This window comes from Phoca vitulina, unplaced genomic scaffold, assembly GCF_004348235.1.
Source record: "Phoca vitulina isolate PV1807 unplaced genomic scaffold, GSC_HSeal_1.0 scaffold32, whole genome shotgun sequence".
Classification (NCBI taxonomy): domain Eukaryota; kingdom Metazoa; phylum Chordata; class Mammalia; order Carnivora; family Phocidae; genus Phoca; species Phoca vitulina.
In genome coordinates, this window is record NW_022589735.1 from 4,844,906 (window position 1) to 4,974,873 (window position 129,968).

The following is a 129,968-nucleotide window of genomic DNA, read 5'->3' on the forward strand; positions in this document are numbered from 1 at the left end:
ATTGTTACTGGTGCTCTAAATGTGTTTTCTGTCTTCCAGCTGGGGTTAGCATTCGCTGTACCATTAAGTGGCCATGTCTGCTGAGTGCTTACTGTGTGCTCAGTGCTTTGCCAGGTGCCGTGTGCCTTGCTCAGCTGAATCCTCAAAACACCCGGACAGATCATGGTATTAACACATTGTATCGATGAGGAAATCAAGACTTAGAAAGGGTATCTTGCCCAACATCATGTCACTCACTAGCTGTGTGATCTTGGGCAAGTGACTTAGCCTTCTCTTGTCTCCATTTGTCCCGCTGGAAAGTGGGTAAGATAATAGTACCCATCCACCGGGGATGTTATGACAGTCTTAGGAGGGGGCACGTGTAAATCTCGTAGGGAAACATCTGTCACACGGTAGGCACTCAGTACGGGTTAGATACCTACCATGCTGAGACCTAAGAGAGGCAACATAATAGGTCCATAGGCAAGGGTTCACCTGGGCTGCATATATGGAGCTAGAGGCGGTTGGAAGCCTGGCAGACCAGCTGCAGAGCCCAAGAGCACACCTGCATTCTGTGATCACCTGATAAAGGGTTTTGTCTTTGCCAGAGACCCGGGGGGCAGTCAGGAGGGGGCTTTCACCTGTTGCTTACACCAGAAGGCCCAGTATTCAGAGTTTGTAGGATGGGAGACACCCTGTGAGGTCTGGCAAGCAGAAGCAGCCCACTGTTTTGGAACCGCCTTTATATGTCACACACAGATCCTCAGTGTAGCGATGATCCCTCCAGAGACCAAGATGTTCCCCAACTCGGCTAGGGAGCAGCAGTGCACCTACAGAACTGGGAACCCCCAGCCTGGACACTACACCTGATCTTCGAAGGCAGAAGAGAGGAAGCTGGCTGGGGCCATGCACCCCGGAGTCCCAGGGGGCAACTCCCCCACTGCCATTGAGAGGGTCCTCTCCCCTCCAGGAAGCAGCAGCAATCCCTCCCAGCTGGGGTTCTCTGAGAGGAGACAAGCTGCCTCCAGATGAGGAGTCTGAGGTTCAGAGTCAGGCGTCCCGGCGTCCCTCCGAGGGCACAGGGTGAAGCGCAGGGCAGGCTGAAGGACGTGAGCCAGAGACAGGGCGGGAGGGAGCCAAGACACATCCCGCTTGTTTCAGACTCTGTTGATTCACAAACTCTCCTTGCAAAACTCCCTGCTTGCCTCGCACCAGCAGCAAAGCTCTGACCCAGGCTAGATTCCATTTTTCTTGAGTAGAGAACCGCTCAGATCACCAGGTCCCTGCACCCACTCCCATTTTCATACCTGATACCCCTTTCCTTGGCCTGCAGAGACAGCTTGAGCAGGTCGCAGAGACCCTTCCAGCAGTGAAAGCTTTCTCTCGCTCCCACGTGTGCAGGGCAGTGCACGCAGGTGAGGGGTGCGTGTGCATGCCTGCACCGACACAAGCCATCCGCGCCTGCTGGGGTGTCTCCCGGCCGGGGCCTCGGTTGGAATTCCTGCTCTACTGCGCACTAGTTCTGTGACCTTGAACGAGGGACTGAATTTCCCTGCTCCTCAGTTTCTTCTGGAAACCGGGAAAGGTAACGGCTGGCCGTGGTGGTAAAATGAAGACTGCATATAAAGCACCTAGGGCAGCGCCCGGCATATAGGAAGTGCTCGATCGCTGAGTTAGCTTTCATTGTCCAGTCCAAGGGACCGAACTGAATGCAGGCAGACCCAGAGTCTCAGTTCACACACACACACACATCTGCTACAAAGAGCTACATCAGCTACACTCAGGCAGCCTCCAGAGCACTACAATTCTGAGACCACATCTGGAAATCTAGGAAATCATCCCCTGTGCCCTTTCAGGCATTTTAACCCTCCCAGTCCTCTGCTTTTCCAAAATGGGAGTCTTCCCAACCTGTCTGTAAGTGAGACACTGCAGCCCCCTGAGCCCCGTTTTGAGGGAGACCCGAGAACCCTCCATAAATATGCAGGGCTCTGAGGCACGAGCAAGCACCATGAGGCTGTGATGGCAGACGCATCAGACAGCGCAGTCCTGGCTGTGGCCTAGAGCAAGGGAGGCCACAGCTGGGCACCCGCAGTCCCACGCAGGACATCAGAATGCTGTAGCCATCGTTTTTGTCGCCCTGTGAGACTCCGGGCTCCACAGAGATGAGGACCACAGGTTGTCTGCTGTTGTGTTCCTGGTGGCCATCAGGGAGCTGGCCAGAGAACGGCTGGCCAGACAGATGGGCAAGGAAGCGGTCATGAGCCAGGCAGGCGAGGGCATGGCCGAGGCTTATAGTGATGGGACAAGAGACGGGCCGGCCGGCTGAGGCAGCAAGGCTCTGAAGCCGTGGGCAGAGAGTAAGTCTCTGCCTGCTCTAGGCCCCGGTGGGGAGAGCCCAGATCCTCTAGCTGGGGCAGAACGCGGCTGGTGCTTCTCCCCGGTGCTTGAGCCTCTGCAGCCCAAATCAACCCAGAAATCTGGGTTTTGGGAATTCTGTGCGACATCTGCGGGAGGTTGACAGATCTGACAGTCCCCAAGTCACTGAGGATAGCTCTCAGGCAGCACTTCCTGCCCTAAGCAGAAGCACAGAGACGCCCCCCAGGAGACCCTAGGAGGGGCTCCAAGCTCGAGCAGTCACAAGTTGGGCTGGCAGGAGTGAGTCGGGGCCCCCGAGGCTCACCACCTCTCCATGGGATGTGGTTTGACCCCTCTGCTCCACCCCCGTACAGTGGAGGCCACCTCCACAGAGCCCCCCCACACACTCTAGGAACACACCGCCTCCCTAAGCCAACACCCCGCCTGCACAGACCAGAGCTGTCCCATCAAGAGATTCCCTGTGGTACAGAAAGCTAAGAGGTCACACTGCGGGAGGCATCTGCATTTTCAAAGAAAGGACTGGAGAGGGTGATGTCTACTCTGAAGGAGTGGGTCTCGCTGTAGAGAGAGTGGCATTAAAGATTTCACAGGAGGCCAATAAAGGAAACATTTCCCTTTCCCCTCAAATGGTCACTTCATCAATGTATAAAGCAAGACACAGCCAGGGCCTGGCTCAAGGTCTGCCTGGGACTAAGTGGAGCTGAGACGGGGTTCTAACAGAGCGGAGAACGGACTCTGCCTAACAGCCCACCGAGCGGCCAGGCTGCTGTCAGCAAAGACATGGGCAGAAGCAAGTAAGCCCCATGCGGTGTGGATGGTTCCTCGCCACCCCCACCCTAGGCTGTGCGGGGGAGACCTGCCTCCCCCTGTGCCTACTGTGGGAGCTCCGTTCTCCCCCTCAGCTTCCAGCCCCTCACAGCTGCAGTGCTGATGTTGCCGTCAGGTCAGCTGGTCCCCATACGGGACCCTCCAGCTCTCTGTCGCTGCGGCAGCCCTGCCCACATCCTGGTGCTCAGGTCGGTGGCCAGCATGCAAGGCCCCGGGCCCCGGGCAAGGCTTCGGGAGAGCAGCAAACAGACCCAGCTGCTCTGTCTCCAAGAGGAGATGCCAAGTTAATGAACTCTATTCACATTGCAGGGCTGTGATACCTTTTACCTTGAACGTGAACTCACAGGCGGATTAAAGTGAACTAAAACCTACCATTTGAGTTACATTCTCAGCTGATTGGAAACATGCATTACCTCCCCATGACCGGGCCGCGAGAAGGGAAGTTATTATTTTTCTTTTAGAGTTTGTAAACTCTTTATGGCTGAGGCAGCTTTAATCCTGCTGGGGGAAAAAATGATCCGGGAATAAATTGCTCTCATTTACCTTTGTTTTCCAATCACACGCTCCAGTGGGAACAAAACATCCTAAGTGAAGGGATGTGGGAAGCCAGGTGATCCCCGACAGAAGAGTTTAATTATTTTCTTCTTTAAGCATGTGAGCTGAAAAGGCTTCTAAGTGCCGTTTGGCATGGGGTTTGCTCCACAAAAATGTGCACTCCTCCGATGATGCCTGCTCTCCCCGAGCTCCTACTATTTTCTGCCTCTTCTTTCCAGGGGCAGGTAGCCTCCATCTCGCCACCGTGCCCGGCTCCAGATCTTTGGGAACCAGGAAGGAGCCCGAGAAAGGGCAGATTTGAATAAAGATCAAATCACAGTCCTGGAAGGAGGGAAAGACCCGTGGGGCCTGGAGTTCTGAAGGGGGCTTTCTGTCCTCCTCTGTTATTTCTCTGATCCTCTGTGTCACCTAACACAGAAATTACACAGAGCAGGTACCAAGCAAAACCGTTATGACGCCCAGGCTCTGAGCCAAGCATTCTAACTGCTGGAAGGAGCCCCAGCTGAGACATCTGCCTCTCTTGCCTTTAAAGATGCAGAGGCAGGGGGTAGGGGGGTGGGGAATCTTCACAATAAAGCAGAGACAGGGGCCTTCCAAGGGAGAGCTTGGTCAGGCAGCCAGCCATGGGGTTTCCATAATTGCTTCTCTGAGGGATCAGGATGCCATGATATCATTCTTCCATTCATCCGCAGCTTGCTGCACATGGGTTGAGAAGATGGATCCTATTAGGTCACCTTGCTTGGGGGAAGGAGGGTGGGGGTAGAAGAGGATGCGTTTCAGGATCCAGTCAAGAAAACAAAAACCACTCTAAGTATTTTAAAAATGTAACTCAGGGAATGAAGTACACAGGTGATGTATCTCACAAATCAGCCAAAGCAGGAGTTGCTACCACGGCTCACTCCCACTCCTGGGGCTCCAGAGGCAACCGAGAGCAATCCAGAGCAGACACTGCCCGGCGCAGAGCTAGAACGACTGTGAATTTTCTCTGCAGAAGCTGGGACCTCAGCGGCAGAGGCCATCCGGAGGGGACTGGAGCCGAAGAGGAGATGCACCTGCTGCTAGAGACTGCCCCCCTCCTCCCGAGGCGAGATGCTGAGAGAGAGGGTGAAATATCCTGGCTTCTCCCCTTGCCCACCCCTCGTGGGCTGAAGGCAGCAGAAGGAAGCTGACAAGCAAGCCTGGGGAATGCACCCTGCGGGGTGGACCCCCCCGCAGTACAAAGCAGAGAAGAGAAGGGAGAGAGATGGGTCTGAGGGCCAACAGTCAAGGCTAGCTCCGGGACTATGCCCACCGCAGTGTGCCTCAGCCCCCGCCTAGGCCCTGGGCCACCAGAAAGGGAGATGAATGGGGGCCCAGCCTGGAAGGCTCCACTGCCTGGGGGCCTCCTGGAGGCAAAAGGCAAACACAGGTCACCCTCCCATAGGTCACCCCAACCACATAACCTTTGGCATCAGTAAGAAAGGAAAGAGGAAGGCACAAGAGGACAGGAACGGTACAATGAGGTCCAGAGAAGAGCTAGGTGCGGCCATCCTGGCCTAGCCCATACGATCCTCCAGGGGTGCCTGCTTTGAAACCCCCTCTCTTCCTATCTCAGAGGCAGGGCAGCAGAGCAGGGTCCAAATCCCCACAGCCCTCCAGGTACTGACTCTAAAACTTGCATCATCCCCCAAGCCACTGATCCTCATGTACAAAATGGGAATGCTATCCGCACCTCCCTCCCCTCCATGGAGGCTGGAACACACATATGTGGATAATGGAGCTTAGCATGCACAGCTTGGAAATGCTCAATGAATGCCAGCCATTAATGTTGACTGCCACCTCTCCCCAAATGTTTCTTCCTCCGGAAAGCTCTCCAGCCTCTTCTTCTTTTTTTAAATTTTTTAAATTTATTTTTGTGAAAGAGAGAGAGAGAGAGCAAGCACAAGTTGGGGGCTAGGGGCCGAGGGAGAAGCAGACTCCCTGCTGAGCAGGGAGCCCGTGCGGGACTTGATCCCAGGACCCTGGGATCATGACCTGAGCCGAAGGCAGACTCTTAACCGACTGAGCCACCCAGGCGCCCTCTCCTGCCTCTTTCCACAAAGGAATCACCTCCCTCCTAGCTCCAAGCCTGTTTGGGGACACTCAGAGGGGATTTCGGGCAGTGATCCATGGTATCAACCACGAGAGGTATTTCCTCAGCTGGGAACACGCGTTCTTGCTGTGCGCTCTGCACCACGCCAGGGCCTCCCCGCCAACAGAGCCCCGAGCGGGGCACAAGCGTGCAGACCCGTCTGTGGATGGAACAGCCCCCCGGCGCACAGGATGTCCTCAGTGAGAGTCTGTTGCCTGAACGGCAAGAAAATGAGCTGGGAGAAGGAATTCGGGTGGGGTGAAAGCAGACCTTTAAGGAATGAGGCTTTGAGAAGAACCTCAAATCACAACAAACCGGCTGGTTGAACAGGGTAAAATGCACTTTAAACAACTAATTACTCAGGAGGGAAAGAGGCCAGAGTGAGTGGTTTGCTCAGTGAATGGAGTCACTGTATCTATTGGACCCTGAGCCCGGGAAGCAAGGACAAATCCCCGCAAGGCCATGCAGGGCCCACACTCCCGATTCTTCTGCTCTCTGCCAATAGGTTTTCCTGTTTCCAGGTGAGTCCGATCTCCCTGGCTCACCACAGGTGCCCAGCCCACCACCATCCAGAAACACACGCGTGAGGTGCGGCGCTCCCAGACTTGGACCTCTGCCCCGGGGAGCACTGGGAACAAGCAGGCTGGATGCTTGATGTCAGAGGTTTCCAGAATCAGCCCTGGGCCTCATTACTGAGAAACACATGGTCCCCTGTGGACACTTGTTGGAGGCCAATGAAGGAAGCGAATAATCAGGGGGCTCCATCTTTCACTTTTACGTTCCTCTTCCCCTGGGCCTGCGGTTGCTGTGCAGATTTCAAGTTGAAACGTCAGGAAAGCCTCCTGTGGTCTGACTTCTCCTTCGCCGTTCCACCCCACCCCCACCACACACACAGACTCACACACACGCCTGCCTCTGGTCTCTGTCAAGCACCCTGGGGAAAGCGTTGGTTAGAAACCCACAGAACAATTAGGAGCTGTGAGTTTGACTCCTCAGTTAAAGAAAGAGAAAATACCTCCACTGGAGATTCTCAGCAGGCTTTACAAAACCAGGGTGAATGTTCTGGCTCAGCTCAGGGGAAACACAGGAGCTGAGGAGAGATCTCATTATAAGAATGGTAAGGGGTATTTGGAGGAGGCCAGAATGTTCTGAATGAAGAAATGCCATATACCCTGGACACAGGGTCCTGGGGATGCTGGAAGAGCTAAGTCTGATGGAGAATGCAGGGGGTTGAGAGCTTCCACTGGGCATGGCCGAAAGACTCGGAGAAAGGCACCAAAGGCCCTCACTGCACCAATCTCTAATGTCAGGCGTGTGCTGGGAAATGGTTAACCCCCGGCTCTCTGGGGGGTGGGGGAGCTCTGATTGTAAAGCTTGACAATTTCTGGTTTCTATGATGGAAATTCTGGCACCAGGGTCAGTTTCAAGGTATCAGGATGACATCACTGAGCCTGGAGGTGGAAAGAGCTGCACGGTGAGCACACTGTCTTGCAGCATTTCCGCGCTCAGACACAGTGTCTGTCAATACTCCGGAGCACAGAAACAGCAAGATCCAGTAAAATGTTTAGGAAACAGTGACTTTTTTATTATTTATTAACTATGTTTTTAATATAATTTATTTGGCTGTAAGTTCATGCAGTTTAATTTTTAATAATGACTTGTTTTTTTTTAATTTAAATTCAATGAATTAACACATAGTGTATTATTAGCTTCAGAGGTAGAGTTCAGTGATTCATCAGTTGCATGTAACACCCAGTGCTCATTTCATCACGTGCCCTCCTTAATGCCCGTCACCCGGTTACCCCATCCCCCCACCCTCCTCCCCTCCAGCAACCCTCAGTTTGTTTCCTAGAGTGAGGAGTCTCTTATGGTTTGTCTCCCTCTCTGATTTTGTCTTGTTTTATTTTTCCTTCCCTTCTCCTATGTTCCTCTGTTTTGTTTCTTTTTTCTTTTTTAAAGATTTTATTTATTTATTTATGTATTTATTTGAGAGAGAAAGAGAGAAACAGCATGAGAGGGGAGAGGGTCAGAGGGAGAAGCAGGCTCCCCGCTGAGCCGGGAGCCCGATGTGGGGCTCGATCCCAGGACTCCGGGATCATGACCTGAGCCGAAGGCAGACGCTTAACCGACTGAGCCACCCAGGCACCCCCTCTGTTTTGTTTCTTAAATTATATGTATGAGTGAAATCATGTGGTATCTGTCTTTCTCTGGCTTATTTTGCTTAGCATAATACCCTCTAGTTCCATCCACGTCACTGCAAATGTTAAGATTTCATTCTTTTTGATGGCTGAGTAGGATTCCGTTGTATATATATACCACGTCTTCTTTATCCATTCATCTGTCGATGGACATCTGGGCTCTTTCCATAGTTTGGCTATTGTGGACATTGCTACTATGAACATTGGGGTGCAGGTGCCCCTTCAGATCACTGTGTTTGTATCCTTTGGATAAATACCTAGTAGTGCAATTGCTGGATCATAGGGTAGCTCTATTTTTAACTTTTTGAGGAACCTCCATACTGTTGTCCAGAGGGGCTGTTTAATAATCAGCTCTTATAAGACAGAGGCAGCTCCAGGACAGCCAAATGGAGAAAGTTGCAGCCCCTGAGAACAGTGGGCCCGAGGAACAAAAAACCAACGTGAAAACGCCTTGAGATGATTATGGTGCCTACGGAGAAGGGCTGGAGAGGTCAGGGTGAGCCTTCTAAGAAAACCGTGCAATGTTTTGCCATTTAAAAGTGAATGCGTTTATATTTATAACATTAAACATTTAAAATAATCTTGAGAGGATCTTAAAGATCCCTTGCTACAGATGAGGAAACTAAGATGCACAGAGGGGAAGAGTGCCCAAATCCACTGAGCTGGTAAGTGTGGGATTCTTGCTCTTGTCCTCACCCCCTCCATCGGTGCACGCCTGGTGAGGGGTAGCCCACGAGCTCTGGCCGAGCCCCACTGTCAATGCCCACGGAGCAGATGTGACCAGACACGGTTCACGATGGCAGTGCTGTGCCGGGACCCTGGAATTAGTCCCCTGGCTTCAAAAGGGGCCAGAGGGTATTATCCAAGAGGTCATGCTCACTTCTTTCCTGGGATCTCTCTCTCAGAGCTCACGGCATTACAGGTCGCCTGGCATTTTGAGGTCACCTTCTTTCTCAGAAGGAAGGAAAAACATCTCTCTGGGCCCCACCTCATCTCTCTGCCCTCTTAGACACCAGATGTTGGAGTCTCTGGTAAACTGATCAGCTGGGAGCTGGAGACTTCCAGCTCAATCTCTGGGCTGTAGCCAAATCCCGGGGCCTCCAGGACCCCGAGAGCAGGGCAGTATCTGGTCAGCCACCCAGGCTGCGTTTGAGCATTACCCAGCATCCCTTTGGGGGGCCCAGACAGGCCACCACCCCCACCCCCTGACAACCCAGAGCAGCTGGCATTGGATTCCTGATGAGATCAGGACCCTTGATGGAGGCTTGGATCCCAGAGCCAAACTCACATGTGGCTGGAAACCAGTCCCTACAAAATCCTCCAGTGTGAAGTGAGCCCCTCTCCCACCTGCCACCTTCTCCCGGCTTGACTTCTACAGCTCTGGCTTCTGGGTAGGAAATGTCCCGTTGTCCAGGCCACATCCCTTCAATCCTCTGTCATTTCAAATTTTCTGGCATGTAGGTTTGGTATGCTTGGCGCTTTATGGCCGTTTGCAGCGTAATTCTGTTCCTGTCCTGCCATTCAATTTGAATTAAATATCAAACAGATGTGAGTCATTTTTTGCTCTTTTTAAAGAAAAAGTTTAATATGAGGGAGCATGCCCTCCTATATGATCAGGAAAGCTGTTCAGAGAAATAAGCCCTTTCAAATTAAAAAAGAATCACTTTGGTTAACGTTAAGATGCTTTCAAGTGATGCATTTCGAAGTGCTAAGGGAAGGTGTTTCCAGCAAGCTATAAAGCAGCCAGGAGAAAAGAGGAGAAGATATACGGCCAGAGGCCGATGGGGAAATTGGAGCTCAGAGAGGGGGCAACCCCACCTGGGGAGGAAGCTCTAAACTTGGGAGATGAGGTTCACAGATGATGGTGGGGGAGGCCATCTTCCCCAAAGGCCCGAGGGGTGGGGGGCTCTGCTCTCCGCAGTCTGTGTGGTCAGAGTGGGAAGGGAGTCAGAAGGAGAGTCAGCCTGACCTGGGTACCCATTCCCCATCCTCACATACTTGAGCCCGTCTGGCACATCTCCCCCTAGCAGTAGTCCCAGGGGTGATGGTGTAGTTGAACATGCTGAATGGCTTAATCCCTCGGCCCCCACTGCAGTATTGTGGATTAGTAGGGTCTTTGGCCTTTTGTGGGTCTTGGACACCTCCGAAAATGTAGAGAAAGCTATGGCTACTTGTTGGACACAGGAACATGCATGAACTTGCATACAACCTCAGATGCCCATGGTCCCCTGATTTAGACCGCCCCCTAGCCCCAAGATAGCCATGGCAAGGAACATTTTATCACCAAGACACTCAGCCCATAGGACCATGGCCCCTCTGTCACAGAACACGGACCTACATTCTCAAGCACCCATATGCCCGGCACCATGCTCAGTCTTTTTGCGAGCCGGAGAAACTGGTCAGTCTCCAAAACCCCTCTGGCTTCTTGGCAACGTGCGTGCCTGGAGCTCAACATTATTGGACCTGCCGCCATCCATGGCCATGAGCCAGGGCTTCTCCGGTGCTGGCTCAGGCACTGAGTGTTTCCATGTGGTCCTTTTACTTACTGTACGTAAAAGGCAGCTCTCCAACTACAGCCGGCTGATTGCAAATGACATTTCCATGTGGCGGGGAAAAGGGCCAGAATGCCTCTGATTCCAGCTGGTTCTGGACATCCTGGACCTGGAGATGAGGCTCTGCACACCCAACATTTGCCTGTAGGGATGATGTGCAAATGCCCAGAGACCCTGCTCCCTGGGGAGTACGAGGCCCTGCTGATGAGAAACAGAACCAACACTTCCTAGAATTCTGCAGACAAAAGAGAAGGTTGAGTGGAGGGATTTAAGGCAAAGAAAAGCCTAGACTTTGGAATCAGACAGCCAAAGTCTGGATCCTGGCTGTACTCCTTCCTAGCTCCATGACCTTGGGCAAGAGACTAATCTCTCCCAGCCTCAGTATCTCCCATCAGTAAGCAGGAATACTGCCCGTCTCGTGGGGTGTTTGGGAGAATGAAAGCTGATGATGCATGCGGGGCGCTGAGCGCAGCGCTTGACGTACAGTGAGTGCTCAGGGTTTGGAACTCCAAGCTGTGATGGTTCTTGCGGGGACCTAGGGTGCCGGGAGGTGGGTCAGAATCAGGCTTACTCCAGAAGAAGCCGTAGTGATAACCACAGGAGGAGCAGCAGGTGCAAAGGACGGGGGTGTGAGTTACTATTTCTTAAGTCCTGTCTGGGGAGGTTGGGGAAGGAAGAAGTAGGATGGGGGAGTGGAGGAAAGCGGCAGAAATATCTGCAAGTGGTTTTAGAAGAGGAATTGAAATTCACAGGTCATTGCTGCCATTCCAACTGTTATTTTGCATCTGGGGCAGCCCAGTAAGAAGGAACGGAGAGCCATTCTGAAAGCCCTGGGGGGAGAGGGAGGTGCCGCTGGGAAAGGGTGAGGTCGGGCCCCTGCCCTCCAGGGACTCAGAGCCACATCCAGATTCTAGAAGTGCTCTGAGCGCAGACTGGCAAGGGCTGAGCTGGTCAGAAGAGGTTCCTGGGGTGAGGAGAATGGAGCTGCGCCTTGAATGATGGGAAGTATGTTGAACAAGAGAGATGGCCACCCTCGGTGCCTTCAGCGTACCAGGCAGGGGTCCCAGGACAAGGCGGCTGGCTCTCAGGGGTCTCAGTTTAGGCCCCCCTCTAGCCCTCAACCTACACAGCCACTTGGGGCAGCCATTCATTTGTGCTTCACGAAGAACAAGAGGTCCCGTCCGTAGTGCTGCTCAGGTGCCCAGCCTTAGAGCTCCTCACTGCCGGGAAAACACGTTTCTCTCACCCTCCAGCTAGGGGCAGCCATGTGCCAGTCAGAGCCCTGAGGACAGCCCTGAGGACCCTCCCCTCCCTCCTCAGGGGGCCCAGGGCAGTACATGGTGTCCTGACGGAGACTTAGCCCCATTTCCCCCAGGTTGCCCAGGACACCCTACCCAATGCCAGAACCTCATGAGGGTGGCTGAACTCACCCTGATGACCCCGTGTCTGTGTCCCCCACAGGGGCTGAGCCCCAGCTACAGGCTTTTCTCCAGCCTTTGAGATCACATATATCTTGTCCTGCACAGATGACACGAAGTCTCATCCTAGTAGGAACTTGATAATTGACACACATTCATAGCTCTCCCTGTTCTGATTTCATTTTCATTTTAAATTATGCATTTAAATATCAAATTACTTAAATATATTTACATAAACAATTACTTGCATCTCCCTCCGATCTTCCTCAAGGTACACATCTTCTGACCATTGTAATTAGGGTGCAAGACTTGTTTTCTTCCTGGGCCTTTTACATGGCTTCACGCTCGTCATCGTGATCTTATTGACTATTCCTTATTACATCAATGACACAGCTCAGTCTACAACCAACTGATGGGCATTTTCATTGGTTACGATTTTTTTTTTGTTATGTCTAAATTACTCTACACTGTCCAAAATATAATTTTCCTCTTGAGTGACTCTCTTGGGATTGTTCCCAGGAGCTGGATACTCAGTTGAGAGCCGCGTGAAGATTCTCTGTGCGCTCATCACAGACCGTGGGTATCTCATTTATCTGCATGCCAACACAGCAGAGTTCAGTCCTGTGATGCCCATTAGAAAACTGAGGTGGGTGGGGTGGGGGTGAGCATTTGCCTAGAGCCACCCCGTGTATCTTCCTGTGCCATTGCTCAGAATGCCCCTCCCTCCAGGCACACTCTTGAGTGGGACAGGACCCCCAAGTGCCTTTCCCAGCACAGTGAGTGACCGATGCTGGAAATGCCCTGATGGCGGCATGAAGATATTATGGAAGGAGGAAAGCTGCTTCTTTAGCCTCTGGAACAAGCCCCACAGATGGCTGCCTCAGACCAAGCCCAAGGCTGCCTCCCCAGCCCCTCCAGAGACCCTTTAAACAAGGGAGGGCGTGCTTTGTGGATCCTTAAGCCCTTCGGAAGATGTGCAAATGGGGGCAGGTCAGCCACATGAAGTGTTGGCTACAATGTGTAAACCCCACCTTGGGGTGCTGCTAATCTTTCGGGTCAGCTACAGGGGCTGGGGCGCCTCCCGCCAAGTCGCCCGTGTGATCCTGTGGCAGAGCTGGGCAGTCATGGGGCTCCCGGGGCCAGGCGCAGGACCGTTCGCTGGTACCCCTGTCTGTCCTGCCGTGGCCCGAGTGCCCTGGCCAGCCTTCCCTGCAGGCAAAGCCAGCTGCCGGGCCACAGAAGCCCCGGGCTCACAGGCATCCCTGGCCCCCAGTTGTGCCCCTGGGTGAGGTGCACGGGGCTAACCAGAAACACCTGTGTACATGGAATTTCCTGCCCCAGTTCAGCCTTCATTTCCTCCGCCAGTAAAAACCCAAGGCGTGCAAAGGTGAAAGAAACCAGCCAGTCAATCACCCAGACGACGGCCACCAGGGCCGCAGAGACAGGACTTTCTAAATTAAAATTTAATTCCCACCCGATGGCCTGGCCAGGACAGCCATGATTCAAACCGTGCAACCGGCCGCCTCAGCCAGGCAGATGCCGCTCGGGTCCTCGCAGGAATTCACCTCCCCCCGGGGCCAAGGGATGGTGGCGTCTGCCTTGGCCCTCAGGTTGTGGAATGAGACCCTAAGAATGAAAGGGACCCCCTTTTCCCTCAACCTCATTGTGCAGCTGCAAAGGCTGCCCAGCTGATTAGCGGCTCACTGCCCCAGGCTGTTTGAATTATTAGGTGCTGGGGAGATCAGAGCCCACCGGTGACTCGGGGGCATTTACCAAGACAACATCAAAGCGCAAGGCGCCCGGGGCCAGAGTGTAGGATAACGGTCAGAGCCCGAGGGTCTGCGCTCTGTCCTGGCCCAGCAGGTTTAGGTGAGGAGAGAGTCGTAAAAATGCCTCCGTTTTTCCAGAACATTTTTCCAGCGATTCCTGCCGGGGAGAGGAGGAGGGCCTGGGGCAAGAAGAAGGGCAGTATTGAGCTGCCCATTTTATGGTCATACCAACTGAAGTGGTGTCTGCGATCATGATTTGCCCGACCGCACGGCCAGCCTGCGAACAGGTCAGCAGACTGAGGATGCCGCTCGGATGGAGTCCTAACTCTCTTCCCCCCATCTCAGCCAGCAATGGGAGGGGCAGGAGAGTGGCCTTCAGAGGCAGCACTGAGGTCGCACAGACCCGGTCTCATAGCCCAGCGTGTGCCCTTAACAAGTTACTTCTCCCAGCATCAGGACTTTGGTGCCTCAACTGGGAAAGCATGACAGCCCCCCCCCCCCCCCCCCCGCCCCGTAAGATTGGAAGCACTAAAGGAGTATCCGGAGGCGCTTTACGCTGAGGAATGTGACAAGCCAGGGGGCCAGATGAGGCAACCTTTGTCGGATTCTCTGCCAGTGGCAGGTCAGCGACAGTCACCAGGGGAACAGAGGTGAAGACCCTCTCTTCAGGAGCATCTGGCCCCTTTCTGGACATCCCAGGCCCCACTTCCTGTTCAGCCCTGTGTGCAAGATGCACAGGCCCCCCTCCCTATCTTGTCTGATTGGTCTCCTCATCGAGGGGGTCAAACACGAAGATGCATCACTGATGAGGGCCGGTGAGCCAGGGGATGGTGAGATCAGCACAAATCCTTCCTAGACCTGGAGAAACAACCTGGAGAAACAACCTCTAGGGCAAGCAGCCAGGGGCTGGAGGCCATGACTGGCTCCCTGGCAGAGAACTGCAGAACATTCATTGGGAAATGGAAAGCATCCCAGCTTTTTAATAGCTGCCATCTGCCATCTTTTTAGAATAGCTTTATGATTTTAAAAATAATATAGGCTCATTATAATATACTACAACTACACACCATAACATAAATGAATCTCACCAACAACGTTGAGCCAAAGAAGCCAGATACAAAAGAGTTCACACTGCATGCATGATTCCATCTCTATAAAGCTTTAAAACAGGCAAAAGGAATCTGTGGGGTTTAAATCAGGAAATGGGTCATCCTGGGGCTGGGAGCGACTGGAAGGGGACACAGGGGGACTACTAAGAGGTCTGCTGATGTTCTGGTTCTTGATCGGAGTGCTGGTTTACACAAGTATATTCACTTAGTGAAATTCCACTGAGCTATATATGCTTATAAACTTTACTGCATGTATGTTATATCAATAATAAATTTCCTGAAAATAAATTAGTGGTTCTGTGGCAATGCTCTGTGTACAAATAGATACAAAACACTAATGATCAGGTAGAAAATGTGGTGGGTTTCTTTCCCTAAAAAGGGAAAACTTGGAAACAGGTCGCCTCTCTTACCATCCAGAGTTCGTTCCTTTAATATTTTAGTATTTTTTCCTTCACCTCTTCCCAGGTATAATGCGTGCTTATTTATACATTTAGTATTATTCTTATATAGAAAATTATTTGTACAACTTTTTTTCTTAATATTATATTGTAAGGATTCTTGCATGCATTCTTAATCACTCCTGAAAGCGATCTTCAAGACCCTGTAATACATCCCTGGATGGGCACATCATGCGTTAACCCAGTGGTTCCAAACGCAATGGAAATTGCCACTTCCCCGGGGGCATTTTGCAAAATCTGGAGACATTTTTGGTTGTCACAACTTGGCGGTGGGGTGGTGACTACTAGCACCTAGTAATCTAGATGCGGCTCATCACGCTGCTAAACATCCTACAAGGCCCAGGATAGCTCCCACTACAAAGAATTATCTGACCTCAAATGTCAATAGGGGAGAGGCTGAGAATCCCTTATATAATCCTATCCTTATTGTTATACCTACAGGCTACTTTCAGCCTTTCCTGTCAGGAATAAAGCAACAACCCACCTCCTAGATAAATCATTCTGTGCATCTCTTCCTCCTTAGCTTCAGTTTCTGGGGGCAAGCTCAATGCTATGGCCACTTGAAAGAGCTTGATATGTGCTTCTGGGCTATCTTCCTGAAAGTGGCCTCAGTTTACACTGACCACCTGACCCTTCCTCCATGTCTCTAGTGATAAACTAGAGACTTTTAGCCTTTTAGAAGCTCACAGACATCCCGTACCTAAAGCTGACCCTCTTTGCCTGGCTGCCCTTTCTCACTATGGCCCATCTGCTTTCTCTTAAAGCTTCCTGAAAAAGTGGTCCACATCCCTCTCCCCTGACCCGTGTCTCTGTCCACCCCTCAGGGCATCGCAGAAGCCTCCGATCCTCACCACTCCCCCGAGACTGTCGGAATACTACAGAATACTACAGCCCCCCGCCCCCCATGAACCAAACATCAAGATGGATTTTCAACGCTCAGTGCAGCCAACCCTCGGCCACATCTGCCATCAGCAAGCTTCCCACCCTCCATCTCTCTGAGAGGATTGCCAGAGATTCCCAAGCCCACCACCCCTCGGGGCCCATCCTCCCGGGGCTCAGACGCCACCCCTTCTCACCCAGGGGCAGGGGTAACTCCGGCCCAGCCTGCTCTCCCCAACTCGAGACCCATGTTTTCAATGGAAAAGATGTAACTTGGCCTCTTTCTGGAGCTAGAAGACTTGAAACTTCCATATTTCACCTTCCCTGGGTGAGCTTTCTAAAACAAAAGTCATAACTGCAATGTGTAGACTGGCTTTGAATCCTGATTCATAAAAATCAACCTTGAAACAAACACATTTTGGGGACAATGTGGGAAATTTGGTTATGAACCTGGTATTAGATGTTAAGAAATTCCTGTTAATTATGTGAGGGGTGATAACAATGGTAGTGTAGTTGTGTAAAAAAAAAATCTTAGTTCATAAAGGATGTACCCTGAAGTTTCTAAAGAGGGTGACTTGATTTGCCTTAAAATATTTTAGAAAAGAAGAAATACATTAAGAAAATTTGGAAAAACATTAATAATTGTTCAGTTTAAGTACAGGCTTGTGGAGGTTCACTGTTCTCTTCTCTCCACTTTTTATGGAATTTGTCATACATTCAAAAAACCCTACAAATCTGACCACAGCGCTCTCCTGCTCAGAATATTCCGGTATTCTCTGCTGCCTAGAGGATCCAGTCCGACCTTGTAAATGTATCATACCAGCCCGAGGGGTCAGGCCACTTTCCATTCTCCAGCCTCCTTTGCCCTCATCTGTCCCCACATTGACAGATGATCCTCTTCATTGCGTGGGAGCATGGGGACTAACCCCGTCCTCTCTGCCTACAAAACTGTACTCATTTTCCAAGAGTCTCTTCAAAGTGTCCCCTCATTTCTGATCTTCCCTGAGTCCTCCAGTCTCTGACCCTTCAGGCCAAGCCTCTGGCCCTCCCTCTACACCCCTGCCCTGTCTACCGATCAACTATTTTACAGTGGCCGGTTGTCCTATGTCCCCCATCCTACCCTCACCCCGCTGGGGACCAAGCTCCCTGTGGGGGAGAGCTATGTCTTGCTCACTCCCACTTCCCAAGACTGGTGCATTCCCAGAACTTGGTCGGGATTCAATAGAAGTCAGGGGAGTAAATGAGTGAGCCTCTTTCCTTCTTCCTCTTTCCCTCCTGGAGATGAACAATAATTACATTTGAGTTCTCCAGGCTGGGTTTTTTCTGTGCTTTTCTCTGGATGGGACATGACTAGAACCGTTTCTGAAAATGAGTTTCAGGAACTCAGAGTAGAAGTATAAACCAATCTCAAGAAATACTTGAGTGGCCAGGCAATGTAAGGACACAAGCGCCAACTCTCAAATATCCGCCCAGAGATGTTTCGTAATTGCTCAGGGTCGTTCTCTTTACTAGTAATCTGATTGCTTACATGCAAGGAAAGGCAGAGTCAATAAATACAGTAAATCGCATTGGTCACTGGGAGGAGAATGCCAGTACTGAGATCATGTCCCACTGATGAGAAAAGAGCAATCCTGACCCTGGTCCTGGGAGAAGTAGGGAGAAAGAAGACAGCATGACCAACTCCAGAAGGGGGCGGAACCCCAAGCCACCTCCTGCCTCTGGCCTTTGCTGGAGCCCGCAGACAAGCTTGGCTGGGAAGGGGCAGGCTGGAGAAGGATGCGGAACAGGGCTCCGAGGGCTGGCGTAGAGGTGGGCAGATCCCACCGCAAGGCCCTGCATCTCAGAGCCACAGGCTTGGTTGCAGGGTCCCTGTCAGTCCTCTGCTCCCAAGACTGCCACCTTCAGGTACAGCCTGGGGGGGACCTGTGTGCCCATCCTCGCTCAGCTGGTGCATGGAGTGGCCTACCTTCCTTCGTCCCAATGTGTAAAATGGGAGTGTCCTGCCTCAGGAAAGTGCAGCAGGCCCTTCTCTTTTGTTTCCTTGTGTTTCCCCAGAAAGGCAGGAGGCATGACTGACCGCATATCTGCATGCTAAAGGAGGCCCCTGGATTACCCACACTGGAGACCCTGGGCAAGCTGCTAGAAAGGCGCACTGAGGAGCCCGAACCTGGTCTTACTGATTCAACACGTTGAGGAGCGGGTCCTTGGAGCCCACATTGCAGCAACCTCTTCCGGTAATTTTATTTAATTGTGGTAAAATACATACAACATAAGATATGCCACTTTAATCATTTTTCAATGTTCAACTCAGTGGCAGGCATTAATCACCTTGACACTGTTGTATAATCCTCTCCACCGTTTCCCAGACTTTTCCATCACCCCAAACAGAAGCTCTATCCCCACTAACCAGTAACTCCCCCAAGCCTCTGGTAACCCTTAATCCACTTTCTGACTCTATGAATTTGCCTATTCTAGATAGTATGTGTAAGTGGAATTGTACCTTTGTGTCTGACCTATTTCACTTGGCATAAATATTTTCAAGGTTCATCCATGTTGTAATGTGTATCAGAATTCCATTCCTTCTTATGGCTGAAAACCATTCCACTGTATGGATGTACCACATTTTGTGTACTCATTATTGCGTTGATATACACTTGAGATTCTTCCACCTTTTGGTTTTTGTGAATAATGCTGCCATGAACATTGGTGCACTGGTCTCAGCTCAAGCCCCTGGTTTCCATTTTTTTTTTTTTTTTTTTTTGGTGAATGTACCTAGGAATGGAAATGCTGGGTCACATAATTCTATGTTTAACTTTTCAAAGGACACCAAACTATTTTCCCCAGAAGCTGCACCATTTTATATCCCACCAACAAAGCATGCACGAGGATTCCATGCCCGTCCTCACTGATGCTTGTTATTTTCTTTACTTTTTTGGAGATTTATTTATTTATTTTAGTGAAAGAGAGAGCATGCATGAGCAGGGGGAGGCACAGATGAAGAGGGAGAGAAATCTGCAAAAAGATTCCCTGTTAAGTGCAGAGCTTGATGCAGGGCTCCATCCCAGGACCCTGAGACCATGACCTGAGCTGAAATCAAGAGTCGGACACTTAACCAGATGAGCCACCCAGGCGTCCCACTAATGCTCGTTATTTTCTGCATTTTTGATTATAACCATCCTCGTAGGTGTGACATGGTATCTGACTGTGGTTTCCCTTCAGGTAATTCTGCTGAACATTCAGTAGAGAGAGACAGGGACTCACAATAAAGGGAAGGGGATCTGGGTCACTTTTCAAAGAGTGAGTCCTCCTCCTCCTCCTCCTCCTCCTCCTCCTTCTTCTTCTTCTTTTGCAAACGAACACTGTTTCCTAGGGCTCAGTTCAGTTCAGTGGCCACATGAGTCAGGGGTGGGGACCAAACTTCTCCATCCTTCTCCCCGACAGGGTCTGTGGAATAACACTTGGTGGGCAAGATATCAGGCTTTGGGTCAAACAATCAGAGGGGTTTTCTTGCATTCCAGGATTTAAGTCCAGGCTGAGTGAAAATCTCTCTGGAGGCCGGGGATGCCCCTTATGACCCTCCATCACCCTGATCAAGAAACGACTGCCCATTAGCCGAGTGTCTGGGAAGGGTGGGGTGGGACCCAGGGTTGACCCCTGAGCCCCTGCAGAGGCTGCCTTCTCCCAAATGTCAAATCCTGCCAGAAGAAACACTCACTGCTTTAGGTAGAATTTTGCTGCTTCGGCAACCCCGGGCCAATTAGCATAGCAGAGCTCTGTCGGTAAGCACACTCTCAATGGGACTTGTAAGAGCCACAGTCAAGAGATCAAATAACCCCCTTGCTCCCTATGCAACAGGCCTGGACTCCATCAGAAGGACACGCCCAGCCAGCCAAGACATAACTTCGGTGCAGACAGCAGGGCAATGAGGCAAGCAATAAAAAAGCCTAATCTCTTAAGGCAACATGAATTGTTGGCGAGAACATAAGGGGAAAGCAACATTAGCCAAGGATCATTTTCCTCTTGTTATAGATGCCTGCTGACTGCTTGGAAAAACCAAAGTGGGAAAAAAAAAAAAATCCTGCTAGTGCTGGTGGGCGGCGAGATGCAATTTACAGAACTGGTTTTCCTGAGTTTCCAACAGCTCAACAGTTAGTCTTCTTGCAATCATTAGTGACTACCATGGGCCGAGGGCTTCTTCCGTGACAGGCATTTTCTGTTTAATAGCTTTGCCTAATCCCGCGATTCTAAACAATTAGCAGTACCCATCATCCTCTGTCAGTTTGGTTCAGTGTAAGGAACAGAAGTTCTGGATGTTTCCAGCAAAAGGGGGTTTTTGTACAGGAAATCAAATGCTTCCAAGACTCTGGTAAGGGCTGGAGGAGCATATGCAAAGGGGTGACAACCAGCTGTCCGCTAGAAGGACCCATCACCTAGCTGAGACTTCAGGAAGCTCTTACACCTACCACCATAGCTACGGTCACAACTGCCTCTCCCAGCCTGAGGCTGGTGACCATCATCCTTGTCCGCCCCTCAACTCACCACCACTAAGGTTGCCAGCAACCTCAGCAGGAGGGGGAAGGCCTTCCTCAGCTCCACCTTCCAGACCTTGCATGAGCACCATCAACTAGTAGAACTTCGGTGCCATCCAGAACTCCAGCTGCAAGTGAGTCTGGGGAGCTTTCCAGGCTTCCCGAAGGAGGAGGGTGGGGTGGAGAATGAAAGCACCTCCCATCCCCATCGTTCAGTTGCATCCCGACAGGTTAAATCACTTGTGCAGGGTCACACAGCTAGTGGGTAGGGAAGCCAGAACTGGAGCTCAAGTTTGCGGGATGGTGAAGTCCGTTCTTACCCAGGGATTTCTGAGCAATGAGGAGAAAAAGCATTCCACACATTCTAAGCATTTCTATTAATTATAACTACACTGGGGGCTAATATCAGATCTCAGATTAAATTGCCAGGAGATTACTCTGAATTGTACAAAGATAATGACACTGGCAATTGTGAGAAATGAGTCGTTTCAGTTTCAGGGGTGAGAGGATAAAGAAGGCATGTGTGGAAGAAAAAGAAATGGGACTAGTCTGGACTCAGCTGCAGGGCAAACCTGTTTCCCCCTGGATCCCCGTTCCAGGCTACGGGATCCCCTGCCACAGGCAGCCTGGAAGAGCTTTGGTACATTGTTGGTGAAGGGTTATCACGGAAGGGCGATACTCACGACCGCTTACTGACACTTAGACGCCAAGCATCAAGGATTAGCTCATTGTGTCTGCACGACAACTTAGAAGGTAGGTGACTGTCTCCTTTGAATTTCATAGATATGGAGGCTGAGCTCAAAGAGGTTAAATGACTCACCCAAGGTCACACAGCCAGCCTGTGACAAAGTCAGAATTGGCACTCAAGTCTGTCCAAGTCCATATGCTCCATCCTTAGCCCCTGGCTGTGCATATCCCCCATTGACTCCACAAGCTCTCGCAGCCCCTCACAGCACACACAGAGCTGGATTAAGCCAAAACAACTGAACACCAGTTAGGTGAACACTACCTGTGGCACAGTACTGGTGAACCATGCCCAGTCCCCCAATCTGGAGAATTCAGTGAAGACAGACCTAGGCCTGGGCACAAGCTGGGGCTAGGGCATCTCTCTACACAAGGGATTCTTTCCAGTCCTATTATGTATTCTCCCCACCACACCCCATCCCGGAGGATTTGGAGCAAGTCCTAAAACCAAGTTGTTCCCAGGTGAGAAACTTTGGTGGCTTGCTGATCCAAACCACCCATTGTACACACGGAGAAACAGAGATTCTAAAAGAGGTGGTAATCTGCCAAAGGTAATACAGATGGCTGGAATCAAGGGGAGGGCAAATCCCAGGCTGCTTTGGCATCTCCTCACTTTGGAGCTAACATTTAAAGGAGAACCCAAATGACATACTAGCAACGCAGTACCCTTAGAATATCCTCTCTTATCACCAAGAACTCCCCCACCCACCCTTACGTGTTGGATTCTAAGACAGTGGTAATGTTTTATTTCTTGAAGTGGGTGATAGTCACATGACTATACTGACCTTGTGAAAATTCATTGGGTGTTTTACTTATGGGTTTTTTTTTTCACTTTTCTATATTATGTAAAACTTCAATGAAAAGCTAACTTAAAAATAATATTGGCCAGTTAGATCTCCCCCAGGACCAAGAAAATATTCCATGTTTTAATTGAGAAGCAACTTCTTTTTAGTCTTAAGAGGCTGAAAAAATCATATGCAGTGTTGCTGTCAACTCAGGATTTGAATAAACTGAGAAGTTGAATGATCCAAGGAGGTTTGTAGACTCTTTGCAAAAGCAGAGACATTCTTTTTACTTTTCCTTTGGAAGGCAGAAACACACACACACATACACACACACAAATGAGACCTGTGGCAGAGACTTGATGGCTGTTCACAACCATTTACCTATTCCTCCTGGACAACCACTAGGCTACACTTCCCAGTGCAGCCATTTGACTGGATGCTGGCTAATGAAATGTCCAAAATAGGTATAAGTGATAGATACAAATTCCAAGTCTGGTCCATAAACTTTCCTCTGTGCAACTACTGACTACCTTTTCCAAGCTACTGGCTAATTACAGAGTTCTCTGAGGCCCTAGAAGAGGGTGGAGTTGTAAGACAAAAGAAACCTGAGTTCCTGTGACATCAGGTGGAGGAGAGCCATGTAGGAGAGTCAGGTGACTGACCAGGAAAACCTTTGATGGGACACTGCACAAGCAAGAAATAAACTTTATTGTGTAGTGAAATGTGCAGCTTATTTGTTTCAGCAGTTAGCCTACCCTGAAAAATACAAGTCATTTTGAAATTCAGCAAATCAATCTCCAAATCACCCCAACCTTTTCAACTTTGAGCCAGCCACAGCGTATTTTTTAAAATCTGAGGGGCCTAAGTGGAGTCTTGCCTGTTACTTATTGATTCTTAATTCAGAAACAGTTGTAACAGGTACAATTCACCAGTCCCCGGTGAGTTAGGGCAAGAGACCAAAGGAAAAGACTCATTATAACAAGATGTGAGAGTTGGCAGTCCTGTTTTTCCTCTAATTGTTCTGTCTCCTCCTTTGCTGACAGGGTTCAAAATGGCAGCATTCTAGACCATTCTATGCAGGGGCTAACAGCTCAGTACCACCAGAGGGCAATGCTATATAATAGCTGGTGCACACGATGATAACACTGAATCATCATGAAAGGGAGAATCAGAGTCAACATTTGTTTTTAAGATTTATTTATTTATTTATTTATTTTTAAGAGAAAGAGAGCATGAGAGTGAGCTCCTTTGAGCAGGGAGTGGGGAGGGGCAGAGGGAGAGGGAGAGAGAATCCCGGAGCACACTTCCTGATGAACTTGGAGCCCATCACGGGGCTCCATCCCAGGACCCCGAGATCATGTCCTGAGCCAAAATCAAGAGTGGGCCGCCCAGCCACTGAGCCCCCCAGACGCCCCTGAGCATTTTTTTTGTGTGTGTGATTTAACATCAATGGAAAGGGGCAGGAGGCAGACACCAGGATTGTAGAAAAGTCCCTGGGTGATGGAATGGCAGACAGTGAGGAAAACGTCTTTGAGATGCACACCCCCCACTTCTATCTCCCTTGCAATTGTTCCAAGGACTAACTCTCTGCATTTCCCCTACATGTATTAAAGTTTTCCAGACTACTAAATGATTTTACTCATATATGGAATTTAAGAAATGAAACAAGCAAAGAAAAAAAGAGAGAGAGAGAGAGACAATACAAGAAACAGACTCTTAACTATAGAGAACAAACAGATGGTTTCCAGAGGAGAGATGGGTGGGGGGATGGGTGACATAGGTGATGGGGTTAAGGAGGGCGCTTGTAAAGAGCACCGGGTGATGTATGGAAGTGTCAAATCAGTATATTGTACATCTGAAACTAATACAACACTGTACGTTAACTATACTGGAATTAAAATTACAAACTTAATAAAAAATAAAATTATAAGTAAATATTGTGTCTGATCCTCCAACAAAACTTTTCAAAACCTTGGCAATTTTCTAGGAAAATATGTATTAGCAAAAAAAAAAAAAAAAATCTCCAGCTGAAAGATCCAACTGCATGTGGCAAGGAAAATTGTACTAAAGCTCCCTTCCACCAACACACTCAGATGTGGAAAGCAGTTAGAAAATAAAGACACTGAATAAAAATAGAAATAAAACGAGAGGCATGTGAGGGGCAGAGCCTGCTCTGGTCTCTGCTGAGCCTGGGGCCTGCCAGATTCTGTAAGGAAACAGCAGTTTCTCTAGCAGTAGCCTGTGGTTTCCTATGAAAACCCAGACTTGGGTTCTGTTTCTTGGAATGGAGAACTAGCTTTTGTCCAGACCAAGCTTCTAGCTGAAAATAACTAGAAAAAGATAGACAAAAATATATATCTTTTAAACGGTTTGATGGCAGTAAAGAGCAACACAGGATTTCTAGAAGCCAGAGCTCAGAGAGAAGGGGAGACCAGGAATCTGAGCCTGATATATGGTGTTTTTTTCCTCCTGAGATATTAGCCAACTCAGAATTTTGGGTTGAAAAGCTATCAGAAAGTGGTGGCTGAGAAGCTGAGTAGGACTTTTGACAGCCTCTCATTAGTTTGCAGGAGAAAAAGATGGAGTGGAGACCTGCCAATCAGGAGAGGGTGTGATGAGCCACTCAGGTTTTCAGTTGGGGTCCCAAAGACTGATAACTTAGAATAAGACAGCCTTACCGCGGATTTCCTAGAAGAGAGAGCCAGAGGCAAAAGCTTGCCTGCGGACACTTTACTAAGAAATGCACTTGCAGGGAGGCTGGAGTGAGGGAGAAAGGGAAGAGAGGCAGAGCAGAAGGAAGAACATGGTGCAGGGGAGGGCACTCAGCTCCACAAAACACCAGCATTCCTCAGCACTCTCCTCAAAATCAGGGAAAATCGGATCCCATAACAGACCAGAGCAGGAGGAGACCTGATGACCAAACACGAAGTGGTATCCTGGAACAGAAAACGTATGTTGGGGAAAAACTAATGAAATCCAAATAAAGTACAGAGTTTAAGGAATAGTCATATACCAGTATTGGCTCTTTGGTTGTAAATGCACCACAGTAATATAAACCATTAGTAATAGGGGATGGTGGGTGCAAGGTCTGTGAAATTTTCTTCACTATCTTTGCAACCTTTCTTTCTGTCAACCTGAAACGGACACAATATTTTTTTTAAAAAAAAGAGTGAACAGTAGTTTATTTTTTTAATTTTTCTTCTTTTTTTCTTTTTTTTAAACAAGTAGTTTAAACCAAATGAATTTTCACTTTGAGAATACCCCTAATAATGTCTTGTGGGATTATAAATATATATTTAACATTACTTGTAATTAAATAATACACATATTAAATATTAATAAATGTAAAAACACATAATTATATTCTATTATGTACATAATTAAAACACATAATTATATTCTATTATGTACATAATTAAAACATACAGCAATAGCAGAAAAGGCAGGAGGAGGGAGATAAGTAAAGTTAAGAAGTTCTAAACTCGGGCACCTGGGTGGCTCAGTTGGTTAAGTGACTGCCTTCAGCTCAGGTCATGATCTTGGAGTCCCTGGATCGAGTCCCGCATCAGGCTCCCTGCTTGTCGGGGAGTCTGCTTCTCCCTCTGACCCTCCCCCCTCTCATATGCTTTCTCTCTCTCTCATTCTCTCTCTCTCAAATAAATAAATAAAATCTTTAAAAATAAAAAATAAAAAAAATAAAAAAGTTCTAAACTCCTCGTATTGTCCAGGAAATTGTAAACATATTCATTTATATTAGATTTTAAGAAATCAGAAATGTACATTGTAACCTCTAGGTTCATCACTAACAGAATAGTTACAAAATATGTAACTCACAACTAACAGAGAAAAAATAGAATTATAAAAGTACATAATACGAAAGAGACTAAGAAAGGAAATGGAACGTAAAACAGGTGGGACAAATAGAAAATAAATAGTAAGTTGCAATGCTTAGCCTCAAATATCAGCTGTAACATTAAATATAAATGATGAAAATGTTCTAATTAAAAGTCTAAGAGTACACTTAGAAACAACAACATTAACCAAATGCCACTTTAAATATACACCTTTACTGTAAGGATACAGAATTATTAAAAATAAATGGGATGGGGGTGCCCTGGCTGCCTCAGTTGGTAGAGTGTGTGACTCTTGGGTCATGAGTTCAAGCCCCATGTTGGGCATGGAGCCTACTAAAAATTAAAATTAAATTAAAGTAAATTAAAATAAAATAAAAAGTAATGGGATGGAAGAGACATTCAATTCAAACAGTAATCAAAAGGAAGCTGGTGTAGCTCAATGGACTTTATTTTATTTTTTAAAGATTTTATTTATTTATTTATTTGAGAGAGAGAGAGAGAGAAGGAGAGAGAGAGAGCATGAGGGGGGAGGGTCAGAGGGAGAAGCAGACTCCCTGCTGAGCAGGGAGCCTGATGTGAGACTCGATCCTGGGACTCCAGGATCATGACCTGAGCCGAAGGCAGTCGCTTAACCAACTAAGCCACCCAGGCGCCCACTCAATGGACTTTAAAACAAAGCATTACTAGAGATAAAGAACGATAATGTATATTAAAAGGGTCAATCTACTGGAAATATGTAACAATTCCAAATTTGTAGGCACTTCATAACAGAGGCTCAGAATATAAAAAGCAAAACATGTAAGAACTGAAAAGGAAAGAGACAAACGTACAGCTGTAGGGGGAGGCACTAATATACTTCTCTTGGTAACAGAGCAAGCAGAAAAAAATCCGTAAGGATTGAAAAGAATTAAACTATATAATAAAAAATGCTGACCTAACTGACATACATAGGCTACTACCTCCCAACAGTGAGAGAATGAATGTACGTTCTTTTCAAGTGCACATGACCATTGGCCCAAATTGAATACATGTGGAGCCATAAGGCAAATTTCAAAGAACTGAAATCATACAGAAGATATTCTCTAACCACAGTGCAATTAAGCTAGAAATCAGGAACAGTAAAATTACTAGAACAATACTTGAATGTTCAGATATTAAGTGATATACTTCTAAATAAGTCATGGATCAACGAAGAAATCTCAATAGAGAGGACAAACCTACTGAATAACAATGAAGACACAGCACACTAAAACTTGTGTGCTATGGAGAAGAGTGCTTGCACCTCCCCAAAATTCCTGTGTTGAAACACTAATCTCCAATGTGATGGCATTCAGAGGAGGGACCTTGCGGAGGTCATTAGCTTTAGTTGAGGTGACACTGGTGGGACTCCCATGATGAGAATAGTGCCCTTATGTATGAGAATAGTGCCCTTATGAGAAGAGGAAGGGACCAGACTCCTCTCTCCCACTCTGCCATGTGAGGATACAGCAAGAAGTTGGGGTGGCTGTGTGTAGACCAGGAAAAAGGTTAGAACCTTGATCTTGGAAATCCCAGCTTCTAGAACTATGAACAGTAAATGTTTGCTGTTTAAGCCACCCACATTTATGGAATTTTCTTACAGCCTCCCAAACTGGCTGAGACCCTGAGGGATATGGCCAGCCTGGGAAAGAGCATCTATCTCCAGGAAGTTAGAATAACGACAGCAAATTCAACTCAGAGAGTTCCTCCTCCAGGTAGATGAAGTAGTCTGTGGCATGCCTCCACTGAAAAGACCTAGAAACATCAGACAACTTATAAAAATCATATATTCAAAAGCATCAGAGAACTACAGAGGCAATTATAGGAAGTAAGATTTTGCTGAGGAGAGACCTTTCCCCAAACGACTGCAGGAAATACATTCCTTTTGAAAGATGTATATATGGTCAATTCATTTTCCATAAAGATGCCAAAACAAATCAAATGAAATTTTTTCATCAATTGATGCTGGAACAACTGAAGGTCCAAATGAGGGAAAACAAAGCTTGACTTCTCCGCCTCACACTATACACAATATTTAATTTGCCATGTATCGTAGACCTAAATATAAAAGCTGAAACTATAAAGATATTAAGGAAAATATTCTCATGCTCTGGGGCCAAAGACTTCTTAGATAAAACTGGAAAGACGTAACTATAAAAGAAATCATTGATAAAATGGAATTTATTGAAAGTAAAAACATCTGTTCATCAAAAGACTGTAAAGAAACAGGCAAGCCACGGACTGGAAGAAAATATTTGCAAGATATATAAGAAATAGTGTCCAGAATATATAAAAACACTTACAATTTAACAGTTAAAAGAACAAACAATCCTATAAAAATAAGCAAAAGACTTGACAGACATTTCACAAAGGAAAATATTTGAATGGAAAGTAGCAAGGATGTAGAGCAATCAAAATTCTTCTGTTGCTGGTAGGAACATAAAAGGGTACAACTATTTTGGAAAAACTCCACCAATTTCTTCTCAAGTTAAATGTACACTTGCACTTTGACCCAACAAGTCCATTCCGAGGTGTTTATTCAAGAGATATAAAAACGTGTGTTTGTGAACCAACTTGTTAAAGCATGCTCATCACACTTTTACTCACAAAAAATCCCCCAAATCAAATATCCATCCATAGGAGAGTGAATAAAAAAATCATAATATATTTATACAATGTAATGCTATTCAACAATAAAAATTTATGAAGTATTAGCCCACACAGCAAAATGTATTGATCCACAGAACAAAAACAATGGAGCATGAAAAGAGATATACTGCATAATTCCTTTTTATGAAGTTCTAAAACAGGCAAAACCAATCTGAGGTGAAAAACATCAAAACGTTAGTTGCTTCTGGGGGTAGAGATTCACTGGGAGGGGACTCAAGGGAACTTTCTAAGGTGATAAAAATGTGATTATGGTAAAGGAGACAATCAAGTGAGCATCCATTTGTCACAACGACACAGCCAAAATACGTGTACCTCCATGTTATGTACATTTTACCTTAAAGTAAAAGAACTATTAAAAATAATTATCATCATCATTTTTATTGGTCAGGCCACACCCCACTGCCCAGCTTTTAAAAATCGGTTTAAACTGGGCATCTAAACTGACCAAAACTTCAATTCAAAAGCTATGAGTTACAGATTACATGAGAGCGTAGTAGAGTAGTTTTCACGACTGTTAAAACTGTACCTCCTAACTTCCTTCCTCGGAAAACAACTGGATTAGTCTCCACCAGAAAGAAGCAGCTGAGAAAAAAATAACTAATTTTACCAACAGAAAACCTGTTTTACTTGTCAAAACACTTGCCTTTCTATGTATCCAGGTACTTACTTTTAGAGGTTTGGATTCTTCCGTGTTTGATTTTGTACAAGAGATTCTGAAGGGTCAGATTGCCTTTGTCTCCTTTTCCAACCAATCTAAACAAAATAGTCATTCTGGTTTACACTCCATCTTCTGAAGAACACTCACAAGTCAAGCTGTCAGGCTGGTGCTTTCCATGATTTATGAAAGTTTTCCCTCCTTGTAGCCACACAAATCTTTTCTTTCTTTTATCTTTTGGTTTATGCATATAAAGCAGACTTTATAATGTAGTCAATACACTGAAATGCCTTGCATTTCCTTCTCTTTTCTCATCTTTTTTTCAAGATTTTATATATGTGTGTATGTATATGTATATATGTATATATGTATATATATATTATATTTGGTGGGGAAGGGGCAGAGGGAGAGGGACAAGCAGACTCTGCACCGAATGCAGAGCCCCATATGGGCTCGATCCCACAACCCTGAGATCATGACCTGAGCCGAAATCAAGAGTCAGATGCTTAACTGACTGAGCTACCCACGGGCCCCTCTTTTCTCATTTTTTAAGAAAAAACATTAAAGACCATTGTGCAAAATTCCTCATTAAAAATAAAATCATCATCATCATCATGACCATCAAGTTGAGGTGTAGTTGGGAGAAGATGTGAGAATGGCCATATTTGATAATTGTCCATTGGAATTTGTTACACTTTCCTCTTTCCTTTGTAAATGTTTGAATTTTTCCAAAATGGAAAAATTTCTCATTAGTGAAGGTGCAATAAAGAGGTTTAGAGACTTCTTTAAAGTAGAAAAAGCAGAGAAGTAGTTTACCAGCACTAATGGTAGTGTTTTCAGGAAAAATAAAAATGATCCAATGGTAACAGCAGGGGAGAATGAAGAGCACCAGGAAGGGTAAATGTAAATGAGTAGAACTGTACAAAATAATCCTAGAAATGTAGTGGAGTTTAAAATATATGTAGGAGATTCATGAGAATAATGAAAAGTTGAGAGTTAAAATATTCTAGGTGAAAATATTCTAGGGTCGTGTTATTATTGGGAAGATAGAAAAAACAATTTCTTGGTAAAATGTCAAGGACACATCTTGTAATATGTGTGGCAATTTGTTGTAACAGTAATCAGAAACTAATATAGTATCCACTGAGGATGTTTGTCAAAAAGAATCTTTATTATCATGGTTGCGAAATGCTGATTTTTCCAACTCCAGCCTTCCCTCAACATTTATTAGTTGTTTTAATATTCTACTAAAGCAAGGGGACTTCTTCCCCTCACCTTTTTTTTTTTTTTAAAGATTTTATTTATTCATTTTAGACACAGAGATACAGAGAGAGAGAGAGAGAGAGAGCATGAGCAGGGAGAGAGGCAGAGGGAGAGGGAGAGGGAGAAGCAGGCTCCCTGCTGAGCTAGGAGCCGGATGTGGGGCTCGAACCCAGGACCCTGGAATCATGACCTGAACTGAAGGCAGACGCTTAACCATCTGAGCCACCCAGGTGCCCCTCCCCTCCCCTTTATAAATATGTATTTTTAAACATATATTATATATAAGTATATATGCATAGGTATATATATGTGTATTATGAGATCTTTTTATTCTCAGTATGAACTCAAGAATTGCTCACATTGTCCCAGATTTGGCTCATGGGTGCTCTTCGAACTGGCTGTTTTGCTCTTTTGACTTGACCCCATCGTGTGTGTGTGTGTGTGTGTGTGTGTGTGTGTGTGTGTGTATTTCTCTACTTTGGCCAAATAAGGTATCTCAGCCTCATCTTGTATACTTTCTGCTCCAGCCTTGGATCAGCCATTTCTCCAAAAAGCCCTGGCTTCTTTTAGTAGGAAGTAGTATTAGAAACCAAGATATGGGTCCTAGATGTGCTTATTGCTATAAGGGAGGTCTTTGCTTCTTGGCCCTTTCAGCAGACAGAGCTAGGAAACATATGTATGTATGTACATATACATACCCACACACACATATATACATGTGTGCACATACGCAGATATGTAACATACATATTTATGTATATTTTATTTATTTTTTATTTTTTTATTTTTATTTTTTTAAGATTTTATTTATTTATTCGAGAGAGAGAGAGAATGAGAGAGAGCACATGAGAGGGGTTATGGTCAGAGGGAGAAGCAGACTCCCTGCCGAACAGGGAGCCCGATGCGGGACTTGATCCAGGGACTCCAGGATCATGACCTGAGCCAAAGGCAGTTGCTCAACCAACTGAGCCACCCAGGCGCCCTATTTTTTTATTTTTTTTAAAGATTTTATTTCTTTATTCCAGAGAGAAAGAAAGAGTGGGGGGAGGAGCAGAGGGAGAGAGACAAGGAGACTCTGTGCTGAGGGAGGAGCCTGAGATGGGGCTTGATCTCAGGACCCTGAGATCATGACCTGAGCCGAAACCAAGAGTCAGACGCTTAACGGACCAAGCCACCCAGGTGCCCCATATTTATGTATATTTTAGAAGTGAGTTCACACCAATACCTCCAATCCCAATTCATCCTCACAGGGCTCCTTCTTGCCTTCCTCCATTCCATATTTTTTTAAAGATTTGTTCATTTATTTTAGAAAGAGATAGAGAAGGGAGACAGAGGCAGAGGGAGAGAATCCCATGTGGACTCTTGGCTGAGCGTGGAGCCCAACACGGAGCTCCATCCCATGACCCCAAGACCACGACCCGAGCCGAAAACAAGAGTCGGTCACTCAACGTACTGAGCCACCCGAGCGCCCCTCCTCCATTCCACATTTATATGTCCCTTCTACCCTAGTGAGAACCCTGACTCGCAATAACAACGCATTTACTCGTTTGCTAAAACCTGTAATAGATCTAGAGTTGTCTTAGAATTGATTTTCCCATGCCACTACAAAAAACAAAGTCAGTAAAAGTGGTTCAGGATTTGTTTGTAATTCTTCCCTGATGCCCTTTCTCAACACTGACAGAAAGTATCAAATATTGTGTTCATAAATAAAGTGGATTACTTCTTTCTCCTCGACTTCAGGAGGATTATGGCATTCACTTGAGATATGCTTGGGTTCATTGGTTTTAGTTTGATTTCAGTTCTAGAAATTTTCTCACTGTTATTACAGATGCAAGGCTAGTTTTTGAATGTGTAGAGCACTAACCTGCTTCCAAAAACCAGAAGTGTGCAAAACAACATACTCCGAGAAATAGGTCTCTGTCCTTTTCTTTCTGTCCCTCACCTTTATAGGTAACTGTCCTCAGTGTTTTCTAGTTTATCCTCCCCACCCCCCACAGCATTGCCCTCTGTAGAGAGAATATGTATGTGTTCTTATTTTCCCTACATTCTTACACAAAACATAGCATCCCATATATGCTCACTCCCTGCGGTTTTCACTTAATATCTCCTGGAAATCACTCCATAATCAGTTCATAGAGATCTTCATCACTCGTTTTTACAGTGTGTAGTACTACTGTGTGTATGCATCCTAGTGTATTCAACCAATCTCCTACACTTGGATATTTAAGTGTTTGCAATATTTTGCAATTACAAATAATGAAGCAATGAATAATCTTGTGGGTTTGTATTTTCCTATCACTGGGGTGCATTTTCAGGGTAAAATCTACAAGCAGAATTGCTTGGTTAGGGGTAAATACAGAGGTAACCTTATCAAATACTGTGTAAGTCCCCTCCAGAGAGCTGTAGTACTTTGTATTCCTACCAGTAATGTAGGAGAGGCTGTTTCCTATAGCTCCGCTAACAGAGCACAGTTTCCAACTTTTGAACGTTTGCCAGTCTGATAAGTAGATATGATATCTCAGTATAGTTTTATGAGCACTTTCCTTGTGAGTGAAGCTGAATGTCTTTTTATATTGTAAGCACTATTTTTATATCTTTTTGTTAATTGTTCACATCTTTTGTGCACTTTTTCAATAGTTTTAATTTCCCCCCACAATTTTCACAAGATATATATGATATATATATATGACTGCTATGGACTAAATTATGTCCACTCACAGTTCATATTGAAGCCCTAACCCTCAATGTGACAGTATTTGGGGATAGGGCCTCTAGGAGGTAATGGAGATTAAATGAGATCAGAAGGATGGGGCCTGATCCAATAGGAGACACCAGAGAGTCCTTCAAACCCCCACCCACACTCCTGGCCCTATACACGGGCACACAGAGGAAAGGTCATGTGAGGGCAAGTGGCTTTGCTTTGGAAGAGAAACTGAACTGAACCAGAACCTTGACCTTGGATTTGATAGCCTCTAGAGCCCAGAAAAAATTCTACTTTTTTAAGCCACCCAGTCGATGGTGTTTTCTTATGGCAGCCTGAGCAGATTAAGGCAGGGACAATACTTCTTATCCGTGTTAAATTTTTCCAATATTTTCTTCCAGTGTGTCATTTGTCTTTTGACTTTCTTTATGTTGGATTTTTTTCTATGCAAAGTTTTATTTTATTTTTTATGTAGTCAAGGGAGGAATATTATAATAACCTTTCAGATAATTGTGCATATTGTTCTCTGATTCTTTACCGAAACTTGACAAGTGGTAGATTCTTAAAGTTGCATAGATTATTAAAACATATCAGTGAACTTTTCATACTCTGTGACAATAAATTCATTGGTTTCTCTTGCGCTTTGAGTGGATTTTCTTTTCATACCACTCATGGTGTTGTAGTATCATACATTAGTCATTTGGAAAATACTAGTTCACTAAGTTGTACTATCATGTATCACTAGAATATATAAGACCTTTCCAAATGTTGGCAGATTTTATTATACAATATCAAAAAATTGTATTTGTTAATGCCATCACCAATCTCATGGGAAAGTTTTTAAGTATTGGGAAGCTGTCAAATCATGGTGGCAGATATAAAAATATTTAAATCTCCTTCATTTGGGACATTTTTAAATAAGTGAAACTAGCTCGTTCTGTGTGTGTGTGTGTGTGTGTGTGTGTGTGTGTGTTGAAGAATCCCATGACTGCTAGCAGTCTGGGGCCACTGCTTTGATGCATCCTGAAGCATCAACAGCTGACCCACCAATGCTTTTATATTATCAGTGCAAAGGTCAACATGGTGGAAAAGGCAAGTAAGGCCTTAGCATTAATTTTTTAAAAGATTTTATTTATTTGACAGAGAGAGACACAGCGAGAGAGGGAACACAAGCAGGGGGAGTGGGAGAGGGAGAAGCAGGCTCCTCAATGAGCAAGGAGCCCGATGTGGGACTCGATCCCAGGACCCTGAGATCATGACCGGAGCAGAAGGCAGACGCTTAACGACTGAGCCATCCAGGCGCCCCAAGGTCTTAGCGTTATTATGAAAGTACCTGTGACGCGCAGATGCTATTAAAGTGTCTCAGGTACCCCCCAGTGGTCCATGGACCACACTTTGAAGACCACTGCTCTACAGATTGTCTAAATTTTCAATTCAGCACTAACTTCAGGGAAAAGATATTAAATCTAGAGATGCCCAGAAAGAGGGAATACAGCCCTTCTTCTTTCTGACATACACCCTAGGATGGTTCTCCTCAGCCCCTTTGTGATACCTCACTGAGGGTAAATATTCACCTGTACTCTTCTTGGAGAAGGACATTAAACGTTTAACAAAGATGAGATGGGGTGTGGATTGTTGAAAACAAGAGAAAGCGTCAGATATTGCCACCAGTTGCAGATCAAAGAGAGAACTTATCTCTGAAGTAATCAAGTAAGGAAGAAAGGCTCCAGCCAACAGAGATGACAAATACACCTGCTCGATGGAAAAGAGCCCATCTATCCATTTGTGGGGGCAGACGATGGTGGGGGCAGACGATGGTGGGGGAGAGGTTTACCAGAGGCTTTCTTTCCTGGGATGCCCCCCCCAACTCCCTCGAGTGCACGCACACTCTTCTTAGTGTGATATGTGTTGATCAAAAGCTTAGGAATTAACTGGAGACTCATTCACTGCCCTTCCACAAACAAGATCAAGGTAAACCAAGGGAAAGAGTGACCCCCACTGTTTGACTCTCAGATCATCAGAGGTCTTGGAGAACATTCAGGGTAGGGCAAAGAGGTGCTGGGGAATACAGGAATGTTCAGGCCTGCCCACTGGGACACCCTGTCCTGCCTTCCCTGGAGGGCCATTTGGCTGCCCGTGTTAAAGCTTCAAGCTGGGGCTCCTGGATGCAGCAGTTCCACTTGTGAGAATTTATCCTCAACAGTCAGATGTGCACAATGATGTATCTCTAAGGGGAGTCATTGTGTCTTTAAAATAGAGCTGGAATCAGCCTAGGGACAAAAAAAAAGTAAGGAAATTGTTAAACGAACGATGGGACAGCCCCAGGATGTTTGGAACAGTGGTTCAGAAAATAGCGTCTGCAGGGCCCCGAAGGTCACTGACACCCTTTCCTGGGGTCCACAAAGTCAAAGCTTCTCATGATAATACTAAGACATTATTTAGACATTTCACTGTCTTGATCTTTGCACCAATGATGCAAACACAATAGTGGGTAGAACTGTTGGTGACTTAGTAGAGATAAGCAAGGGCACCAAATTGCACTGATAATCATTTTGTTCTTTATTGCCAAGCACTTGCAGAAAAAAAAAAAATGTTTCCCTTAAGAACGTCCTTGATGACGGGGTCCCTGGATGGCTCAGTCATTAAGCGTCTGCCTTCAGCTCAGGTCATGATCCCAGGGTCCTGGGATCGAGCCCCGCATCAGGCTCCCTGCTCAGCGAGAGGCCTGCTTCTCCCTCTCCCACTCCACCTGCTTGTGTTCCCTCTCTTGCTGTGTCTCTCTCTGTCAAAAAATAAATAAAATCTTAAAAAAAAGAGAATGTCCTTGATGAAGCAATAAAAAGTATTAAAAAAATTGAATCTTGATCCTTTAGGACACATTTCTAAACATTCTAGGTGACCAAATGAGAAGCACGGATAAAGCACTTCACCATATTACAAACTAAGATGGTTGCCTTGAGGAAGAGCCTTAGTGTGATTAAGTTGTGAGCTAACTTAGCTGTTTTTTACACCAGACACCATTTGTACTTGAAACAATGACTGACCACAAGGCCTTGCTTATACTTTCATTGGCCTGTAGGACTTTGCCTTTGTGAATCCTTTTCTCTGTATAAAACATATAAAAATTACATTTTATGACCATGCTGGTATAAAGATATAGTAATATTATAAATTAAAATATTTTCTTCTATCTAAAAGAATTAACTTGCATTTTCTTTTTCTCATTTTAAAAGAAAATGTTTCTGTGGACCCATAAAGTCCTGTGAGCCTCAGCAATGTTCCTGATGGAGAAGTTGGGCCTGATTGACTAACTATGGTTGTTTAGACCTGGTTATGTGCAGGGCCGAATTCTCCATAAGGCACAATTGCATGGGCCTGGCACAAAGCAGTTGCTCAGCAAGTGCTTGTTGATTGAATAAATAAAGTCTGGCATCCTTCTGACTTGCTGCAGCCCACAGAAGCCTCACCTGGTGGCTGACCCCTGCAAAACTGAGGCACCTGCCCAAGGACCCAGGGAAGGACAAAGCAACAAGGCAGGCGGTCTCTGCACCTTCCCTGACACCCCTCTGTAGCTTCCCTGAGGGAGTCTCACACATCCTTAATGCTTTCATAGGGGACACAAAGAATACTCATTTCTCCAGTTTCATCTCCTATTACTCTCCCCTTAACTCATTTCACTCCAACCTCACACTCACTATTCCTTTTTTTTTTTTAATTGAGATATGGGGTGCCTAGGTGGCTCAGTCGATTAAGTGTCTGACTCTTGATTTCAGCTCAGGTCATGATCTCAGGGTTGAAAAATAAAAAATGGAAAAAAAAAGTTTGCAAAGCAGTGTCCAATACAAGCCATTCATGTATTCATTAATCCAGTTAAGCACTGAGGTCATACTTTGTGCCATACACCAATGTGGGTGATGAAGATTAAGCAGTGAACAAAACAGTCAAAAATCCCTGCCCTCTAGGAGTTTGAAATCCAGTAGGGAAATAAAGACAAGAGGCTAAAGAGTTGACATGTCAGGTAGTGTAAATGCTATGGAGAAAAATAAGGCAGGGAAGGGGAAGAGTGTTAGATGGGGTGGGGTTTCAAATTTTAGAGAAGGCCTCCTGAGAAGGTGACATTTAAGCAAAGACCTGAAGGAGCAAGCCATGCAGATGGGGGAGGGGGGAAGTGTTCCAAGATGAGGAAGTGCAAAGGCCCTGAGGCAGAAGTGTCTCTGAAGTGGCCAAGGACTAGTGTGTTCTTACTACAAAGAGAAATAATTATGTGACGTAATAGAAGTGGTAATCATATTGCAACACATAAATGTATCTAGTCAACCCATTCCTTCAATTTTGTTATATGTCAGTTTATATCTCAATTTTTATTATTTTTTTTAAGAGAGAGCGAGCGAGCATGGGGGTGGGGAGCGGAGGTAGAGGGACTCTTTTTTTTTTTGAGGGAAAGACTCTTAGGCAGGCTCCACGCCCGATGCAGAGCCCACAAGGCAGGGCTCCATCTCACGACCCTGACATCATGACCTGAGCCCAGATCAAGAGTTGGAGGCTTAACGTACTGAGCCGCTTTGCAAATTTTTGAAGTGTGAAAGCAGCATGGCGAGGGGAGGAGGTTACCACTGCTGCTGTAGGGACAGACTGAGATCCGGGAGCGATTTTGGATTAATTCCTTAATCTCTTCCCATCACCTGCAGCAAGGTACACTAAACTTCACAATTCTTCCGGTCCGGCGTGTATTATTATTTAAATTTGGTCCACAGCTGGGTGCTGAGGTAGCTTCCCCCATGGCAATTTGGCCAGGAAAGGAAAGGAAGTAGAAAGAAGGCCCCTATTTAGGTACCCTGGATGGGGCACTAACGCTTTCGGGCAAGAAACCAATTTAGGAATATATAGATGGGCTTTGTAGGGGTTCCTTCTCTTTCTGCTTGTCTGCGGTTAAAAAAAAAAAAAAAATGTGTCTGTGTGTGTGATAATCGCTTTTGATGTCAGTAAATCCCAACTTGGGTCCAGTGGTGAACGTTGGCTGAATCAAAGTAGCTAACCGCTTCCACGGGCAAAGCAGGTCCAGACTTCCGGGGGTCACTGTAAAGAAGCCCAGGGGAGCATGGTGTGCAGTAGTTGGTCAGGGAGCAGAAAAGGGCTCGAGGGGGCTTGCACCAAAAGACAGCGGCAAGTTCTGAGGTGCGCGGGAGGTTTGCGTTGCTCGCTGGTAACAGCAATTACGCCTCCCCCTCCCCGGATTAACGGGAAGGCTTCCAGGGTTGAGTCAGCTACAGTCCCGAGCTCAGGCACACAGTAGGTGCTCAGTAAGTGTCGCTGGAGACACAGGGGCTGGGGGGCGCGCCGGAGAAGCGCCTCTGCGCGGGACCAGACCCCTTCCGAGCGCTGGGCTCAGGGCGCGCCCGGGCTCGGGCCCGACCCTGCGTCTGGCGTCCAGCCTCGAGGCGGGGTGCCCGCGGGCAGGGCTTGGGGCGGCCGGCGGACAGACCGACCGACGTCCGGACGGCGGAGCGCGGAGGCCGCGGCGCGCGCAGCCGCGGGGCTGGGGTCAAGGCCGGGGCGCCCGGGTGGCGCGGGAGGGGTGGCCGGACGCGCGGGGACGGCATGGGATGTGACGAGCGGCGCGCGGTGCATTGTGGGAATCCCGGGGCCGCGGCGACTGGTTCCAGTTCACTCGGCAGCGGAGCCGGGCGGAGGGGGCGAGCGCGCGGCGCGCGGGCGGGAAGCGAGGAGGCGGGCGGGCGGGCCAGCGACGAGCGCGGAGAGAAAAGGCGCGAGCGGCCGAGAGGGCACGGGCCGGACACCTAGCTGCTGCCGCCGCCGCCGCCGAGCCGCCCCGTAAGTGCCGCGCGGGCCCCCTCGCCGCGCGCACGGTCCCCTGCTGCCCGGTCCGGTCGCCGCGCTCTCCCGACCGCGGGGGCCCGGGAGCCGCCGGGCCTGGCGCGCACGGGCGGCGCTCGGCCGGACTCGGGTCGCTGCGCTCCGCGTGGCCCACGCGGGGCCTCGCGCGCGCACGGCGCCCTCCCAGGCCCTGCCCGGCCGCGCGGGATTCTCTTTGGTTTTGTTCAAACAGCAAACCCGGAAGCCAACTTCTCTCCAAACCGCGTCCCCCGGCCCGCGCCTGGGCGCTTTTGTGGGAAGGCGACAGTGCTGGCCCCTCCCCCGGCGACCCTTCCCGGGGCGGGCTGAGCCGGAGGCCCCGGGGAGGCCCCGCGGCTGGCCGGCCCTCCTGGGCCTGGGCGCCCGGGAGCTGCGGTGCGCGGAGTTGTACTTGGTGAGGCCCCCGCCGGCCCGCGAGTTGCCGGCCCCCGCACAATAAGTCGGGCCCGAGAGCCAGGTGGCGGTGGTGTAGGCGTCTGGCTCGGTCTCTGCGGAGAGGGGAGGGCTGGCCGCTGGGGGATACTCGTGGGATTGGAGCCAGGCAGGGCCGGGGCGGGGGTTGTCCAGGGACTGGCTGGAGAGGGGACGCGGGAACCCCCCGTTGCCCTCGTTCATCTTCTGATCAGCCTTTTGTTTGCTTTGTGGCTGGGAGTTTTTTTTTAAAAAAAGGTAACTCCGGAAGGCTGTAGGCTCCCAGGGTGGAGAAGGCCGGGAGGGAAGGACTCGCGGGGGGTGGGGTGGAGTGGGGAGGTGAGTGCGCTGGACGCCGCTGGCGGTGTCACCTGACAACAGGTGTGCGGGGTGGCGCGCCCCGCCTCCACTCCTGCGGGGACCGCGGGTCACTCAGGGATCTGGTCAGTAGATTGGGAGGTTCTTTTAGACCAGATGTTAGGGAAAATATTGCTGAGTTTGAAAGCGAGAAACGTCTGTACGGACAGCTAAGACAAACTTTGAATTCAGCAATTACAATTACCATGAAATCCTTGTAAGATTTTAATGATCCAATAAACAGCATATAAAAATAGACAATTAGAGGGGCATTCTTGTTAGCTTCTCTTTTTCTTCCACCTTTGTGGTTTGAGGTTTTACCGTTAAAGAGGGGGCAAAGTACTTTGTCCCAGGCTTCCTGCCCCGCGGACTAGGGGAATTTCAAACAGCTTTAGGTTTGAGTGGGAGACTCTAGTTGTAAGTTAGGTGGAATCCACCTACTGCAGGCCACCTTTAGTGTACCAGTTGCCTTCAGAGGAGCTATTGGCTCTGAAATGGCCACCTCATGCCTGCAACTGGAATTTATACCCCTTGTACACAACTGACTAAAGTTGGGCAGTGTCATCCCAGTCTCCAGTGGGGATAAAGTTGCTTTAAAACCTTATTTTTTTCTTAAAACGCCCCCCCAAAACCAAAATACCCTCGAGTCTTTAAATTCTTCCCCCCTCTAGTTTTAGGAAGAGAGCGGGAAATCTCTTCATTCTGTTATTTTGTTTTATAGCCTGTCACCATTGTTAATGCTGATCACTAGATGAAGGCTTTAAGAAGGAAGGAAGAGTTTAAGTGAAAATTATTTGAGGTAGGGCCTTTAGAATGAGGAGTGGTCTGGAACATCACTTGTGACACCATAACACACAGCCGTAAGTCACTGGCGTGGTCTGTACCAAAATGGCCAGGCGCAGGGAGTGGTACGTCTCCGTCTGCCATTTCTTCTGGCCCCGGTGACAGCAGAACTCCGAGACCCCTTATCCCTTTCCCATAGAGAGGCTTCGAGTACATGTATTCTGGGACCTGCCTCTAATACCTTCAGAGCTAATGCTGCCTCTGGTCGTTTAAAGGTGATTTATTGAAATAAACCAAAGTGCAAACCCCAAGCTGGCAAAACACAACAAGAACCTATATATGCTATTGATCAGAATTACAGCAGCTTCTACTTTTTGTTGGATTGTGCCTTTGGATTTGTGTTAGGTTTTTCAGAGCTCCGTTCCTGGCACATATGCTGGGAAGGAGCAGGGGTGAGAGGGGCCCACACCTATCCTATGGGTCCTCCCCACGTTCTACAGTTTTAGAAGTACATTGGGGGCCACCCCAGCTCTTGCGAGTGAGCCCAAGTGGGTTCCAAAGAGTTGTATAGCTTGTTTGCTTGGATCAAGCATGATCAAGAAATGCCCAGTCCTCATCCTTGGGAAAGTGATGCAAAGAGTAGACAGGCAAGTGGCTGTTGCAAGGTTGGTGCAGAAGGCCACAGGAGCTCCCATGGTAGCCCCCAGAACAGTGACATAAGCAGGAGCAAGCCCGGCCTGGGTACAGAAAGGCCAAGTAGGAGTTGGCTGGGCAAAGGAGGGCAGAAGCGGACAAGCGTTTGAGGCCTGGGGAACCCCACGTATTGCGTCTTAGAACAGTGAGAATAGAGGTCAGATGGGGGAACCACCAGAGGCTCAGGATGGCTGAATCCTGGAGGGAGTCAGGTGAAGCTAGAAGTGGCCATTGAAGGCTCTGAGCAGGAGAGAGACATGGCCAGATGTTCTTTATCCTTACTGGGAATACTTCATCTATTCAACAAATACTGAATGGCTTCTAGATGCCAAGCCAAAACAACCAGGGTCCTCCTCTATTGAAGCTCACATTTAAACTTTTCCTTTAACAGCCTTCCATTGAAATGGCCATCTTAGAGTTTGGCACAACCTTTAAAAGAGAGAGGAGGTGTGAAGAAAAGCTTCCTCTTGAAGTAGGAAGATAGTGTCTTGCTATTGAAATGTAGTGCTGAGTCCTTCAGTGCAGCTCCCGAGCTTGGGGCTTTTACAGAGGTGAAATTGTAATCCCAGACCAGCCTCCTGTAAACTCTTTCCTGAATAACACTTGTGTTTGGCTTCTGTTTTTTCCCCACCACTAAAAACTTAACACACGAGGAAGATACGTATGCTGGAACAAAATTTGCAGTTTAGGATTTATTTATTATCTCAATTTGTCCTTCTCTCCTTGTTTGTACTCCCTTGGTTCATTGAGGGTAGACTGTAAGTTCTTTAATCATCCGCTCACTTGATGATGTAGTGTTTTATGAATGGAGAGAGATGTTTTTCCTGATTGGCTAGAGTACCAGAACGAGTCTCTCTTCTCAGCCAATCAGAGGGCTGTTTCTGAACCTCAGTTCTGTGAGCGATAGTTGTGTATTAGATCCTCATGCCTCTGGGGACTTGATAGCAGTGACACCGTTAATCATCTGGTATGATAGGAGTAAATGGAAGAGAATGCTGTAAACAGGATTAGTGTCCTGTGCTTCAGAATTAAGTGTCTCAGGTTTGCTGTCATGATTGGAGTTGATGGGAAGGTGGCAAATGCATGGGGACATGTGGGCATTTATCCAGCTGCAGGGAGTGGGTGGTGTGGTCCTCCCCCGGCAACAGTGACTTAAACCACAGATCGCTCAGATTCCCCCATCCTCGGGTGCTGGAGATAGGGCCGTCTGACTAGCAGCTCCCCAGCAGTTCTGGTCAATATTTCATTCGGGATCGATATGCACGAATTCACTGCTTAGATAATAAAAGACTTCACAATCGCCGGTTCCAGTGGTTTTGTAAGTGCCCTGATTAAGGGTTTTCTATTCTGTAGCCTTAGCAGAGGTCAGTCACTTGCAGATGTGAGGGAGGTAAGTATTTCCGTCTGGTCTCTTTCGTCTTTTACTGAGCTAGTCTCGTGGCAAAAGAGGCGGCTGGAGCCATAGAATTATCAGGAAGTGGGAAGACCTCTTCGTGGCTCCTACCTTAGCTGTCGGGGCAGTTGTGGTATTCCCTTCCTGGGAATCCGTAAGGTGGTTCCACAAGCTCCCTGAATTTCGAGGCTCTGAGTTCCCACAGGGATTGGCCAGGTATGTGTCCACAAATGGTCTCACTGAAGGTCCCTGACTGGTGTCCCACTTGCCACATCTCTGAGTCCTGTGGCCTTTGGCCTTTGGAAATGCTGCCCTCATCTTTTTCAAGAGAACCCCATCCGCTGTAAATGCACACTAATCAGTCACCATCCAGCCAGCATTTGAGAGCCTACCAGGTAACAGGCAGGGTGATGGGGTCCTGGAGGTACACTGGTGAGCAGAGCCGACCGATGCATCCCATCACTACAGACAAGGAAATTGGCAGTGATGATACAGTGTAGCAGCTGCTAAGGTTGAGGAGGTTGGCTTCAGAATATTTATAGAAGTTGGATCTAGAGTAGCAATCAGGTTAGAAGAAAGGCCTGGAAACTGCATCTGCGGAGCACTTTATTTTTATTTACTTATGGAGATTTTATTTATTTACTTATTTGAAAGAGAGAATGAGAGAGCACGAGTGGAGTAGAGAGGCAGCGGGAGAGGGAGAAGCAGGGTCCCCGCTGAGCAGGGAGGCTGACTCTTGGGGCTCCATCCCAGGATCCTGAGATTAATACCTGAGCCAAAGGCAGACGCATAACTGACTGAGCCACCCAGGGGCCCCTACAGAACCCTTTATATAAGATTGAGAAAAGTAATTGAACATATTAAAGAATGGTGGCAGGCTAAGGAATATTATAGGGGATTTGTAGCTGAGCTCAGGGGCCACAGCAGGAATGTCCACTGAGGAAACAGGAGCAGTTTGGCCTGGTGGATACCTTGTTGCTGGAAATAGGGAGAGAGGGGCTGTGGGACCTTGCATGCAAGGCTGGAGTCTGGGCATAGGGCTGCCCCAAACTAGACTGTGACTGGGGGGCACAAGGCACAGCCGCAGCAGTAACACAGAGGAGGGAGCCACGTGATAGGTCTGCATCACCAGACCGCTAGGTAGGATCGCCCCAGACAGAGGGCTGGAGAGGGTGTTCTAGACTGAGATCGTGGCATGTGCTGAAGAGTGAAGGTAGGAATGAAGGCGGTTTGTAATGCAGTGAGGAGCCTGTTAGGGTGCCCTGTTGGGGAGGAGTGGAACAGTGTGGTAGTAGGTAGGATAGCCCTTTGCGCCTCTTACCTCTGTTGCCCTTCCTGATAGTAGAGGGCTTGTCACTCTCATGTCCGTCTTATTCACGGGATCCTCACAGCCAGCCTTTTTACTAGTCCTGTACCATGAGGACAGGTCACATGCCCTGGTCCCATCTCACTTGTTGGGAGGCCTGTGGTCAGAGACTTGCCTTTCACTCAAGCCTGGCTCACTTCTCCATACAGCCCTTCTCCAACAGTGTGTGACTCTGGGTAAGCTTTGGGTTTCTGCAAGCAAGGTTCATGTCTATTGTGATTAATTTATAGTCGGAGGAGTTGCAGAGGTAAAGACCACAGAGATCCCTTCAGGACCCACCACAGAATCTTCATTTCCTGGCCTGGTAACAGTCAAAAAAACCAGCTAAGCTAATGTGCCCTGATGAATGGATGCCAAGGTTGCCTAAAGCCGTGTCGCTGTCTTCAAAGCATGTGGGGCCCTCTCCAGGGGTGAGGGCTTCTGGTTTCTTGAATGGGGTGCCCTCCTGGATGATTAGTCCACGAAGGAGGGAAGGACACAGTTTTGTCAGTTTGACAAGATAGTATAGCTGATCTTCTTCTGAGCAATGTCAGTGCATTGAAGAGAAGCCGAGTGTGTTAGAAGCCACTTTTTCTGTGATGGAGGACCATCCATCTCTCAGAAGAGGCTGGATACAGGACATGGGTCAGACAGGGCCCAGTAGGCTTTGGCTGGTTGCTCACACCCTGGCTTCATGGTCAGCTTTCAACTTGGTTTGTTATGTGACAGAGACTGGCTGTTTTTTCCTCTGACCAAATAGCTAAAGGACATTTCTCAACCTCTCTTGCAATTAGTTGTGGCCATATGACCAAGTTCTAGTCAATGAATCATGGTCATGGTCAGTACTGGTGTGCCCCCCTTCTAGGCCTGGCCCTTGAAGACCTCCATGTGTTATCCACCATGGCCTTTTCCCTTCTGCGGTAACACTGGGAATTGTGCATTGAAGGATGGGAGGGGTCCAGGTCCATGAATCATGTGGAGCAGCACCTGCCAATCGTGGAGACCCACTTTGGACTTTCATGAGGGAGAAATAAGCTATAGGGGCTTGTTTGTTATAGCAGCTAGTGCTGTCCTTGCCAGTGAAAATAACCAACATCAGTTTTCAAGGAGGTGGCCTCTTTTCAAATTATACACATTGTTGTTATTTTTATTGACTTTCCTGAGCACTCACTCAGTGAGTGCTTGTCAGTCCCTGCATATGCATGTTTTCGCTCAGTTCTCCCACCAACTGTCTGGGGTCCATTCTGTCTTCATCACTGCTTGACGGTAAAGTAAGCTCCGAGGGTAACATTATGTCACACGCCCAAGGACACACAGGCCTAAGTGGCAGAGCCACAGCCTGAATGAGGCCAGGCTGACTTTGGAATTTGAGTCAGTGCTCAATAGCCACGTCCACCACAGCCGCTCTCCCCCGATGTGGGTGCCTGGCCCTGGCCGCCCTTGTCTCCATAGACCTCTGAAGAGCGGGATGGACCTGGCACATTCACGGGTTTGTCTGGAGACTACCCAGCTACAAGGTGATTTTCCTAAAGATATTTTTAAAGTCAGCACACATCACTGGATGTCAGGAGGCTGCATGGCTCCGTCAGAAGTCTTTCCAAGCTGTGACTGCAGCTTGGGGACCTATAGTTAGAAGTGTGGGAAGAACATGGGAGGGGTGAGGAACAGGAGTTGCAGGACCAGCCCTGGCGTAGGGGGGATATGAAGACGTGGGGCCGCGTTATCAGGAGCCTGGCTGAAAATTAGGTGTGAAGATGTTCTCTCAGCAGAATGGCACCTGAGGATCCATGACATTGAAGGTCCTGCCTGGGACCCAGGGACTTAGGGATGAGCTGACCACAGCCTGGCCTCAGGTAGCTTGCAGTGCAGTCAGGCTGGGGAGGCAGATGCACGGAGACGTGCCAGAATGCGGGCTTTGAGAACATGGAGCAGCAAGTGACGCCAGTCCGTGGTCAGGCCGGAGGACAGGGATTGAAAGAGATCAGCTCAGCGGGCTGGCAAGAGGACAAAGGGTGTCAGAGGCAGGAGAGACATTCTGGACCCTGCATCGCAGGGCAGGAAGTCAGGGGCGGCCTGGAGCCTGGGCCCAGGGCAGGGGTGGCAGGAAGCAGTGCCGTGGAAGCCGCTGGAGGATGCTGTTTGTGGCTGGCTCAGGGTGATGGGGAACCCGCAAGGGGGCACACATCCTCTGGCCTCAGTGGAGCTGAGCATGGTAGGTAAGAAGGAGAGAGAGCTGAACCAAGCCAGGGAGGCCGCAGAGAAGGGAAGAGGCCCGAGAAGTTACGAAGTGGGTTCAACAGAGCTTGGCTAATGGCGGGGCACTGTGAAGGGGGGCAGAGAAGTAGGGCCCAGGTTGACTGCTGCTTGCTGGCTTGGTGCATGAGGTTGTCACTGCTGGGGCTGAGAAACCCAGAGGAGGGAGTTCCAGGTGCCCGTGGGACTTTCAAGTGGGTCCTTGCCACAGGCAGGCAGAACAGATCTCTGGGGCTGCACAGCCAGGTGAGCACCTGGGAGTCCGCGGCCTGTCCACGGAACGGCTGGAGTGGAAGGGAAGCACCAGGAGCGTCACTTTTAAGGAATGAGCATTTCTAGGGACCATCAGGTCCCTGCATGCTGATGGCTCGTCTCTGGGGCAGGACATTGCCCGAATCCCACAGAGGCAGCCCCAGACATACCCAGACAGCTCTGCCTGGGGATGGGAGCTGACGCCTGCACTCCGGTAAGAATGGGGCTCAGCTGACTAATCATCACTGACCGTAGGCCTCTCCTGCTAAAGGAGGGGAAATGTTCAGATCTGCAAACTCCTAGTCCAGAGGCGTGGGGTTGGTCTGTGAAACACATTTGTAGCCAAGCAAAAGACTGCTGGGAAGCCCACTGACCGCTTTCCCTGCAGACACACACAAGCACAAATGTGTGCAGGTACCATTTCCTGCTCAGAGTCAGCATGGACACCTGTTTGCAGGGAACCTTTCAAAATGGAGCTCATCACAGCAAGAAATGGAGCCATTTAATTGTTCCAGAGAAACTCAGGCCCTTCTGGGGCTCTCTTTAGCACTCAGTGATCAATTAAGACTTGGTGCCCCTTGATGAGAAATAGAAGGTTCTCATCATAATTGTCGGTAGCTACCCCACCCCCACCCCCCAACATCTGTCCAGAGCCACCTTAATTCTGTTAGAGTGCCCAAGAATTCTGCTTGCTGTTCTGGCCGTCTGTGTCAGGCAGACAACTGAGAAGATCTTAGGGGTCGCACTGATGTTAGGTACGGACCACGGTGTGTTCCAAATACAGGGTTGGGCGTCAGAGTAACAAGGACTCCTAACTCTGTGGCCCCTGCTGGCATAGAGGCATGGCCTGTTGGAGCTGGAGTGGCCCACACACCACACAGCCTGACCTCAGTGTACCAGTAAATGGCAGTCCTGCCCATTTGGTTTAGTGGTTGAGCATAGATGTCCGCCAAGAAATGCTTGCATGGTGCCCAAGGATAGGCCTCAGCCTCTTCACAACCCCTCTCCTAGCGCCCTCACTGCTTTTCATGATGATCATTTAAATGACTGTAGGGTTATTTCTTCTCTCTCTTCCTCACCAGCTCTGGGAGAACAGGGATCCCATTTGCCTTGTGCCCTGCTGTCCCCGTTCCCCAGCCTAGCTCCTGAAGTGAATGCATGAATGAGAACTTGAATGTTCTCAGCAAACATTTGAGACCTTGAATGCTTTTAGCACACATGTAGACCTTAGTGGTGCCCTGCCAGGAGTACAGCCAGGGGCGGCCCTCTGAGAGCCTGCACTCTGATGGGAGAGACGGGGGCATGTGCGCATCATTGTGGCATGAAGTGCAAGGGGGCCCAGAGGATGGAGTAGCTGTATCTGAGCACTCAGGGAAGGGTTGGCAGAGGGCAGAACACAAGTGTGAGGGATCGTGGGCCCAGCCCCTGCAGGGGAGGCCATTTGCAGGAGCTGTGTGTGACTCCCCCTGTGTCCGAGTTTGGACCACCGGAGGTATGGGGTGAAGCTGGGTGGATGTGCCAGGCCTAGATTTCTGAGGCATTGCATGACAGGCCACGGGTGTTGATTTTTCTTGGGAACTGTGGCAGCCAGGGAAAACTTTCAGACCAGGGCAGTTGAGTATTCAGACTTGTATGTACTACCCTCGGAGGCCACGTGGATTGGAGAGTAGGGCCCATGGTGGGGAGACCTCCTCAGGAGATGTTTGAGATCATTTGGTTAATGATGACCTGGATTCAGTCACAGTTGGGGTGGACAGGAGAGGCCTTCCAAGAGTTGATGGAGATGGAGCATCCTCTGGACTTGAGTGGCATTTTGGATGGGGATGGGGAGGAAGAGCAGGGAAAGACGAGCACTTCTCTGTCTTCTCTAAGGACAGGCCCAGCTAGTGGACTGGAAGTGTTCTGAGGGCCTGTGATTGCGGCCCAGCTATCTGCTGAACTCCTGTGAGCTGTTCTTGCCCCCCAACAGAGAAAGGATCGTGAGGTAGAGATGCTGCTTTCATCAGAGGGCCTAGGTATCAGGCTTTACATCATTCTGGGGGCAGGGGACATAGTTTTCTTTCATGAAGGCTTCAGCCCATATATCCGCCCTGGTCTCAAGGGTATGAAAATGCAATTGTTAAACAAGTGTATAGGACGTAGTCAAGAAATCCCGTTTTCTTTTACATCATGTGGCATAAAGGCAAGGCACTTAAGAGCACTCATTGTCAGAGTAACGTTTAAGTGCAGGTGGCCGCTAAAATTGATGTTATGGTATAAAACGTGAAGAGCATCGCCGTTCTCTTTTTAGGGGCCGAAGCGCTCCAGCGGAGTGCATCAGCTGGGCTTGGAGGACTCAGTGGCTGCAGGCGGTGGCATTTCTTCTAGGGGCCAGAGAGTGCGGGGAAGCGGGGGGACCCCGTCCCAGGATCCTGACGTCTGTGCCTCTTGCCTCCACAGTGTGCTTACTGATTCACCTCCAGGGCCACCGCCATGTCAAGCCGGGGTGGGAAGAAGAAGTCCACCAAAACCTCCCGGTCCGCCAAGGCGGGAGTCATCTTCCCCGTGGGGCGGATGCTGCGCTACATCAAGAAAGGCCACCCCAAGTACAGGATTGGAGTGGGGGCGCCCGTGTACATGGCCGCCGTCCTGGAGTACCTGACAGGTGAGTAGGTCCGAGTCCCCCCGAGGACACCACTGGACTCACTTCGTGGCGGTTCGGACACTTTCCAGGGACTGATCCGATCTGTGTGGTTTCTTTTATTTTGAAACTTTTCAAAACCTGCAGAGAAGTGACAGGAGTAGTACAACGAACATTTTTACCCAGGTGCCCCGGTTGTTGACATTCTGCCCCATTGGCTTTTTCTCCCCCAACCTGGGTGTGTATGTGCGTGTGCATAGGTGTGCACGTTTATACATTTATTTTTGGCTGTTATATAGTCCATTTAGAAATTTCTTTAATCTCCCAGTATTGGCCTTTATAGTTTTTTTGGTTTTCTTTCCTGATCCAGCATCCATTTCAGGATCCTGCATTTCCTTTAGTTGCCAGGTTTCTTTAGTCTTACTTAAGTTAAAACAATTCCTCTGGTTAGTTTTTGTTTTTTGTTTTTTTTTTAATTTTTAAAAACTCTTCCATGATATGGACATTTTTGAAGAGTGCATCCAGTTGTGTTGTGGAATGTCCTGCAGTCTGGGTTGGTCCTATGCTTGGATTTGGGTTAAACGTTTTGGCAGGGGGATTGCGTAAGCGCCGTTGCGTCCTTGTCTAGTATCATGCCAGGAGGCACGTGATGTGGGTTTGTCCTGCCACTGGTGATTCACTCGGGTCATATGGTTGAGGTGGTGTCTGCTGGATTTCTGCACAGCCTTCACCCAGTGGCTTTGGCATTCCTGGATGATCCTACCCGAATCTGTTACTACTATAGTGGTTACAAAAGAGTGATTTTTCTACTTCTGTCATCTCTTCTGCCTGTATTAGTTGGCACTTTTCTGTAAAGAACTTACTTTCCGTCTGCCCTTTCCCTCTTTCTGTTTTTTGTACTCGAAATGTTACTTCATGGACTTCTTTAATTTAATGGGTTATACACTATGACGTCATTATTCAGTACTCTGCTCACATTGTCTCACGTTTGACCTTTAAGCCAGTTCTGCTGTCCTTTGCGATGGCCTCTTCCATTCTTACACATTTTCTTGCTTTCCCCCACAACGAGGTGTTCTAGTCTCACCCTGAATTTCCCTAGCCCCAATCTCGAAATCAGCTCTCTCTCTCGGGGTGGGAGGGTGGTCCTTTTCGTGAAAATAACCTTACTGGTCTCACTGGTGGCTCCATGGCCACTGTGGGAACCCACCTGGGCAGGGATGTCACCCCCATTTGTAGTGACGAGAAAACCAGCCTAAAAGCATAGGAGAACTTGCCTGGGGTGGCATATGGCTGGTAGGGAGTAGAGAAGGGACCCAGATCCTTCTGGGCTGTTGTAACGCTTTTACCTCTTAGTGCTCCGTGCACCTTAGGGTATGTGGCAGGAAGGGCCCCCTCCATTCTTGCAGCCAGACAGGGAGACTCAGCAAGACAAGGTGCCTCTTCTGAAGTGGTAATAGGCAGCAGGAGAGCTGGATCACTTCTTGCTCTCCTGTCTCTCAGTGAGGCAAGACCAAGGGTTCCTCCATAAAGAACACTGTCATGAGGGACATGAAGTTGTTGTATTCTTTTGAAAGCACCTAGGCACGAGAAGTCATCAGTGGGTTATAGTTGGGAGGCATTTACACTTCTGGGACATTTAACCCCCTGCTTGTCAGAGACTCTTAGAGGTGTAGCATGAACTAGGCATGATTCTTCTCCTTCTACAGATGAGGAACCAGAGGCCCAGAGCTTATGACACACCCAGGAAAGCCATGTAGAACATTGGCAGTTGGGAGAAGTTACTAGATAGGAAGCGGAGGACATTGCTTCATTCTGGCTTGCCAGTTTACATGCTGTGTGACCTAGAGTGATTCGCTTAACCTCTCTGGGCCCCAATATCCTTACAACTCAAATGTTGACAACAGCCCATGCTCCACCAACTCCAGGCTGCTGTGACACCCAAAGGGCTTTCTTTGAGCATGATGGGGAAGCGGATGTGCTGGGCATACCCAGTCAGGCTGTGATTCCTGGTTCCCGAATGCCCTGATGTCCTTGTCACTGGGATGTCCACTACCATTAGGTCAAGTACTACATCAGTTTCATTTCTTCCATCAAGTTTCTGTTTTTTAGTTTGCAGGGTGTGGGGTGGGGGTGAGGGGATACCATCGCTCCAACATATCTGAGGCAGTTACTGTGTGTGGCACACAGAAAAGCTGGACGTTTTCCTCGTCTGTGCCTGGCTGGCTCTGGAGCTGAGCACAGTGCTCATGAGTTTGAGGTCAGCGGGCCCATGCTCATGGACTTGGACTCTGTTTGCACCCACGCCCATTGTGCCTCTCCCCAGCTCTCCTGGGTGTATGGGAGTGGTCACGGAGGGGCGTGGGGGTGGTCGGGGCACTCGTCACCAGTGCCGGCCGGTAGCTCAAGGCAAGTTTTTGCTCAGCTGTCAGCCATGTTAACCCCTGTGTATTAAGAATAATATATATTTTTCCGTTCTACCAAGTTCTTCCAGCAGAGCTGTAGTTGGCCGAATCCGAGCCGTTTTGTCCACGGGCATGCAGTGCTGTCATTGGCTTGCCCATTGCCCTGTGCCTGCCCCCACCGTGGTGCCCGGCCCACCTGACGGACACTTCGGGAGACATCCTGAGACATGAGTGCTGTGCTCAGTCACTGTCGTGGTCACCTGTGCCCTGTTGCCAGATGGGGTGGTAGCTGGGCTCGGGGGCCATATCCGGTGAAAACACTGCTCCATCCCACCCCTCAGAACAGCGCTGTGAGCCCATACTGACCGACCAGCCCTATGCACCTTGGGCTGGGATGTGACAGCATGTGACTATTTGGAAGTTCTGAGTGTTTGCCCGCTCAGAACTTTGGTTTTGTTCCACGAGTGAGAAGGAAAGGTGGACAGCCCCTCTTTCTGCTCTGCTCTTTGATTTTGCTTCCCTGAAGACACTTTCTCATTCGTTCCACAAACTGTTGAGCACCTGCTGTGTACCAGGCACCATGCTAGGCTCTGTACGAGAACGTGGGCGAGATTGCAGCAGAAATGGTCTCTGTTCTGTGCCGCTCGTGGGCTAGGCTGGGAGAAAGAGCCAACCAACCCAGATGGTTACTGCCCGTGACGGACGCCATGGAGAGCATGAGCCGGCCAAAGCAGCGGCCCGGACGCCGGGGCTCCTGGAAAGGACCTGGCTCAGGAAGGCTTCTGTGAGGAGGAGCTCTCGGCCGCGGCCTGGCGAAGGAGGTGGGGCCCGTCAGCCCCGTGAGAGCTGTCAGTGGGGCTGTGCCAGCCACGCACCTGCGCTCCAGGAGCCGGCTGGGTGCCAGCCTTACCCCAGAGCTCGGGGAAGATGGGCAACAAGGGAGAAGCCCAGGCGCCAGCCCTCGAGCAGCTCAGGGCCTCGACAAGGATGTGGCGCAGACATGGTGCTGAAGCGTGAGGCGTGTGAGCCAAGTCCCAGCCGTTCAGCAGGTCCTCACTGAACATGTATCTGGTCCTGGGCTAGAAGCCCGAGCAAGACCTTTCCTCCCCCTAGGGAGCTTTCTGTCCAGGGACAGGGACAGGCAAGAAGCAGGCGGTGCTGTAGGTTTGTGTTAGGCCGAGGAGGCTTGTGACCCAAAGGCCCCCGCTTGTCTTGCTGTCACCCAAACGGCCCCGTAGAGGGACTGTGTTCAGACTCTTACAGGTGGTGCACAGAGCTGCAGGCCCGGTGATGGAGGTGTGCCGCCTGATGCCCTTCGACGTGGCTGGGCCAGGCCTCTGCCTTCAGCAGGCCCCAGCGGAGAGATGAGGGGCCTGGAGGAGGTTGCTAATGGGACAGCTGAGCTACCAGGGTCCTGCTGGGGCTAGGTGGCTGCAGAGCAGGGAGCTGACATTTCCTCAGTGGCCAGCCCTAGGGACCAGATGGGATGCCATGATATTCAGTGGCTGTCACGGAGACGCAGTAGAGCTGGGTGGTGAAGATGTGGACCTAGGTGTCCACAATTTCATAATTGTGGCCTTGGGCCAGTCACTCACATTTCTGGGCTGTGGTTTGATTACCTGTACAATGGGGCTAGTAGTGACTGTCCCGCAGGGTTATAGACGCTGCAGTGAGGGGACGCAGGGCAAGGGCTCATCCCACATGCACACAGTGTAAGTGCCTCAATCTAACCCTTAGCAGTGGGGTTAAGACAGAGAGAGGAGGAAGTCCCTAGTAGCCCTCTTCTGGCGGCTGAGGTTACTTTCCTTGGGAGTGGTGACGGGGGCGGTCACTGCCCACTCGTGCATGTCATCCTTCAGCGGCCCAGAGCCCACCGAGCCTCGCCGGCACCTGGAGAATGCCTCGGCGGCTTCAGCTCCTCCTCTCCCTCGTTTGTTTCAAGTGGCACTTAATTCCTCCTCCTAAAGCCTGTACCAGCCTCAGCACCAAGATGTCCTGTTACCAAACTCTTCTGTCTGTTGTTGGCGGCCCCTTCTATCCTGAGCACCTGGCACATGCACGGACAGCTTCTTGAAGGATGTTTCAGTTAGCCAGGAGCTGAGCATGCCAGAGCTGAGGCCGCACCAGCATTAAGAGTGTCTGAGTCAACAGGGGCCCTTCAGGCCAGAGGCCATCAGAGCCCAGTGACACCCCTCCTCCCCACCCCCACCATGCAGAGCATGTTTTCAGGGGTGAGGGACCACAGGGTTCTCCTCCTTACGGCCTGCTCCAGGCTAGAGTAGATGTGGGGAGGAGGTTGTAGCCTTGCATCTTGCTCTGAAATGTGAATTTGGCCTCTGTTTCTCCTCTTGGGTCCAGAGCCCAATCACCTGCCATACTTAAGAGGAAAAGACAACATCTGGAACAAGCTTGGGCCTGGCCACCAGACAGCTCCTTCCCCAAATCTGCCTGCGCCTGGCTCTGCCTCCCAGCTGGCCTCTCTCTGGAGCTCTTCCCAGGGAATGTGATGCTGTCCACGCGTCCTCTCAGTGGCCAGGACCAGCTGGGCCTTGCTCCATTCTGCACCAGGAGGATTGACTGCACCCAAAGCATTTAGCCAGCATTCATACCAACCCCGCGACACATGGTAGGTGGAAGTGTTACCGCATGGAAACTGAGGCAGTCAGGGCAGTCCCTGCCCAGCCATCATCTTCGCCCCCATGGTACTGTGGTACTTGTCCCTTCCCTGACATCTAAATGATAACATTTAAGGGAAAAGGGAACTTGACTTGAGTCAGGTTGGAATCTCTCCCCTGCGCCCAGGCAGGGCATAGATGTGAGACATGAGATGAGCAACATATGGTATGGCTTTTGCCCCAGTGAAATGTCCATTCATGTTGGGGACATACCAGCCCAGAGACCAATAAAGGAATAGGGCAGACAAGGGGGGAAGTTAAAGGCGCTTGAGTCCTACGGTTGGGAGGAGGGGTGGTAACTGAAAAGTGTGCGGAAGAGCAGAGAGCAAGCACCCTTGTGATTTGTTGGTCTCTTTTTTTTTAGATTTCATTTATTTATTTATTTTAGAGAGAGAGAGAGAGCACAAGGTGGGGGTGAGGAGCAGAAGGGGAGGGAGAGGGTGGAAGAAAGAATCGCAAGTGGACTCCATACTGAGCACGGAGCCTCACATGGGGCTCGATCTCAGGACCCTGAGATCATGACCTGAGCCGAGATCGTGACCTGAGCCGAAATCAAGAGTCGGATGTTTAAGCAACCGAGCCACCCAGGCATCCCTGATTTGTTGGTCTTAAGTCATGGGTCAAGGCACTGTGGGTCAGCATTGTTCTGTGTTTAGCAGAACCTAAGTGTATGATGAAATTTAAGAGGTATTCCACCAAAAAACACAGCTCGGTGGCTGAGATAGGGAGACGGCTAGATTCACATCCTCTCTTTTGAGATGGATACGTGAATAACCTCAGATGAGTTTCTCAGGGAAGGAATTTGTTTTAGTTTGGGAACCACCAAGAAGTAGCTGTGTTTACTGTGGGACTCTTGAACATGTTGGTGTCACTGTGAATCCCCACGGGAAGGAACTGTGATCAATAGTGGTTCCCAAACTTTTATCACGAAAGTCCTTTAAGGAACACCTTAAAACACCTTGCACAGTGCAGTGTAGGGGACCCTGGTACGGCTTACACCCATGACAAACAGCACTGTGAGGCAGGCTACGTGAAGAAGCAGAACCAGAAGCTCCCGCCAAGAGCAGGCTTTGGTTTTTGTGCCATTGAGATGCAAAGCTTGGCTCTGAGGGGCCGACGCACAGAAGGTGCGTCAACATTCGCTAGGTGCTGTGGTGTCTCGGGAAGCCCCTACCACGTGTTTTACTAAGCTGAGTTGCTCAGGTATTAACTCGGGGACGGCCTACCAGACCCCAGGCCCTGTGCCAGACACTCAGGTGCCAGACAAAAATCCCTGCCCAGAGAACTGACTTCCTGGAAAAGAAGCACCTTTGAGCCATTTTGCCCAACTCCGGAGAGAGCAGGCCTGGCCCCTGTTCATCAAATCCAAAAAGATGTGCAGTGACATCTTTTTTTTGGTGCAGAAACCCTATCCCATAGCCTGATCACAAACCTTATTCTACCAACTTAACCTCCTAGTACTTACGCTTGTTTGCAAAAATCCAATCCACTCTCAGAGGGTTTCTGAACATTAGGGAGGATGGAAAGCTCTCAAGACTGAATGTTGATACCTTGTGATAAGTATAGACCCTCCCAAGATAGCCACTGATTTGGGTACCTAAATTGTGATCCATTTAAAAACCCAGTGTTGTAGGATTGCATTTCCACCTCTCACAAGATAAGGCTGTGGCTAGAATTTTTTTTTTCCTGTCTTCTTTGGATCTAATCTACAAAATGATGAAGACCTCTGGATTTTTGTATTCTTTTCTTTTCAGAGAGCGGGGGAGGGAAAGAAAGGGAGAGAGAACAGGAGGGTGGAGGAGGGCCAGAGGGAGAGGGAGAGAGAGTCCCAAGTGGACTCTGCGATAAGCACAGAGCCTGACTCAGCGCTCGATCTCATGACCCTGAGATCATGACCTGAGCTGAAACCAAGAGTCAGTCTCCTAACTGAGTGAGCCACCCAGGCACCCCGGATTTTTGTATTCTTAATCCCCTACTCCTTCCATTTTCCCAAGCCCTGCCCCTCCCAGTGCCCATGTTTCACACCTGGTCATCCCTCTCCTGGTCTTGTCAGGGACCAGAGCCTCCCCCTCTTCAAATCAGCACCTGGCACCTTCTCCCGCCAGATGCTCTAATGGGAAGCTGCTGTGGTAAAGTTCACAGGGCCAGCTCCTGACCTGGGGAAAAAACAGGGTCCCCTGGGTGACCTTATGGCCACTTTGCAGACTAAATGGGGCCCGGCCCTTGTGCCTGACTGTGTCTTACAATAAAAGCTCAAGGAAAAGGGATGACTCTTAAGAATATACCTTGCTGTCTGGTTTGGCTGATGAAATGATCATCCTTTCCCCAAGTTTCAGCTTGCTTGATTTCTGATCCATAACTGGGTCAGATGTTGCATATCCCTTTGGTGTTAGGGGTTGGGCTGCACTCCGGCTCCTCCCCGTCTCCTCTAAGTGCGGGAAGGGGAGCCCTCCCCGTCAGCAGCACACCCTGTTACACACTCGTTTCAGCAAACACCCATCGCATTCGGTGTTTCTGGCCTGGGAAAGGACCCAACAAGCTTGGCAGATTGGGGTAGGCAGAACCTGCACCTGGCTCTGTCACTTCCCTGGCCTCTTTACCATTTTCCTATCCAGGACACCTGAGTGTGTCCTGTACTCATACAGCTAAAAATAGGGCAGGAAGAGGAGGACAGTCAGGTTGGCTCCTTGCTGCTCCGAGGCCCCCTGAGTTCCTCCTGAGTCTCTGGCTTATTTGCCTCACCACCCCTACCTTAGGCTAACACTTCAGGCCAGGACCCAGCTAGCTCTTGCAAGCACCTTCTTGGGCATTCATGCTGCCCTGGGGCTCTCAGCACCCCACAGTGCTCACTGGTCTGCAGAGCCCTTTACCAGCTTCATATTCCTAAACAAACCATACACACATTCTGACGCACGCGTGCACACACACACACACATACGAAAGGGAGGACTAGGGATTTTAATGAGCCAGAGGGCTGCAACTAGAAAAAAGTTGGAAACACTGAAGTTGAAACTAATGTGCTAGATACCCAGTGCATGCAGACACTATTTAAATGGGTATTCCTGTTTCAGGTTATATGAGCAATTTGTGTTTAAAAATGTAAGAAACTAATAATCCCACCGCCCAGAAGTAGCTGCTGGCACTGGATGCCTTTTGTGTGTACGTGCATGAAAGGGAGTTAGAGTTTAGCCCAATTGTTTGTTTTTATTAATATGGGCTATTGATGGTCTTCACTGATAGCCAGCCACAGAAAATCATCACTGCACATCATCTTGCAAAGCAAATTGTGGGGTAATTGGGGAGGGGCTCCCCCCCATGCTTCACAGGCAGTCTTCCTTTTGCCTCCCAGGGGAATAGATGATTCTGGGGCGGGGAGACGTCTGAGGAGTGCTTGAAGAAGCAGTTTATCACAACACTCCTTTGACCTTTCCCTCATCACATGGTGTTGGATGGCCAGCCAGTGAGCAGTCCCAGGTGGCGCAGGCCTCAGGGCTGGAGGAGAGAGCCCGGAAACCGCCGAGGGGACAGGTGGCATTCCCAGAGCTTCGCTGACCCCACCCCAGATGTGGAGGCGGCTGCACAGCGGGGGCGCGCGCACCTGCCGTGGGGCGCAAACACTGAGTTCTTATCTGTCCACCACCCAGTCCTTCCGAAGAGCCCATGAGGGGGTCCACGAGAGCGTCGGCGTGACCTGGGCCCACTTTGTGGAACGGTGGCTCCACTTGCCCTGCTTTCTTGGGGCTGGGGTGTGGACTATGTCACTGGGCTCAGAGAAGGGAAAGGCCTCATTGCTTTCTTTTGCAATCATTTTCTCCCAGTCTATGACTGGTCTTCTTATTCTCTTAACAGTGTCTTTCACGGAGCTGAGGTTTGCGATTGTAATGAAGTCTAGCGTATCATGTTTTGCTCCTTTGGTATTGTATCTAAAGCCTCGTCACCAAACCCGAGGTCATGCAGATTTTCTCCTGTGTTATCTTCTAGGAGTTTTATAGTTTAGTGTTTTACATTTAGATCTGTGATCCATTTTGAGTTAATTTTTGCAAAGGATGTGAGGTCTGTGTCTAGATTCACTTCTTTGCATGTGGATGTCCAGTTGTTCCGTCCTCTCTGTTTCCTTGAAGGCGCTGCATTGCCTGGGAACGCCCAGTGGTCAGGGAGGCTCACTGTTGCTTCATGATTTCCCCGTGAAGGGTCACATGCCACTTTCATTTCTGCCACTGGGGTCTGCAGATGCAGAGGCAAATTCCCTAGCAAGGGTTCTGTTTTCGCTGGGGCCAGTGGAAAAGCCCACAGCAAGACCAAACTTGTTTCTGGATTCAGGCAAGGAAAAAGGTATGCCCCAAACTAAGTGTGCCTCTTTCATCTCAGGCCTTCCATCTGGGATCACTTTACTTGTGACTGAAGTACATCATTTAGAATTTCATTTCGTGAGGTCTTTTGGTGATAAATTTTCTCAGGCTGTGGTTTTGAACATGCTGCTTTTATTTTTATTTTTTTAAGATTTTATTTATTTATTTGAGAGAGAGAGCAGAGCAGGGGAGAGGCAAAAGGAGAGGGAGAAGCAGGCTCCCCGCTGAGCAGGGAGCCCAACGCAGGGCTCGATCCCAGGACCCTGAAGTCATGACCTGAGCCAAAGGCAGATGCTCAACTGACTGAGCCACCCAGGCGCCCCTGAACATGCTTCTATCACATCTATAAAGTTTTTAGCTGTTAATTCTTCAGTGTCTCTATTCTAGCTCTTTCTCCTTATAAAACACAAATTAAACGTGTTAACATCTCGTTCTTTTTTCCATATCTGTTCATCTCATTTATAGTTTTCATTTCTGTCTTGCAGAACTTATTTGTGGATAATAATTTCTGCTCTGTCTTCTAGAACTATCTCCCCATTTACTAATTCTCTCTTCAGCTATATCTTATATGCTATTTAATTCAGTCACTGATTTTTTTTTTTTTTTTGAGAGAGAATGCTGTACATGCACCTGAGTTGCAGCAGGCAGGGGCAGAGGGAGAGAGAGAGAGAGAATCTTAAGCAGGCTCCACACCCAGCATGGAGCCCAACTCGGTGCTCGATCTCCCGACCTTGAGATCATGACCTGAGCCAAAATCAAGAGTCGGACACTCAACTGACTGAGCCACTCAGGTGCCCCCAGTCAATGAGTTTTTTATTTCAGCTTTGAAACTTTTATTTCCCTAGAAGTCCTGTTGGGTTTTTTAAAAATCTGCTTGGTTGTTTTTTATAACTTCTTGTTTTCTCTTCATTTTCAAAATTTTAACTATATTATACATAATAACATATTTATTTGAATAATTTTTTTTCAGTTTTATTAAGGAATAAATGACACATATAATTGTATATATTAAAAATGTACAACCTGATGATTTGATACCCATATACATTATGGAATAATTAGCAAGTTTATCTGAATAATCCTAATAATGGCAGTCTTTTATCATCTATTTCTGCCAGATTTTGAATTATCGTTCAGAAAGTCTACTTCTCTCCGAGATTACAAAGGAATTCCCTCATGCTTTTGCTTAGTATTTTTATGGTTTAATTTAAATTTTTTACATTTTTACTTTGATCCATTTGAAATTAATCCTGATATATAGTGTGAGATAGGGATTGACTTACTTTTGTTCTAGATGGTTACCCAGTTATCTCAACACAATCAATTGAATATCCCATCTTTTTCCTGGTGATCTGAGATGCTACCTTTACCATACATGAAATTTCTAGATATACTTAGGACTATTTTTGGACTTTATTTTCTGTTTCATTGGTCTGCCTAGTTACATACTTTGTGTTTCTCATATCTTGTGGGTCTTTCATTGTCTTTAATTCTTTTCTTTAGTAAGTGATGTATACCAATGGCAAAACCCACATCTCCCCACAGGGCGTACAGTAAGACTTGCATTTCCCTTCCTGCTCCTTTTCCTACCCAGTTCTCCTCCCAGGAGACAGTGTTATTAGTTTCTTATGTATGTTCTATATCTTTCTAAAGATATTTTTGTTCTCTCTTTTCATTTCAAAATAAATCTTAAAAATGAAATGCCAAGAAATAATGAATCAGGATAATGGGTACATGTGATATGCAGAGACTGACATTTATATTTGAGCCCGAATCTTAGTTGAGAGAATCTGAGGGTTGCTGATCTGCCCCGAACATCTCCCCAGAACCCCCAGCCCTCTCTGCCAACCCTAAGACCTGACTTGAGACTGTGAGGGGAGGCCTGCCTGGACCCTGGGCCCTCAGGGGGCTGCCTTCCCCTGGGATGACTGCTTTATAGTTCACATTGCCTGCCACGGAGCCTGAGCGTCGGCTAATACGTGAAACCAGGCCAGTGCGTTGGAGAACGTGCCTGCACTTCATCCTCAATCACGGTCTGAATGCTTCAGGGCTTGGTTTACTCGTTTAGTGATCCATCTGTAATGACCTATTTGTGAAAGAGTTACCAGGCTCTGGCCAGGTGCAGGGTGCCACGCTGAGGGTCGAAAGAATCAGTGTTCATTTCAACAGATTTGTAGTGAGTGCCTGTGATGGGTCAGACCTATCGGAGGCCATATTCCCGACCCCAGGGCTGGGAAACGTGCCTTCCCCACTTCTCCCTCATCACCGTGAACTCAGCTACCGGCACGAGGGCTCACGCTGTGCAGCTGCTTCGTAAACAGTTTTTCACTGAAGGATCAGAAGACTAGTTAGAGGGTGATGAATTTCAGGAGGACGGAATGTTGGTAATGTCAGATGCGGCCAGGACATTGATGAGATGGGAGCTGACCTAGACCCCTGGATTTTTCAATGAAGCAGAATTGGGCTTATGCTAATGACACGGGGCATGGCCAGACCTGCCCGAGGAAAGGCAAGCGGCAGGGCGCGTGTGGGCGGCAAACAGGAAGGCGTGGGAACTTTACCAAGGGCTGCTCTCACCTCTGTCACCAAGGCCACTGAGGATGTGTCAGCTATACCTTGAAAAGCAGAGGAAGCCAGGAGCTGCCCACCTGGTTTAAATCGCAGCATCCCAGGAGGGGTGTGAGCTGTGCCCCAGGGTCGGTCTGTGGATGACCAGCAAGAATGGTTTTAAAGAACTACTTACCTACTGAGAGGAGAAGGAATAGATGAGAATTCTACAAATATCTTCTCTCTTGCTGATATTTTAACAAAGATATCAACTAATAAAACATATTTCTAGTCCTCTTGCTTTCTTTGCCTGCCTGAAGGCATCTGTGTCTAGTCAACCCAGAATAAAACATGGTGAAAGCAAAAAGCCACACCTCAGAGCTATAAATATGTCATAGCAAGAAGTCAGACCCAAAGGGTATTAGCCACAGTCAGCCTCCCCCCATCTCCCCGTCTCTCCCCACCGCCCCCTCCCGTGCTGGTTGCCGAGAAGATAACACGGCCTCGCCTTGGACTTGCCAGGCTGCTCAGCCCGCCTGCGGCTCTGACCCTGGCTCCCACCTCCCCTTCCTTGATGTCTTTCCTCCTTCACTTCACATCCCACCTTCCTTTTTAGGCAAGTGCCTTCCGTCTGGTGGCCAAGGGGCATGTGCTACCTGGTACTTCAGAGGCCTGTGGTGGCGCCCGATGCTGACGGGTCCTCCGGCGGGATGGCTGTCATTCCCGTGTACACAGGGAAACGTGTGTAGAGTGGCCTTTACAGAAGACATTTAGAAATGTCGTCCACATTATAAGGAGGCTCTTGTTCTGCCAGAGCTTACATGCCTTGTCTGCAGGATGGTGGGAACTGTGTGGGAATCCAGGGCCTCTGGAAAAGGCTAATCGCAGGCTTCCCTTGCCATGGCTATCCTGATGGATGCTCCTTGTGGTAATTGGTAACTGAGGTAGTCTTTGGTAAACATTTATGTGCTGCTTCTGTAAATCTGGGGATTGACTGCTGAAAGTCAGCATCAGAAAATGAGGACATTTACCTTGAGCAGCATCGGTTTCCCTGCCCTTCCACCTCCACCCCAGGCGGTCCCTATTCCAGGTGGAGATTGTGGCCTCTGGTTATGTAAGTTTTGGGGGCATGGGGGCCAGTCCTTTGAGTACTAGGCAGAGGCAGACCGGTATAAGTAATGAAACATCTGCCTTATTAGTGAGCACTTACTATGTGCTTTACATTTGGTAACTCATGGAATCCTCAAACTGCCTATTTTAAGCCCCAGAAGGAAACTGGGGCTTGGAGTCTAAGTAACCTCTGCAAGGCCACTGGCATAGTAACCCATCTTGAGAAGAGCGCCCCCTGCAGGCTCTCCTCAGGAGCGCAGACCTTAGCAGTTACCAGGAGAGCTGGAGGGTGGGGGCGGTGCTCAGGGATCCTAGGTCCACTTTGCATCTCCTGTGTCTCCAGTGGACATTGCAGGAGGATGGTACGTGCCCAGTCCTGGAAGGCTGGCTCGGGTCCTCAGTGGAGCCCAGCTTGGCCGAGGAGGCAAAGCCTCCTGAGAGGGGCAGGCCCTGAGCAGTTGCAGGTGATGTGCAAGGGCTGGAGACGGTCTTGGGGTCTGGCCTGGGCAGAGGGGACAGGGGTCCTGCAGGGATGGGCCTGGAGGGACAAGGAGTCACTGACAGGAAGGAGATGGGTTTGAGCACAAGAGGGCTGGTGGCCGTTGGCGTGACATGTGCTGGGCTAGAGAGAAGGGCAGTCTGGTCAGTGTCGGGGGTGCTGGCTATCAGCAGCAGGACAAGGGAGGTTCTGGGGGAAAGAGGGGCCACAGAGTCCTTGGAGGGGGGAGGGTAGTGCCCTGTCCGCCATGAGGAGATTTTATGGCTCAGTGGCACTGAGGGTGGACTGGAGGGTCAGGAGCTTTTGCCCGATGTCCCTTCATCTCCCCCCCCCCCCCCCCCCCGCCTAGGAAAGGGGGTAGAATCCTGGGTGACACAGCTTGCATCCGACTCGTGGCCCTCAGCCTTGGGAATCCATTTGAGCACACAGGGCCAGAGTCTCCTCTGCTATGGCACACTCCTACTGCTCTAAAAACAGTCAGGAAAGAACCTAAAAAGTCCACATGCTCAGAACTCTTGTGAGAAGCAGGATTAGGCAGGTGGGGACAGATGTCAGGGCAGGAGGGTGATACGGGGTCTCGAAGATGAGGGCGTATACCATAGTTGCCTCTTCTCATTTACACTGCGTTTTCATTTCTTACATTTTGAAAAGCTAAATTGTACACAAGGTAAACAGCACCAAAGAGGGTAAAGTGTCTCCCTCTGATGGAGTCCCCGATTCCACTCAGAGGAGGCCCCAGGGCGCCCCATCTCACGTGAGTGTGGAGGACGGGCGTCGCCTCTGCCCCAGGACACAGAGCCGCCCGCCATATGCACCTTCCTCCTTGTTTTCCTCTTTAAAAGTCCATCTGGGAAATGACACCGTGTCAGGGCTCTTTAAATGAGTTTCCTCTTTACATTACACTCTTCAAATCATTTCATTTCAGCAGACCTCTCTGAATGTTCATCCCTTCCCGCGATGAATTAAGAGCAAATGGCTGTGATTTTCCATATCCAAACAAACACACATATTATCCATTTCCTTGTGAATTAACTCAGTCCTCGAAAGGGAGTGCGTGGCAGGGCAGAGGGCCCTGCTCAGCTGTCAGCCAGGCCCTGGGTGAGAGCAGGTTTCTCTGGGCCTGCCCCAGGCACGGCGTCCTTCCCCCTTCCTTCCTGGGCCTTGGCTCGCGCTGGCTCAGCAGCTGGCTTCAGTTCTGCCCCTGCCCTGGCACACGCCCTGTGGGGGTCAGACAAAAGCCCCAGACCCCATCCCGAGGCAGAGACCGCCTGTGGGGCCGCCCCGGGTGCTGCATTCTATCAAGGTAAGTCTGGCAGCCCCAAGGTTAATCGGGTTCAAGTGCATTTTTCAAACATATGTAAACTGTTAAGTGTAACAGCAAAGAGTAAACTGTCGGGGAGGAAACACCAGGTTTTCTGTACTGCTTTTCTCCGCCCCCTGGCTCTCACACACGTGAGAGCGTCTATCCACTTAGCCAGCCCATTATTTTGATAGAGGAACCGGAGGAAAAGATAGTTTTCTTCCCCTAGAAATCGAGCCTGCTGTACTTTGTAAGAGATGAAGTGTGTGGCTGTAGCCTCCGAAACAGTAGCAGACACCTACCAACCGTGGTAAGCATGTAACTTGCAAACTCATGATCCTCCCCCTTCCATAGAAAGGGAAAGCACGCCTCAGGTGTGTATTGGCACGTCTACAGCGAAGTGCAGGCTGGGATTCACGCCCGGGCTGTCTGACAGCAGACCCCGGCTCTGCCACGGCGCCCTTGGTGGCTGCCCCCCCAACCCCCAACTGAAGACAGACCGAGGAGGTAAGCTGATGTAGAAGCGCTGGAGACTCAGGGGAAGACACGGGAAGGCTTTGCAGAAGGGGAAGGGACTCGCGCCCTGGGCTGGGTTGGTGGGTAAGAGGAACGTAGTGTTGGTCAAGAATCCTCTTTTTTGTTAATGTGTATAATGCAGAATTACTTCCTTTTTACTTTGAAATCAGACAAACAGCCTACTTTAGAAACTCCCAAATTAAGCCGCGTTTCTGTCTTACTGCGAGACGTGGGGAAGGTGGGAGACTGGACCAGATGCTCATGGGTTCTTAGGGATCTGTGACGTGGGCTTAACAGCAAGGGACAAGTGTGTGTCAGACTCGGAACATCTGCAGAAAAGCAACAGAATGGCTTATTGTTACAAAATACCTTGTATCCTGCACACACACACACACACACACACACACACAAATGCTACCTTCTGATTCTCTTTGGAATCCCTGGTTCCTCTGAGGCCCAGGACAGGCCGACTGGAGAGCTCTGCTGTGGCCCATGAGTGAGGCCCCGGAGCCTCGGGTTGACACTTCGGCAGGTTTCAGACTCTGCTGCTCATCTCCTGAAAAGGTGAGATGTGGGCCAGTGGATTCTGGGCCCCCCGGGGGAACTGGAGGAAAGTGCGGCACAGTTAGGATGCAGGAAACTCTGAGCAGTCACTCTCCGATTGGGGTTGATTGGGTTAAGGCTTTCCAGAACGGTGTAAAACAGTTCTGAACTCCGTGAACTGCTGATGGAAGCCCGATGCATTGAAAGAAATACAATAAACAGTTTGCTCGTCACGTTGTTGGCTTTGTAGCAAGTATCTGTTTTCTCCTTGGGATTACGTGAACATTTGCTTTCCTTTGATTTCTGGTTGTTATTTTCAATCTTTCTTTTGTTAGCCGAGATGCTTCAAACAGCTCCAGAGAAGCCCCCCGACTCGTGCCTTTGCAAGGTTTGTGTTTCGAGCCTGGCGCAGCCTCCGCACGTCACCTGTTAGCTGTTAGGCGTCTAATTCTGTAAGCCATGACTTCATCTCCCTCAAGGAAGATAGACGGAATGCTTCCATACAACAGATACGGTTCAGTTCAAGATGTTTGGGGTTGGGGGGAGGGAGACTCTAAGCCTCTGGTCTCTGGGTGAACTTGGAAAGGAGACCTGTCAAAGGTATTCACTTTCAGACAGCTGGTCTGTAGCTGAAAAGGCTTCCAAATAATGCCATTATTCACGGCTGTGGGAATTTTGTCAGGCGGCCTTCAAGCCATCCTGCTCCGTGGGGCTGGGGATGGTGGGCCCAGGGGGTCTCGGTAGTGCTTGCTGCTCGGAGGAGAGAATAAGGTCGCCTCGCTGGCCCCGGTCACTACAGATAATGCATCCAGTGGCTCACTACTTGCCGGACCGGCCCTGGCCAGGAGTGGGAACCAGAGACATTTGGGTGTTTTGCAAATTAGATCTTAAAAAAGATCTTAAAACAAAAGAAATAGCTCATAAGCTGGCCGGTGTTGCTCATCATTCAGATTGTCCCCGTGCAACGTTTATCATTGGGAACCTTCCCACACTTACAGTCCAGAGCTGACCCCAGGTGCTCTGGGCCCCAAACCTATCCACTGCTGGGCATTGGTAACAAAACTATTCCTGTCGCTGGCCAGGAAGACTTGGCTTGAGCCGGTGGAGAACCTGGTGAGGGGTCTGTTTCTTCTCTTCCTAACTGCTCTTGCCCAGTTTCCTCCTGTGGTTTCTTGCAGATTCCATTTGTTTTGGTTGTAGCCCCTAGGGCTGTGGCTCCTGAAAGCTCCCTCCAAGGGAGGATCCAACCAAGCACTGAGCTCTGGGAACCGTGAAAAGGACTTGCGTCTGTAGATGTGGTGCTTTCCCGATTCTCTTTCCCAGAATCCTTTTCCCTTAATCCAGGCTGGTGTTAAGAGATGCATAAAACCTTCCAAAATTCAAGATGAATCAGGTGTAGGAAGCCCTCCCTTGCAGGAAGGCATGGGTTCTATGCAAGTGGAGGCAGAGCTAAAGCTGGCTCTGGCTTCCCCAGGGGGCTGCCCCCTTGCTTGTGGCCCTGTGGGCCCTTCCCACCGGGTGTGTGGGGCGGGGCGGTGGCAGGAACCGTGTACAGCCCTGAGCCTGGGGCTTCCATGACCCCGCTGTCATTCTCAGAGGTGAGGATCAGTTACTAGGAAGGGAAGTGAACGAGGAAATTCCTTGGGGGGGGGGGGCTGTGCCCTGCCCCCGTTCCTCACAGCCAGCACCCTTTCCCCGTGCAGAGCCGAGGGGAACTGTTCCGTCCTGCCAAGCAGCTGGTGTCGCCCACCTCCCCTCTCCCCCGGCAGCAGGCAGCCCTCTCCCGGCCAGGAAAGCCCCTTGTGATGGCTGATGCCAAAACGGGCCTGAGGACGAGAGGGTGGGCACTCATGAAGACTTGGCGAGGGCTGAACTCGTGCTCTGGGTTCCTGCCTTTGTTCACTGTCAGATGCAGCCTCCATCTTTCTGGGCTGCTTCTAGCGCCCCAGCTCCCTGCCACCAGATGTGTCCCGGACGGCCGGGCGTGGAACGTGCTTCTCGTAAAAGGTGCGCCTCCGAGGTGCTCTGTCCCGCATGTGTCCCTGGACAAAGGAGTTGCTATGGTAACTACCCTCTGGAAAGCACGCAGGAGTAAACAGAAGATCAGGCTCTTGCTCAACTCGCTGCAGTGTGGGTCTGTGCCCCTCTTTGTTAGCCCCACTGACACCCCCTCCGCCCCCCAGGCGGAGCTGAGGGCCCACCCTTGGGCGGTAGAGGGCGTAGAGGGCGGGAGGGCCGGTCCTCTGGGCATGTGCAGATGGAAGGCGAGCTGGGGTTTGCAGCAAGAGAGGAGTCGTGGATTTTCCTGCTCCTCGGTGAAGAAGGCAGAGGAATGAGACCCCCGCCCAGCTCTTTCCGAGGAGCTGCAACGCTCCTCATCCCACCTGACACACCGACCCCTCAGGGTCACTCCCAGATGGATCCAGGCCCAGTTAGCAGTAGGTGAGCACACTCCTTGAGAGTTCCCAAGTGGAGAAACTCTGGCCGTTGAGGTTTCAGCCACAGAGGAAGAGCCTGGGGGCTGGGCAGGTGGTCGGGGAAGTGAGGGGATTGTTGGAGAATTGATCTCCAGATTTCTGAGCCATGGGTGCTATCACAGGTCACTCCTGTGCTTTATATCCTTGTGTCACATGCCGTCTGTGTCCCACCCAAATGAGCGGCCCAAGGCCACTGAGTTGTGGCGAACCCTCCCCTCCCCCCGGGTCTTTGCGTCCATCACTATGCTCACCTGCGCACAGAACAAGTTAAAGGAGCAGTGCCTAAAATAAGACCACAGCCTCTCCCCACAGTGGCCATGTACCTTCTCTGGGAGAGAGCCTTTCACTACCACTCCGGGCAGGAAGAGGAAACAAGCCATGTCCACTTGCCTGAGAAGCCATAATCTCACATGAGCGTGCCAGAGGGGTGGGCTTAGGGCACCCTTGTGGGTCTCTGTCTAATGAAGGCCAGGTAGAGCATTCTTAGCGCGTTACTGGGAAAAGGTGGCAATCCACCAGACTCCTGGACATTCAGGCTCTGCTGATACTGTTTGGCCCGTGTTTCCCTGTGGCCCCAGAAGGCAGGGGATGGTGAGGAGGTGAGGGGATAGTGGAGGCCAGGAGGAATGGCAGGTGGCTACAACTCTGTGGTACCAGCTGCTCCTCCCTGGCCACTTGGGCCCCCCCAGAACTGCTCTGGCTAGCTCCCTTCTCTGCCTTTACCCCTCGAGGCTGTGCTCGCATCAGGTGAGGCTCCCGTGGCTCCCTCCCCAGCCAGGGGCAGGACCACGGTGTTGCAGGTGTGGTGCATCCTCCGGGAGTGCGGGAGGAGAAAGCCCAGGCGGGGCCCATTTCTGCATCATGGCACCTGGTGCTCAGGGTCACTTGGGCATATCCCAGGCACCCTCTCCTGCTTGGCCGAGACAGGTCCGTCTCCGCTGGACATTGGAGCACACTGCCACCGTCACTTACAGGGAGGCTTCAGTGGAACCGGCAGGTGGGCCATCTCCCCCCTCCGTCTGCACTCGGGCTGCAGGGGGAACAGTCCTGTTGAGATTAACGGTTAAGGGTGGGAAATGTACTGGTTCTCGTCCTGTCCTCACAGGGCCTCCCTCTAGTGATTCTCAAATGGGAAACAAGGTGAGGGACTCTGGCCTGGGAGCGCCACGTAGGCACGGGCCTCGTGGTGCCTCCGGGGGCGGTGTATCATCAGTGACGTGATTTACTGAGTCACCGAGTTCCTGCCTGGGGTTCCTAGTGGACACCTGTGCCAGGTGTGACTGGTTTCCCACCACTGCCACTGGGAGGGTTTGCGTGAGGAGCCAAGCAGTTTTACAGCGCTCTACGCCGTCGTTACTGCATCGGATCCAGCCGCTAGCGCTCCTTCATGTGTATCGTGCAATCCTGTCAGCTTTAAATACGGGATCTGTTCCCTACTTTATAATGATTCTGAGTTCTGACTTTGCTGGAGATCTTTAGTACTGACAACATAACCCGGAATACCAGGAATTCTTCAGTACCAGGAGGAGGTCAGGCCTGAGCCCGCCCCCAGGGGAGTGGTCCTAGGCGGGGCGGTGGCACGGGCAGAATTGCAGACGCGGGGAGGGGAGTGTAAGATACATTCTAGGACAATCTGGGTTAAGAAAAATGAGGAAAGGTTGATGTCGACATTTCCCAAGAGAACTATGCTGCGGAGGAGGAAAAACTCTCTTGCCAAAGGGCACTTGCTATTTCGGCCCATCTTTGGTGCTGTGGAAGAGCTGTTGTCCTGTCCCGTGAGGGCCTGCCCTGAAGGCCGGGCAAATGAACCCGAGCACCAACTAGGGCCTGGGCTCCTAGCTGTCTAGTTTTTTTTTTTTTTTAATTTTATTATGTTATGTTATCATACATTACATCATTAGTTTTTGATGTAGTGTTCCACGATCCATTGTTTGCGTATAACACCCAGTGCTCCATGCAGTACGTGCCCTCCTTAATACCCATCACTGGGCTAAACAACCCCCCCCCAAAACCCTCAGTTTGTTTCTCAGAGTCCATAGTCTCTCATGGTTCTAGTTTTTAAAATGTTTTACAGTGTTGGGGCACCTGGGTGGCTCTGTTGGTTAAGCGTCTGCCTTCGGCTCAGGTCATGATCCCAGGGTCCTGGGTTCGAGTCCTGCATCAGGCTCCCTGCTCAGCAGGGAGTCTGCTTCTCCTTCTCCCTCTGCCCCTCCCCTGCTTGTGTGTGCTCTCTCTCTCACATAAAATCTTAGAAAGTTCTACAGTGTCAAGCATACAGAATGCTGAATGAGGGACACTCACATCGCACCCCTCGATTTAATAGCACTTAACATATCACCGCATTGGCTTTACTCTGTGGAGTTTGTTGCAATTATTTGAGAGTAAATTGCAGATGTCAAGATCCTCCACGGCCTAGTATTTAGGCATGTATCTCCTGTAAACAGGGTTCTCTACAGAGTAGTGACATTATGGTCACACCCAAGAAAATTAATAATCCTTTAGTATCTAATAGCCAGTCTATGTTCAGATCTCAGTTTTGTCCAGAATGACTTTTATAGCTCGCTTTTTTTTTTTTTTTGTAATCAGTATCCCGTCAAGCATTGATAGGTTTGATATGTTGTGTTTGGTTGTTAGGCCTCTTCAGCCTGTTCTACTGCATCCTACCTCTTTCTCTTTATGTTTTAGGATGTTGACTTGGTGGAATCCCGTCATAGGCTTTTAGTTTTGAGTCTGAATGTCTAGGTGTTCGTTGTTGCTTTTGTCAACAGAGATTGGCCAAGCCCCTGCGGTCCCAGAAACGCAGGCATGACCCGCTGCTCAGGATGCACGGCTCACTGTCGGGGCCACACTGCTGGCTCCGCAGGGTTGGTCCTGGTGGCGTGTGGAGGACTGACCGCAGGCAGCCCGTTGTGGGAAACAGGGTCACGTGTGCGCTCCACCACTTCTTACTGGGGGACCTCCGTGTTTTCATCTCCAAAACAAAGGGGATGGAGCGGAGGGGCCTCCTGGTCCCATTCAACACCTGTGCGACTCAGCTCAAAGTGTGGCGGGGCAGAGCACCTGCAGCTTCATGCCTCGGGGTAGCTGCTTCCTGAGGCTGCTGCCCGTGCCCAGGGCCGTGAATGTGGGGCCCGGGAGGATGCCTGAGATCCTCTGACGCTCTCACCTGACCAGATGCTCTCCCACTCTGCTCCCCACAGCTGAGATTCTGGAACTGGCGGGCAATGCAGCAAGAGACAACAAGAAGGGACGGGTCACGCCCCGGCACATCCTGCTGGCTGTGGCCAACGACGAGGAGCTGAATCAGGTATGGGGCACTCTTCTCCCTCCCCTGCCAGACGCTTGGGCGGGCAGTCCTGCTGCCCAAGAGACACAGGGGGGTTGGCATTTGGCTGGCTGTCAGAGGTATGCACTGCGTTTTGGATTATTAGCAGCTTCTCTGACCCCCATGCCAGTTTTTCCTCAAGGCTTTATTTGGGGACAGGAGGGAATGAAACAAGGTATTTGGCCCTCCCTGGAGGAAAGAGTGAAGTTTCACTGGAGTGAGGGACTCTAAGAACCTGCTCCCTGTATACTGAGCCTGAGTCCTGTCAGCATCCTTGGAGATGCCGTGGAGGAAGGAGCTCGACCAAGCAAAGCAAGAATGTGAATGGGCAGGGCAGACTTCTTGAAGGTCAGAGACAGGGTAGATAGGCTAACCATCTGCTACCTTGATTTTCCTGCAAGCTGCTAAAAGGAGTCACCATAGCCAGTGGGGGAGTGTTACCAAACATCCACCCGGAGTTGCTAGCAAAGAAACGAGGATCCAAAGGGAAGTTGGAAGCCATCATCACGCCACCCCCAGCCAAAAAGGCCAAGTCTCCATCCCAGAAGAAGCCCGTGTCTAAGAAAGCAGGAGGCAAGAAAGGGGCCCGGAAATCCAAGGTACGTGATTGGGCAGGGGTATGTGGGTTGGGGCAGGGCAGGTGCAGGCCGGTGAGGTCATGAATGGCTCCCTCCTGCTGAGGGCTTATCCAAGGACTAAGGAGGAACGTGTGGGAGCTGCTTGCAGAGAGGCTAGCCCAGCTCCAGTGGCCAGAATCTGAGCGAAAAACTGGATTCCTGCAGGCAAGGGGAATGTGGGGAGGAGGCTGGGGCAGATAGCCCTAGGCTGGAAGGACCCCATTCCTGGCCTGTCAGGCAGAGGCTCACACCTCTGGGGAGGGACCTGGGTGGTGCAGGAGCTTTCCTGTGCTGGGGCGGCTGCCATCGAGTCCTACCTGAGGGCGCTGGCTGCCTACTTGCCCCCGACGCTCTCAGAACTCTCACTATGTTGCCATGCCTGCATGTCCTTCTCTGAGCATCTTTGAGGAAGGATGGTTCAGGCAGTTAGCTCTTCAGAATGGTTGCCTTGTTAAGGAAGAAAACAGGAATTATGCAGATGCTCCTGCCAGACCCAGGTTGGACTGAGATAAGGTCCCAGGTGCCAATCTTTTTGTGGCAAGTGAATCGCTCTTAGTAATGTGACCTAATGTCTTCGTGGGTGGGGCAGGCCGGCTAATCCCCAGCCCCGATCCTCAGGAGGTCTGGGCCTGCGGGTGGTTGCGCTCCCTTGTCTGAGCATTGGTGGGAGGCCCCAGAGCAACTGGAACAGGTGTTCTGTGTTCCTGCCTCACTGGACCCAGCCTCTGAGCTCTTGTCACAGCCTCCAGGGCCAAGCAGCCAGGGACCGGGCAGTGAGAGCTCCTCATTAACAAAATGGAATCTTAAGCTGTCCTGCTCCCCCCTGCCCTGGGGCACCCCCTTAGGTGTGATCCTTCTGGTCTCCAGCCAGACTAGGTGGAAATTACCTCTGGCAGAAGGTGACCTGCCTATTTTGTGAGACCCTCAGAAGTAGCTCCTTAGAGATGCCTTGTGGGTCAGATGCAGTGTCAGCACATTCTTCCCACCAGAACCCAAAGCCTTTGCCCAGTTGAGGACACCTTGCCAGGCCAGGCTGCAGGAGCACTGCCCTTGCACCCGACTCCTGTCCACCCTCCAGCATGTCCCCCCTCCCGGAGTCAGTCCATAAGCAGGCCTCCGGCCCCCCAACTTCCTATCTACACTGTTGGCTGGCCTTTGGTAGTTGAGGTGGAAGAAGCTGTAGTTTTTGTACACACTGCTGGGTGTGAACAATTGCTTCCCTGAATACAACAAAATCTGAAATCGTCTTGCCCACAGGCCACTGCCCTGCCCCAACCCCCTAGCTGAGAATCACTCCCAGCTCTCTGAGAGAGAACCCTGTAACTGAAGAGTGTCCTGGAAGTTCCTTCCAGCTACTTACACCCCACCTAGCTCACAAGTCCTAGGGGGAGGCTCACGGCCAGGTGGGGATATCGCAGAATGCTCCCTTACTCGTTCCTGCCAAGTATAAAATTAGCAGATTGAACTGTTTCTCTCTCTCCTTTCAACATTTACATTTGCGGGGAGGAGCAGGACAACAGGGAAGGCAGGGAGAAAGTGCCTGTGCAAGCCTTTCTAAATGTTAAAAGAGAAGATGAAGATGCCAGGTCCATCATCTCTGGATCACGGGCCCCAGGAAGCTGGCTGCCCACAGAGCAGGGCCCTTCGTGCTTGGCTTAGTGTTCCTCCAGCTGTGGCCCGAGCGTGGCCCTTGTTCATGCAGATCCGCTGCTTATTGACATTGGAGCAGCCCCTCTGTGTGCCTCGGGCAACCCTGGGCTGAACCCTGCTCCTGTCACCCCTGATCTTACCCTAGTAGTAATTGTCTGACGGCTTTTTGGCCTTCCCACTTTATCAAACACTAGGAATGCTGTTTCTTTCTTTTTGGACTGGAAATGAAGGATGTGTGTGGGTGTGTGTGTGTGTGTGTGTGTGTGTGTAGCTCTAGTAGCTATATTTGGAACTCACTGTTTCTAATAACCATATGCCAATAATGACTCAAACACTCAGCTTTCCCCTTGATTACAAAAGCAGGAAGTCTGTTATGGTGGTCTGTTTTTCTTCCACACAATAAAACACATTGTCTGCTTACTGTACCAGTATTTGGCTAACATTAAACCCTGGGGGAAGCTGAAATTGGAACCGTGAACAGCTAATTTTCAAAACATTTGTTTAATGTAAATTGTGGTGTCAGCTCCCAGAAACAGCAGAGAACCTGCATCTCCAGGTTTAAGTGGAATGTTCTGAAAATAACCTTTCCAGAGACATGAGGAGAAAGCCTTACTAACATGCTAAAGCACTTGGAGTAAAAGGGAGTTGGTATTTTTCAAGTGTCAACACTTGAATTCCAAATCATAATTTTTCCCCCAATTCGATGTAATTGGGAGGTTTTGAAAGTCTCCAGTTGTGACAGCTGAGTCAGCTATCGTGGAACCAGAGAGAGGAGGCAGCAGAACCCATTGGGGCTGGGAGTCCGGGGCCCTGATGGTGCCTTGGGGCTCCTCCTGCCTACTTGGGTGGCCTCAGGCAAGTCTGTGCCTCAGTTTACCCCCTCCCATAAAATGATGGGGTCCATTCCAGGCTCACATTTCAGTGACTGAATCTTTGCACCGTGTTCGTGCCTCAGTAATGTGTGTAAGAGTGGGGATGGTACAAAAGAGGATGCTGTAAGAATTCTCAGCACAGCACCCCCTGCCTCCCCAGAGCAGTCTCTGTAATGAATGTCTATGCACCTTGCAGAAAGTCTATGCGTGGAAAAGCATAGAGATCCGTAAAGCCCTCCTCGTCATCCCTGCCTTTAGATATAAACACATATAAAAGATGCTACCCACTGTTTTGGCAGCGTGGCACAGTGGTGAAGGGTACCAGCTCACTTGGCTTTGTGATCTAATTCTGCCATTTCCTGGCCCCGTGACCTTAGCAAGTGACTTAATTTCTCTGGTAGCTCAGTCTCCTCATCTGTGAAATGGAGACGGAACACGGGGTGCTTGCGAGGCTTAGGAGAGAATGCGCTCGAGTCCTTACGACAGTGCCTGGCACACGCCTTCACTGCTGTTCTGACTCCCTTGTTCTGCCCCTCTCAGCATAGAGCTGGCTCTTGAGAATTCCGTGGGGTGGTTCTGGTGCCCTAGAGAGTATTCAAAACCGTTTTAACCGGTTCTCTGCGAATGAACTTGCGGTTGTTCTGAGCATTCCGACCAACGGTGCCACAGGGACCCTAACTGTATGTGGGTGTCCGTGCTCATGGATCTGTAGGACAAAGTCCCCAAAGGCAGCTTGCTGTGGCAGACAGATTTCTGAGAGCTGTTGCTCACGTACAGAGCATCTTATCCCGTTCAGAAATTTCAAACTCTGCCGCCTCCTTTTAACAGTTAACACCAAAGCTGTTGAAAGAAGATGCCTGCATTCAGTCAGTAGCCATCGCATCTGCATGTGCTCCTCATTCCTCTTGCTAGTGAGGGTACGGCAGTGAAGGCAGGCCCTTGCCCTCCGTGGGTGCTCGCTGAGCTTTGGGCTAGTGAGGGGGCAGAGTCATTACAGAAGGGGTGTGGGGGAAGCAGGTGCCGTGACAACACAGCAGGGATGCCGGAGGCAGCCTTACTTTTTTTTTTTATTTTTTATTTTTTTTAATTTTTTTATTGTTATGTTAATCCCCATACATTACATCATTAGTTTTAGATATAGTGTTCCATGATTCATTGTTTGTGCATAACACCCAGTGCTCCATGCAGAACGTGCCCTCCTCAATACCCATCACCAGGCTAACCCATCCTCCCACCCCCCTCCCCTCTAGAACCCTCCGTTTGTTTTTCAGAGTCCATCGTCTCTCATGGTTCTTCTCCCCCTCCGATTTCCCCCCCTTCATTCTTCCCCTCCTGCTACATTCTTCTTCTTCTTTTTTTCTTTCTTAACATATATTGCATTATTTGTTTCAGAGGTACAGATCTGAGATTCAACAGTCTTGCACAATTCACAGCGCTTACCAGAACACATACCCTCCCCAGTGTCCATCACCCAGTCACCCCGTCCCTCCCACCCCACCCCCCACTCCAGCAACCCTCAGTTTGTTTCCTGAGATTAAGAATTAGCCTTACTTTACAGAGGCGGTCGGGTGAGGCTTTTCTGGTAAGGTGACACTGGAAGAGAGGCCTTCGAGAGTAAGGTGTCGGGCATTCAAGTGACTGGTGGGAAAGCGCTCCTGACAGAGGACCAACCAGCCTGCCTGTCCCCTCCCAGAGAGAACCCGAGAGGACTTGGATGTGAGGTTCCCGACGTTTCTATAACTCGCACACCTCTGGCAGTTGGAGAAGTCTTGGAACCCTTCTTAAGATTAGCTTTTCAAATGCATAAAATACTGAAGATTTGAAGGAAGCCATTTATGCTTAAATCATCCAGATTAAGACCCCTTGTCAGAATATTTACTGAGAGCCATAGAATAATCTTTAGGGGGATCTCCAAGAAGACCGTTTTTGCCAAAAATCTGGATTAAAAAATTCTCTCACCTAGGATTTTTCTGATTTGTTTTTTCATTTTAATTCCAGTTAGTTAACATACAGCGTTCTGTTAGTCTTAGGTGTACAATATAGTGATTCCGTCTCACCCAGGACTTTTCAAACATAAACCCACATAACCCTCCAACTGAACTCCACCCCCATGTGGAAATCACCCCCTGAAGCCTGAAGATATGCTTGCTTCCTACTGCCTGGCAGGAAGCCCATGATGAATTTGGTAGAGTACCTGTTTCTTTTTTGAGAGAGAAATATTTAAACTGAAAATTGAGTGATGAATGTTTGGGTAAGGGATGCCAGAGAAAGACATTGGTTCTCGTGAGAAGCTGCCATCCTTGCAAAATCTTGCTGGCCTTTTATTGAGCTTCCTAGCAGGTCCGACATCTGGGTGAAAGAGACTGGACATAGGTCATCGTGGGTTGATGATTTCACATAAGGCTTTTTGGACACTCAGCCCTGCCTGTTCTTAACTAGTCTCCCTCTGACTCTGACTGAATAGAAGCTGGGTGCAGGTACGATACATGGGAGCTTTTGGATTTGTAGAACAGTATTAAATTCCCCAAAGTCAATCATTTTGGAGATGGACAAAGAGTATCGCTTGCTAGATTTTTCCCCTCCTGCCAGGATCTGAAAAAAATCTACCAGCTACCGTCACCATTTCATAAAAGAAGATGGCATTTGAATCTGTAAGACTGGGAAGGGAAGTAATCCCTGACTATAGGCTTGATGTAAAACCTAGGGGAGCAGTTACTATGATTTGAACGTAGTGACCTCTCACGAGGCATCTGAGTGCACCTCAACTACCCTGTCGTGGCTGGGAACCTTGCACAGAAAAGACTCGGACAGACTGGAGAGAACCGGGAGGAATGGCTTGTCCTACACAGACAGGGTTTGGCAGCTTTCTCTCAAGGCCACTGGTTTAGCAGATCTCCCACCTTAGATTCATTTTCCCCCCAAGGAATCGAAGGCAGAGGGAAGTTAAGCAGTGTGCTCTGGGTTACGTCACTAGTAGAACCAGAAATCAAGTGCAGAATTTCAGAGCCCAAACATCACGTCCCTTGTGTGTCCTGTGACCATGGACCACTTAGTTGCCTTGGCAGAGGCCCCTCTGTTCTGTAGATGGAGGGCTAACTGCCGACTGCTGTAGGGTGAGTGGGGCAACAGCTTAAAAACATTTTTTTTTTTAATAACACATTCTGGACTTCCTTTGAATATATTTGTGCATTCATGATACATATTCTGCTTAAAATTTCCATCTCCTATCCGCTCTAGCACTGTTTTCCAGTTTTATCGAGATAGGCTTGACATACAGCATTACATACATTTAAGGTATACAGCATAAGGACTTGACTTACATCGGTTATGAAATGGTTACCACAGTAAGTTTAGATGCTATTTATTGTGTCATGTAGATACAAAAAAAGCGTTTGTTTTTCTTTGTGATGAGAACGCTTAGGATTTACTCTCTTAATAACTTTCAGATATACCATGCAGCATTGTTAACTATAGTTGGGGTGCTGTGCATTACATCCCCTGTACTTCTTTATCTCATAACTGGAAGTTTGTATCTTTTTTTGTAGTGTTTTTTAAAAAGAGTATAGTTGACCTACAATGTTAGTTTCAGGGCGTACGGCATAGCGATTTGTCTTCTCTGTATAGTTCACTGTGTTCACCCCAAGTGTAGCTACCATCTGGCATTGTGCAACCTTATTATAATACCATTGATTTTATTCCCTCTGCTGTACCTTTTATCCTTTTGACTTAGTCTGTAACTAGAAGCCTCTACCTCCTACGCCCCTTCACCCATTTTGCCCACCACGCCGCCCACCTCTCCTCTGGCAGCCTAATGTTCTCTATATTTATGATTCTGTTTCTGCTTTTTGTTTTATTCATCTCTTTGGATTTTTAGATTGCACATGTAAGTGATACCATACGATATTTGTCTTCTCTGACTTACTTCACTTAGCGTACTATCCTCTAGGTCCATCCATGTTGTTGCATATGGCAAGATGTCATCCTTTTATATGACTGAGTAATATTCCATTGCCTCTGCATGTGTATAATATATGTATATGCCACTTCTTTATGCATTCATGTACTGATGGACACCTGGTTGCTTCTCTGTCTTGAGTATTGTAAATAATACTGCAATAAACAATAGGGGTGCATATATCTTTCCAAATTAGTGTTTTCCTTTTCTTTGGGTACATAACAAGTGGTAGAATTACTGGACTGTATGGTAACTGTATTTTTAATTTTTTGAGGAGCATCCATATTGTTTTGCATAGGGGCTACACCAATTTACATTCCCACCAACAGTGCACAAGGGTTCATTTTTCTCCACATCCTCGCCAGCAGTTGTTATTTCTTGTCCTTTTGATTTCAGCCGTTTTGGTAGGTGTGAGGTGATAACTCATTGTGGTTTTGATTTGCATTTCCCTGATGATTAGTGATGTTTAGCATCTTTTCATGTCTGTTGGCCAACTGTATGTCATCCTTGGAAGAATGGCTATTCATGAAACCCACTTTATTGAGAGTTTTTATCATGAATGGATGTTGAATTTTGTCACATGCTTTTTTTTTTTTTTTGCATCTTTTGATCCTCTCGATCATATAATAGTTATCCTTCATTGTGTTGATGTGGTACATCTTGTTGTTTGATTTGCAAATATTGAACCATCCTTGCATCCCCAGAATAAATCCCACTTGATCATGGTAAATGATCTTTTAAATGTATTCTTGAATGCAATTTGCTAATATTTTGTTGAGGATTTTTTATCTATGTTCATCAAGGATATTGGATTTTGGGCACCGGGACCCTGCTCCCATCCACCTATGCTACCAAAGTTTGGGGGAAATGTAAACCATGGCACTAACCAGTTCCTCTAACCTGGAAAGAGTTCCAGCAGCTCCCCTGCCATTTGGTAGAGTTCTAGGGCTGGATCTTTTATATTCTAGCTGCTCTCTTAAACCAAGGCTATTTTTTTCAGTGCCCCAGGGCAGAGAAATCTGCTCTTCAGTGCCTCAGTTCCTTCCTACCACAGTTCATAGCAGCAAGGGTGGGGGTTCCCTTCATTATCATGTCTCCCTCTCTTTTGCTGTTTGTTCTCTATGTGGTCTCTTTATGTTTTGTTGTGTAGAAGCTGTTCAGTCAGCCCTCAGTTCTTCAGAAGGAATTGCTATATCAATAGGTGTAGATGTGGGCTGTCTGTGGTGGAGGTGAGTTCAGGGTCTTCCCATATCACCATCTTGGACTGGAACTCTAGGTGAAAGTTTGTACCTTTGGACCACTGACATCCAAGTCCCCCATAAGTACACAACTATAAATAAAAAAATGAGGTATAGGGCCTTAGATGGAATCTGAGCAAGTTAAGGGACCTTTTTTTTGTTTTCATAGTACATTTAACTTCATTGGGGTGTATATATTTTTCTTTATTTTTGTCTTAACATTGTGTTTGATTCATTTAGGTTATTGTATGTAGCAGATAGCACTAAGTCAGTGCATTTCATGGTTGGAATTTACCACCATGTGGTTATCCATTCTGCTCTGGAGATATTTAAGTTGTTTCCAATTTGAGGCCAGATTCCTGCTACAAAAGTACATGCTTTTTGGTGCACACATGTTGTATTGTCTTGGGAGAATACCTTTAAGTGGAATTGTGGTATCACAGGGTATTTATATGTTCAGCTTTAGTAGAGAGTGCCAAATAGTTTTCCCAAGTGGTGGTAAAAGTATGTGGTCCCAGTGCAGCAAATGGGAATTCCAGTTCTATATTCTTGCCAAGGCAGGCTAATTTGAGAATTAAATTTTAACCATTCTGGTGGGTGTGCACTGTCCTGATGACCAGTTAGCCTTAGCATCTGCTCAAACAAATTTTGGCCCTTTGGATAATTCCTTTTGTGCTAGTGTTTTGTGCAGTTTTAAAAAAAATAGGATTAGCTATCTATTTTAAATGAGTTACACAGTACTACTTTTTATATGGATATGAATTCTTTTTTTATTGAGATAGAATTGGCATTTAACATTACAGTCATTTGGGGCGCCTGGGTGGCTCAGTCGTTGGGCATCTGTCTTCGGCTCAGGTCATGATCCCAGGGTCCTGGGATCGAGCCCCGCATCAGGCTCCCTGCTCAGCGGGAAAAGCCTGCTTTTCCCTCTCCCATTCCCCCTGCTTTTGTTCCCTCTCTCGCTGTGTCTTTCTCTGTCAAATAAATAAATAAAATCTTTAAAAATAAATTACAGTCATTTTAGGTGTACAGTCTGACGATTTGATATTTGTTTTTTATTTTATTATGTTAGTCACCATACAATACATCATTAGTTTTTGATGTAGTGATCCACGATTCACTGTTTTCCTATAACACCCAGTGCTCCATGCAGTACGTGCCCTCTTTAATACCCATCACTGTGCTAACCCATCCCTCCACCCCCCTCCCCTCTAAAACCCTCAGTTTATTTCTCAGAGTCCATAGTTTCTCATGGTTCATCTCTCCCTCCGATTTCCCCCCCGTTCATTTTTCCCTTCCTTCTCCTAATGTCCTTCATGCTATTCCTTATGTTCCACAAATTGACTTTCTCTGCTTGACTTACTTCACTTAGCATAATCTCCTCCAGTCCCGTCCATGTTGATGTAAAAGTTGGGTATTCGTCCTTTCTGATGGCTGAGTAATATTTCATTTCATTGTATATATGGACCACATCTTCTTTATCCGTTCATCTGTTGAAGGACACCTCGGCTCTTTCCACAGTTTGGCTATTGCGGACATTGCTGCTATGAACATTGGGGTGCATATGGCCCTTCTTTTCACTACATCTGTGTCTTTCGGGTAATTTATATATTGCCAATGATCACCACAGTATGTCCCGTTAACATCTATCACCATACATAATTACCAAGTTACTTTTCTTAGGAAGAGAACTTTTAAGGTCGACTTTGTTAGCAACTTTCAAATAGGCAATACAATATTACTGACTATAGTCACCATGCTTTATATTACCTCCTCATGACTTCTTTCTTTTATAACTGAAAGTTTCTAGCTTTTGACCTGCTTCATCCATTTCACCTGCCTCCCACCCCCACCCCCTGCCTCTGTCAACCATCAGTCTGTTCTCTGTATCTAGAAACTGGGCTATTTTCTTTTTTTTTTATGATTCCACCTATAAGTGTGAACAAACAGTTATTTGTCTTTCTCTGTGATGTATTTCACTTAGTATAATGCCCTCAAGGTCACATCCTTCTTTTTTATGGTTTAATAACATTGTATTTTATATAATTATATATAAATGTATATAAATGTGTGTATATGTATATATAAAATAATTTAGGAGATATGTATAATAAGACATATAATAAAAATAATAGGACATATTATATATGTAAGGACATATATATTAGAATATAAAACATGTTAGTATATGTAATATATAAATATCTTTATCAAATTTTCACATTTTCTTTGTCCATGTTTCCATTGATGGATACTTAGGTTCTTTTCATTACTTGGCTATTATAAATAATGCTGTAGTAAAATGGGGGTGCATATTATCTTTTTGAGTTAGTGTTTTTGTTTTCTTCAGAAGTAAAAATTGCTGGGTCATATGGTCGTTCTATTTTTAATTTTCTGAGGAACCTCCATACTGTTTCCCATGGTGGCTGCACCAATGTACATTTCCACCAACAGTGCACACGGAGTTCCCCTTTCTCCATGTCCTTACTGACACCTGTTATTTCTTGTCTTTTTGATAATAGCCTAATAGGTATGCGGTGATAGCTCGTTGTGGTCTAGATCTGCATTTATCTGATGATTAGTGATGTTGGCGCACCTTTTCATGTATTTGTTTGCCATCTGTATGTCGTCTTTGGAAAAATGTCTACTCAGAATCTGACCACTTTTTTTAGTTTTGATTTAAATTCCAGTTAGTTCACATACAGCATAATATTAGTCTCAGGTGTCCACTGTAGTGATTCAGCACTTCCTTACAATACCCAGTGCTCATGACAAGTGCCCTCTTTAATCCCCCATCACCTTCTTGACCCATCCCCTCACCCGTCTCCCCTCTGGTAACCATCAATTTGTTCTGTAGAGTTAAGAGACTGTTTCTTGGTTTGCCACCCTCTCTTTTTTTCCGTTTGCTCATTTGTTTTGTTTCTTAAATTTCACATATGCGTGAAATCATATGGTATTTGTCTTTCTCTGACCTGTTCCACTAAGCATAATATTCCTAGCTCCATCCAAGTTGTTGGAAATGGCAAGATTTCATTCTTTTTTTTATGGTTGAGTAATAATCCATTGTGTATATATAACACATCTTCTTTATCAATTCATCAGTCAGCGGACACTTGGGCTGTTTCTGTAATTTGGCTATTGTAGATAATGCTGCTGTAAACATGGGGGTACGTGTATCTCTTTTAATTAGCATTTTCTATTCTTTGGGTAAATACCTAGCAGTGTGATTGCTGCATCATAGAGTAGCTCCAATTGTAACTTTTTGAGGAAGCTCCATACTGTTTTCCAGAGTGGCTGCACCAGTTTGCATGCCCACCAACAGTGCAAGAGGGTTCCCCTTTCTCCGCATCCTCGGAGGAACGTTTTGTTCCTTGTGTTGTTGATTTTAGCCATTCTGACAGGTGTGAGGTGATAACTCATGGTGGTTTTGATTTGTGTTTCCCTGATGATCAGTGATGATGAGCATCTTTTCATGTGTCTGTTGGCCATCTGTATGTCTTCTTTAGAAAAATGTCCATTCATGTCTTATGCCCATTTTTTAATTAGATTGTTTTTTTGGGTGATGAGTTTGATAAGTTCTTATATATTTTGGAAGCTAACTCTTTATCAGATATGTCATTTGCAAATATCGTCTCCCATTCCGTAGGTTGCCTTTTAGTTTTGTGGATTGTTTCCTTCCCTGTGCAGAAGCTTTTTATTTTGACGCAGTCCCAATAATTTATTTTTGTCTCCCTTGCCTCAGGAAACATATCTAGAGAGAAGTTGCTGTGGCTGATGTCAATGAAGTTACTGTCTGTGTTCTCTTCTAGGATTTTTATGGTTTCAGGTCTCACATTTAGATCTCTGACCACTTTTTAATAAAAAAATTTTTTTCCTTTTGTTATTGAGTTGTGTGAGTTGTTTACATATTCTGGATATTAACCCCTTATCAGATACAGATCTTTGACTTATGATGGGGTTGTATCCTGATAAACCCATTTTAAGTTGAAAATATCATTAAGTTGAAAATGCATTTAATATTACCTAACCTACCAAACATCATAGCTTAGCCTAGCCTACTGTAAATGTGCTCAGAACACTAATTTGCTTACAGTTGGACAAAATCATCTCACAAAAAGCCTATTTTATAAGAAAGTGTGGAGTATTTCAAGTAATTTATTGAATACTATACTTAAAGTGAAAAACAGAATGGTTCTGTGGGCACAGAATGATTCTGTAAGTGTATTAGTCATTTACCCCCATGATTGTGTGGCTGACTGGGCACTGTGGCTAGCTCTTGCTGTCTAGCATCACCAGAGAGTATAGTGCTGCACATCGCTAATCCTAGGAAAAAAATCCAAATTTAAATTCGAAGTATGGTTTCTACTGAATGTATATTGCTTTTGCACCACTGTAAAGCTGAAAAATCCAAAGTCAAACCATGGGACGTCAGGGACTGTCTGTATATGATTTGCAAATTTCTCTAAAGGTTGACTTTTCATTTTGTTGATGGTTCCTTTGCTCTGCAGAATCTTTTCAGTTTGTTGTAGTCCCACTGTTTATTTTGCCTTCATTGCCTTTGCTTGTGATACCATATCCAAAAAATCATCACCAAGACCAATAACAAGGAGCTTACGATCTGTTTCCTAGGAATTTCTGGGTTCAGGACTTAACATTCACATGTTTAATCCATTTTGAGTTAATTTTTATGTATGATGTTAAATGTTGGTACGGCTTCATTCTTTTGCATGTGGCTGTCCCATTTTCCCAACACTGTTTAATTGAAGAGACTGTTCTTTCCTCATTGTATATTCTTAGCTCTTTTGGCATGAATTGATAATATATATGTGGGTTTATTTCTGGGCTCTCCATTCTGTTCCATTGGTCTATGTGTCTGTTTTCATGTTGATACCATACTGTTTTGATTATTATATCTTTGTAATATAATTTGAAACCAGGGAGCATGATGCCTTCTCTTTCATTTTTTGCCAAGATTGCTTTGGCTTTCAGAGTCTTTTGTGATTTCATATAAATCTAAGGATTGTTCTGTTTCCTTGAAAAATGGCACTGGAATTTTGATAGAGATTGTATTGAATCTATAGATTGCTTTGGTTGGTATGGACATTTTAACAATTTTAATCCTTCCAATCCATGAGTACAGAATCTCTCTCCATTTATTTGTGTCTTCTTCAATTTCTTTCATTAATGTATTACAGTTTTCAGTGTACAATATATAGTTTTCAGTATATAGTTTTTTGCCTTTTTGTTAAATTCCTAAGCATTTTATTTCTTTGATGCAATTGTAAATGGGATTGTTTTCTTAACTTCTCTTTCTGATAATGTTATTAGCATATGCAAATGCAACAGAATTCTATATATTAATCTGGTATCCTGTAACTTTATTGAATTCATTTATTCTAACAGGGTTTTGGTGGAGTCTTTAGGGTTTTGTATATATATAATATCATGCTGTTTGCAAATAGTGACAGTTCTACTTCCCTTCTGATTTTGATGCCTTTTATTTATTTTTCTTGCCTAATTGCTTTGGCTAGGACTTCTAATACTATATTGAATAAAAGTGGCAAGGATGGGTATTGTCTTGTTCCTGATCTTAGAGGAAACACTTTGAGTGCTCATTTTCACTAATGAGTATGATGTTAGCTTTTGGCTTGGCATTTATGGCCTTTATTATGTTTAGGTATGTTCCTTCTATACCCAGTTTTTGAGAGCTTTTTATCATAAATGGATGTTGAATTTTGTCAAATGCTTTTTCTGCATTTGTTGAGGTGATCATATGCTTTTTATCCTTCATTTGTTAATATGGTGTATCACCCTGATGGATATTAAACCACCCTTATATCCCCAGAATAAATCCCACTTGATCATGGTATATGATCCTTTTAACGTATTGTTGAATTCAGTTTGTTTGTATTTTGTTGAGGATCTTGCATCTGTGTTCATCAGGGATATTGGCCTATAATTTACTTCTCTTATGGCATCCTTGTCTGGTTTTGGTATCAGGGTAATGCGGGCTTTGTAAAGTGAGTTTGGAAGTGTCCTCCTCTTTTATATTTTGGAAGAGTTTGAGAAGGATTGGTATTAATTCTTCTTTAAATGTTTGGTAGAACAGTGAAACCTTCTGGTCCTGGACTTTTGTTTGTTGTGAGGTTTTTGATTACTGATTCTGTTCCTTTACTAGTAATCCATCTGTTGAGATTTTTATTTTTCTTCATGATTCAGTCTTGTGTGTTGCTAGGCTTTGGTCCATTTCTTCTAGGTTGTCCATTTTTTTGGCATATAATTTTTCATAGTAGTCTCTTAATGATTCTTTATATTTCTATGGTGTCATTTGTAACATCTCTTTCATTTCTGATGTTATTTATTTGAATCCTCTGTTTTTTTTCCTTGGTGAGTCTAGCCAGAGGTTTGTTGATTTTGTTTATCTTTTCAAAGGGCTAGCTCTTACATTTATTGATCTTTTCTGTCTTTAGGCTATTTGTTTCCACTCTGATCTGTGTTATTTCCTTGTTTCTACCAACTTAGGGCTTCATTTGTTCTTTTTTTTTTTTTTTTTTTTCTGGTTTCATCTGGTGTGAGATTTCTCCTGTTTTTTGAAATAGGCCTGTATTGCTATAAACTTTCCTCTTAGAACTGCTTTTGCTGCATCTCATAAGTTTTGGTATGTTGTATTTCCATCTGTCTCAGGGTATTTCTTGATTCCTCTTTTGATTTCTTCTTTGACCTATTGGTTGTTGAATAGTGTGTAGTTTAATCTCCACATTTCTGAATTTTCCAGCTTTTTTCTCATAATTTTTCTCTAGTTTCTTGGCACTGTGATCAGAAAAGATGACTGATATTTCAGTCTTCTTAAATTTATTAAGACCTGTTTTGTGGCCTAAAATATGACCTGTCCTGCAGAGTGTTACATGTGGTTATGAAAGAAATGTGTACTCTGTTACTTTTGGGTGGAAAGTGTTCTGAATATATCTGTTAAGTCCACCTGGTCTCATAGGTCATTTAAGGCCAGTGTTTATTGATTTTCTGTCTGGTTGATCTATCTATTGATGAAAGTGGGGGTATAAAATCCCCTATTATTATTGTATTGCTGTCTGTTTCTCCCTTTAGGTCTGTTGGTGTTTGCTTTATATATTCATGTACTCCTAGATTGGGTGCATAAATGTTTACAATATTTATAAAATACATATAGATATTCTCTTAGTGTCTGACACATTTATCATTATGTAATACTCTTCATTATCTGTTATTGTAGTCTTTGTTTTAAAGAATATATTGTCTGATATAAGTATAGCAACCCCTGCTTTCTCTTGGTTTCCATTTGCATGAAAAATCTTTTTCTGTCACTTCACTTTCATTGTGTCTTGTCCTTGCTTATAAAGTGTGTCTCTTCTAGGGAGCATATCGATGAGTCTTGTGTTTTTATCCATTCAGTCACTGTATGTCTTTTGATTGGCGAGTTTAGTCTATTTACATTTAAAGTAATTATTGACAGATATGTACTTGTCATTTTGTTCATTGTTTTCTGGCTGTTTTGTAATTCCTCTGTTCCTTTCTTCTCTTTCTCTGCCTTTGTGATGTGATGATTGTCTTTAGTGGTGTCATCTTTTGTGTATCTTCTATAGGCTTTTGCTTTGTGTTTACCATTAGGCTGATATATAACAACCTATTCACAGTCTGTTTTAAGTTGGTAATGTAAGTTTGAACACATTCTAAAGCTCTGCATTTTTACCCTCCCTACACTTCATGTTATTGGTGTCACATTTTATGTCTTTTAATCTCATGTGTCCCTTAACTAATTATTGTACTAATTGTTATTCCACTTTTGTCTTTTAACCTTCATATTAGCTTTATAAGAGATTAAGTCACTACCTTTAGTATATACTTACCTTTACTAGTGAGAGTTATACTTTCATATGTTTTCCTATTACTGAATAGCACCCTTTCTTTTTAGCTTAAACAAGTCCCTTTAACATTTCTAGTATGGCCAGTTTAGCGGTGGTGAACTCTTTTGGCTTTTTGCATGTCTGGAAAATTATTTCTCTCTCAGTTTCAAAGGACGGTTTTGCCAGGTAGAGTATTCTTGGCTGGAAGTTTTTTACTTTCAGTACTTTGAATATATTGAGCCACTCCCTTGTGGCCTGCAAATTTCTGCTGAAAAATCTGCTGATAGTCTAATGGAGGTTCCCTTGTATGTAACAAGTTGTTTTTCTCTTGCAGCTTTTAAGATTCTCTCCTTGTCTTTAACTTTTGACATTTTAATTACAATGTGTCTTGCCATGGGTCTCTTTGGGTTCATCTTTTTTGGAACTCTCTGGGTTTCCTGTCAGGATTTCCTTACTTTTTATGGCTGAATGTTTCCACAGTTCTTTATCCATTCATCCGTCTGTGGACACTTAGATTGTTTCTTTGTGTTGGCTGTCATAAATAATGCTGCTATGATCATGAGGTGCAGTTACCTCTTTGACATAGTGTTTTTGTTTCCTTTGGTTATATTCCTAGAAATGGAATTGCTGGATCATATGGATTCTACTTTTAAATGTTTGAGGAAGCTTCATGCTGTTTTTCATAGTGGTCTACCAGTTTACAATGTGGGCAACAGCCTTAATGGAGGAGGCCATGAGCAAGTGAATCATTGCTGAAAATCACCAGTATTAATCATCACAGGCTAAGCCTTATAACTTGGCTTCATAGGCAGCTGCTGACTCATACCAGGGACACGGGAAAGCTGTCACAGCCCCTTCCTCCCAATACAACCAGCTCTATTTCTTGAATGCTTGAAATTCTGTCAGTTAAGACTTTCTTACCTCTAAAAAAAAAAAAAAAATCCAAGTATTTTTGGGCATAAGCACTAAATCCTTATCTACTTATCAACTGCATCCCATTCCCAAGCATTTATTGAGCACCTCCTATATGCATGGTGTTCACTGGGTAGAGCAGTGATTCTCAAACTTTTTTGCTTGCCTACCTCCTACAACAATTTTGAAAACCTTTGCACCTCACACATTTAAAAATTTGACAGCTAAACTTTTGATAATAAATATAAATATCTGTGTAGGATATAATTTTTGATATATAAAAACCATTTCATCACTCATTTAAGTGTATCCAAAGAAATCGAAATACTGTGTTGATTTGGAATACCATCATCATTTTTTTTATTATGTTGTGTTAATCACCATACATTACATCATTAGTTTTTGTTTGTTTGTTTGTTTGTTTTAGGATACATTCAGTTTATTTATTGCAATTGCTTGATATATCTTAGGTCCCTTTTTTTTTATTATTATGTTAATCACCATACATTACATCATTAGTTTTTGATGTAGTGTTCCATGATTCATTGTTTGCGTATAACACCCAGTGCTCCATGCAGAACATGCCCTCTTTAATACCCATCACCAGGCTAACCCATCCTCCCACCCACCTCCCCTCTAGAACCCTCAGTTTGTTTCCCAGAGTCCATAGTCTCTCATGGTTCATCTCCCCCTCCGATTTCCCCCCCTTCATTCTTTCCCTCCTGCTATCTTCTTCTTCTTCTTCTTTTTTTTTTTTTTTTTAACATATAATGTATTATTTGTTTCAGAGGTACAGATTTGTGATTCAACAGTCTTGCACAATTCACAGTGCTCACCATAGCACATACCCTCCCCAATGTCTATCACCCAGCCACCCCATCCCTCCCACCCCCCACCACTCCAGCAACCCTCAGTTTGTTTCCTGAGATTAAGAATTCCTCATATCAGTGAGGTCATATGATACATGTCTTTCTCTGATTGACTTATTTCGCTCAGCATAACAACCTCCAGTTCCATCCACGTCATTGCAAATGGCAAGATTTCATTCTTTTTGATGGCTGCATAATATTCCATTGTATATATATACCACCTCTTCTTTATCCATTCATCCGTCGATGGACATCTTGGCTCTTTCCACAGTTTGGCTATTGTGGACATTGCTGCTATAAACATCGGGGTGCACGTACCCCTTCGGAACCCTACATTTGTATCTTTGGGGTAAATACCCAGTAGTGCAATTGCTGAATCGTATGGTAGCTCTATTTTCAACTTTTGGAAGAACCTCCATACTGTTTTCCAAAGTAGCTGCACCAGCTTGCATTCCCACCAACAGTGTAGGAGGGTTCCCCTTTCTCCGCATCCCCACCAACATCTGTCGTTTCCTGACTTGTTAATTTTAGCCATTCCGACTGGTGTGAGGTGATATCTCATTGAGGTTTTGATTTGGATTTCCCTGATGCCGAGCGATGTTGAGCACTTTTTCATGTGTCTGTTGGCCATTTGGATGTCTTCTTTGGAAAAATGTCTGTTCATGTCTTCTGCCCATTTCTTGATTGGATCATTTGTTCTTTGGGTGTTGAGTTTGATAAGTTCTTTATAGATTTTGGATACTAGCCCTTTATCTGATATGTCATTTGCAAATATCTTCTCCCATTCTGTCTTTTGGTTTTGTTGACTGTTTCTTTTGCTGTGCAAAAGCTTTTTATCTTGATGAGGTCCCAATAGTTCATTTTTGCTCTTGCTTCCATTGCCTTTGGCAATGTTTCTAGGAAGAAGTTGCTGTGGCTGAGGTCGAAGAGGTTGCTGCCTGTGTTCTCCTTTAGGATTTTGATGGACTTCTGTCTCATATTTAGGTCTTTCAACCATCTTGAGTCTATTTTTGTGTGTGGTGTAAGGAAATGGTCCAGTTTCATTCTTCTGCATGTGGCTGTCCAATTTTCCCAACACCATTTGTTGAAGAGACTCTCTTTTTTCCATTGGACATTCTTTCCTGCTTTGTCGAAGATTAGTTGACCATAGTTGAGGGTCCATTTCTGGGCTCTCTATTCTGTTCCATTGATCTATGTGTCTGTTTTTGTGCCAGTACCATACTGTCTTGATGATGACAGCTTTGTAATAGAGCTTGAAGTCCGGAATTGTGATGCCACCAGCTTTGCTTTTCTTTTTCAACATTCCTCTGACTATTCGGGGTCTTTTCTGGTTCCATACAAATTTTAGGATTATTTGTTCCATTTCTTTGAAAAAAGTGGATGGTGTTTTGATAGGGATTGCATTAAATGTGTAGATTGCTCTGGGTAGCATTGACATCTTCACAATATTTGTTCTTCCAATCCATGAGCATGGAACGTTTTTCCATTTCTTTGTGTCTTCCTCAATTTCTTTCATGAGTATTTTATAGTTTTCTGAGTACAGATCCTTTGCCTCTTTGGTTAGATTTATTCCTAAGTATCTTATGGTTTTGGGTGCAATTGTAAATGGGACCGACTCCTTAATTTCTCTTTCTTCTGTCTTGTTGTTGATGTATAGGAATGCCACTGATTTCTGTGCACTGATTTTATATCCTGCCGCTTTGCTGAATTCCTGTATGAGTTGTAGCAGTTTTGGGGTGGAGTCTTTTGGGTTTTCCACATAAAGTATCATATCATCTGCAAAGAGTGAGAATTTGACTTCTTCTTTGCCGATTCGGATGCCTTTTATTTCTTTTTGTTGTCTGATTGCTGTGGCTAGGACTTCTAGTACTATGTTGAATAGCAATGGTGATAGTGGACATCCCTGCCATGTTTCTGACCTTAGGGGGAAAGCTCTCAGTTTTTCCCCATTGAGAATGATATTCGCTGTGGGTTTTTCATAGATGGCTTTTATGATATTGAGGTGTGTACCCTCTATCTCTTTACTCTGAAGAGTTTTGATCAAGAAAGGATGCTGTACTTTGTCAAATGCTTTTTCTGCATCTATTGAGAGGATCATATGGATCTTGTTCTTTCTTTTATTAATGTATTGTATCACATTGATTGATTTGAGGATGTTGAACCAACCTTGCAGCCCAGGGATAAATCCCACTTGGTCGTGGTGAATAATCCTTTTAATGGACTGTTGGATCCTTTTGGCTAGTATTTTGGTGAGAATTATTGCATCCATGTTCATCAAGGATATTGGTCTGTAATTCTCCTTTTTGATGGGGTCTTTGTCTGGTTTTGAGATCAAGGTAATGGTGGCCTCATAAAACGAGTTTGGAAATTTTCCTTCCATTTCTATTTTTTGGAACAGTTTCAGAAGAATAGGTATTAATTCTTCTTTAAATGTTTGGTAGAATTCCCCTGGGAAGACATCTGGCCCTGGGCTTTTGTTGGGAGATTTTTGATGACTGCTTCAATTTCCTTAGTGGTTATAGTTCTGTTCAGGTTTTCTATTTCTTCCTAGTTCAGTTTTGGTAGTTGATACATCTCTAGGAATGCATCCATTTCTTCCAGATTATCTAATTTGCTGGCATATAGTTGCTCATAATATGTTCTTATAATTGTTTGTATTTCATTGGTGTTGGTTGTGATCTCTCCCCTTTCATTCATGATTTTATTTATTCGGGTCATTTCTCTTTTCTTTTTGATAAGCCTGGCCAGGGGTTTATCAATCTTGTTAATTCTTTCAAAGAACCATCTAGTTTCATTGATCTGTTCTACTGTTCTTTTGGTTTCTATTTCATTGATTTCTGCTCTGATCTTTATTATTTCTCTTCTCCTGCTGGGTTTAGGCTTTATTTGCTGTTCTTTCTCCAGCTCCTTTAGGTGTAGGGTTAGGTTGTGTATTTGAGACCTTTCTTGTTTCTTGAGAAAGGCTTGTATTGCTATATACTTTCCTCTTAGGACTGCCTTTGCTGCATCCCAAAGATTTTGAACAGTTGTGTTTTCATTTTCATTGGTTCCATGAACATTTTTAATTCTTCTTTAATTTCCTGGTTGACCCATTCATTCTTTAGTAGGATGCTCTTTAGCCTCCATGTATCTGAGTTCTAGTTTCAAAGCATTGTGGTCTGAAAATAGGCAGGGAATGATCCCAATCTTTTGGTACCGGTTGAGACCTGATTTGTGACCTAGGATGTGATCGATTCTGGAGAATGTTCCATGGGCACTAGAGAAGAATGTGTATTCCTTTGCTTTGGGATGGAATGTTCTGAATATGTCTGTGAAGTCCATTTGGTCCAGTGTGTCATTTAAAGTCTTTATTTCCTTGCTGATCTTTTGCTTAGATGATCTGTCCATTTCAGTGAGGGGGGTGTTAAAGTCCCCCACTGTTATTGTACTGTTGTCAATGTGTTTCTTTGCTTTTGTTATTAATTGCCTTATACAATTGGCTGCTCCCATGTTAGGGGCATAGATATTTACAATTGTTAGATCTTCTTGTTGGATAGACCCTTTAAGTAGGATATAGTGTCCTTCCTCATTTCTTATTACAGTCTTTGGTTTAAAATCTAATTTGTCTGATATAAGGATTGCCACCCCAGCTTTCTTTTGGTGTCCATTAGCATGGTAAATGGTTTTCCACCCCCTCACTTTCAATCTGGGGGTGTCTTTGGGTCTAAAAATGAGTTTCTTGCAGGCAGCATATCGATGGGTCTTGTTTTTTTTATCCAATCTTATAGCCTGTGTCTTTTGATTGGGGCATTTAGCCCATTTACATTCAGGGTAACTATTGAAAGATATGAATTTAGCGCCATTGTATTGCCTGTAAGGTGACTGTTACTGTATATTGTCTGTGTTCCCTTCTGGTCTATACCATCATCATTTTAAAAGTATACAGACAAGCTCTTTTTTAACAAGTGGAAAATTCACATTACTTTTCTCCTTGAGCCCATATGTCCCTTTCACTTGTCCCACAAAATTTTATCCTAATGCCACACATTTAATGTTGGTGGTAGTATTGTATTGATCTTCACAACAAAAATAATGTATATAAATTTAAATTTTCTTGGAAAAAATTTGTGATCATAAAGGCACTAAATGTTATGGATTCTACAGGATTGGATAGTTATCACACTTATTAACACACAATTGATCAAACCAATAAATATTTTATAAATTTAATAACTATTAAGGAAAAAATATTCTTGGAACTGTATCTTATGGGATAGATGGAGATACAGTTTTTACAATTAACTCAAGTTCATAAGATAGTGACTTATTGCTAAAATGAAACAGGGTTCAGCATCCTGTATTTGTATATTTACAGGTATAAGTACTGGGAATGTCTTGTTCACAAAAAATAAGTGGGAGTGGAAAGGATTTTGTTAAAGCAACATCGCTCAGTCCTCTGAACTCTTGAGATAAGTGCCAACAGTCACCTAGTAATTTGTCATCAGTTCGTTTAAATGCATGTTTTATTTTACAGTTGTTTTAGATTGACAGAAAAGCTACAGAGACAGTACAGAGAGTTCCTCAATACCCCTCACCAGGTTCCCCATTGTAACGTCTTCCATCATCCCGGTACATTGGTCACAACTAAGAAACTGGCGTTGGTACATTACTATGAAGTCCATCAGTCTGTTCTTCAATGATCTCTCAGCTGTTAAGTCAATTTGGTATTTCTCCCATTTTATTGAAAGCACAGAATTAGAAACATCTGAGTAGTGAAAGGATTTGTCACCCTGCCTTTCCCTTTCGTGTTTCCTGGAAAGTATATCAAAAAAGGCTTACTAAGACTTATCACGTAACTGTAGGTTATACCTTTCACTGTTGGATTCTCTTTCACTTGTCAAATCTGGTATACTGAAAGAATTAGGAAAACCATAATGGTGATCATTTTAACATATCTTTGCTAATGCTGTGTCTCTTGATAAAATGCTTTTTGTATTAGCATTTATATTCAAACCTTGGAGCTTCAGATTTAGCTCATTTAATGTTCAGAAAATGTTCCAGCTTGGCCATAGAACTTAAACGTTAAAGCAGCCCTTCTTGTTAAAGCAGACTGTAAAACTAGAATATCTTTTCAATGTAAGCAAAAATGTAAATATGTGAATGAATGTGAATCCCTCAACAGGCATGTGGACAGGCACAGACCTTGCCCTGAGTTTGCGGTCCAGAGCCTTCCTTAGGAAGGCGTGGCCATTTGGAATACCTGTCACCCCCTGCTTTCTTGGTTTGCTCACACTCGAGCAACCCCGCAAGAATGATGTACTTTAATAACTGGGGGGGGGGGGGGGGAGAGGGAAAAGGTGGAGTGTCTGAACACAAACTACCATTCATTGTTCCCACTCTCCTCAGTCTATGACATCTGAATGCAGACATCCCCAAATGAGCCAGAATACCCATTTCTCATATGGTTCTCCTACTTAACAGAAATGCATGAAAGACTTGTAAAGCCCTGTATCCCTACTCCTGGGGTGGCGGGGGGGGGGGTGGTGCCAGGCCAGTAATGGGAAGCGGGACAAGGATGGTGGTGCAAAGAGATGGGGCATGAGACCTCTGTCACAGGTGCACATCACTCAGGGCAGATCAGTTTCAGGAAAAGTCCGTTAGAAAGTTGAGGATCTGGAAATGAATGAAACCTCTCTGGACAATAAGCCTTGCAGGGCTCTTGGGAACCCCAGGGTATACATACTTGAGTCTGGTTGGGACAAGGAAGAGGCCCAGGAGCACACTGATAGCCGTGCCCACTCACCGGGGCTCACCAACAGCCACCGCGGGGATCCTTCTCCCAGGCTGGTTTTCTTGAAGGACAGTCGGGAAGTGTCTTACCTCCTGGGCTGGGGAAGGTTGGAGGGTTATGGTCCTTGGTCTTATGTTTGGCTCTTTGAGAACTCGTGATCAGGAACAGTTTGCTTTTTCCCCTCAAACTTGAATAATGTGCACACATCTAGAAAGCAAAGACCCTTAATTAAGAGACATTTCATTGGTCTAAATTTATGAAAATAGTTGTTGTAGATTATCACTCCACAGTGAAGTTTTGCCTTTGAGTAGCTCTGTTTTGAGATTACAAAGTGATGAAATGACAACTAGCACTCTTGGGAGAGCTCCGGGACTTCCCAGAGCCTGTGGCTCCCACCTTGAGAGCGGCCGGAGACCGGGGGTGCTGTGGGTGCCTGTTTTCTGCAGGATGATGGGCAGGGCCCGGGAGCCGCCTCCCTGTTAGCACAGCCCACATTCCTTGGGTGTCTGCCTGTGCGGGCCTCCTAGTGACTCTTGTATTTGTGCAAGAAGAAGCAGGGGGAAGTCAGCAAGGCCGCCAGCGCCGACAGCACCACCGAGGGGACGCCAGCCGACGGCTTCACGGTCCTCTCCACCAAGAGCCTCTTCCTCGGCCAGAAGGTAGGCAGACGCGCGGCCTCGGTCGGCTCACGGCCCTGGGACAGTTGGGTGGAGGCCACCTCCGCTGCGGGAAGGCCCCGGGATTCCCGGAGGCCGCTCCTGGCCTGGTGGGTGCGGGTGGAGGAGTGGGCGGCCGGGGCTGGCGGGGTGGCCTCAGGGAGGGCCGCAGCAGGAGCGCTGGGGGAGGCCGTCTCGGCGGGGGGGATGAGGAGATAGTGCTAAGCAGAGGGAAGGCCCTCCTGGGGCGGGGGGGGGGGCGGTTCTGGACAGCCTGGGGTTGGTCTGCGGAAGGAGCTGCTAATGTGGGACCAACAGGTCATCAGGTAGCCCCAGCCAGAAAAACAGCCCGAAGTCAAAGCTGGGTCTCGGAAAAGGAAAGGTCTAGCAGGCAGCCCGCTCGCTGCGGTGGGCCCTGCAGGAAGAGCCTCTGATCGGGGGCGGGATTGTTTCTAGACGTCCTTAGGTAACGGGTACACTGAGCCACCTCTCGACTCCTCAAGCCAATCTTTTGTTTGTTTTAACCGTGGGCACTGTATTTTCAGCCATCCCAGTGATGCAGCTTTGCCAGGACGCCATGGTTTTGTAAAAGATGATTCACTTTTGTTCAAAATAAAAATGATGCAAAGGCTTTTAAGACCTGAGAGTGAGAGTTAATTAATATTTCTCTATTGACACCAAAAAAAAGGGGGGGGGGTTGGAGAGAGAGGGAATTCCACTTCTCTTAATTTTTTAATCCTCCATGAAAGAAAATGAAAGGCATGAATTTGACCTTCCGTGTAAATTGCTTTGTGGCTAAACAACTTGGTTCTGAAGCTGCATCATTTTTACAACCTCACTGTCAATTTTCTTTCGCATCTCAAGTGACACAGCCCTCCTGCTCCTGCCTTGCAAACGCTCCTTCTCCCCTTCCCCCTCCTTCCTGTCCTGATTGCACTCAGGCTCTCATGATGCAATTCCTGTGGTGGACCCTGTGTTCCAGCAAATCACCATCGCAGCTGACATTTTATAACCATTATCTGTATTTTGTATGCATTTTTCAAAGGAAAAAAAAAAATCAGCAGCGCTTGTCATCTTAAGGTCTGGGGTTTTGAAAGTTTTCGTTGAAGGTATTTTTGATTTATTTAAAAAGATGTCAACTCAGCAGTGAAGGCAACCACCTGGGTCTACTTTCACACCCTTTAACATGTCCTTTGGGTCATATATCGGACGTTAAGGTGAACCGTCGTCCCAGTTGCTGTGGTGTGAACTCAAGTGTGAACCCCCGTGCTGCTCAGGAGTGGCTCCGGTGTGCTTTAGATCCCCGGTGCAGACCACCCGCCCGGCTCGCAAGCCTGCCGAGCAGGTAGAGCAGTTCAGTCCCTCCCGCTGTCCCCACCGTCCCTCAGCACTTCCCTGCCCTGACCCTGGCCTCTCCCTTCCCCGTGTGGTTCTTGCTACCCCCTGCCGGCCACCCCAAAGCCAGCCTCCTCTCCGAACGCCTCACACCCCCTTACTGGCCGAAGTCAGGTATTTTCAGAGTAGCCGCACTCAGCCACACCGATGTCCACGTGCAGACGGATGCCCTCGTTGATCTTGAGCCTGGGGTCTTGTCCGGGCTTTGCTGCATGGGGGCCCTGGAGGGGAGGTGGCACAGGCCGCACACAGCGGGCCAGTTCCTCTGCAACCGAGCAGCGCCCTCTTCCCGCCACGTGGGGTGCACCTGGTCTCAGGTCCGGCTGCCACAGGGACAACAGCCCCAGAAAGTACAAACCAGCCAGTTCTGATGGGACTCCATTCAGGGGTGGGGAGACCAGAAAGCTCTAGAGAAGTATCGATACTCTATCATAACCTACAGGAGCATCATTTAGCGTTCTTCAAGAAACAGGAACACGGAAGAAGTAGACTTGACAGAGAAACTCATGTGCCCATTACTGATGTCCTGGCTTTGGAAGGGAGCTTCTGGAAGGACGGGTTGAGCTGAACCCGGGGTAAAATGGCCAGCTGTCAGGGAGCTGAGTGCAGACCCAGACAGACCAGCCACCTGCTTTCCCATGTCACCCAGTTAGATGTCATCAGGGAGAACAGGCACTGAGCTACCGCGCGGTTGCGCTCCGCGTTATGTGTGCTTCCAGATTAATGACCCGAGGTTCGCACATCCAGGACGAGGTAGCCCCAAATCCGGGACCGCACATGCCCTTGAGCAGGGGAAACCACATCTCCCTTCAGGTCAGCCGGGGCCCCAGCGTCAGAAAGCAGTGTGTCAGCAGCCCTTCCAGGATCCCTGGGCCCCTGAGGGGTGACGTGCAGCAGGTGTTGTTCTTCGGGAGCATTACTTGCAGGCAGTACTTTCTGGCCCTTGATGGACTATTACCGTGGGGTGAAAGTCACGGCATATAATGCAAAAAGGGCAAGAGTCCTAACACTGACGTGACTTTTCCCGCAAAGCACATTTTAAAATGTCATTCTTACAGACGATAGTTTTGACTTAGATTTTTGGAAATGTCCTAAAAAGCGTACCTGAGAAGGAAGACTGGATAGTACCCGGTATTCTCTGAATCTGGTTTTCCCATCTGTGACCGTGAAACCGATGCTTGAATCTTACAAGCAAGCGACGGTGGAGAAAGGTGATACGGTGCCCTGCACGGCCCTGCCAGGCCTGGTTGCTAAGCTACTCGCAGGAGAAGCCGGCCCAGGGCTGAGGAGTCTGGGATTTCATTATTGTTGATGATCAAGTCTCAGGAGTAATAATCGTCCTCATGACTCTGCTTTTACTCAGTGTTCACACACATTGTTGTTGAATTGTTTTCAAAAAGCAGACAGTGCTGTGAATCTGAATCCACCAAATGTTTTTGCTTTGTGGTTCAACAGAGATTCACAGCTTCCTTTCAGAGATTTAAAAACCTGATTCTTCCAATGTGTACTTCTATAAATCTGGGTCAGTGGCAGTAAATGATTTCAGGCTTTCTGGGTAGGGTCAGTATTATTTGAAGGAGTAGGGAAGGCAGCATGAGAAGGCTGTGAGTGAGTCCCCACGCCCCCAGACTGTCAGGATCCGAGCCGCAGCTTATAGGCTGAGGAAGGCAGGGGTGGGGTACCGTGGGTTTTCTCCCTCACAGACACACACACCTGACTCCCAGGGGCTGGAGCACTGTAAGGAGAGAGGGAGCGATCAAAGCAGCAGTGAGGAGGGAAGGGTCGATGCCCTCTTCCTACCCTACGGCTGACGATTGGTGTCTGAGACGCATGAACAGTGCTGGCTCAGCTCCTGGGCCTCCAGCAGTGCCCACTTGTGTCCTTGTCTTTGTGTGACAGCTTCTAAGCCAGAGACCCACCAGATGCCACCATCAGACCTGAGGCCTTTGGGAGAATTGAAGCTGGGGATGTGTGCAGGGTGGGCAGCAGGGCACAGATAAAGGAGCCCCTTCATCCCAGAGGCTGGGCAGGCATGGGCTGCAGAGAAAACCTGGTTCGCCATCAGGGGCTACAAACAGTTTTACAGAACACCTCACCCTTCCTGTCTACCTTGGTTGAAGTGGACTTTGGGGACAGGAAGAGAGTGACATTTTATAGGGCTAGCACAAGGAAATACAGCTGGTCAGTCTTCTCCCTTCCTTGTCCATCATGAGGACATGAGAGACACCAAAAGTGGACAATTACAGGCTAGATCCAGCATGTCACTCGCTACTGTTTACCAAATACTTTCATTTCCTAAAATTGAGTTTTTAACAATATATATAAAAAAAATAGGATTCCTGTAGCCAAGTAGGTCATGTCAAGGCACAGCCCATACACAGTCCGTCTAGTAGTTCCAAGCCACGCTCCTTCCCTCTCACTGGCAAGCTGCCTCCCGACCTGCCGGGAGTGGTGGGGGCCCGCCTTCAGGAGACCGGGTTTTCCCTGAGCCACCTCAGGTCTAAGCCAGGCCAAGGGCCCAGGTCCTGAGCTCTGGCATTTCCGTTAGCCCTACTTTAAGAGAAGGGAGATGTTCATTTCACCTCAGAGTCGTTGGGATGTTTGACATTCAAGTCCAGCTCTGTTTGTGTGCCTGTAGGAACCTGAGCACCACCTCAGGCATCGTGTGGCGCTCAGGGCTAAGAGACAGCCCACGCTCTGCCTTCCAGGAGCTTCTAGTAATGAGTTCACTCATGAGTAGAGAACAAGGACTGACATGGACATAACCACTAGAGGGAAGATGTGGGGCATAATAGACGGAGACACTGGCTGTAGCTGAGATTAATCAGGGCCCAGAAGTTGAAGGGTCTTGCAGGACACTTGGCTAAGTCCCCTGCTTCCAGTTCCATAGCCACGTAGGACCCCCTTCTGCTCTGTAATTGGCAGTCCCCCTTGGTCACTCTCAACAGTGGCGAGCAATCTTCAGATATTTTAAATTCCCCATACTGGGATTTAAAACTTAGTTTTCTGTCATTTCCAATGATAAGACAAAGGAGTAGTGACCTTATTCAAATTCTGAAATCATCAGTGACACCGCCCCCCCCCCCCACCTCCCAGAGAATCAGATTCAATATGAGAATATGCACAGAGCCCGGAAATCTTGCTCCCCGGGCCCCCTGCTCTATCCTGCGCTGCAGACAGCCACGTGGTCCCTGGGGGAGGAGTGGCTGGGACTTCCTAGGACTGGCCGTCTTTCCTGGTCCTACCAGGCTGGTTTGTGTGTAGCCATGGGACCACAGGATCCTTGTCAGACCTCTGCGCACATGGCCTATTTGTATGTCATGCTCACGGGGTTTCTTCTCCTGTCCAGGGGGAGCTATGGCCTTTGTTCTTGACCATTTCACTGTTGGCTTCTGTCCACTGGCCTGCCTACCCAAGCCAAGCTGGTTACCCATGTGTCTCTCCAAAGTGCCTGCAGCAGTTTGTCCTCTGCCCTCCCCACCCATTCCTCTCCCGGACATACACACATAGTAATCCCCCCACCCCAAACACATGCTTTATAGTCCAGAGGTGGTTTTTTAAAAATATTTCAATGTATTTAACCACAGCAAAACTGTTCTGCGGCTCAGGCCCTCAGCCTGAGGACTTGTACTGAGCCTGGTGCACAGCGAACATAGGTGGAAAAGCAAGAGTAAGATGTGGGGGAGAGTGAGACAGTACTCGGTTAGCCGGGAGTTCTCCTGGCTGGTGGTAGTGGCCCCCCGAGGTGCAGTGTTCTGGGCTTCCAAGAGTGGGGCACCTCTTGTCAGGAAGGTGAGGAGTCCAGAGGGAACTGGGAATTCTCCAAGGAACTTGTTCTGTTTGCAACCACTCCCTCACTTCAGCAAAGCCATGAAGCTCCCCGCCCACCCCCACCCCCAGTTTCTCCAGAGATCCCATTCCCCAGGCAGAGTCAGAGACTGTCTTCTGGGGTCTTCTCTGCTAGCTGAATCAAAGCCCATGGAAATAGCTGGTTTTCCAATGAGGCACTTGCAAATATAAGTTCAGAAGCATCTATACTGTTGGGAAAAAAAATAGTGTGAATTTTAGGGATTTGAACATGTATATTTTTAAACAAACAAGAAAGGAAACTCATAGATCCCTTAAAAATATACTAATCCATACCACACCAAGTCAAGTGTTGCTTTCCCTTTTTTTTTCCTTTCCCTTCCTCCCTCAACAACGTCCTGCTACTTCACAGTGTAGGGTTTTGGGGTGGGTTTTTTGCGGGGGGAGGCAGGGAGTATTAGCTTAATTTGAGTTTTTATAAACAGCATTTGCTTAAAGTTAGATGCAAAGATGCAATACTTACATGATATCATAATCAAACCCTTGACCTTGTCCTGAATCCTGACCGTTCCCTTGCCTTCCTGGAGCGCCCCGCCCCCTTCAGTCTGTGCCCAACCACACCCCTTCTCCCTGAATGCAGCACTTAGCGCCCTCGCCCTGATGCTGGTCTCTTCTCTGCCTCTGTCCCAGCCCCAGAGTCTGCAGTGCCAGCAGCCCCACTGTGTGGGGTCCCCCCAGTGGGCTTCCTCCAGCTTCGGGGATGTTGGTGGCCCCTAAACCACCCTGCAGTGCTGGGAACCAGACCCCAGGAAGTCCCCGTGGAGAAAACTTCTTCCTCTCCCACCTTCCAGCTCTAACTAGAAATGGAGCCCACCGCCCTGTGGCAGGGCCTGGCTGAGTCTTTCCCCAGCCCAGCGTATGACCAGATTCATTTCCCCACGTGCTTGCTCACAGAGGATGAGTTTTGGTTTAAGCGGGTCCATTTTTTTGAGAATCTCCTGAGTGCTTCTGGGAATGAGAAATGTGGGTTTCTATTTCTGGTGCTTATAGAGTGTCAGGTTTTCTGTTTGGTTTTGTTTTCAACAAAACATTTGGCCCCAGAAATTCAGTGCCTTGGAGCCAAGTTGCCAAGGGCCTCCCTGCCAAGTGTCTGCACACGGCCCTCTCGTCCGAGCGCGCGCCTGGACAAAGGCTCCTGCCCTCTTGGGCCCTGCGGCTGCGGGCCACTCTTCCAGCCTCCGTCGCAGTTGGTCCCGGGCGCCAGCTCCTCTGGGGTCTGCTTGGGCATTGCTCTTCGCTGCAGCTGTTAGGAATTCATGTCACTGAAGGATGAGCATCTTCACTGAGAGCGCGAGAGCGCGAGCACTTTGCCGCAGCACTTGTACCTAAGAACAGGAAGGGAAAGGGTAGGATTCGGGACAGTAGTCCTGGGCCGGCTAATTCTTCTTACCCCTCTGACAGCTGAATCTAGAATTCAGGGCTCCTCTCAGCCAGAGGGTTGCCATAGCAATGGGATAACTGTGAGGAGGGAGCACATTCGGTGGCTCTTCAGGAAGAGCCAGTTGGTTTCGTGCTCATGGAACTGGGGGAAATCCTCGACCCAGTGGGGCCCCAACAAAGTGTAACACTTGAGGAGACACCGGCGCGCTCGAGAGCTGCTCTTTCTCTCCCTGGCTCTCACCAGAACTTCAGCATCACATGACTAATAGGCATGCAAAATTAGATGTTACTAAGCAACAGACCACCTCGCTCTTGGCCCCCTCTGAGCAGGGCAGCGGAGCCAGCCGGCCAGGAGTCAGGGTGAGGGGAACAGCTTTAAAGACCCATGGCCCCTTGGAGGAGAACAGCAGAGCTGCTAGGGCTTTCCCAGACCAGCTAGGACTTGTGTACCATCCCGGGGCTCGAAGAGGAGGTCACCCCGGCAGTGAGTACTCTGATTCTGGGTCCCACTAGCAGCTGTACTTCGTTTCTTCAAAGGGGAGTGGACCCGCCGGTCCACATGGCTTACGCCTCCCTTTTGCCCCAAGCCTCACCCAGCAGGTCCTGGACCCTCAGCCTAGCTTGCTTCCTTCCAGCATCCTGAGCAGCACTCGAGTCTTGTTTGAGACGGATTTGTTTTAGCCAGCGACTCCCCATTCCCCTGTGTGCCCAGTGCACCTGGAGTGTCCACTGCCCTTCATCTGTATCCCAAGGCGCACTTCTCTGTGACTTCCCGGCTGTCCTGTTATTTCCCACCTCATGCTTTTCTTTTCAGCTGAACCTTATTCACAGTGAAATCAGTAATTTAGCCGGCTTTGAGGTGGAGGCCATAATCAATCCTACCAATGCTGACATTGACCTTAAAGATGACCTAGGTAATTGGGGATGGGGTTTGGCACCGCCAGCTGTCAGATGAAAAGTTATGGAACCCAGAATTTAGGCTCCTCATCTTCTCAAACTTCAGGTGGGCAAGCCAAATTCCCAAATCTGAGATGGACATTTGAGGGTAAACCCTGAATGTTTACTCACTCCGAGCCATTTCAAATGGAAATGTCTGATGACATTTCATTAAGTGCAATTGGCTACTTTCCCCTTGATTGTCAATATATTGCCATCTAAATTCTCTTCCATAGTGATCATACTGACTGCTGGTTACTTGGGAGGGATTTTTTAAAAATGTGTTTGTTTTTTTTTTAGAACTGAAAAATCTCAGGTTGCTACAAAATGATAGTTTCTCCATTTAAGCCTTAATTAGAAATGACAAAGCTTGAACGCACTTGAAAAGGAAGAGACAATTAAACTGCATCAGTATATCGTCTTGAATCCACCAGCAAATTGGTTTCCCCCAAATTTACCACCTACTCAGTATTTTCTACGACTGAAAACAGTATATGACTGCATGCCTACTTTATGAATTATTTGATTATTAGAGGATGATACTAAACAGAAGGGCAACATCTCTTTCTGAGTGAGTTCCTACAGAGGAAAACTCTGCCCCAGAGCCGTGGTGTCTCCACGGCTCAGGGCAAGCGAAGAGGTACCCCTCAGGTTTCCCAGTCTGTGGCTTGATGTTTGCACAGAGGAACTGTCAGCTCAGGGGCTCAGTGAAGGCTCCTGTCCTCTTAGCTGTGAGCCTTGCCAGGGGCAGCAGATGAGCAGATGCCCACTGGGGCAGCCTCCTGCCTGATGCTGACCTAGGTATGTTTTGAAAGCCTTTCGTTTCCACCTTTGGCTACCTTTGTCAGGTGGCAGCATCTCTTACTGGCAGAGATGCTCATTCTAGAGCCTGGGCCCAACCCTCACAAACTAGGCATAATTGTGGGCTGGAAACAAGGGAACGGGGACTCAAGAATGCCCTGCCCGAACTCATTTTCCACCCATATACTTTCTTTATACAGATATTTTCTTTAAAAAAAAAAAAAAAAAAGGCCACAAGCTAGAAAAAGCAGGGATCGTATCCAAAGTACATTTTATATGTAAAATACATGAAAATAAGATCGACTCGAATAAATGGCAGACCTGGAAAAAATATTTTTACACGTTGAAGGGGACGATAAAGGCAGTTCTCTATGCACACATACTGTTTTCTTGGTTTTCAAGAGATGTCCCTCGAAGACAGACAAAACGATGCGTGTCCCAAGACTAAAACTGCAGCTCTGAAAGCTGCGGCCGACAAAATGGAGAAACTTGTCGTTGTGGTTGGCCTGATAGTCCACATTTTTTTTAAAACAGATGCCATGTTTTTAGTAGTCTTCTCAGCGGGGTACCAGTTTTGTAGGCTTTTGCGAAGTGAAATGGGGCATTCGTTGTTTTGTTATTTCTTTTAATCTTTGGAAATGATCTCATGTGTGTGTTTCTCTTTTTTTGGACATGTCATTCAAATGTTTAATTTAAACATGTCACATTTGATATTCCTCCTCCTCCTCCTCCTCCTCTTCCTCCTCACCCCCATCCACATGTGCGCACACTTCGTGGACTGATTGCCCCTTGGGCTCGTATGTTGGAATCGACCAGGTAGGCCAGCCCTGCCGTTGGGCATTAGTAAATGTGCCTGTGCGTGGGTCTCGGGCCAACACGGTTGATATACATTTGTTTACCTGTTATAGTTGCAAGTTGTACAGGCTGACATTGCCTCGATCGACAGTGATGCTGTCGTTCACCCGACAAACACTGACTTCTACACCGGTGGTGAAGTAGGTAATGCCTAGCCGGGTGCTGCCGAGTGTGTGTGTGCATGGTCAGTCGGCCGCCGCAGACAGCTTGATCCTTTGACAGCTATGCAGGGCTGCATTCATTTCACACTTCCAGCTGTCCTGACCTTCCCAAGGCCTCCCGTCCCTGGGCTGTGAACACGAGAAACCACAGCTAGCTGTCAGCCAGGGTGCATCACGCAGCTCCCAGGTGGGGCACACTTCTGGTTTGGAAACTGGTTCGGCAACGTCATTCCGGCATTTGCTTCACGAGGCACGGCTTTGTTGGAGACTGGGTTCACCCTCGATTTCAGCTGCGAGGGGGATGCAGCCAGGTGGGCCGAGTGGCTTCCAAGACCACCTCGGTGCTGTCTGTGGACCAGGCACACAGGGATGCCCGGGCACAGGTCTCTGCTCCCCCGCCCCTGGCCCCCGCCCCCACTTCGGTGTCACAAGCACGCTTCCCTGAAGATGGCCTTAAAGCCTCAGGGGCACGCTGAGAACACACTGGGCTTCTCAGACCTTAGCTGCACAAGTCATCTCATTCTGGTGTGGGATCCCTAGATGATCCTAGACCCGGAAAGCCCCTTCCTGTTCACTTGGCTTGCGGCGCTCACCGGCGGAGCGCGGGGTGGGGGAGACACAGGGCAGACTTGCTGCATGAATGGCAGGCAGCGCCCTGCTTGAAGAATACGCTGCCGGGCTTCCGTGACCAGGGGGCTGGTCTGGATGTTTTGGCAAAAAGGCACAGGGTTAGAGCTAGGTGGCAGGGGCTTGAATCCCAGCCTTGCCGTTTACCGATTATGAGGGCTGGACGAGTAACTTAACTCCTCAGTGCCTCGGTTTCCCTATCGATGAAAGACTGATCATGATGAGAATGACATTCTTATAAGCAAAGCACCTTGTTTTGTGCCTGCCCCATGATGGGTACTTCCTGTCTGGTCTCCCCCTCATGTGCATCTAGGATTTTACCAGTAGGTGTGCCTGTCCCGAGAGCAGCACTCTGGCTGTAGATTTGAACACCACGTCCTAACGCAGTGCCCTTTCTAATAAAGGGCAAAAGTGAAGTCAGCCTGGAGGCTGAGGCTCCCGGGATTTTCCTGAGTGTCCCAGACACCGGAAGCACAAACAGTGTAGCCATCTGTCCGGCTCTGTTTAGTGTCACTAGCAAAGCCTGCCGTTCCCAGTCCGCCCTAGCCACCGCGATTTGGGCTGATTGCTCTCCTGGGCATTTTGGATCTCGGACGTGGATGGAAAAGACACACTGGCCGGGAAGTTGGGACTCGCTAAGGCGTCCCGGCCAAAATGAAATCAGGCTGTAGGCAATTAAAATAAACTCCACTTTCACAAGATCTTGGAGGAGTTTAAGAGCTCCTAAGTCAGGCAGCTTAAGAGAAAGATACTCCCTTTCTTAACCAAATGAAAACTCGATGGGAGGGAAGTACTTATTTGGAGGAAAATAAACAGAACGGCAAAGGGCTTATCTTTCTGCCAGGAGTGACTAAGGCCTGGGTTCACCCTGCCATCCAGGACTTGGGATGAAATGGAAATGAGCAAGCTCCCAGGGCAAAAGTATCTCCCCTAGGCCCAAGCAGAAGGGAAAGGGACTTTCTTTACTGGGGAAGGTGTGTGTTCAGCAGGATTCGAGGTGCCCGGGGGTAGAACTGGAGGCTTTGAGATGGGGGCAGGAGCCAGTTTTGGGGTAACGACCTAGTCCGTCCAGAACCACGATCACAACTGGTCTCCTCGGAATCGTGACAGTGCTAATCCTTTGCCCTGTGATGTGCTTGCCCTCCCCGCCCCCCCCCCCCCACCTCACTGAGATGTACAGGGGAGGCATAATTAGCCTCGGTGACCTGGCCGTCACCTGGCTCCGAGAGCTTGCCCAAGGTCACGTGTCACATCACTCGCAGACGCTGTCACAGCTGGAAAGGAACCTCAGCCGGTCCAGACAGCTTTACTGGCCGAGGAGGACCCCAAATGACTGTGCCGGAACCCAGGTCTTCCAAAGCTCACCTCAGTGCTTTTTCTCAGTGAACCAGTCCAGACTAGTACTGAACCCACCTATCTTTTACATTTTCCAAAACAATGACAAACCAGATTCCTCCGTGGTCTCAATTGGTGCTAGCTCCCACTTGGATGTGTGAGAGGGGAAAAGAGGAAGCTAGGACATTTCTCCCACTGGGTGTGAAATTCCTGAGACCCGAGACTGCTGGAAGAAGGAATGCCAGTGCAGGAATGCTTAGCCCCGTGATTAACTCTTACCCATCACAGTCCTTTCTAACAGTGAAATAGACCACAGGCTTAGCCTGGCATTTGTCCAAGCCTAAATTTTCGCTCAGGCTGTTTTGAACACTGATACTTATGCCTGCTTTCTAAGCATGAAATAATGTTCTTGTTCTCATGGGAGTAACACATGTTTATGCTTGGGGGCAAAGAAGCCAATTGCTTTACGATTAACCCTGAAGTGGAGCCTAAAAAGCAAGAGTCTTCCATGATGAGTGTTGACAATACAGTTGAAATGGGCCTGTTTCTTGTTACAAAGTACACGTGTGTCTACATGAACATGTGCATACATATGTGTGTGTAGGGGTCCCGTCCCGATCGCGGTGATTGCCTGCAACCTAGGGTTCAATTTTTAAGTTTGGGAAATGCATTGAGTGTATTTTAACTTGCAAGTTTCACTTCTAATTAAAGCAAGATTTAATTACAAGTAAAAATTTTAAAGTAAACACTCTTCCTAAGATGAAACACCTTTAATGCTACATCAGCCCATTTTCTTAATACCGTATGCTTTAGAAAGGAGTTGGCAGTATTAATACAGTACTGATTTTATTTTGCCTTCCAAATTTCTCAGTTTGCCCCCAAAGAGCATGTCTGGTAGAGAATGCAGACCTAACATAGCTCCTCGTAGAGCAGACTTGTTTCCCTCCCTGGAGCTTGAGAACCGGTCAGCAGGGAAGGCCAGGTGTGGTGGGCAGCAGTGTTTGGGACCCAGCAGATTCAGACTTAAAGGTTCATTTTTCTCAGTTGCATGATCTTCCGAGTGAACCCGTAATTGGGCCTCACTCGCCTGGGTCGTATCCTTCAAGTCTGCGCTTCTGCAGCGTGGAGGTGGCCATGGGGCCCGGCCCTGCTCCCTCACGCCCACTCAGCCACCCTCTGTGATGCTGGTCTTTGTCAGCAATGTGCAGCAGATGCACAGTGCTTAGAAGTCTCTGGAGTGGACGTATTTTTCCCTCCTGATTCCTGTGCCATTTAAAGCGTCCGTGACTGCTTTCCAAGACAGGCGAAGGCGTGAGGGTAGAGAGTCTCGGCTAATGAGGGATGCTGGCTCCCTCCCAAAGCACCCCACACTAATCTCTCCCCAAAAAGCCGGGCCTCCTCCCAGACATCTGAGGGCTCCCCATGGGTGACGGCCTGCTGGTCATGTGCATTCCCACACCCCAGACTTGCTGCCAGTCAGCGCCTGCCGTTCACCCTGGTGCCGATGGGTGACCGTGCCCGGGCTGTGTGCGCTTCCCTCCCGATACTTCCCGGGGTTAGTTCGCTCCTCCAGAGCCAGCCTGCCAGGTTCCTCTACGATAAATAGACCTAGTCACGAAAGCGTGAATAATCCAAAGAGAATCTGGGCCGGTGCACTCCGATGCGCCCTGACACATACCGCAATGTGCCAAGTGCAGCTTAGAATTTTCCAAGATAAACGGTGAATCTTAAGGGGAGTATTTTATCCTCTTGTGAGGAAAAGTACTTTAAAATGTGCAAAACTGATGAATCAGAGCTTAAGGAAGACTGAGACCCCATTTTGGCCAAACCTGAGAGGGTGAGGACGTCACTGGTTTTGAACGCAGCTGACTGCGCCCCGCGGGGCCTGTAAGCAGCACGTGACACGGAGGTTGGTCATCCCGTGTGGGCAGTCGGCTTCCACAGCAGGAACTGACCACTCAGCAGGACCCCTACCTCGAGAAAAGGGGCTGCCTACCTCCACTGGATTTAATCTTGAAAATCGGGCCCCGAACAGGCGGTCACCTTCCTTCCGTGCGGTACAAGCTCGCCTTTAAGCTCTGCTTCTGATGTTGCCTTCCTTTACCTAAAGTGATTCTGAGTCATTAGTGTGATGAAGGAAATACTGTCTGAGGCCTTTTTTTTTTTTTTTGGATTCACATATGACGCCAAAGCTGCAAAATAGGAACGAAGCATGGTAATAATGCTGGTCCAGAGGTGGCCAAATTTGTATGCTTTTTCTGGGCCTGCTGCCAAGAGCAGACCTGGCTCCCTAATGGGAGCACGGTATGCTTCCCCTACAGCCTCCGTACTCAGGGGTTCTCTCCGGAGACAGAGAAGGAAGTCTAGGGGAGGCCTAAGCCTCTGAAGCCACCACCACTGGTTTCTCACAGCAATGAGAAGCATGCAGGCCAGGCAGGCTTGCAAGCAACAGGTGTGTCCCATGTCCCTCACATCTCTGGCCTATCTCGGGTTACTCCGAGTCACCCCCAAATGTGAGACAGCAAGGACCGCTCGGTGGCAATTGGCCAGTTGGATCCTTTCTAAATGTCACTTAGATGACTTAACCAAGGCTTAGTTCGTGTTTTGCAGCCGTATGGAAATTTAGCTGGTCAGATCATTAGAAGTCTGTAATCACCTGACATGCTAAGTGTCTGTCTGTGCCCCGAGACGCAAGAGTGGCCGTCTGACCTCACCCTGTCCTTGTCTAGGAAACACGCTGGAGAAGAAAGGTGGCAAGGAGTTTGTGGAAGCTGTTCTGGAGCTCCGAAAAAAGAACGGGCCCTTGGAAGTCGCTGGAGGTGAGCTGGGGAAGGGCGTGCCTCGTGCGGCATCAGGAGAACCGGGTCTTGAGGCATCTTGGGAGTTGAGAGGTGCATGGCCACGCACACCTGTGTCCGAACTAGAGCCACAGGGAAGCCTGTCCGCTTTACGACGTGGACTTACCACATGCAGATTGTCAGGGGGAGCTTAAGGGTTGTGCAAACTGCCCTTCCACTTTTTTTCTTTATTGCTCAAAAGAGCTCTTTAATGTTTGATGTCTAGACCTCTCATTTTAAGGAATTACAGCAGCCAGGAGTTTGGCAAAGCTAAGAGTCGAGACTTGTCGATAGTGATACTGAGCCATCTGCAGAAGTGCTGGGGAAACATGCAAATGAATCCTTTTCATTCAGCCATCTGTGTTTTTAATGGGAAAAATCAAAGTAGACATTCTTCATTTGCCAGTCACACCTTTCCTGATACCAGGGGATACGAAAATGACTTGGAATCTGATGTAGGGAGAAAGATGGCTAAGAGCTAGAAGCAGGTCCTTCTTCCGCTGCTGGCCTGGATTTTGAAATGTGAGGTGGTCAGAGGGGTATGGTCTCAGGGTACAGGGCGTTTCCAAGCCCTTCTGGGTATTGCCACCGAAGTCCCATATGGAACAAGGGAGGACCCTGCATTATTAATTAACCACCCAGGGGCTCCTGGCCTCCTCTCAATCCCTTCCTGGCCCCTCTCTGTGCCAGCCCAGAGGTCCTTCCTTTGGGTGACCCTCGGTTGGAGCTGTGACGAGAGGCAGTCCTGGTGCTGCCATGCACCCAAATCAGCTGGTGACACCTGAGCCTCAGCTGAGGCAAACCAATCACATTTAGCATGGCTGAAGACACACTTGCCTGTTTTATTAACTCATTTTGTTCTTGATATCAGCATCTGTTTTACAAGATGTTTTAAAATACTTCTAAACATAGAAAGGTTGTATAAAACACAGCCCTGCTCCACTGTCCCAAAGATGATCCCTGTTAGGATGTTTCCTTCCAGTCTTTTCCCATGTGTCGTTCAGCCGTGACTTCTCCCACGGACAGACCAGTGCGCAAACCCCCCGGTCTCCCGTTGCCAGAGGTCAGCACTTCATCCCAGAGTTCTCCGGTCAGGGAGCAGAGCCGGGACTCCAACTCAGACCCGTGTCTTGGCTCAGAGCTGTTGCTACCGCCCCATGAGAAACCGCCCACCAATCATGCTCTCCCCATCCCCACTGGCATCACAACCTTGACAGCCCTACCCCTGAGGACGGTTGTCCCTCAGCAGACAGGCTCAGCACACAGTCCAACGACAGCGGTGGTGTGGGCTCTTGTGCAGAAACAGAGCAGGCAGCACTCACCACACCCGTGGACCCACAACCACCCGCTCCGCAGTGCATCTTGGGGGACAGGGGTCACAGAACGTGCTCTGGGAGACCCCGCACTAACGTGTCACCCTTGCTGGGGGCAGCACATTGGAGGCCAGGCTCTTTGGATCTGATGAGGGGCAGAGCCTGAGGGCAAAAGTTGGCTGTGGGGTGGACATGGAGAGTTAGACAAAGCAGTTCTTCCAGGACCAGAGACCAGTAGTGTCGTGAAAGAACAGTTTAATTCTGTCCACACCAAGGGGGATCAGGGGGAGAAGGGCACTGGAACTCTATCAATCAGTCATGTTGCTTAGCGGTTCAGGAAACGGAGCTGCTTTCCTGATAGGTTTATCCTGAACTGTGCCCGGGGTGGGGGGATTTATAGATATGTCCTCATTATCTGTACTTGAGTCCACTGGAGGAATGGGGCTTGGAGCCCCCAAAAGGCAAGCCTGAGGCTGCCAACATTGTGACATAGTCAGTCAAGTGAGGTGGTTCAGGCTCTGCCCCTGGGAGGGTACAGAGAGAGCTCGCTGTCCTCTTGGCTAGCATTCCTGGTGGTGAGGCATCCTAATGCCAACTTTCCGAGGGTGGGCCTTGGCCCAGTGTCTCCCCGAAGAAGACTAGCTGGGGAGCAGCCCCCCGGAGGCGTCCATGTTGGGCATCTGGTGCCGTGTGCCCTGCAGAGGGACGGAACTCACTGTTTCTGTCTCGTCCCCTCCAGCTGCTGTCAGTGCGGGCCACGGCCTGCCTGCCAAGTTTGTGATCCACTGTAATAGTCCGGTCTGGGGTGCAGACAAGTGTGAGGAACTTCTGGAAAAGACGGTGAAGAACTGCTTGGCCCTGGCCGATGATAAGAAGCTCAAGTCCATCGCGTTCCCATCCATTGGCAGTGGCAGGTAAGGACACACGGCTTGTGATGTCATTACCGGATGTACTGATCTGCATAGGCAGCCCATAATTGTGGAGCTCTGGCTGGTACGAGGTCCGCTGAGACTGTCCTCAGGCCACCTGATGCGTCGAGAAGATAGGGAATAATACAAACATGAAGCAATGGTGAACAGCAATTGAAGGGACACAGTGAGACAGGAAGCCTGAGGCCAATAGAAATTTCCGGCGTGACAGCAAATGTCAGCACGGGAAGGGGCCTCAGGGTGTGCTGGGACCATCAGAGATGGTGGCTGAGTGAGTGAGCCTTGCAGGACACTAAGACTCAGATGTGGGGTGAGTGGGGAGGACAGGGCAGGTGTGAAGGCTGGGATGCTCGTGACGAGAGCACCCTCCCACACCCACACCATCCTCTGCCTCTCGCCTTTGTTCTCCCAAGCGTCCTTGCCCTCCCCCAAACCTGCGCACTCCGCCTCTGTCTCCCTGTCCTGCTGTCGAGCTCAGGAGGGGTGGGCCTGAGTGGGCACTTAAGTAACCGTGAAACAGGCCTGGGCCCAGCCTACCTCCCAGCCCTGAACTATCCACGGTAGGCTCTGGGTGTGTGCTAGCAGGAATTAAAGGAGCTCTGAGAAGGGAGAGGGCTTTGGGAGCTCCACGGCATGCTGAAGAGGCCGTGCCCCAACGCCCATCCCATCACGGGGTCGTCCCAGAAGACTCGCTGTCTGGATTGGGCACCGAAGCCAAGGGAAACGGGCCTGCAGAGGCTGCTGTGTGGACATCTTGGGCCCGACAGAGGCCACAACCCCGGGCTCTGCCTTGGCTGCACCTGGGGCATCCCGTCCGGACTGTGCGCCTCCCCGGGTCTCTGCCGTCGGCCCCACCCAGTGCGCCAGGACGGCAGGGCTGTGGGACGAGACCACACCGACTTCCCTGGGCCCGCAGGCTGTGCCAGGGAGCCTGAGTATGGATCCTCAAACCCCTTCCTCACCTTTCTAGAAAGCTCCTTTCAAAGCACTCCTCTTCCCAGCCCATGAGGACAGAGAGTGGAGTTTGCTATTTCCATCTCGGGCAAGCTTTGTAATGGTGCCATCATCCCGCATGCTGCCATCACCGAGGTTCCACACCTCGCTAGCCCTGGGCAGGTGTCCTGTCCCCTCAGCCTGGGGCGCACAGCTGCCGTAGGGCTGGCAGGACTTCCCCAAGGACGGATATGGGAGGAGAGCTGTGGCTAGAGCCTCCGTCCCTGCCCGCCTCCAGCAGCCACAGGCCCTCCCAGGCTGCACGGGCCTCCCCTCCCCTCCTCTGGTCCTGTAGTTCCGAGCAGCCCTGGCGTCCGGTACCAGGTCCTCCCTGGAGTGAAGGGCCCTCCGTCCTCTGTGCTAGTGCAGTGCGCTGCGTCCTCGGGCTTACTAGCAAAAAGAAGCCGGAGCACCCAAGCCGCCGTGTCCCCACAGTATGTGTGGGGGGAGAGGAACCCGCAAGGGAGAAGTGCAAGCTCCCGCCAGCCGCCTGCCCTGTGGACGCGGAGTGCCACTCTACCGCCGAAGTCAGGGACGTCCAGAGCTATGTGATGACCCACTCGTTGGAGGGTTGCCTACACTTGCAATCACTATGCTTTTTCCTTTGCTTTCTTTTGCCAAAAGCCTATGTTGAACGTGACTGTAAAACACTTTTAAATGCCTCTTAAAAGCTAACAGAGATAGAGCATTGGAAGCCCCTCGGTGGGCGGTCAGAGCACGTGGCAGAGACAGAAGCGAGCGTCCTAAGGAGTCAGCAAGCACCCCACAGCTTGAACGTTCCCCAGAACCAGGGAGATGAGTAATAGGTGCCAGAGACCATTCAAAACCATTTTTGACAAAGCGCTTGTGAACCAGAGTGTAAGCAGCCAGCTTCCTGCTTCTCCCACCTCCCATAAAAGGTCTGTTCTTCGGCACCGCCCTGCTGTGTGACCTTGGCTAAATGAGTTAGCCTCTCTGACCCTGGCCTGCCTTATCAGGGAGCAAGGCTCTGGGGACGGCCCTTCCTCACAGATGGCTCCGAGGCTCAATTAGTGCTTCGGATGCACTTTGATCTCCTCTGATGAAAGGTGCTTCTGAAGAAAGAAGCAACAGGAGCCTTTATTGGAGGCAATAATTTCATATTCTTTCATATGGGTAGTGGGAAACTTTTAATTGAAGCATAAAAGTAATTCTCTACATTTTTCACAGAGTAAAAAGTTTTTAAAAACAATCAATTGAACGCTTTTAAGAGGGCAGAATGCCAAAGGCAAGCACGCGTGCTCAGCCCCCAGCCCCACATCTGTCGGGCAGACCTGGCCCCACGGAGCGGTGTAGACAGCCGCCCTGTCTTTCATGAGCAGAGATTGGGATTACACCAGAGCCGGCCCGTAAATCACGGTGGGTTTTAGGAGGGGAAATAAAACAGCTTGTTTGTGGCATCCAGTGTCTCCGGCATAAAAGTCCCATTGGAATTAAAACAGTATAAATGCAAACATGTTGGTAAAGAGCAGTGGGAACACTTTCTCTCTGCCCAGGCCGGCCTCGGGGAAGCCGCCTCCGGTATGTGGACCTCCTGTCTGTCTGTGGGCACTGCGGTCACGGTATTTATGGATCCCCCACTCCGTCAGCTCTGTTTGACGTTCGGGGGCGACCCGTCTCTGGAGGGGTAGTATAAAGGGAATAAGTACTTTGGGGCTTTGATTAAACTCTGCTTAGATTTATGAGCTTAAAAGAACCGCCAGGTTTTTTTTTCAAGCTTCCATTTATGGGTATTGCTTGAGTCTAGGTACTGTGCTAAGCCCCCGGTCTGCGTTATTGCCCACTGGCATTAATTCTACTCAAAGTAAAAACGAACGAACAAAAAACAAAAACAAACCAAAAAATATGGAAGCTGAGAGGGGTTAACTCACTCACCTGCGGTGCCACAGCTTGGACTGGGTAGAGCCCGAATTTGAGGGCAAGTCCTTGGCATCTGTGCTGGTGAAATGAGGCACATGGAACCCCTTCCTTCTGTCCCCATTGGTCAACAGACCCCTTTTGCCCTCCAGCAGATGATCACCCCACTGCTTGAGCACTCTCTAGAGGAGTGGATTTTAGGGAACCTTGGAAACCCCACCTTGGAATTCCCTGACCTCGCCCTCCCTCCACCCTGGAGTGAGAGAAGTAACAGGCCGCAGTGGGTTATGCTCCCCGGCCCGTCCGCATGCCGTCCAGAACTACAGCCCGCTGCTCTCCCCTGCTGGCCCACTCTTAACCTCTGGAGAGGTGGCCTTCAGGTGGGGCAGCTTGACACGGGCAGTTACTCAAAGCCACACAGAACAGGGCAAAGTGGAAAGGCCCAGTAGCACAGTGTGAGGGATACCTAATCCTAGCAGCGAAGTGACCACCCGGGGGCACGCTTTCCCAGCATCACCCAACCTTCCGTGCCCTCCAGCCCTACCCTCTCCAAGACCGCCAAGACAGACAGGTGGACCGGTCTAGCATGGAAACCCAAGTCCATCTAGAATCCACCTTTAATCCCACCCTGCCTTCCAAGGCAAGCTCCCAGACTGACTCGTCCAGAAAGTCTGCCTGCACTTTTCCATCTCCCAGGACATAGCCTCTCCCCACAGGATTCTCCACGGTCCCTCATCAGCCTGTTCAACACCACTCCTGGCCTAGAGTCCTTCCTGTGTGCCTGCCAGCCCCACAGAGGAGCTCCCCGATAACAGGGGTGCTTGGCGGTGCCCCATCCAAGGTGGGGGCTCAGCAGCGCTGGAGGAACCCTCTTCTCTGATGTGGCCCTGGTGAGCCCAGAACCCCTGCCATCCCGGTGGAATGGAAAGACAACCAATATGGAGCCCCCTGACCATTCCTGACCAGGCTGACCCAAAGGGCGCCAGATCAAGAAAGCCCCTGTGGTCCCCTGGCACCCATCTAGGGGAGGTGAGGCCCAAGGCACTTGGGAAGGGCTGTCCCAGACAACTGGAATGACTTCAGGGGAAGCTCAGACATCTCCTTAGTCTGCTCGAAGGCGAAGACACTGACTGCAGAGAAACTTAAGGCACAGGCTGGACCCACAGCCCCTAACAGGCCCCATAGTGCCCAAGGGGGGATAGGAGGGACACCCACCTGTTGGGGGCAGCAGCATCCTTGGCATCACTGCCCCGTGTACCCCTGAAGTACCTCTAATGCTTAGAGAGGCTAACGCCCCTGCCCCAGGGCCGCTGGGATTCAAACCCCAATCTGACGCTAGGACAGAAGCCCCAACCCCCTCTTGCTCTGCTGTGTCTTGGGGGGCAGGGGGGGGTCTCTGGTCTTCAGAAGATGGACAAAGTGACGGTCACAGGGGCAACAGGCCGGAGCTGGGGGAGGAGGGCCCAAAGACTTGGCCAAGCAGGGAGGGCCATTCAGGGCGGCTGCAGCGAAGCAACCAGCAGGGGACCCAAGCAGCCAGGAAGCCGGGAGAGGAGCAAGACCCCACAGGCCACTGGTGCTCCTGGAGCTGGCCCATGCCGCACCGGGGCCCCCGCGTCTCCCTGCCACACGGGGCGTGCCGGCAGGAGTGGCTGACAGCCCTCCAGAGCGACTAGGCATCGCACGCCGGCCAGCAGCTTTCCGGGGGCCGGAGCCCACACGGTCGGCCCAGGGAAGGTGCAGAGGCCAGCGCGGTCACGGGGCCTGGGAGGAAGGCGGTTTCCCACCACGTGAGCCTTCTCGAAGACCCTGCAAGACTGCCTGCTGGACAGGTACCGTGACCGATGAGGACGCCGGATCCCGCTCACCACTCCCAGCCTCCTGGCACAGTAGGTGCGTGGACTCCCCACCCCACTTCCCCGGACGGGCAGCAAGCCGCAGAGGCAGGGCCTGGCCTCACACCCTGTGTGGCTCCACGGCCTGAGCCCCGAAAGGCCCTGCTGCTCCGCCCAGGCCACTGCGTGCCCCGCAGCCACCCCTGACGTGAGGACACCGCTCCGTTTTGCTACAAACACTTGGAACTGCGGCTCCGCGAATCCACTTGGCAGCCCTGACAACATAAGGAAAGCTCGTACCTTCCCCAGTCCTTCCCGGCGGCCTGTGCGGTCCGGAGCAGCCGCGCTCCCGTGGCCGGCGTTCTGGAGGCCGTGGTTGCCTAGGACAGAGGGATGGGCTTGTTAAGGGGAGGCGTTCCTGGAAACAAGTGAGACTCACTCGTGCCCGGCAGTGAGCTTCAAAGAGGACCCCAGCCCTTGCCCCGTCAGCCGTGGGGCCCGCAAGGTTCGGATACTGCAGGCCCGACACCGCGGGCCCCTGCCTCTCTGCCCCGCTTACAGGTTCTTAACCGTGGGGCCCACCCTGTGAGCTCAGATTAGGAAGTCCATGCCGGCTCCATGGGAACAGTGGTGTTCGCAGGTGTTCCCTCGGCCTGCTGAATCGGACTCGCCAGGTGGAGCCCAGCACCCTGCATGTGGACAAGCCCTCTGTGATCCTGCCAGAGAGAAAACTGACAACGGTTGACGTAGAGGGACGGGAAAGAACCTTCCCTCACTGGCCATCACACACCCCTTTTCAGGAGCGCGACGCGGAGGGGCATGGAAAGCTAGAGGAGGTCTGTGTCAGAAAGTGCTGGAGTCCGGCAGCAGTGACAGGCGTGCTCTTGGCCGGAGCGTCTGCATGGACTGCGGGTGAGGGCAGCCAACAGAGCCGGGCCCCCGGGCCAGCGCGGTGCAGGTGCAGGAGGAGGTGGGCGCGGCCATCCCGCCGCTCAACAGACTGCAGGGAAATTCTACGGGTCCTCACCTGAGGCCAGCTCACCCCGCGGGTGTGACGCACCCACGGACGGAAGGGCGCCCTCGCTGCGGGGAGCTGGGCTTCCAGGGCTGAGACCGACCCCTCACGGCCCCGCCCAGCCCCCACCAGCCAGGCCACGTCCACACACGAAGCTCCGCATGGTCCAGAAGCCCCCAGCGTGCCCTTGGCTGGAGCCCCGGCTACTTCCCGTCCTGCTGCAGCTTCCACGAGCTCCCCGGTCCTGCAGACCGGGCCACCGGCTGCCTCCTCCCCAGGCTTTTCTCAGCAGAGATGAAACGAGGGGCTGTGATCTGGCAGCCCCTTTGGGCAGCAGCTGAACTTACAGCAGGAAAATAAATATTTGCTCTTTGTGAGAGCCCTTATTCCAGTGACCCCATGACCCTGTCTCTGCACAAAATCTGGCCCTGGTCCCACTCTCAGGAGTGGGACTGGGTGAAGGGCAGCCCCTACGCCCTCATGTGCCCACAGTGGGTATGAGTTGGACTCCCCACAGCACTCACGGGAACATCCTCACTGCAGAGGCCTCCCCCCACAAAAAAAATGGAAGATCAAGTTTACGTCCTCCAGCACTTGCCACCACGTGCCTTGTTCCGGACAGCCTATCCTGTGAAGACTGTCAGGTGTGGCAAGGACAGCTGCTTCCCCAAACGGGCTTGCAGATCTGAGAGGGGACGGTTAGGGGAGGGGAACGCCTTGCCTTGTGGGTCCCACTGGTCCCCACTCATGGTCTCCACCACCCTCCATCCGCTCCCGCCTGCTGGTCACCCTTCCTCCTCTGGTGGTAGACCCGGCACCCAGGGTGGGCTCCAGAGGAATCCGGGCCTCACGGCACCATGCTGGCTGGCACACGTGTCCAGCTCTTCCTCCAGCCTCAGTCAGGCTCCGCATGGGCGGGCTCCCTGTGGGAGCGGCGCCTCTGTGACGGATCCTTCACACCCCACTGTGGCCCACAGGCCACTCAGCACAGGCCGGGCACATGCCCTGGGTGACATCCCTTGTCTGCTAAGAACGAGCTTCACTTGCGAAGCATCCAGAAGTTACTGGGGATCCATGTTCAAGCTGGGCGAAGCCCTGTTTGATGCAAAGTGGGTCACCAGAGTGGTTTTCACCTAGGGCTCTGAGCTGCTGGGTCCCGACAACAATGGAGTAAGTGTGGCTCTCGCCAGGGGAGCCAGCGAAGGTAGTTCAAAACTCCCAGGCACTGAGTGAGGAAGGCTCAGAGGGTTAAGGGAGACCCCGCACCGTCCGCACTTGAAAACCTCTCACCTAGGGGCAGGTATCCCCAGCTGAAGGAGAGGTGCAGCCGGCACGGGCGGGTTGGCCCAGCACCTGGGCTGCCAACAGGGCCCAGGCTCAGGGGTTCGAAGGCTATAGACCTGCCAATGAAAAAAGAAATCCCCATGAAAACGGGCCCCAGACTCCCACCCGAGTATCGGTCGGGAAGGATCTGAATCCAGGGCCGCCGGCTCCACAGCCCACATTCTTTCTGCCACATGAGGCAAGCTGCTCTGCTCCTGCCACTGTCCCGGGTCACCTGGGTCCTGCACCTGCAGGGTTGACCAGGAACAGCCTCAGGCACACTTGAGAGTAAGTGGTGTCAGTCTCTAGACCTCATTTGAGATTCTTGAGAATTCTGCGCACCTACCCCCGCTGCCATCGCCACCTGACATTCATTTTAAGTGGAAATAGGTGTGGATTCACAGCCATTTGGCCTGGAGACTCGGATGCTGTCCCTCGAGATGCAGAGCCCCCTTGGCCAGGAGTCGTCCCCTGCACCCGCAGCTCCCCTGGGCCCTGGCCTTTGGACGGTGCGAGCTGGTGTGTTCTGGGATGCACTCCAGGCCAGCAGCCCCAGCACTGTGAAGTCTCAGGCCCACGTGAGGGGTGTAACCTTCCTGCCTGTGTGCATGAAGAACAGCACCGCCCCCCCCGCCCGCCGCCCCTGGAGAAGCCCCGGCCTCCAGCCGTCCCGGGGAGTGAGACCCACAGCTGTGCGTCCTCGTGCCAGTCACAGTGATGCTGGGAGGGGAAACCTAGGAGCTCCAGCTACCCTTGGGAGACTTAATGCCTAAAACGCAGATCCTGCCTGTCTGCTGGTTGCTCTCAGAACACCTGGCATGTCCCCTTTCTCTGAGGGCACCTAGAACATTCTCCACGTCCTAGCTCTCTGCCCACTTGTCATTCCCTGGTGTGGCAGGCGCTGGCCTTTCTCATGCCTTTGTATGAGCAGCCATAGGAACCCCCCAGGGGGGGCCATTGAGGCAACATGAGGCAAAGCACAACACCCGGCCTTGGGGGCCTCCGGGAGGGAGGGAGGGGGGCAGGGCCGTGGCCGCAGTGGTCTCTCTGGCTGCTGAGCACTTTTCTCTCCTGCAGGAATGGTTTTCCAAAACAGACGGCAGCTCAGCTGATCCTGAAGGCCATCTCCAGTTACTTCGTGTCAACAATGTCCTCTTCCATCAAAACGGTGTATTTCGTGCTTTTTGACAGCGAGAGTATAGGCATCTACGTACAGGAAATGGCCAAGCTGGACGCCAACTAGGCTGTGGAACTACGAGCCAGCCTGCACCGTGCCCCCGCCTCCAATCTGAAAGAAAGAAAGAAAAATCCCCTTCACTCCTGTTGGGAGGCGGGACCCTTTCATTTCCAATTTTGCTCATCTAGGGAAAATAAGGTTTTGGTTTCCAGTTTAATTGTTTTTGACCTTCTAAAATGTTTTTACGTTAGCACTGATAGTTGGCATTACTATTGTTAAGCACTGTGTTCCAGACCGTGTCTGACTTTAGTGTAACCTAGGAGATTTTATAGTTTTATTTTAATGAAATCCTGCTTGACGCAGAACAGCGGGGAGAGCAGTGTCTTCTGTGTGTGGCCGAATCCAGGAAGCCTGTTTTGTAACCGTGTGTCGTGGTGCTTTATTGTACACCCAGTGGCGTTCTTTTTACTATAATGTTCTTTTTTTTTTCTCAAGAAGAAAAATCATGAATTTGCAGCAGACTTAATTTTTGTTTACTTTTTGTCTTAATGATGGATTTGAAAATGAAAGATTTAAAAGGCAGAACAGAATCTGTTGTCCTTAATTATATTTGCAATTTGGAATTTGTGTGAATTGATTTAGTAAAATGTTAAACTGCTGTTGTGACTGGCGTGTTTTAACTTACTGTGCCCTTGAGCCCTAGGTGGGCTCCTCTCATCACAGGATGTGGGGGGGGCTGGGGCGGGGCAGCCGCCCACCCCCCACCCCCCGAAACACCACCGGGCCACTGCTGCCTGGACACGGGCATCTTCAGTCCCTGATGGCTGGGAGGGGGGAGCTCATGTGAAGTCTCTCCTTCCATCCTTGTGACACCGGGCAAGGGTGTTCTCCCCATTTCGTGGATGAGGAAGCAGATCTACCAAAAGCCATGCGGGGGGCAAGCGGCAGACTAGTATTCGAGTCCAGGTCTTTAGACTCTGAGCCCAGGTCTCTCCTGCCATCTGCGACCCCCCACTCCCCCCGCCCGATGGATGTTCTCTCTGGTTCATGGATGGGCCCAGTGTCCCTGGGCCTCTTGCCAAATGGAGCTGCTGAAGCCTCGAGTCCTCCACCCGGGCTGTGTTGGGCCTTCTGTGCCTATAGGAAGGGTTCCTGCTGCCAAGAACATTCCAAGGGCAAGGTGCCACCACCAAGGTTCCCAAGATGTGCTGCCAGCTTTCTCGAGGCTATGGGTGTTTAGTGACGCAGATGACAGCTGATCCTTGAACAACGTGGGGGTCAGGGGCGCCAACCCCCGCACGGTCGAAAATCCACGTACTTACGACTTCCCCAAACTTAACTACCAGTAACCTACTGTTGACTGGAAGCCTTGCTGATAACAGAGCCGATGAACATATTCTGTAAATTACATGTAGTATATATACTGTATTGCTACAATAAAGAAAGCTCGAGAAAAAAATGTAAGCAGAGGGCAGAGAAACTACATTTATAGTACTGCGCTGTATTTATCAAAAAAATCCTCGCCTAAGTGGACCCGCACAGTTCAAACCCATCTTGGTCAAGGCTCAGCTGTAGTGAGAAAGATCCCAGCTAGACCAGAGGGGCTAAACTTTTTGTTACCCAAAATCAGTTAGCAAAAACACAGACACTATTTGCTTCAAAAGGTACTTTTGCCTTTATCTAAATTTGCCTACAACACACAGAAGACTATTTCTCTCTCTTTAAAAAGATGATTAACATAACATAAAAAAAAGAATTAAAAAAAAAAAAAAAAAAAAGACGTGCCTGCCTCTAAAACAGACTTTAACCAAGAGAAAATATGCAGCATACTGCATATCATGGATGGAGGTAAAGGATCATTTTTCCTTTCCAAATGGTGCCTAATGAAATCAAAATAGACATCCTGAGCCATCAAACAACCACGCTTTTCAATGAAAAGGCAACTACTGCTAACTGAAACCTGAAAGATGATTTGTCCCAAGTTTCTCCTAAAAGTAAGGTGTTATTAAAATCTTTACCTTTCTTCCCCAAGATCTCTACCGAGTCTGGATTTCCTACTTCTTGATGAGAATTTGGCAATAATAATAAGTTTATAGTTTATCGTGGTGTTTTCAAGAAGATGCATCTTTCAAGAAGATGTCATCACTTCCTAAGGAATACCTTCACACTGCTTGTGTGGACAAACCTTACTGTGCAGCCATTCACCCAAGAGCATTGATTCTGGAGGTAGAATCCGCAGTGTGCAGGGGGATGAGAAATAAGCAGGGCTAACGGGAGCTGGAAAGAGTGATCCTTTACTGTGTGCCAGGCACTGTCTTGAGCCCCATATGGGCATCATTCCATTCTGTCCTAGGGATAGTTCTGTGGGCAGTTCCCGTTATCAGAGCCATTTTACGGCTGAGAACACTGAGGCTGGGAGAGGTTAAGTAACCTGCCAGTGATCACGCTGTTCGTAAGGGACAACCAGATCCAAATGCAGAGATGCTGACCACTGCGATCCAGGGCTCACTCTAATCAGCGACTAAAGAGATTCCAGGTCACCGCGGTGGTATTTCTAACTGAAACACAGAAGGGAGCCAGGGCTAAAAAGCTTCTAGGTGAATTGCATTTCCTCAACTTTGCAGAAGGGACGGCAGAAGCAAATCCTGTGTTTAGCGGGGCTCCTCCACTAGATGGCGCCAAAAGGACTGGGAAGCAACTAGAGGAAGGGGGCCGGTTTCTGCTCTCCCTTCTGCATGCCCAAAAGAGTAAGTTGCATTTGTCAGGATTTGCGTGAATTATTTACCATAATCACCTAAATGTTTCTAAACTTTCACTAATCCAAAGTGCATCTCGCCCCTGAGATGTGGGCTCATTGAAGAAATTCTTTTCAGTGAAACGGAGGAAAGAGAGCCAGCCGACCGCCTGGGATTCCCATCATGTCTAAACCACGCAGTTAGCTTTCAAAACCAGTACCAAAAATTGTTCTCTGATGTCAGCCTCATGTTTACAGGGAAAAAAGAAAACAGCTCATTACTTTAAAGAAAAGTTGGTGTAACTGCGAGGGAAACTTGAAAGGCACACTACGCTTCTACTCAAAAGACTGGTTGGCAGTTACTGGAATTTGCCAAAAATGAAATTATTCTGCTACCTGGGGGCCATGCAGCCCTGCGATCTGTCTGGCACTAGGCAGACAACACCCCCCCCCCCCACCCCTTCAACTTGTTTCTGAGGAGTAGTCCTTGCCCTTGGCAGCTGGGCTCCGCCCTGCATAATCCAGACAATCCCCTCTGCCTCCTCCATCTGAGATCTCAGAGAGCTCCTTGGCTCCAGCTGGCACGAAGGGGACAGTAATAACTACCGTGTGTGTACCCACTGGTCCTCTACATCCATTTCAGCTACTTCCCACGGCAACCCTGCGATGGTGGTAACACTATCCCTATCTTACAGATGAGAAAAGTACAACACACCCTTCTAGGTGAGGCGTATTCCCCCAAGTCATACAGCCCTCAGTGCTGGAGCTAGGATGTGAACCCAGCTGTCTGACTCTACAAAGCTCTCCCCACTCTATGGTATCTGAACCCCCAGAGGTGGCCTCTCCTTTGGCATGCACCCCCAAGTTTTGTTCCGGTTAGGCAGAGGCCTTCTTGCCTATTCACTGACAGGTCCTGCGTGGCCGGCCCTGGCAGCATAAACAGAACGTGTTCGAGGACAGATGAGCAGAAATACGTATTTAAAGCAATCTAGGGGCCAGCGAGATTTGCTGGGTATTTATTACGAATGAGCCCTCAAACTGAGGCCTCTTGCAAGGGCAGATTGGACAGTGCGTCTGTCCAGCAGAGTGGGAGACCCAGAGCCACGCTTGCTGGACGGGCAGGGACTCAGGAGAGAGCTCACTACTCCATGTGCAGGGAGTGTTCTGGGCCGCAAATGACCTAGACCTAGACCAGGACTCCCTAGGACAGGCCGTAATCTCCTAGGCCAAGAGAACAAGGGGATAGGTGGTAAGTGGCCAGACGACACACAGGCACGGCAGCCCCAGCCGGGGGGTGGCGGGGAGCCACAGGGTCTGTGGGGGCTGAGAAGCCCAGACCTGCACCCCACATGCAGCCAGGCCCGCCACGTCAGCCCAGGCCTCTGCTCCCCGGCCCTGGCCCTGGTATGTGGAGCTGTCTGTCCGTGCCTGTGTTCATCTGGCAGAATTCCCCCTTCCCGTTCAGGGTCAGGCGGATAGATTCGGTCACAGCTACGGTCTGCCCTGGCGGAGAAAAGGCGAGACGCGAAGACCAGAAAACAAGAGGTGAGCAGTCATTTCGGTCTGTCGTCCAGCCTCGCCAATCCCGGTCCCGTCCCGAGGCCGGAGGGCAGAAGACCCGACTGGGCCAGTCAGGGCTGGGGGCAGGCAGTGCTCAGGCAGTCCCCTTCCTTGTCACTCAGGCTGTGTCGTCAGTGCCCCTGGGCAGGCCGGGGGATGGCCTGGCTGCTTCCTTCACTAGCAACCACGGTGTTTAATTTTCCCGGCCCGGCGCCACCGGCCAGCGTTATCTTGGGAGCTGGCCTTGGTGCGGCCCCGGAGGGATCCCCCTGAAAGCACTGGGGTGGGAGGAGGGTCCTGGGCCCATCCCTGGCTGAGAAGAAAGGGAAACGCTCAATGGCCAGGGGTGAGGCCCCCTTTTCTCTGGCATTTCTTCTATTTAGAACCTAACCCGTTGTGTTTGCTTCTGGGGGCCCCCTGATATCAAAATAATATCCCATGACCCTCCTGACAAGGAGGTAATAAAACTGCTCATTAATCCCGGCCCCCATCACTGCCCCGCCATGCTCCTTAGCAAAGGTGTGTAAATAGATTGGCCTTTCCCTGACCCCTAAAAATCAACTCAGCCGGGCCGCTTTGTCAAACTCCAGAACAAGAGTGCTTCACGAATGCTCTCTCCGTGGAAGGCACCATCCTCCTCACACCCTTCTCCCCCCGAAGGGACTCTCACCCCTCCACGCCCCTGACAGCCACGCTCTCTCTCTCACACGGTCCCTCACACACATCTAGAAGATTCCAGAGCCCTGCGTCAGCAGAGTGCAGAAATGAAGGACGTGCAGAGAAACGTCCACCTTGAGCGGGAGCATCTGGACTTCTGTTTCCCACAAAGCTGCCGAAATTTCTCCTCAGAGAGGCCAGTTTTGCTGTGTAAATGCAGACCTTTGCTAACAGCCCCCTTGAGTATGCTTCCGGGGGCACCCAGACTGCCCTCCAGGGTCTGCCGGGGCCCTGTCCCCACAGTCGAGGGGGAGCCATGATGGGCCCTGGCGCACATGCCGCAGGTAATGTAATCACAGGGGAGGAGGCCTCCGGTCGCCCTGAAAACTGTCCCAGCCTCACAAGGTGAAGGTCGCCACCGTGGCTGTGGGCTTTTTTTTTTTTTTAAAGGTTTTATTTATTTGACAGAGAGAGACACAGCCAGAGAGGGAACACGAGCAGGGGGAGTGGGAGAGGGAGAAGCAGGCTTCCCGCGGAGCAGGGAGCCCGATGCGGGGCTCGATCCCAGGACCCTGGGATCATGACCTGAGCCGAAGGCAGACGTTGAACGACTGAGCCACCCAGGCGCCCCGTGGCTGTGGGCTTCTGACCACACTTTACTGAGGGCAGAAAGCTCAGAGTCCCAGAACGACACCCTCCAAATCTTGTGCCCAGAGCCTTGGAACCAGACCCATGACCACAGCGTAGGGTAACCCAGCCCGAGAACGCACGAAAGCGTGTCATCCGTGCCTTGCTGGCGGGAGTCCCTTCTGGCCCTGAGCCCTGGGGCAGGCGACTTTGGTCTCGATGACTTGGACGTCAATGCCACTTCCATCCCCGCATACAACTGTTGCAGTGATGAGCCCAGCGTCCCGCACCAGGACCCCGGCTGACCACCACGGCTGCCCGGTCGGGCCCCGGGCTCCACCGTCTCAACATGCCCGCCTGTGCACTCCACGCCCGGGCTGGCTGGGAAAGCCGGTATTTCTGTGCCCTGACACGGCACGGCTTCCGAAGCTTAAGAGAATAAATTAGAGTAGACCTCGAGCAGGCTCAGCTGCAGTGGATGGGCAAATTGATTTGCTTCCCATCTGGGAGATTAAATTCCACCGCCCAAAATGGCAGTGGGGTAATGAGCTGTCAGTCAGGGCCGGCGCATAATTGAGCCCCGCAGCTCCTCACTAGGTCCCACAGAGGTCCTGCCTCTGGTGTCCACCTCGAGGCAGCCTCCAAAGCCCCGCAGAGAGCTCACCTGGCCCCGTGGCACATCCCGAGTAGGGTCAATGCCGCCGTGGGCAAGGGGGAGGCCAAGTGAGGAACTTGCCCTCAGTGTAGGATACGCTTGTCCACAGCCACTGACAGCCCGTCCGGGCCGTAATTAGGGCAAATCCAAACAACTGCGGCGATGCCCAAACTTCCCTTGAGGTGGCGTGACACCCGAGAGACCTCTCCCGGCAGGACCTCGCCTGAGGCCTCCTTGGCCTCAAGTGGCCCCATCACCCCAGCACCCAAAACCATCACCCACTCAGCCCTTTCCAGCCTGCAAGACACGGACAGGCACGCGGCTGCCTGAGTCCTCACCACGCCCTGGGTGATGGTGCAGCGTCTCCATCTGCAGAACGGGTAAGAAAGAGGGACCCCTGCAATGCAGAGCTGCCTTCTGAAGTTGCCGTGGGCCTAGGCTCCGAGGAAGGCTGCTCAGCCTCGCGGGCCTCACCTTCCCACCTCTGCCTCTCTTCCCGCCGGTACGGATTCTGTTTCCGGCCACTCTTCCCTTGCTTTCAGGACTCTGTGTGTGCCAGTTCCTCAGCCTGGAACACGCCTCTGCCCCCTTTTATTTGTAATCCTGCTCAACCCTTCAGGGCTCTGCTCTTAGACCTCCCTGCCACATCCTCCAAGGAGCTTTCCCTGATCCCATCGCTATCTGGGCTAGATGCCCTCTCTCGGGGCACTCCGCACACCCCCAGCCACAGGCCTGCGCCTCCTGGGCAGCTGTCGTGTGCCGACAAGGCTGTCTGCCCATCACACAGGGACGATCACTCATTTGCACAGATCCCCTGAGCCCTCTGGGCCCAGCACCCAACAAGGCCCTGGGCACGCAGCAGTGAGCAAGTGAAGGAAGCCCTGCCCTCCGCAAGGCCAGGGACCAGGACCTTTGCACGTACAGCACCCTCGGTGCCTCGCCCCAGGGGCCTAGGGCAGGAAGGGGCGTGCTCTCAGTGGTTACGTGAATCACTCTCGAGCTGAGTCCACCAGGACCACAAGGGCTAGTCACCAGGCAGAGCCCAACTCAGAGAAGGCGGTGAGAAGACTGGGGAGAACACCATCACTGCTGACACTCCAGCCCTATACAAGTCAGCCAGGGGTCCCACCCCGCTGGATCTCTGGCTTCGTGTGGGCACACGGTGGCTGCAGAGTGGAGTCTGATGTTGGCACCAGGCCCCAGCTCAGCACATTCTTGCCACACTGCTAACCACAGCCCGGATCTCATGGCATCTGGCGTTTCAGCTTTCTTTGGCTCTTGATTTGAAAAGGGAGTGGTCATGGGAACTTTCTGGCTAGATGCTAAATCCACGATATCAATAAACAGGGAAAACGGTAGAAAATGCTTTCAGGAGAGACCTCCGAGTTCCCACAGCCAAGAGCTCCTTGCCCAAGTGCCAGGCTCTGCCAGCGAGGGCACTGGCCCGGGGCAGGTGTCCTTGGCGGGGCCCCTGGCGGCATTTCCTGATGGCCCAGCACACAAGCCCGGCTCTCACGGCCCCGGCCCCAGGACAGGAGGGCCAAGTCCTGCTGCCCACCTGGCCCAAGGCCTGGATTCTGGCACCGTCAGGCACAAAGAGCACCAGGGACACGCGGGCCCCTGACAGGATGGGTCTGACCCTCTGCTGCCTGGACACCACAGCACAGGAGTAGAGTCACAAGGACACGGGGCCTTCAAGAACCCATCTGCCACTTCCACGCTCGGGGCGGAAAGCCACAGTCACAGCACAGCCAGACGGGACGGTGCCTGGTCCCCTGAGGAGTCGGCGCGCGCTCGCCGCTCAGATCCTCCTCACCACCCCGCAAAATGAGCATGCTGATCCCCGCTCTCTAGGCGAGGGAGCGAGGCCCAGAGAGGTCAGGTTACTTGGCCAGGCCCCACAGCAGAAGCTGACAGGACCGGGATTCGGAACCAGGAACGGGAAACCGCGGAGCCAACTCTTGTTCGTTCTCTCACGCTGTCCCAGGGGCCTCCAAGGGGATACTGCCCCAGTTTACAGATGAGGAAAAGCGAGGAGGAGGTCGGCGGCTCGCGCAATGCCATCGTCAGCAAGTGGCAGGCCTTGGGCTTCCGGCCGGGCCTCCCGAGTAGAGACCGAGGACTCCGGCAAAGCCTCCGCTGACACACGCACCGGCCCCAGGCTCTGCTCCTCCACAGGCTGGGGACCTGGCCGGGGCCTTCCAGTAATTAGTGGGCTCTTGTTAAGACCCAGTCGCGCCGAGCCCGGGCCAGGACTTGTTTTTGTTCCCGAGCGGAGGCCCTCGCAGGAAGGCCAGGCGCACGTGCGCAGCCCCATAAATCCAGCCGGCGTCGCTCATTACAACGTCCTGCTTCACGACTCTGCCGGCCCCAGCCACGCACTTCGCCGGCCCCCGGCCTCCTCGCAGCCAAGTCCGGCTGCCCCGCGCCGCCCGCAGCCTCAGACATGAGCTCATCCAGCGCGCCGCGTGTGAGGAAGGGGCCGGGCGGCTCTCGGCAGCAAGGGGACAATGTGCCTATTAAGGCTGTCAGCTGTCAGCCCCCCCCCCCCCCAACGCACACAGCCTGCCCCGCTGAGGCAGGACCACCCCACTCTGGTGCCCTGCGCCGTGGCCTGTCCACTCTGACAGCAGCCACGGGGAGTCGGAGCACGGCGGCGGCGAGGACTCGGGTGATGGGAGCAGCAGGCTCAGGGACCTGCAGCCCCTGAGCACCGTCCTGCCCCTGGAGGACTGACCAAGTCCCTGTGGGATCCGGGCAGGTTCCCTGGCCCCTCTGAGCTTTCATTCTTCCATTCTCTATAAAATGGGAAACCACTCCCCGTTCCGGCTGGGAGAACAGGGCTCCATGGCCCGTGACCTTGAGCCGTACTATGGCATTCCATCGGTATGAAACCTGGCTGGTCCTCTGTTTCTATGGTCTGAGGAACGCGGAGGGGACAAGGGGCTAGGCAAGTCACCCCACCTCTTGAGGGTGTGGTCTCCTTGCCTGTAAAATAGAGTTGGCAGCATGGTGTCAGGGACAAATACATAAAGAAATGTGAACTATTCTTTCTATTGCTCTGATTCCCATAAAGGTTAGAAACCATGGACCTGCCATGGCTAACATCCAAACTCCGGCCATGGTCAGTGTTTGAGAGTTAGCCGGCTCATCTCTATGTGGGCCAAGTTCAAGGGACCCTGGCCAGGTGGTTACCAATACCATGTACAATTCTAACCCAACCTTTACTGTATGTAGCTGAAGGTGCTGGAATTATTTTTTTTTTAATTTTTTTATTGTTATGTTAATCCCCATACATTACATCATTAGTTTTAGATATAGTGTTCCATGATTCATTGTTTGTGCATAACACCCAGTGCTCCATGCAGAACGTGCCCTCCTCAATACCCATCACCAGGCTAACCCATCCTCCCACCCCCCTCCCCTCTAGAACCCTCAGTTTGTTTTTCAGAGTCCATCGTCTCTCATGGTTCTTCTCCCCCTCCGAT

The 129,968-nt window shown here is 49.1% G+C and overlaps 3 protein-coding genes across 8 annotated transcripts in view; 2 read left to right on the forward strand and 1 right to left on the reverse strand.

The window, feature by feature from the left end:
• Window positions 1-2,305, forward strand: part of TIFAB (TIFA inhibitor) — a 7,070-nt gene extending 4,765 nt beyond the window's left edge. Inside the window, exons 4-6 of the mRNA XM_032425074.1 lie at window positions 1,313-1,394; window positions 1,543-1,564; window positions 2,140-2,305. Of these exons, the coding sequence (XP_032280965.1) occupies window positions 1,313-1,394; window positions 1,543-1,564; window positions 2,140-2,305 (270 nt within the window). The remainder of the gene's footprint in view (window positions 1-1,312; window positions 1,395-1,542; window positions 1,565-2,139) is intronic.
• A 36,374-nt stretch (window positions 2,306-38,679) lies between these two features.
• Window positions 38,680-120,906, forward strand: LOC116645119 (core histone macro-H2A.1). 6 transcript variants are annotated; one of them, XM_032425092.1, is made up of 9 exons: window positions 38,680-38,750; window positions 49,251-49,455; window positions 71,050-71,156; window positions 71,576-71,773; window positions 95,486-95,596; window positions 103,050-103,149; window positions 109,680-109,769; window positions 111,840-112,014; window positions 120,148-120,906. In XM_032425092.1, exons 2-9 carry the CDS (start codon window positions 49,284-49,286, stop codon window positions 120,311-120,313), a joined length of 1,119 nt encoding a protein of 372 aa, XP_032280983.1. In that variant the 5' UTR covers window positions 38,680-38,750; window positions 49,251-49,283; the 3' UTR covers window positions 120,314-120,906. The 6 variants fall into 6 exon arrangements, with proteins under 6 accessions (XP_032280983.1, XP_032280981.1, XP_032280986.1 ...); XM_032425090.1 differs by lacking the exon at window positions 38,680-38,750 and adding an exon at window positions 39,095-39,282; XM_032425095.1 differs by lacking the exons at window positions 38,680-38,750; window positions 103,050-103,149 and adding exons at window positions 39,095-39,282; window positions 104,881-104,971.
• On the reverse strand, window positions 112,030-119,648 carry LOC116645120. The gene is made up of 3 exons (XM_032425097.1): window positions 119,038-119,648; window positions 117,033-117,112; window positions 112,030-112,126 (listed from the first exon to the last, which is right to left on the reverse strand). The coding sequence occupies exons 1-3, from the start codon at window positions 119,264-119,266 to the stop codon at window positions 112,118-112,120; spliced, it is 318 nt and encodes a 105-aa protein (XP_032280988.1). The 5' UTR covers window positions 119,267-119,648; the 3' UTR covers window positions 112,030-112,117.
• Window positions 120,907-129,968: the final 9,062 nt, after the last annotated feature.

What these genes read in the sequence shown, in the direction of transcription:
- LOC116645120 (XM_032425097.1), bottom strand. Translation starts at nt 119,266, where the DNA reads ATGTGGCAGAAAGAATGTGGGCTGTGGAGCCGGCGGCCCTGGATTCAG. An exon ending in CTGGGGATACCTGCCCCTAG is followed by an intron (nt 117,113 to 119,037) that starts GTGAGAGGTTTT and finishes CCTCTGTCCTAG; the next exon opens with GCAACCACGGCCTCCAGAAC.
- LOC116645119 (XM_032425092.1), top strand. Translation starts at nt 49,284, where the DNA reads ATGTCAAGCCGGGGTGGGAAGAAGAAGTCCACCAAAACCTCCCGGTCC. An exon ending in TGACCTTAAAGATGACCTAG is followed by an intron (nt 103,150 to 109,679) that starts GTAATTGGGGAT and finishes GTCCTTGTCTAG; the next exon opens with GAAACACGCTGGAGAAGAAA. An exon ending in GCCCTTGGAAGTCGCTGGAG is followed by an intron (nt 109,770 to 111,839) that starts GTGAGCTGGGGA and finishes CGTCCCCTCCAG; the next exon opens with CTGCTGTCAGTGCGGGCCAC.